General features: G+C 40.4%; 2 protein-coding genes and 1 pseudogene across 2 annotated transcripts; 2 read left to right on the forward strand and 1 right to left on the reverse strand.

Annotated features, from left to right (window-relative positions):
* Positions 1-10152: 10152 nt before the first annotated feature.
* vrk1 (VRK serine/threonine kinase 1) lies at positions 10153-28626 on the reverse strand. The gene is made up of 13 exons (XM_067614327.1): positions 28518-28626; positions 27740-27899; positions 27401-27456; positions 22040-22109; positions 21320-21407; positions 20373-20481; positions 19349-19441; positions 18485-18617; positions 17119-17239; positions 16944-17002; positions 15252-15421; positions 11160-11256; positions 10153-10517 (listed from the first exon to the last, which is right to left on the reverse strand). Exons 2-13 carry the CDS (start codon positions 27897-27899, stop codon positions 10351-10353), a joined length of 1323 nt encoding a protein of 440 aa, XP_067470428.1. The 5' UTR covers positions 28518-28626; the 3' UTR covers positions 10153-10350.
* A 5175-nt stretch (positions 28627-33801) lies between these two features.
* Positions 33802-100305, forward strand: si:dkey-288a3.2 (protein phosphatase 1 regulatory subunit 37). Its single transcript, XM_067614865.1, has 11 exons — positions 33802-34020; positions 34819-34919; positions 49889-49934; positions 53798-53898; positions 54091-54210; positions 57352-57499; positions 60988-61143; positions 62205-62317; positions 65355-65496; positions 66540-66706; positions 100153-100305. The coding sequence occupies exons 1-11, from the start codon at positions 33855-33857 to the stop codon at positions 100303-100305; spliced, it is 1413 nt and encodes a 470-aa protein (XP_067470966.1). The 5' UTR covers positions 33802-33854.
* A 2891-nt stretch (positions 100306-103196) lies between these two features.
* On the forward strand, positions 103197-104853 carry LOC137200356 (putative nuclease HARBI1; annotated as a pseudogene).
* The last annotated feature ends 8891 nt before the right edge of the window (positions 104854-113744 follow it).

Consider the following 113744-nt stretch of genomic DNA (forward strand, 5'->3'; position numbering starts at 1 on the left):
TAAAAGCTTCATAAAAGAAACCCATCTTCATAAGAAAGACTTGATCTGAGGACAAAAAGAAAGTCATGCAGGATCTTTGCTCCAGCTGACCGCAACTCTGATGTAGCTGAACCCAGAGAGTTTCACCACAACATTGTTCTGTGGCCCCGGTGTGGGACATTGCCCGGAGCTCCCCACCGGCCCTCAGTGTTCGCTGAATGAGCACGGCCTCCCTGCGGACCGCTGACAAGCTCCTCCGCCCCCATCTGAAGCCATCCTCCTCCCAGCTACCGCGCGCCAGCCCTGATCAGAGAGAGCGCTGCCTGGGGCCAGTCTACCAGCCGGACCCTGTCGCCACTTCCAGACATTCAGGGGAACAAAACGGACTCCCCCAGGACTGACTGCCCAACCCCCCACAACACACATAAACTCTGTGTGTCTGAAGTGTTTGGAGGAAGTGGTGAGATAAAAGGCAACTATATGAAGGGCTTGGAAGCAGCTTGTATGAAGAACAGAAAGAACATGAAGACAGATTAAACCTTGGTCTTACTCTTCTAATTTTGGCCATTTTGACAATGGGTCAATCTAGTTTTGCACCTGCCACCTCTGTTGTAGAGATTCAGGAAATGTGACTCTGGCAAAACGACTATATTAGGGCAAGCAGCACAAGCCTCCTGACACTACCCAGATTTTACAGAAATCACTTTTCTCCAACTTTGACCAAATATAAATATAGAAATCCATGGATTAGCTACTGTACATAACTGGGATCTACTACTGTGGAAACTTGCCAGGCAACTTTTCTTGACTTTCCTTATAAGACTTCTCCTCATGCTTGCTACAACAACCCACACTCTGCAAAGGTAAGATGGATAGGTACATAGCTTGGTTTGAGTCTTTGCAATAATTTATGTAAAACTGGAGTTTATTTGGGAAACTTTTGTAGGCTCCCAGTATACTTGTTTTGCCAGAGATGCATTTACCAAATCTCTAAAACTTCAGTGTTGAGTGCAAAGTTGGATTCATAGTCCAGAACCAGTTTAAAAACTACCAAAATGCAAAAATCTTGCTAAATGTATTTTTGATTCATGTGAATAACTATAAGAAGAATTCATATAGTTGTATGGCATCCACTTAAACCAGAAGAAGGGCAGTCAACAAGCTTCCCTGATTAGCCTCTAATAGATGGTCCATGGCCTGAGGTGCAAATTGCTTAGGCTAATAAATATGTCCACATAGGTTTATTTCCTCTTAATGGCACTCCCAGCATGGCATCCATTAGTCGCTGTGACCCAATTTAAGAGCCGTCGCTCACACAGCCAAATCAGAGCAGAGGAATGTCTCTGCTGCCAGTGAGATTTTCTGATCCCAGCGAAATACATCAACACAAACAACAGCAATCCATGATTGGACTGTGGAGGGCGGTCCAGGCTTTGGTCTGGGTGTTGTGAAGTTTTGTTGGGGTGTGAGACTGCAATGGAGTAAGACTAAAGTTTGAGGGAGCTACTTCAATGTTTGTGAGACTCAGGGTGTGAGGGTTTCCCCAGACAGAATGGGACTGATCCATTGTCAACACAATAAAGGGTGGTGTTATTATCACCATCTGAAGGTTGTTGACACTGGACCATGATGCTAATATGCTCACATATTTGTATTACTATACTTCTGAGGACATTTGTGGACTGCAGGGAGCACTGGATGGCAAGCATGTCCTTCTCAATGCCCCTGCTAACTCAGGATCCCAGTTCCCTTCACTACATGGGAACGTTCTTGTTAGTTCTCCTGGCAGTTGTGGATGCCCAATATTGTTTCTGGGTGATTGATGTAGGGGGCTATGGAAGAACAAGCGATGATGGGATTCTGGCCAACTCAGCTTTTGGTCAAGCACTTCAATCTGGCACCCTCCAACTGCCTGCTGACCACACAGAACCCCAGCCACAAGTATTTGTTGCTGATTAGACCTTTCCACTCCAGAAAAACCTCATGAAGCCATTCCTCCTCCTGCGTAATTCCAAGAAGAGCTCAATTACCGTCTGTCCTCGTCTGGTTGTGGAGATGGCCTTTGGGATTCCCGGTGGAGGATGTACAGGCGTGCCTCTGAGGTCCATCCAGAAGTTGTGGAGAAGTGTGATAAGGCTACCTGTGCTCTCCACTTCCTGCAGAGGACAACCCAGGCAACTGCAGTAAGGGTGAGCATCCCAGTTGGTGAGGTGGAGCCATTGCCAGGTCTGGGAAGACTTGCTGCCATCAACTCAGCAAGAGAGGCCATCAGGGTTAGGGAGGCGTTCACATCTACTTCTCTGCAGAGGCAGCTGTCAAATGGTAAACAACTGTGTAGTGCACAAGCACACCCAAAACGGCTCCTTTATGAGACACCCACACATTACTATTGAGCAAACTTTCTGCAATATTACTATACTGTATGTGAGCACCAAAATGAAAATACCTGTGTTTGTGCATGCTAGGTCATCACTTCATATTCATATCATAGAGAACATTGTGTCTGCTTTTATTTTTATCCATGATATATTATTATTGTGAGGTAATACAGCTTTCATTTGGCGTATCTACACTGCATGACAACACAATAACACTACAATAAAAATAGACATCACTATGATATGCTGACTTTATCAAGCAAGTCTGTGTTACATTCAAAAGCAATATGCAATTATTAAATAACAAATAGCTAAAACATGAAAAACACCAACAGTTCTTTTAAATTATTGATAACTTTTTATATTGTGAAACTGTCAAAAGGTAAAGATGTGGGGCCACAGAATCAACTCATAAGCCAATACAAAGACATGAGAAGCAAACAGTTCTTTACTTTTAAGACAAAAAATATTCAAAACTAGTTTTAAACTGACAGCATGATAAATGGAAATTGTGCCATCTGGTATTATTGTTTTGTTCTGTAAATGATTTGTCTGATGCAAGTGTCCCACTTTATGCCTTTTTAAATGATTTTATGATTAGAGGCAAAATAAATACAGATAGCATTTTAAATTTTAATTTAGATAAGGCTAATGCAGTGTCTACTCTATTTTCTAGAACTGATTCTTTCTATGTAGTAGCAGTGTATCCTGAACAATCCAATCATTCTACAATATATTTTATGTACTATATCCAGTACAGATGTTGTGACTGGAAGTATGAACACACTGAGCTTTTGATATGAACAAAATATCTATCTCATGACATAAAGAAAACCACAGAAGCTTGTTTCCTACATGCGTCAACTGTACATTTTTTGTAAATAAAGAACATGAAGTGAGTCACATTTAGTCTTCATGAAAATAAAGTGCTTTTATTTTAGAAAAAAAACATTTTTTTAACTACATTGTAACAAACAACATTGTATTCATGGTCTTCAACAGTATTTAAAGAAGAAAAAACAAAACAAAACATCAGTGTTGAGCTTCTGAACAGCTGATGGATGGATGGATGATGAATGGTGGCAGTAGGCAGGGATGGACTCAGAGGAGGACCAGGAGTGTGTGTGTATATGTGTGTGTGTGTTTGTGTGTGTGTGTGTGTGAGAGAAATAAGAAAAAAAACATAACTTAACCGATTAATAATGGAAAGCCTGGTTCGTTCCCTGCAAAGATTGTCGCCCTGATAACCTATTCAACTGGTCTAATGGTTCCAAATTGAGCACCACAGCGCTGGATTCACAAATGAGTTTATGAATCTGAAATTTAACAAATTCCTTCCGCTGGGGTGACAATCTTTGCAGGGAAGGAAGCAGGCTTTTGAGGAAAAACTCACCTTCTGAAGGGGGAGGTGGAGCAAGAGGAGCAGGCCACTCCGACGCTTCTAAAAGAAGTTTCTCTATCTCACTCTAGCTCTCACTCGCCCTGGTCCTCTTTCAGGTCCTCCTTGTCACTGTATGAAATGGAAACACCATATTTTGTGAAACTACTGCATTCCAACAATGCAATAGTTTGTAAAGTAAATATTTGTTAAAATGATAAAAATCAGGCAACAGACAAAGAGACTTTCTGGCTTTTCTGTAAGTAATGACGATATAACAAAGATGTCTTAGGGTTTTTTGTTAGGCAGATATATGAACTGTCTAATAGAGCTGGTCCTTCTAGCTCTCAGTGTCAATTACAGCACATAAAGCATTTTATAAATGCATCCATATTACTACATTATACAGTTCCCACCATGATAATATCTAGCCTTTCATTTCCTCACAACCTTTTAATGCAGTGAGCCTTTAATGTAATGTAATGTAATGTAATGTAATGTAATGTATATGCAGGCTGTGAAAATATCTCTACTGAGACAAAAAACTACTTATCCATCTATACAAAAAATCTTTTCTGCATGAGTTTCCCATGCTGTGTGTGTGTGTGTGTGTGTGTCTTCTCTTATCAACCAACTTCCCATGTCAATCTCTGACGGTCCTGCTGCTGCATCTGAACCCTGGTCCTCGACTGGTCCTGCATCTGCATTCTATGTGTTGTACTCTGCAGTCCTGTCTTCCTTGACCCCCCCCCCGCCCCATGTTACTGCTCGTCTCTCTCGGGGTAACAAAGGGGTCAAGTAAAGACAGGACCGCAGAGTACTTCCACCTCTTAGCTGGCCCTGCTGCTGACCCACTCTTCTTATCTGTCTCCTCTCTCCTCTCCTTGAGGTAGGCGCCCCTGAGGCTCCTCCACTTCCTGCGGCAAATCTCCTCTGACAAAAAAAACACACGTAAACATGAACTGTTGAATCTAAATCACTAGTACACCAGACAAGTATGCCAGCTGTGCTAATAGTTGTGCTAACAGAGGCTAATGCTAGTGCGAACTTGGTTCATAGTAAATTTTCAGCTTCAACTTCCTCGCTGACTTCTCTCCAAGCTCTGGGTTCCCACAGATGGCTACAATAAGTGTATCATCCAATTTCTGATTCAATGTCAGGACGTCAGGAGAATCTCAGCGCTGATAGGCTTTCGCAACACAGTGTCACACAAATTTCAACTCGCGTGAATGACGCGAATTTCACATATTCACGTCATTCACGTTGCAAATTCACGTCTCTTTGTGTCTTTGAATCGACTTTGTATGTAATCGCGCCATGTGAAAAATTTGCTTCATGTTTGGAGTTTGAACATACCATAATTTTAAATCAAATCAGCCCACTAATGAACGAGGACAGACCATGTTCTCCTCACATCCTTTTGTGGACACTTGGCACATCACTTGTCTAAGCATAAAACTGGCAGAGGATAAAGTGAAGACTGCGAGTAGCTTACATATTACACTGTGTACATGTGGTGAGGAGTGGGCACTGATGAACATGTCTTCTTGATGACCGCCGAGCCCAGTCAACACCACTGCCAGCAACAAATCAAATTAAAGCTCCCATTTGGCCTGTGGTCAGCCCGCCCTGGCACTCTTCTCTTAGAAGAGTCTGTCACCCCGAGGATCTGAAGGAAGACCTGCTGTGCTTCCTCCATCATGTCACTTACAGATATGCTCAGGCACACACAAACAGACGAATCAGCAACAGTGAGACTCAAAAAAAAAAAAAAAAAGAAAAAGTTCGCTCTTCCCCCTAAGAGAGAAAGTTGCCATTTCTCTGCTGCCTCCCCCCTTCCTCTAAAAAAAAAAAGAAAACATGAAATTAAATGTGTGTGTACATTTTATCATGTCTGCTATCGCCTTTTGAAAATTGCAGGTAGCGGAGTGTTTAACATTCTCTTGTCAAGCGTCCTCCTGCTGGGACAATAAATGCCTGTCCAGTTTTGCTCACAGCGGCGGCTGCAGATTACAAACAGCAGGAGCATGCCGGAGTCTGAACACAATACCGATAAGGACGCCTGTCTTAGTGCCGCCGCTTTGGCTGGCTTCTCCTCACGCCAGGAACCCGCTGCTTTCTAATATTTACACACAACTAGAATGGCAAATGTACCGTAACTTCACCCACACACTCCCCCCCACACCTGGAATCGGTGTGCATATTTTTTTGTGTGTTTTTGTCTTTGGGAGAGGGGGCCTGTTTTTTGACAAAAAAAAAAAAAAAAAAAAAGGGAGGGAGGGAGGGAGGGAGGGCTAAATTACAGCACAAACAGAGTGAAATTTCCATTCTATCTTTTCACCCAGGAGTTTCAGGAGGAGGTAGGCGTGGATGATTGCAACTGTTGGAGAGTTTTTATTGTACTTTTTTTTGGGGTGGAAGGGTGGGTAAAATACAGAGAGTTTCTGGTTTACTTTTTTCCAAGTGAGGGTGGAGTGTGAAATGCAGATTTACTGTCTAAGCTGTGACAATTGAAGAGCCAGGGAATATAGAGTGAAGACACAGGAGGCCACTGACACAGCATATTATTCACAACCGCAAGACAAAGAAGTCCATGTGATTTAGATTAAAATATAATGAAATGAAAAATGACTTCTTTTTTACCTTTTTAGCCACTTCTGGCGTGATTTAGTGAATAGTTCACACCTACCATCGAGTGTACATAAGAAATCAAACCAAAGACACGATCACATGTTCTTGAACAATTTTTTGCTTCATTCCTTCCATCAACTGAAATCTGAATCTTTCAAGCTGTAAGAATTGATTGTTTGGCCACATGGGGACAGTGAGACAAACTGAAAACACAACTGTCATCACTTTATGAAGTTGTTATTGCTAACGTATTTGACTTTTTACACAGACAGTATACATGGAGCAACACTAGCATTGACTTTCTGTCATGTTTCTGTTAAGCTGCTGAATGTAGGTCCGATATTCACTACACCAACTCCTGAGAAAGATACTGTATATCGTTTCAGTGATGTTGATAGGTTTTTAAGTCCCTGGGACCCACAGATGGTCATTGGAGTAGGTCCCAGGGCTCTTAACTAACTTTTTTCACCATCCTCCCAGAACCATCCTGACATACGATCTAAGCCGTCCCGAAATTAATGTGGACCATCCCGAATTGAAAATCTTTGTTTTTCTACATTTATAATTAATTAAAATCATTCAGTGACCTTTAACATAAAAAAATCAATCATCAACCTTTTTACTTAATTCATCTGACAAGATTAGATTAGACACTAGAGGTAAACAAGTCAGGTCTCAAAAAACAAAAAGGTGGAGCAGAAAAGGTCAGAGAGAAAAAGAAAAAAAAATCTGCAAAATGTTTTAACATATTTATTCAAAATATTGATGCCACTGCCATGATAAATCCTGTTAGCATTAGCATGCCAAGCTGCAGTGATAACATTAACAGTCCACCACCAAGTGAAGAGGAAGGAGGAAAGAGTCTGGACAGATGAGCAGGCTGATTCCAGTGGAGAGCAGGAGCAAGAAGAGGAGGATGCTGCCGAGGATGAGCGAAAGGTGCATGACAACCTCCAGCAGGTGATACTGCTGGTTTGGTGATTTTGACTTTCAGTGTGAGTTACACGCCTTTTTTTTTTTTTTAACCCTTCAGTCACTTGTCTGTCACTGAGCGAAATACTGATTATAGCAGCTGAAACCACTGTGGTGGCAGATCAGGACAGTCATAGAAATCATTTTTGTAATCATCACCTTTCTGATAAAGGTGTCAGATCAGAAAATGCTGCCGTGAGTATTGGCTATTTTTAAGGCAATGAAAAACATTGGATAATACCTTTAAGTTTGGAGGACTGTATGGTTTTATACATGGCTGATGGTGGATGCAACTTTGCAAAACATTCATGTTGGTGTACATCTACATGAATGAATAAATTCTAGAACGCCGTTTTCGAGCAAAAGTAACATGTGACCACAGCAGGAGTTTCAGCTCGTCTCTGGGAATACCTCCGTCCACATTAAAATGCCAAAACGGGTAATTCTCCTCTTACTGGGCATGTGCGGAGGACAGATGAGCAAGTCAGCCACAGAAAACCAGTGAAGAAGAAATACTATTTCTGTTTCCGGAGCAGCTTCCTGACAGTTTACTGTGAGCAGATTCCAACAGTTTCAGCAGAGAAGGGTGGTAGATAGCTACGTTTAACTCTTAACAAGCTGTCAAAGTAGACAATAAAGAGAACAACACTCGCGTGAAACCGCATTGTTATGTTTCTTCTTCTTTTTCTTCCAATGAAATGCCTCACTACTGCCACCATCTGTTTTATTACCAATATGACAGCTTTGCTCCAAAGCTCTGTTTTCTCCATACACACTACTACACCAAACCAACGTTCTAACAGGGGGAGAAAAACACTGTTTTAGTCTGGATGGAGGTCAAATTGAAGAGAAGATGTGTGGCTTAGTGTGGACATGGTCTTGGTCTCTCATTCAAATCCACAGCTTTAAAACATCACTAATCGCTGATTGTGAGCATGAAACGGGTGAAAACATTCCAATCCCTCTTTTCTTTTAAGTCTCAACTTTTGGCTCCTGCAATGAACCACCCCTAGCTGTACCTTCCATTTGAGTCGGAACACTTTGGATCCCCTCCTATGCCACCCCACCAAAATACTGACAATTGTCACAAACACACAGGAAACCCACTGGCCGGGGAAACTGCTATCGAGTTATTGGCGCATGGGCCCGGGGAGGGTTGGCATCCATATCATGAGAGAGGTGGTTAGGCCACTGCTGCGAGGTTTTCACGCTCCGCCGGCTCGCCGATCAGAGGCCGACCGCAGCAAACACATGGGCAACAACTGCCTGCCAGGCCGGCCAGTGGATAACACATCCATGCTAAATGAAAATGGCCGGCCGGGGTGAAATTGTGCACCTCTCGCTGCAAGCAGAAAAGATGGTAGTGTTGTGTTTAAGTGCCGTCCCTTCCCCACCCTCCATCTCTCCAACCCCGCCCCCCCACCCACCTACATCCATTTGCTATCATTATGTACTACTGCCCCCTACTGCGGGACTGCGGCTGTGGTGCCCCCAAGGTCAGTGGGAGTGGGGGCGGGGGAGCTGGGCAGGGGGTCTCTTTACTTCTGAAGAGGCTGGAACAATCGATGGCAAGCCACCAGCCACCACAGGGGCCCCCGAGGGCCCTCACAACACTAACATTAGTGGAGATGTCTTCCTCCGTGGGGAGGGAGGGGAGGATGGGGCAGCCTGTTGGGAGTTAATGAGGGAGGTGGGGGGTCCCATCGGGGTCGGTCCATGAGCTTGAGGACAAGGGTGGATGGAGGGGAAATGGACAGCTTGTCAGCAGCTTTTCATGTGTGAAATTTTCTCCTGCACTCTCGTTCTGATAGAAATGTAGCTCTGATGATTTGATAGAAGTTTGACAACAATTTGAGAAATATCTGTCAGAAAACGTGACATTTCAGCAGCCGGACAGAGACGGACAGGAGAACAAAGAGATGCACTTATTTGAAGATGCAGGCCACTGATTTAGATGTCTCTTCACAAAACGTAATTATCATCCTGTCGCCCCCTAAACATGTGCATTAGCAGTCCTGAGCTCAGAGGCGGTGCATTTACTCCCTTAAAGGTTTGAGAAAGTCAAACGTGACATTCAGGTTTATATTGTCTGAATGGTGAGAGCTTTTGCATTTTCAAAATATCCTTTTTACACACTCTTTCTGCTCAAATAAATGCATCATAACTGGACTTCATCTTGATTGGCTCTCCTCACTAAGGCTGTTTTCCATTCTGACCCCTCCAACCCCCCACTCCGTTACAAAGTGTCTCTCCGTGTGCAGTCACAGTCACAGCTGTGGAAGGCCCTCCATATTAAGGGATCAGGTATAAATACAATGGCAAACTTTGGGAAACCCTCATTGGAATCAAAATACAACGTAACCTCTAATTCTGCGACATGTGCACGACAATATCAAATGTGTGTCTGAGTTAGGGTAACTTATTAAGAAGTTGACCTATCATAACACACAGTTAAATAAGGACACGAGCCTCATCAATAGAAACTAGATGTGCAGCAGCATCCTTTACTTACTCTGGAACTGGTTACCTCTTACTCCACCAGACAGTAAGTGCAAAAATAAGCAGCTGAGTGTTGTCCGGTCTCTCAACTGTTCATTATGGATCACAAAACAAGCAAAAAAAGTAAACAAGCAAAGCTCTCACAGCATTTTGTCTCTTCATTTCAGTTCAAAAATCTGATGCTCCAAATCATGCTGTTTGCTGTCTCCATCATGTCTCTGGTCAACAATGTGAATAAAAGCATAGACAAACTAGTCTGCTTTCATCACACTCTGGCCCTAAACCCTCAAACCTTTAATAAAAAAAACACAAGACTGACAATTTAATTTCCTCTTTATTATAATGGAGCTGTTTTCAACCACAAGACACTTAGTCAAACATCAACATTTATCAGTGTGTAACATATCAGAACAGAAACAGAAAATCATATAGTATAAAACTTAGAAAAAGTGTTTTTTTTAAGAAGCAGGGAAAAGCGGAGGAGGATGGAGGAGTGAAGAGAGAGCTGGATGTTTAGGGGCTGGTTTTCTTGGGTCTGCCTCTGGATATCTTGGCGAGTCCAGGTGACGTCTGGGTGCCCATCTCCACCAATCTGGATTTGGGGACACTGCGTTTTCCAGTGCTGGCAACCTTTTTTGGTCTAGGAGACTTTTTAGGACTCTTCTTTACACCGTTCACTTCTGGAGGGGAAAACACACCTTCACTGCTATATCATAAAGCAAACCAACATAAAGTCCTGACAAATATCTGTAAAACACTCAAATGTTTATCATGCTCTGTCCCACTAATGTTAGCGGAGCAGCAATCAGCAGTAACAAACGAGACTGGCTGACCAACACACACTCCAGCATTAAACAACTTGAACCAACTCTGAGGTGAAGAAAATAACTCTGTGTTCAGTCTGTTTCACCTCAGAAACCCTGCGGCCGCTCAGCGTGTTGGACAGCGATGTCTTTCCCCGGAGCTAACGGTACATCAGATAGGCTGCTCTTAATAACACAGCGGAGCACCCCTCCTCCCACTCATTTTATTATTCTCATACAGGCAGGAGACTGTAAGATGTTTTCAAATTCATTCATTCATTCATTAATGTAGTTCACTTTTGGCTGCGGACCATTTATCTTATCTACCAGTTATGTTTCATATATTCCATCAGCATTCAAAGTCATTGATAAACAACGGAGATAATAAAATATTCATGTTGACACTGAAAACCTGTGTCAGCATAGTTTTTTCCACACAAAAAACTGATCAGGTGTCAATAAAATCTTATCAATTCCCATCCCTGAGACAAGTATCTGATCAGAGGAGAGAAAACCTACCGTTTTTCTTTGCGACTCTCTTTTTCTTGACTGGACTTCCGTCAGTTTCGTCACCTCCTTCTCCTTGATCTGCTGCTTTCTTTCTCTTGGTCGTCTTCTGGAAGGGGAAGCAAATGAAGAGAAGGGGACTGTCAACCAGGAGGTGGCTAAACATGAACGTTTGTACTTGTTTTTAAGATAATGCTCAGCTGTGGGTCATGTACCGGCACGACCATCAAACTCTACTGTAGCTGGTCTTCCATGTATTCATTGACAAAACTGCTCATACAAAAAGGAGCCCAAATGCAAAGTACAACACAATTTTTAAGTCTATAAGTAGAGAGTTTGTTGATGCTCTCAGGCCTGATGTTGAGGGGAATAAAGAGACAAACACTGAGGCGAGGCCTTGACTTGGCGATGAGGCGACCCGACTTTTCGGAGCCTCCAGCCTTCTACGTGTGAAGTCTGAGCAAATGCAATTATCGCTCTGCCATCTCACCAGCCACCAAGACCTCACAGACATTAATCCATTAAAACGTCTGATTATGTATTCCGCTGTTTTGACCACAGAGCGCCAAATAGAAACACTCCAGCTTTCCTTTCTTACCGTGTTTAAACATTGGGGTCAACAAAGATGAAGGTTTTTTTTTTTTGTTTTTTTTTTTTTTAAAATCGCTGCTAATACGGCAAAGAGTTTTCCATAAACTATCAATTTATTATCTCCTTCATCTCTACAGAAATCACAGCGAGAGTGAGGTCTGCTGAGGAAAGAGAAAGAAAAGGTGGCCCCCCAAAGAGTCGAGCACTTAGTGAAGGCAATCAACTCCTCCGTCCATCCTCCTCCATCCTGGGCCTCTATAATGAAGCTCCACTCTCAGCCTGAACTATCACTGATCCCCCTGCCCCCCCCTTTCCATCTTTGCTTCCATTTTGACAATTGCTACCTCATGATCACCATGTGGCACCCGCTGAGGTGAACAGATTGGCGGGATAATTACATACAATAACCAGTGCCGGGGCCCGGTAACCCTTCGGCTGGCAACGCCATGTCCCCGGTGGCATCTTCCATATGCACAGAGAGTCAGAGAGCAAGAGCCAGAGAGTGAGAGACACAGACTGCAGGAGAGGAGAAGAAGAAGAGAGAAATAGGAAGATGGAAAGCAGGAAAGAAATATGACTGATCATATTGTCAATAAAATTAATATTAGAATGTGAACCTGTAAGAATACAGACACTGTAGCTGTGTGCAAATAAGTAATTAATGTTATTTCCCACTGCAACAAATTATAGCTTTAGCTATAGTAGCAAGTTGTAGCTTCAGCCTCAGTCTTTCAGCATTATATGATGTAAGGGAGTACATCTATAAGACCATGTAAAACAAGTCAGATGGAGACAGAGTTTTGATGTAGCCACAGTTGACCTGTAAGTCAGTGAAACTGATGGTGTTTAGTTCAAACTGAGAAGCTGCTTTTGTCCACCTCTGCCTGAAATCAAGTACCTGTTTTATCAAATGTTAGTACAAATTTTGAGTGTTAAATCTGCTGCCAACATCATTGTAAACAGCATATGTGCTGTTGCACAAACAGGTGCCTATCTGAACATCCGTCTGAAACAGAGCAACATTAGCATTCATTTGGAGTTGTGTTTGTGTCCACCTGTTCACTCTGTGGTGAATGTAAGACTGATATTCACTCTTTTCTTTGCTCAGTTTTGGTCTCCACCAACCCCTGAGAAAAATATCTGGCTGCTAAAAATGTCTGTTTGCTGCTGAGGAGGTTGTGCGCAGTGGGTTTTTAGAGCTTTTTCACTGAAAACAGCTGCCTGCTGCTGCTCTTGTTGCTGCTGGAAACAAGGTTGATGAGAGTGGTGAGACTGAACCAAAACGGTTAAGTTGCAGGTTTTAAAACCAAAACAATGAGCTGAAAGATGCTGAAATGCTCCATAAAGCTACACACACATAGTCAACTTTGAGTAATCACTGACAAGTAAACCTTACTTACTAAAGCAGATAAGACGGAGATTTCAATAACATTCAAGACACAGAGTAACATGTCATAGAATGCTTCAATAAGACCTTGAACAACTGGATTAAAGACATTTCATTTGTGGGCCGACTCACCAATAATGATGAGACGGCCTACAGGGATGAGGTGGAGCATCTGACATCATGATGCTCCTTCAAAAACTTTGTCCTCAATGTCCAAAAGACCAAAGAACTGATTATGGACATCAGGAAGATGAAAAGCTGCAGACTTTCCTCCATCTGTATCAACAGGGCCAAAGTGGAGCATGTCTCTATTTTAAATTCCTGGGATTCCACATCTCTGAGGATCTCACCTGGACAATTAACACCTGCTTCCTAAAAAGGCTCAATAACACCTCAACTTCATGAGGAGGCTGAGGAGGACCCGCCTGTTACCAAAGATCCTCATGAACCTTTACCGCAGCACCACTTAGAGCATCCTCACAAACTGCATCTCAGTGTGGTTTGGTGACTGCACGATAGCAGACAGGAAAGCCCTGCAGCGGGTGGTCGAGACTGCCCTGCACATCACTGGCACCCAGCTCCCGGCCATACAGGACATCTAGAACAAACACCCTACCCACCCCAACCATGGACTGTTCTTCTGCCTACCCTCTGGTAGGTGCTACAGGAGCCTCTGAGCCCAAAGCTTCTTCCCATCACTCACACTCGACCCCCACCTCCCTGTCATCGCACTTTTTATGACTCTGTTGCACTACCGCCCATTTCTACCTCTGAGACTGTTATTTACATTGCTGCTCTCATTGCACATCCCCCCACCTTAAATATATACAAGCTCATTTCATTATAGTTTGTAAAATCATGTTTATTTCTTATATTACATTGTTATATTGTTGCTAACTTTTATATCTTATCTATTTTATGCCATCTTTCTATTGCTATGTTCCAGTGTGTAGGAGAGAGGAAAGAAAGGATAGATGGAGTCATTTTTTCTAAAGTGATGCTTAATGAAATAAAATTTAAGAGAAAACTGCCCACTACAGCAGTATTATGAAGCATTTGTGGTAGATGAACCATGACAATGTTGCTTCCTTGGCAATAAATAAAGCTAAAAGAAGGTGTATCATCACAATAAGAAAAATTATGTCTAATATCATTTGACCTTGTTGCCCAGGGGATGAGAAATTGAAGATGGAGAGGGAAAAGAAAGGTGGAGGAAGACTGAGTTAAAAGAAGTAAACAATAGACTGTCAGTCTTTATGTTTTAATATTCCATTCAAGATGTCAGATGTTTAAGATCCCATCCAGACACGTTTGAAGACATAGAAAAAATATCCAGCTTTGAGTAAATTACCTCATTAACATCCTTTAAATTAGATATTGTCCTTCCAACTAATTCAAATCTATGAATATACAAACATTGTTTATTTCAAAACTTTAACTGCTGGACACCAGATGTCTCCTACTTCACTGAATAGTCCATTCTCAGTGTATTTGCATTGGAGGCTTCACACTTGTGTAAGTTGCATACTGGACCACGATTAGCTCCAAACTAGTTGTGATGTCACAGATCATGCTGGTAGGTACATGTGTTAAACTGACATTTAAGGTGAGTGATTTATAATTGCAGAACTTTAAAATTTCTACAAGTAATAAATACACCATTATAAAAACATAACCTTCAAGAGTGTGGCTCAAGCCTTCCAAATTCCCCAAAATGCAACCTCTGAAAGCTTTTTCAATTGTCTTATTCCAGTAAATATTGTCACTGTTGTTATAATGGCATAATGTTATGTCACTTGTAAACAGCATGACACTTATGTTCAACTGAGATATCTGTTCCCGTTGGCAAGTGCTGTTTAATGCTGCTACATCACTGGCAGATACTGATCCATGTAGAGGCAGCAGTCACTAATGAGGCTAATGGCTGTATGGTAGCCTTGTTAATGGGCTAGCCATACATAAATACTGGCTCTCTAAGGCCAAACAATACTCCTAAGACTTACTCTGGCTCTGTCTCTTTTCCTAAGCTCTCCATGCTATCCTGATTATTGTCCACACATTCATCAGCTATACAATAATTCCATGATGAAGTGAAGGTGTGAGAGAGAATGATTTGCTGCACTGACCTTGGCAGGAGTTGATACAGCTCCATTGATGGGAGAGAACTCTAGTTTGCTGTCATCTTTAGCCTGGATAGTCTTCAGTCCGGCCTGCAGGATGGAGCGGAACTTGTCGTACGGTGGGTTGTCTTGGTAACCCAGAGCTTTCACCTCCTCCATGAACCTCTGCATCTCATCTACAACACAGAGAAACACTAAGACGCACCAGTTCATCATAACCTGACAGCCTGCAAATAGCTCCTCACCTCTATGCCACAATCAGTTGTACCAGAAAATGGATCAAGGAGATTATCAAGTCTTCTGCTTTGTGTTTTCTTTCTTCTTTGTACACTGATATTTTGTTTTGTGTCTGATAAGTTAGCTATGTGAGAGCTTGTCCTTGTAAAGTGTTTTGATATGCGTTTTGTGATGAAAGACTATTTAAATAACCCTGACTGGACTTGAACATCTCTCATCCTCGTGTTACTGACTATCTTTGTTCCGAGACTCTGTCGTCACCATAATGTTCCACTCTTGTCACAGCGTCGTGCTTAATTCTGTTTGCTGTGACTTTCTTCAGACTTGACAAACAGTCACAAACACACACACACACACACACACACACAGATGGAGTTGTAAACAACAGTTTGGTTGTGCTCCGCAGAGCAGAAGGAAGGAGGTGTGACGCTTCGCGTTTGTCTCTTTTGCCTGAACCGACACGCTGCCTGCAGGTCAAAGTGCCAACATTAAAGTGGCAACTCAACAAACGTCAGACTCACCATTTACAGCCTGCGCTATAAATGTTTCCTGCATTTGTTCTTCCCCTCGATCCTAATGAGAAGCATGTAGACGTGGATCAAGATACTACTTCTAAAATCATCAAACATCTCTCTTTCATAAATGACTCAATATTTGTACATTTTTGCGTTTTAAATCAAAATCCAATTTATTTTATTTCCTGAAAAGTAGTCCATCTTTAAAGGAATAGTTCAACATTTTTTTGGAAATATGCTTATTTGCTTCTTGTTGCATGTAACTCTCCCTAAAACCACAGAGTGTGTATGGAACAAACAAAGAGAGTGTTCATCAGTGAGCTTTAGAGGAGATGTATTTTTAAACTTTGGACATTCCTGAGCTTATGTCACTCCCAGGAGGAAAGCAAAAAAAAGTGTTGAATGACTCCTTTAAAGGATTAGATCTTTGTGCCACCATCAGGTGAAGTGGTCACAACAGCTTCAGTGAAAAGTTTCGGCACTGGTGTTAAATAATCATTGTCATTACAGGTTAATTACCCACCTTGCTAATTGTGGACCCACAGCCACTTTCCTTTTGTCTTAATTCCTTGATTTACGCTCATTCTGCAGAAGCACTGGTTTAACCCTGTCATCTGGTGAGCTATCAGCTAGATGGAGGCGACAGAGGCTCTCACACACACACACACACACACACACACACAGCTGGAAGCTGGTACAAACAGCCTTGTACGGTATTACTGGGCCATTAAGCAGCTGGAGAAACCAGAGGGTAAAAGGTAATACTTGTGGATTTGTACTGATTTCTTTATTGCTATTACTGCCAATGAAAATTCATCACTCACCTACTTTCTGTCCTACTGTAGGCTTGTTTTATCTCATTCATAGTCACCAATCGCTTAAAAAAAAACTTGCTGTCTATCGTCATTTAATAACAGAAGCGTGTAAGTGTGTGAATCCCTCTTACCTGGTCTGTCTTGAGAGGAGAAACACTTGGTCATAAACTCAGAGATGTTTTCTTGACTCCTGTAAGTGAGATCCAAAGTAGTGTTGAGATTTGAAATATTACTGAACTGAATTCTAAACGTTTGACTCACAGGTTCAGACGCTGTATGCGGTGACAGCAGGTGTGCTTCTCTCACCTGATTTTGGAGTCTCTGACGTAGAGGGGGTCCTGCAGCCTGTCCTCCCAGGGCAGGCGACCGCACAGCCACTGAAGCATGCAGTAGCCTAGGATCTCCAGGTCGCTCCGTCTACATGCAGCTGGAGACACACAAACACCAATCAGCAGCAGCAGCAGCAAAAACTGTCAGCAGCACCTTTTTGAGTACTGACATTAATAAAAATATCAACATTCAAGTGGAAATGCACTGTTGTCAGGTTGTGAACACCACGGTAAATGCCTTGTATTATATGCTTCTTGCCCTTCCTTACATGCTGTATATAAAGCGTTTTGCTTGATATTCATATTTTCATTCATAGAGTTGGCATGGTTGTATCAGCCTTTTCATTCATACCTGTTGCTCCTCACTGCAAGAGGAAAAAGTCACTTTTATACTGATACAGTATGAAGAATCTCCTCAACAACGCTGACCTGGATCATTCACATTGTTTTCTTGTTTTCTGGATTCATTTCATGTTATGTGTGCTTTAGAGATGTCAATGAATGTTTAGTTGTCTTGATCTTGCAAAGGTGGAACAAGATTTAGAATCTCTCTGTTAAAGGATAAAGCCAACAAATCTCATGAATGAACTGATCCTACTAACAAGTATTGTGTGTCTATCCAAAGCCTGATATACAGTCTCTTATTCCTCTGTGCCATACAGCTCATTTATTGTCCAGAAACTAATGAAAACCCATCAGTGAGCTTCATTATGAAGAACTGGTTTACTGTAGTTTATTTAGACACAGACTAATAACAGTGATCATGTTTTCAGTCTGCAGCGTAGTTCTGTGTAAAGCAGACACCACTGAGCATGTGTAGCGCTCCGTTAGCTTGCTGTACTACATATCACAACCTTCTGACTTTGTACTCAAGTTATTTGAGAAATGTACAATGTCTGGGTCAGAGTGTGGTTGATACCAGTATGAATATACATCTGAGAAATGGTTGGATGTGATGGATACACTTCATGTATAAGATACTCTGAAGTAGTGTGATGAATTAAAACATATCTTGATAGAGTTCAAACCCTATTTTCACACCTCCACACCTGGCCAATCACTGCCTGAAGTGGTTATGACTGTTGGATTGTCGGCCAACGACATTTATTCATACATAAGACCAACATGTTCAACTGCTGACACTTACATAAAGTGCAAGACTGAGAGGAACATACAGCAAATTGACACCTTGCAAAGGTTAAAATACTCCAAATAGTTGGATGTTTAAGTAACATAATAGAAAAGAAAGGACAATGGCATCTGTCCATGATGATGTCATAGAATTCACCTTGGTTTTAGGATCTGTATCTGAGCTTATAAATACGTATACTTGTCATAGCTACCTGCTCCTTTGTGGGCGTCAATGCTTGTGAACTCGATGGTGCCGTCGTGACATCTCTTGGGGTCTTCCTTGTACTCTTTCATGACACCGTCGGGCGCGTACCTATATGCCAGTCCATAATCTACTAAGTAAACCTACAGTTCACAAACACAGCAATTCAGGCATGCACACACACACACACATGCACGGACCAAGAACAAGGTCATACTTTAGACTTTCAGATACATATTTCACTTCTCCTGAAACTCCAAAATGAAACTGTGTTCATGCAGCGTAGATGGGGCTGATTCCTCACTTCTGGATATCAAATTATAATCCGAGCTTTGAGCTTTATTATTATATTTGATCTGCATTATGCTTGTATACTACAGCCGCTTATTGGCTTTAATAAAGAAACATTATAAAACCAAATCTACATTCCCAGTAACTCCAGGGAAAGCGTCAAAATAGCACAGCTATAAAAACAACAACCCTACCTAATATTCAAATCCTGAGGGGCCGATTTTTAAATTGTCATTTATAAATAGCTCTTTAATAACACCACCAATGATACATTATTAATCTTCAAATTAAATATTTGCCCCTGCCCCCACCCTGTTTGCTAGAAAAAGCTTTGTTGCTGCCATCTAATCTCCCCCGTTTGGAACACACACACACACACACACACACACACACTCCCCCTCCTCTCCAGGCCTTAATTGAATCTAATGAAGCAGCACAAGTGTGTTATGATCAAAAAAACACAATCATCTCCCTGCTTTCAAGGAACAGTGCCGAGGTCACAATAGAACCTTAGTTTCCCAACACAAAGAATGGAAAATAGAGAAAAATGCGTGATGATTTTAGCGATGATGATGCTACTGACCTGGTTGGGATCGCTGTGGCTCAACATGAGGTTGGATGCTTTAATGTCAGCATGCACGTACTCGTGATCATGGATGAACTCCAGGATATCCAGCTACACAAGGACAAAACAATGTTACACCTTCATAGTGCTGATGAAATATATCTCTGAAGTTTGTCGTTTTGATTTCTAACATGCCTTGAGGATAAGATCTCCGTCTGGTATTAACATGTCATATCTATCTGAATAAGGAGTAATGCATGTAACGCCCACATCTGGAGGAGGTCTGGCTCACACTGTGATCACATGTCAGCCAGGTGTAAATGACATCTGTACGGTGTGACCAAATGCTTCAAAAAGGAAAGGTCACCTAACTTCCCCGTTTTTTCCTGCCGTCTCAAGCTGCCCTTCAAAAAGCTACAGATGAGCTCTTCTTCTACAAAAGAGTCCATCCAGCAGCATCACTTCCACAGACTCTTGAGGTGATCTTGTGACTGACGTAGCAGCTGAGGTAGCGTTAGTGCTAGCAAGTTTCTTCGCTGGCTCTGATTATTTCATTACAGTATAACTAATGTTAGCATACTTAGCAAGGCTGCAGAAAAGTAGCCTTGGTGGTCATAACATGCAACTGTGTTGACCTATTAAACTATGTTATTGCTCTCCTCACTGATGCTCAATGGAGAACACTAGCAAGACATGCTCAATGGGTAATCATGACACCGAACTATCTGACAGTTGAGGAAGCTACACTATAAAAATAATTAAAAAGAAAGATTGTGGCTGAAGGTAAGGCTTTTTGCTGCCTTTGTAAACTGCTATACATTGACGTTAGCTTGTCACTAGGTAAGACAGAGGGACAGAGTTATTATAAAAGTATTCTTGATGGCTGCAGGACATGTATGGTTCCCTCTCATGCTTCCTGTCTGTAACACATTTTCTCATAATAACATTCCTGTGATTCCATCAACCTGTTGTTTACCATTTCATTGAAATCCAGTGGAAACATGTAGGCAAAATGAAACCATTTGATGATGATATAACTAACCAGTCGAAGACCGAGCTGCAGGACCAGTTTTCTGGGGAACTTCTTTCCACATTCTTCAAACTTCTTCTGCAGGTCTGTGCCCAGTCTGTCAATAACCATGAACCTATACCTGGAAAGCACAAAGAGTACTTCTTTAGTACTTTCAAAGTGTCAGACAGGCTGTGTGTTTATCATCTGTAGAATTAGCAGAAGAGCTATGAAAGAAAAAGAGCTCAAAACTCCTTGTTAAGTGTTAAAAAGAGCCTTTGAAACAATGTGAGAGCTCCTGTGATTAAACCTAAAGATGCCCTGTAACTGACATGATGCCACTAAAATACAAATGCACCCTTTCATCTAAACATCTAGGATTACACAAATGTTTCTAGCACATTTTTATATGTGTGCTGTTAAGGTAACATCCAAAGGTTACTCATCATTTTTCTCTCTTTAACCCAGTGCATAACCCTAACTAGACAAGATGGAATCTTATACATATAATCATACATTTAAAGCAGCTTAATATCTTTTTTTTAATCTAGAAAGATGCAGAATACAATATGAAAAACAGAGAAAGCCATGGTGCCATTTGCAGTAGATCGACTCCCGTCCACTTATTTTGGTTCTGCCTTTCTGTCAAACAGTTTTAGAATAACTTTTGTTTTTATATAAGCAGTTAAATAACTTTAATGTTATTTTGGAAACCTGTATTATGTATCTTACAAGAGATACAAATCCTGAGTTGTACATTTATGGTTAAGCACAAATTCTATTGTATTGACCTTTACGTTTTATGGAATGACAAACTTGACACTGATCTTCTGTACACTACCTCTGCTTGTTTTGTGATACAAGCATTTTGTACTTATTCTATTGTTAAACTCTGATCATGTAGTGGCGTGTATTTGTAAAGTTGCAACTGCAAATGAACATTTCAGGTTTTGAGTGTTGGCCCTGTATTCAAACCTTACCTTTTCCCTCCTCTCTCATGCAGACCTGAGCCCCAGTACCTGGGAACTCCCAGATTCTTCAGCTTGTGAGACTTCATCCACTTCTCGACTGCAGGCCGAGAGGAAACATATCAGCGAATGTTTTAAGGTACTTAAAAGCGAGTGTACGAATCCATGAAATGCACAGCATCTAAAATCAAAGACAGTTTGGTAACTGCAACTTCCTGTGAGCACACAGCTAACTGCTAACTGGTGCTGGTGTAAGTGGGTGATGGCTGTGATGCTCAAAGTAATAAGAGTATAATTCCGTGGGGGGGAGCCGGGCACCGTGGCCGCAAGCTAATCTGCTGCTGGGACAAATATTTACCAACAACGTGAGATTCCACCATGAATAAAATATGAGCCTTTGGTTCCTTAGTAATATAACAGTTAATTGTCAGGGGAGATTGACATTTGGATTGTTATTATATAAAATGCAAAGCTGTGGCCTGGGGGCCAATGGAGCTGCCACCAAAAGCTTCCCTTCCTCTGCAGGGCCCCTTCGTGCCTCCTCTACAAGATTGTCTTTTTTAATTAAGAAAGTTGCCTTTCTTTTATTTGTTTGCCCTGGTGGTGAGAGACTATGTGGTATGATGATCACAAGGCTAACTCTGGCTTAGTGACATACTTCTAGGTATATGTCTGTGTGTGTGTGTGTGTGTGTGTTTATGCATGTTTCTAAGGACCGGTAAAGTGGCTTACTCAGATCAGGCTTTGCAGCTCTCATGTAAAACTTGAGCTCAGAGAACAGCGGTCCGTTTTCACTGGGCTCCTGTGGAGAAAACAACAAGTACAGTTACAGTCTAGATTGGACTAAACGGGTATTAAAGTCTCTTTAAAGCTTTCTGAGTTTGTCACACCACAGAAGAATGTGTTATCAACCACCCAGACAAATTTGAATGATTAAAAAAATAGCCAAGTGTATGAAACAGTGTCTGAACAGAGCCTGGCACTGACAAAGACTGACACATGTGTTGTCAAACATCTTTTGTTAAAGGTTACATGAACAGACAGAATACACACACAGTGCAACAGAGGGGTGTAGTAGTATGTAGGGGTGGTCAGTATCCATTCAATTCTCTGTATCAGTATATCAGGTTTTATATTGTGATATCAGTATAAACCATGATGTAGTAACATTTCTGTAAACTGTTTTCTTTCATAAATGAGATGATATTATTTCTACCATGGCAGAAGGTTATATCATCTTGGCATTTGATTTTAATCAAGTGCTGGATGGTTACATGGATAAGACTAAATTTATAGCAGTTATAGCAAAAGATAGACTAGCTATCTGTATGTTAATGAGAGATCTGGGGTTAATTAATATATGGCGTTTACTTAATCCCAGGGGAAGAGAATATTCTCTTCTTCCTCATCGCCATGACAGTCAGTCTAGATTTGATTACTTTTCAATTTCAAACCAACTTACTGAAAGCCTAATAAATAGTAATATCGGGGCTTTTCATTAACAAACCATGCAATGGTAGATTTGCTATTGGAGATTCAAGAAGAGAAAGTTTTCTGATGATACAGATGGTGTTTTAATTCATTATTATTACAGAATGAACAAGTTCAAAATTCAATCGCAGAAGACTCTTTTCTTTTGAAGAAAATGAAGGTTCTACAGAAAAAACGGCAACAATATGAGAGACCTCTAAAGTGTTTGTTAGAGGTCGGCTGATAGGGCTCTCCTGTAAGAAGAAAAAAGAAAATAAATGCTAAAGTGGAAAATTTGGAGTATCAGATTCTACAACAGGAGAAAAAAAATTGGTGAAAGAATATTCAAACTCAACGCTTCAACAAACATGAAAATTAAAAAGTCAAGTGCACAAGTTTTTAACGCTAAAGTGGAGTCTGCTTTATTTTGGAAGAGAACAATTTATAATGAAGAGGGGGATAAAACTGGGAAACTTTTGGCCAATCAGATAAAAACAGCGAGAAAAAGTAGACTTAGTGTAGACACAAAGAGCATTAACAGAGTTTTTTATGATTTCTATAAAAGTTTATTTGAGTGTGAGGATGATTCAGGAGAGGAGGACTACAACACTTAGAGATAGAGGTTAGAAAGGCCATCTAACAAGTGAATGAGGGAAAGTCCCTGAGGTTAGATGGTTTGCCCATAGAAACCTATAAACAGTGTTTCCCACAGGTTGACAGTTTACTTGTGGTGCAGGGTGGCATAGTGGGTGACGGGTGGGTTCAGTAGCCTAGTAAACTAGTCAAACATAGATTCATGAATAACTCTGTTTACTGCTGGTTGAAATGATCTAATTTTGCCAAACCATTCACTGGTGTACTTATTCCACTGAAATACAATATGAAACATAACTACCTATTAAGATAAATGGTCCACAGCCTTTTGATTTTAAAAGGTGCCTGCTTTTATTCATGAAATATAACAAATAAAATATGATGCATTATTATTCATTAACCTATCCAGCATTACATAAGAATTAACAGCTACACTTTTAACACAAGTTAAGTACAAGTAATCGTGTTAATACCTCTTTTTTACTCTTCACTTTTAAGTCAAAATTTGAATGCTGACTTGTACTGCACAGTATTAATAGGTTTACTTCAGAAAAAAAGTTTTGAGTACTTCTTCTACCACTGCCAATACTAACATTCCACGTTAGAGAGAGGGTGAAAATAAAGCGAGACAGAGTTTGCCTGGGGCCCCCAAATCACTAAATCCGGCCCCGGGCGGGGTGCTCCGCTGTGTTACTAGTAATGTTATGTCTCCAGCAGCCTCTCTGCTGCACTGTAAGCTCCAGGAAAAACCATCATTGTCCAAGACGTGGCTGGATGGATGTATTGACAAGATAAGTCTAGTGTGTTCATGCTGTAGACTGTCCAGGTGCTGCACTGCCCTCACAGTTGACTTTCACCTTTTTCCTTCTGTCAGCATCACCTTATTAACTAACATTTAGAAAATTGATTTTTGACATTTGTGAATCAAATCAGAGTGGTAGGAGATAAGAATAGAAATGCTTATGTGGGTTGAAGGTCCGCTGGTCTGTGTGCATTGTGAAATGACAGTTGTGCTTTTGGGATTTGATCTACCTGGGTGGGTCTTAATCTATCCAGGTGGGGGGGGGACACTGATAAATCTTTCATTGACATACTAACCGAAAGATTAACAGATGTCTTTATAGAAGCTCTGCAAATAAAAAGACTACCTGAGTCCTTTAGGGAGGCCCTGATAATTCTTATCCCTAAAAAAAAGATAGAGACTTAAAGGATCCTGTTAATTATGGTCCTATTTCATTGAGTAATGCTGATGGAAGGGTGCTATCAAAGATCCTAGCTGCCAGATTAGAGAGAGTTCTCCCAAGTATTATTCATAATGACCAAGTGGGCTTTATAAAGAACAGGAGCTCTACCGACAGTATTCAGCTCCTTCTACATCCTGCCCTGTAACTCTGCTTGCTCTGTTGATTGTTCTTAGTAAATTTGGGTTTGGTCCAGAATTCCGGAAGTGGATCGATATCCTGACAAATGGAATGATTTCCCCCTTTTTTACATTATCAAGGTCCACCAAGAAGGGATGTCCCATCCTCCAGCCTGTAGAGGTTGAGGTAGCTTCAACTCATCACTCAGTAGGAAAACTGCCTCATAAACAGCGTATTAATGTATGGTAGTCTTGTTAAGTTAGCTAAGAAAGTTCAAGTTAAAGCTACATCAGTATGATGAAACAGTACATGAGATGTGGGTTTATTTAAGTGACTAAGGAGAGGGATGTTTGTACTCTTCAGACAGAGAGGATCTATTTTATATATTCTACCTACCACAGTTCAAAGTTTTCTGCAGTTTTTATTCCATCCGTTTTCCTCACTTTGTGATAAACCTTTATTTATGAAGTGACTGATTTACCTCTAGTGTCTAATCTAAACTTGTCAAATGAATTGAGTAAAAAAGGTTGATGATTGATTATCTAATCATTTGTATGATGTTTTATTTATGTTAAAAGGTAACTTTGAATGATTTTAACTCATGACAAACGTAAAAAAAACAAAGATTTTAAATTCAGGATGGTCCACATTCATTTCAGGACGGCTTGGATTGTATTTTGGGACGGTTCCAGGAGGATGGTGAAAAAAGTTAGTTAAGAGCCCTGGGACCCACTCCAATGACCACCTGTGGGTCCCATGGACTCACTACATTGAAACCCTATCAACATCACCCAAATTGGCTAAACACTGGAAGCTGGAAGGAGAAAAGGCAAAATGGATGCAACTAGAAATGAATATGACAGCACCATTTAAACCATCACAGGTCTTATATAAAAAATTAGACAAAAATTCAGGTGTGCCAGAAATAAATCCTATTTTTGACCACAGGAAGGTATGTCATATGGCAAACAAAATGATGAAGTAATCTCCATATCTGTATGGAATAATCCTGAGATTGATGTGGGAAAGTCTATTTATTGGTAAAAATGGGTAAAAGTGGGAGATACTTTGGGAGATTTTCACAAGGATGAATCACATCTTTCATGTGATGAGATGTGTGCTCAGTATAATTTGAACTGTAAGGATGTTTGGAGATACAAATCAAAAGCTGGGAGTGTATGGTGTCAAGATGCACAAAGGAACAAATGTGATGTGGAGCTTCTTTTCCAGCCCTAAAAATCAAACAAACAGCTTCACTATGTTATAAAATGTTATGCAAAGTGAATAGTGTTATTTGTGACAATTTCAGAATGGTATGGCAAAATGACTTGAAATGTGAAATAGATAAGAAGACATGGACACATATTGTATCAAATAATGGGAGAAATATAAGAGAAGCTAAGGGAAGAGGTAGCCTATCGTAAAGTTTTGAACAGTGTTTTCTACACACCCATCATATTACTGCAGATTCACTGGAGATGTAGAGGGGTACAAGGCTCCCTTCCTCATGCACTGTTGACCTGTCCTGTCATACAGCCACTGTGGGGCAGGGCGATGTAGAATTTAAAATTGTATGAATGGGAATTGTTTCAATGCTCAGATTAGTCTGAAAATACTGGAATAGCTTGTTGATAAAAGAACAATGATATTTGTTCCTTTGTGCATCTTAAATTAGTGTATCCTTGTTCATCTTTGAGTTATACTGGCCATTATGTGTATTTCTTACAATCTGCACTTTGTGTATAGAGTATACAAGCATGATGTACACTCACTGGCCATTTTAATAGGAACACCTGTGCAATCTAATGCAATTCAATACAACAGCCCTGTCATAAATTCTACTTTTACAAAGCTTATACATTTTCAGTTCTTGTTGACATTGTCAGAAAGGTTTTAATTCTACTTTATGTTTATTATTGAGGTGGTGTACTGGAGTGCATTATATTGAAAAGTGTTCCTAATAATTTGCCGCCCTCATGTATGTTAATGGGGCACATTTCATTTCCTTTTTCAGTGGAAAGCTTTTAACATAACATAACCCTAACCCTACAGCAGAGATTGTTTTCATCTGCAGTGACTTAACGTGCCTCTGATACGGCTGAAAGTGGTCAGAAAATGGTCAAATAAAGCAGATATCTGAAAGTAGAAACTAAACTTCAAAACCACAGAGATTCAGTTAGAAGCCACAAAAGTACTGAGAGCTGAACACACAGCTTTCTCTCTGGTCTCCAGAGTTCAGTCTTGCTGCACGACTCACGCCTGTTTGAGGGGGAGAAGGGGGGTCGTCATGGGCAACCCACTTGGATGCAGGTCAGACGTGTTTAAGATGGTAATGCAAATCAACCCAGCATGGTTTGACTCGACGCGGCCAAAAGTGCCAATGGAAAACCCCAATACGACTGGGGAAGAACTGGTATAAACTGGGTGAGTTTCATTCATTATATTACAAAAAGTAAGCGCAAAACTGATCCATCAAGTTATTAAAAACAAAACAGAAACTACTGCAAAAGAAATGTGTGACTGATAAACTGTGCTGCACTCAAGGAAGGGGGCTGAATTAATTTTAAAGGGGAGTATATTGCTAAGTAGGCGTGTGCACCCACTTCACGTATGAAAGAAAACAAGTAAACAATTAAAATACTGATCTTCCAATAATTTAGATTCTTACCACTTTGATGACATAGCGAGCATCAGCACCTACAGGTTTTGCAGAATTCTCATCAGCTGGAGAAAAAGAAAAAGAATAATTTCAATACTCAATAGAGCACCTTTAAGATCACTGAAGTGTCAGACTTTGCAGGTCAGATCCTGCACAGTACAAAGTTGCATTTAAATACACTGAATAGTCAACTATTAATGATGTTAGTGTCTGGTGTTCAAGCAAGAGGTTTTGTCTGAGAGAGAACCAAAACTGAAAGTCTGATGAATGATAAAACTATCTGTAAATGTCTTTGGGGTTATGAATATGACTTTCAAACTGGATCATCTGCCACTCATCTCGTCTTACCCAAATATATGAGGCCAAAGCCGCCCTGTCCGACTGGAGCCCCCAGCTTCCAGGCCTTCTTCCCAGTGTCTGTAAGGACTTCTCCGGGTGGAAACTCCTCTGCTAGCTTCCTCTTGGGTGGAGCTCTGCCTTTCGCTGCCGCCTTAGCTTTAGGAGGCATCTGAAACGCAGTCATCTTTAGCAGTTGATGCTAACTTACTGCATGCATGACTAGTTCACTTCGGATATAGTTAGTAACGTTATTTCCAATTGTATACTAAGCTAATTTACAATACATTGTGAACAGACCCAACAGAGATCATATAATGTCGCAGTTAACTCTTAAAAGTGCGGTTTTAGCTTCAGTGGTAACGTTACAGAAGTGTCATATTTGATTATTCTATTCACTAATGATAGGCAGCTGAGTTAGCTAGTGATAACTGCATCCTGATGTCGTCCGTTCCCTGTTAGTGAAGTATGTGCAGCTTATAAAGTCAGTTAACATAGCTTTAGTTAACACTATTCAACATTATGTTTGATGGGGAGCTGACAGTCTCCTGTGGTTAAAACCATACGCGTTTGTGGGCAGAGTGAGTCTATAAACGCTAAGTTAACAGATGAGCCAAGTAACATTACACCTAAATAAATGTCTGTTAGCTATCATGCTACCCGTTAGCATCGCTAAATGACGTTAGCTGATATATGACGACGTTTAACAAGACTATCTGCCGACTATCTGCGACACTGTCAGTACAGCCGACACTCGCACATTTTATTAGAGTATAAAATGAATACACACCTTGACTTTGTTGTTGAACGTTGACTGTAAGGACTGTTGTTGACTGTGAGGACCAAACTTCCCGCACAACCACCAGGAAGTGGCGTCACGACACTTTGCTATTCTATTGGTCAATTACGCTGCGTAGTTTACGGCAGAGACTCTGTGGATGTGCGTTACTGAATATGGAGTCATAGGAGTGCCATAAAAAAGAATAAATCTGTAAAAGAATAAGAAAATAAGTGTGGAAATATAAAGAGGAATAAATAAAAGAATAAATAAGCAAATAAAAATGTGGATATATAAGGAGAAATATATAAAAGGTAAATATATGTGGAAATATAAAGACATAAAATATAAAAGAATAATTCTAAGCATTTTCATATATTTTCACATTTACCTTTTAAATATATTTTTATTTATTATTTACATATAAATTACTCTATTTTTCTGTATATTTATTTATTTATTTATGCTTATATAATGTTATTTTATTTATTTTTCCATATTCTTTTTCCAAATGCTTTTACATTTTCCCTATTGCTTTTGCTTTTGTTTTTCCTTGAAGGACCAAGCTATCAGTCAGCTGGCTTTGGGCAGGCCTTCCTTCCCTAGCTGACATCACACTCGGTAGAAAGCTGTCAAGTTAAGCCCCTGCAAGAATGGCAAGATGGCCATTTAAACTTCATTTTTTATATGTAAAATTGGACTTATTAGCATCACATGGTTGTAATTTTACTTCTCATGGAGTTATAGGACATCAATTCAATTCAATTCAATTTTATTTATATAGCGCCAAATCACAACAAAAGTCATCTCAGGGCACTTTTCACATGGTCTAGACCATACTCTTTAAGTTACAGAGAGAGAGACCCAAATATCCCCCCATGAGCAAGCACTTGGCGACAGCAGTAAGGAAAAACTCCCCTTTAACGAGAAGAAACCTCAAGCTGAACCCGGCTCTAGATGGGTGGCCATCTGCCCTGACCAGTTGGGTTGAGAGAGAGAGAAGAGGGTGAGGGGTTGAAAGGGGGGGGGGGGGGGCACAGAGAACACAGAGAAGCAGAACAGCAACAGCAACAACAACAACAACAATAGATACATGACCAGTAGCAACAAACAGCAACAGCTGGAGAAGGACAGACGAAGGACATCAACACATCAGCATGGTTTATGGGGTTTCCTACGGATGAGAAAGCACAAAGAGCTCCAGGGAAGAAGTAAAGTTAGTAACATGCATTAATGGTAAAAGAATACATACAGATGGAGAAGAGGAGAGAGGAGCTCAGTGCATCAACGGAAGTCCCCCAGCAGTCTAGGCCTATAGCAGCATAATTAAGGGCTGGTCCAAGGCGAGTCTGGTCAGCCCTAACTATAAGTTTTATCAAATTGGAAAGTTTTAAGCGTAGAGAGGGTGTCTGCTCCCTGGACCAAATCTGGAAGATGGTTCCACAAGAGAGGAGCCTGATAGCTGAAGGCTCTTCCTCCCATTCTACTTTTGGCGACTGTAGGAACCACCAGTAAGGCATATATATATATACACAGACACACAGACACACACACATATATACATACATTCATATTGTTTATATATGTTCACACTGTATCTTAGTGTATTCATATCACTCTGTTCATACTGTATATATATATACAGCTGAAAATGCCTGACCAAATATTAACCACATCACAACTTAACTAACAAAAAACCCCAAAATGTTTCAACAGATTTATATTACAATTAACTATGAAGGCCAGATCAACAAAAAGGGGGTCCCAGGGCAAAAATAAGTTGTGGGCCCCTATTGAACCCCTCTGTTTCTCATATCCTATGTGCATTGTGTATGTGTTAGTTAGTGATTAGTAATTACTTTGTGGTAACTTAATTAATTAGAAATGTATTTTAAAAAATGCACAGTGTAAGCACATATACACATACTGAAATAATTAATGCAACACTGCAATTCAGCCTTATGTTTTAAAAGTGCCTTCAGTATTAACAAACAAACATGCAATTAATTAAATCACCACCAAGTAATTGCCACATGGTTAACCTGGAGCCTTCAGGCCTTTTGAGAGCTTGGGGCAGTCCCCACTTTGTCCTGTTAATCCAGCCTCAAATATTATATTCTTCAGTTAGATTGCCTCTGAAAATGAAGGCAAGAACTTTAGGCAGAAACTTTGGTTATTTGGTTTAAAGCTGCACTTAGCAGGATTTTTTTTTTTTTTTTTTTTTTTGGTTAAATCTATTCAATCAACACTCTCACTCACAACCCCGTCTGTGACCAGAACTGAATTTGTTTCTCCCAAATTGTAATGATTTTGATTTTTTGTTTGTTTGTTGTTTGATTTTTTGTTTCCCCAAAGTCATTTCTAATGCCAGTCTAGTGAGATCCTCTGGACACTAATGAAAGATGAAAATTTAAGAGTTCAAAATGAAAACTATATACAGAATACAGTACATAGCAGTGAGGTAGCAGTTAAACCAAAATTCTTATTTTGGTTCTCTAATCTTTATGCTAAAAAACATTACAAACATCAGGTTTGTAATCAGGTTACTGATATTAATGTACAGGATTTTTCAGTCATGCTGGGATGGCAATGTCAGTCGGTCCACCACTTTTTTTTTCGGGGCTGAAATATCTCTGCACCAACTGGATGGATTGCTATGAAATTCTGTACAGACACTCATGGTCTCCACAGGGTGAATTGTAATGACTTTGGTGATTTATTTTTATTGATTGCAATTATCAGGTCAAAATTTCAATTTGTCCAATACTTTGGTTTATAACCAAATACATACAAAACTAATGACATTCTCATCAGCCTCAGCTGTATTTTGTTTAGTTTAGCTGGTGGCTTGTTTAGTCTAATTAGCGAATGTTAACACACTAAACTAAGATAGTGAACATGGTAAACATTATCTGCAAGCACTGCTGTGCTTTATTAGCAACCTCACAAAGCCACTAGTTTTGCTGTAGACTCTTAGTTTTGTTAGATATTAAACATTTCTTCAGCCACTACGAAAATACACAAGTGTAGCTGTAATTTCCTACAGGGACAAAGACGTAAATGAAGCTTATTACCTCTACAGGAAAGACATATTGTAAATCCTAATGTCTAGTGGCCACAGAAGTGAATCAAGGCCAGCTGGACACACTGAGGGAAGCCCATGATGATACCTATGACATTATGAATGATTTGCAGGTAACCATCTCTAAGGATTTTGCATGCAGAATAGAAAAATGCAAATGAAAAATGCTGACTATTAAGTGAGACTTACCTGTGGGCATCGTCACTCTTTCACTAAACTTCCATCTTCACAATAAAACTGATAACACCACGCTATTATATTGTATTTAATTTGTTTGCTACTGCCTGGGTCTTCATGCTTAATGCTCTTTAACATTCAAGAGTCCACTTTGTGAAGATTTTGCATAGTTCACATCTCTTGTTGTTGACTTGTCCTTCATGCGTTTTTGATAAAAGTGATTCTAGCCTCAGGTTCTTTTCTTTGGTGTGTCAAAAGCAGATATAAAAGGAGAAAAAATGTAGAATTAATTAACACTCAGGATGCAGCTATAACTGTAACCGTATATTCTGTGACCTCAGAACTCCATACAATACTCTGTGATTCTGTCACATAGTGTCCCCAATGCAAACCTTAAGGGAACTATCAAACTGCAATTTTGCTTTTTTTATTTTTTTTCTTGTTACCTGCATCAGGCAGCACGTTACATCTTTTAAACTATTTGTCATCTCTCAGATATCTGCATACTGTTTGCATACTGCAGACCATTTGATGGTCTCACCCAGTAGAAAACAATGGATTTTTTTGCATTTCTTAGTTCCTTGGGGCAAACAACAACACAATGACATATAGATCCTCTACCAAATGGTTAAGATGTAGATTTAGGTGCATATCTACCAGATAGATGAAATGACGTCCCAAAAGTGCATTCTCAAATAGTTGCTTAGATTGGTCCCCAAACATTTGTTTTATTACACAACCATTTTAAGGAGTAAGGACAGCTGGCATGGCGGGAGTACTCAAACTAAATGTTGACATTGTTGTGTTACACGTCACGCCTCTGATTCTGGAATGCCGTCATGCTATCTAAAATCACACACAGGGCGGCACTATGCCGGCTTTGTTTGGTTCAGTGTAAAAAAGCAAAGCTGGCATAATGCTGGGTCTTCTTTACGGCAATATTACAGGATCTCTGTATAAGAGGGGATTTGTCTCTTCTGGCTTTGGACAAAGCCAGTCCAGCTGTTTCTCCTTGTTTCCAGTGTTTATGCTAAGATAAGCTAAGCTAAGTTAACTGGAGGCTGGCTGTACCGCCTTATTCTTTTTCCCACCCGCATTCCACGAAGACCCGCCCTTCTCTGCCTCTGATTAGTCAGTACTCTTTTCCTTTGTTGGTTAGGTTGGTTAAGTTTAGGCATGAGGATGGTTAGGGTTAGGGTAAGAATATCAGGGTCAGAGCCAGTCCGAGGCAGAGTAGGGGTTGGTCTTGGCAGAATGCAGGTGGGGGGAAAAAAAATTACTGGTATGGGTTTTTTTCCTCTTACTCTTGGCAAGGAAACAAATTATAGTATAATTAGTAATTAAGTATATTTCCCAAAAAGTTTAACTATTTCTTAAAAAAATCTTTTAAGATGAATCAATGTCACAAAAAAATAACAAAAGTGCGATTACAGTGAGTTCTTCCAACAAGATATCATAACTTAAGAGAGATGAGTCCATTAGTCTGTGAAATATAACCTGGTCATCTTGTGACAACACTATTCATGCATGCCACACACCATTCCTTTTCATCTACTTAGCACTTTCCCACTGTGGGTCCTTGCACCTCTGTTAAGGACCTGTTACAGGTGAATTTTTCAGGGATAGCAAGGTTCTTTCCTCATTTTAAACCAGGAAAAACCCTGGTTAAATATATACTTTGATACAGTACATGCTGATCTTGTGGTACACCTACTGTTGAATGTATGTAAATGTGCAGAGCCTTACCTATTTTGAATGTGTCATTTGATACAAACATATTGGGTTTCACTCGCAACCCTGTGCACAACTCATGAATAAGATATTGTTTCTTTAGTGTCTTGTCTTTCCAAGGGCCACAGAGTGGAAAGAACGGCATCCAATAGAGCCAACCCAACAACTGTTTGTACATCAACTGTTGCACGCTCTTCTCCCTCTTTAAATTAGCATTACTTCCATAACTGTTGCCATGGCTCCACGGACAAGATAGGCTGTGGAGGTTGTTGACATGTTGAGTTTCATGCTGGAAGTGAACTGAACCTTTGCTTTCAAATTCCAACTGACAGCTCCATGGTGGACTCCTACACTGAGGGATGACCCGCTGTAGTGACAAAGAAAATGATGAGCAGAGTGATGATGGAGCAGAAAAACCCAGCAAGAACCAGAAGAAGAGAAGTAAAGGAGGAAAGCATGTGTCTTTCCCCCCTGATGAACAGATAGTGTCCGGCTTTGCCGAGCACAGCAACACTGACAGAAAGGGTAAGCTGTTGTTTTATTGTATCTGCTTCATCTGCTCTACTTCAATATAAGTGGTGAGATTTTATACCATGATGCCATTTTGGTGACTTTTGGTCAATCAAATTAAAGTTTTTCACTTCACTTTGTGAGTTAATTCTCCATATCATGTCACACATTGATTTAACAGAAACAAGATTAGGTCAAAACCTATATGGCTGGACCGTGTATGGTCAATGTGTGAAATTGTGTGTTACAAGTACTCCAACTCAACAGATCCTCTTTTTAGATGTTATTCTTGCATTATTAAGTGAAAAATAATTGGATTTAATGTTCATTCAATCCTTCTAGTTATAATTTGAATAACTGGTACTTTTGGCCTGAACTCACAGCTGAAACCAGACTCTAAAAGACTATCCAGGTCATCTTTGTTGTTATCATACTTAAAAAATATTGGATTCAAAACATATGAAATGCAATCCAGCTTTTGAATGAGACACAAAGATCAAAGTTTTGACATGTTACAGTCTTTATAATCCCCCACAGTCTCTCACATCTGGAATTTCCGATGTCATCAGGCTGTGGTTGATAAATGCAAATGCCTGATCGGCTGATTTATTGTTCAGACAGACATTTATGTCCTTCTCACTTCTCATTGATTGCTGTCTTCCCTGTGGAACACCCCCCTCACACACACACACAGTACAGCACAGTTTACCGTATGGCATTTGCAAACCCCTTAAGCACTTGTGAGTGGTTGCTGGTGGCTCACTGGGATGAAGAGACATTAAAGCAGTAAACGAATGTGTTCTTCTGTTTTAGCTGACAGCTGCCTCACCTTGACAGAGGTAACGGTGGCCTACCAGCAGAGCTGTAGCAAACACCAGGTCCAACCCAGAGCACACATCCTGCACCAGCTTCAGGTACTGTATGCTGATTTACATATCAATGCTAGTCCTTGTACGTGTCAATCAAACAGCAGGAGGCAAGACTTCTGTTGGATTTACTGCTGAAGTTTGAGTTTCTGTAGCTGGTGCTCTGTTTGTTTAGCCATGGTGACTATCATAACTCATTCATCATCCAACATTGTGCCAAAATGTGTCTCCCTGAGGAAGTAATCATGGTAAATGTTAAAAGTTTAGTCTCAGACTGTTATGATGATGTGGTGGTGCACAATGGATGATCCTGATAGTCAGTGAAAACACAGAAGTCACTGTGTGTGTGTGTGTGTGTGTGTGTGTGTGTGTGTGTGTGTGTGTGTGTGTGTGTGTGCATACACAGTCACATTGTGGGGACTTGCCTCCCTTTTGGGGACACAGTCCCCATAACATAAATCAGTACATCAATGGTGAAGACTTGGTTTCAGGTTAAGGTTTAGGGTAAGGTTTAGGGTTAGGGTAAGTCCATTTTTAGTTTTAGACCTTGAGAATGAGGACATTTTTGGAGATTGAGGACATTTTGGCCAGTCCCCACTTTGGGATAGTGTGTGTGTGTGTGTGTGTCCGCTGCTTCCTTCCTTCCCTCCCCAGTCTTTTGTTGCCCTCTCACTGGATATTAGCTATCGTCAGTCTCAAACTTGTTTCCAAGGTGCTTTGACTACAAGTGTATCTTGTTTTTGGACATCAACATCATTCAAACACGAGGTCAAGATATGTCTTAGAACCGGTCGAACTAGATGGCAGATGGTACTCACAACTTATAGGCATGCACCATTTGACATGGGGTCACTTGGAGGTATTGCTTCATGTTAAAGAGACATAAGCAAAAATTGTATGAGAAATTGGTGTGGTAGGTTGTGAAATAGTAAATGATCTACTTCACTACACAGTGAACATCACTACATGTAGGTCCAACGGGGCATTGGGTAATAATTTCACTGTTTGCCTTCGTTTTCTCTGCAAGAAAACTTTGTCTAACCTGGTCCTATCCTTTAGTGATGTTACTGCATTAAAAAATCTCACCAATAAACCTGGTGACTAAAATAAACCATAGTTTTCCTTTAAGTTGTGTTTTGTTAATGTGAAAAGCTCTATTCTATTTTAATTTCCCCTAGTTTGATTCTACTAAATATGATTTTTGCTATTATTCTGAACTAAATGAAATGTACAAGGGTATACTCACCACTGCATCCATGCATTTTAGGCTAATGTGAAGTGTCTTGCAGTTACAAACTTTTATTATTACCAATGAAAATAAGTTTCATTCCAACATTGACAACAGATCCTCATGCTAGAGGTCTAAACTCCAACAGAGATGAAACCTGCTCCAGCAAAATGAAATATCGCTTTAAAACAAGTGTGTGTCACCCTGCTCTTATATGCGGCATCAGCAACTCTGCTCTGCACAATAACTGCCCTGCAATGCTATTACAGCGCTCCCAAAATGGATCAATATCCACACTATATAACCTGGTGCAAGACCAAAAGAAATGAGACACTCAAACCCTGCACACTGTCAGAGCATATCTGACAGCACACTCAAGGTTTTATTAAAAATACTTCTTTTCATGTAACAGTACAATCTTACACACACACATACTATAAAGGCTTACTTTGGAGTTCCAACATATACAGTACTGTTTGTACACACACACACTCGCTCTGACACAGTGAGCAAGTATGCACACACTAAAATCCCTTGGATAATTTGAATCATTTCCTTCCATCAGCCTCAATCAAGCTTATTGCTGCAAAGCGCTAACAGCATCTCCTCTCCAAACAAGAGGCTAAGAGCAGGTTAACTGCCGTGCAGGGCTGAAGTTAGTGTGAATGCAAATAATCGCACAGCTGTAAACATCAGCACACACACATGCATAATGGTGCATGACACTTTGTTGATATTGAATAGGGGTAGGCGATTATTAAATTACAAATATTTACCATAGGAGCGATTTACTGTGTTCTTCCTGCAATTCAGTCTCTCTTTTTCATTTTCATTTTCATTCAGTGTTCAACAAAATTTACATTTGCTGTATGTGTAACATAGAAAAGTGCTTGTTTTGATAGAAAAGACTTATTTTTGTCTCAGAAAATATTATAATTACTAGTAATTATTAGCTGCGTTATTCTGGGTAAGTCATTATTTTAAAGATTAAAGCTGTGACAGACTGACAAGCGTGTATTCTACCCAAACTGTTTGGTACAGGAAGTTTGGTTCAGTTAGTGACTTTCTTCATTATATACACCCTATAAATGTAATAATTACTGTTGAATTAGTTTAATACTAACTTGAGTCAAGTTTTTTTTATTAAATAACTTTTTGGCACCTTTCATGCCTTTTTTAGACAACACCAGTGGAGTGATGACAGAAAATGAGGTAGAGAGAGATGCTGCAAAGATCTAATAGAGGACATTGCAGTTCATAGTCTGTGTCTTAACCACGGTTAGGTCGATGTCTTAGCACATGCTAAGACACCAAGTATACATTTAGTGTCACATACATTTCAAAATGCTTTTGCTCTGGGACACTTTTTGTCTGTTAGCTAGCCAATGCTACTCGGGCTAGCCGCTTGATGTATAGCTAATATGATGACTGTAAATATGAAACTAGGGCTGGAAGAGACTCAAACTGTAGATTTATTGTTATGCCCTTAATAGGCACCACTGGCTGCGGCAAACAACAAAACAAAAGAATACACGGCCATCCAGCAAGTTGAACTTAGCTCAACTTTTGCTGCAGCACAATGTGGCCTCTTCTAACAAGGTGCTGTGTTGCCCAATCAGATACATGCAAGTAGATTACTTTGTAACATTAACTGGGGAATTAAATGATTGCCAGAATTGTGACAATATTCTAGAGTTTTAAAAGCCTATTATAAACCGCTGTGCAGTGTTTTGGCATCTTAAAATCCTTCAGACTCCTGGATTTATATTACTCAGACTGGCCTTCCTGGATCGTACTTCATCTCACTGGTACCTAAAGCAACACACCCAAATAGACTGTTGTTTTATTTTAATGTAGTTTTAGGTCTGAATGCCCAGCAAGGTCACTCTTATGACTCAAACACTGGAGATGTGAAAAAAGATGCCGTTCATTGTGAACTGAACCTTAGAAAACATGCTCATGCTGCCCAGTGCAACTCAAAGGCTACATCACATACAAATCCAATTGTATTTTTGCCTCCAAGTGACTCAGATCAGATTTTTTTTCACTGAAGTGTGAACAAGCCAAATCAGATTTTTTCATATCAGATCTGGGCCACTTGCATATGTTGTCCTACGTCTGATTTATATCTGATCTCTGGCTGTGCGACCACTGCCAGAATGGTCAGATAGGAATTCATGTGGATTTTTTAACATCTCACTTCTCTGCACATATCGCCTGTCGTCATCATTCAGTGTCGGCACCTCACAGACCAGGAAAAGATAAAGATTGAGGAGAGCAACAACAGCGGCGGGGGTCAATGGAGAGATGAAGATGTTTCACATTTCATGAAGAAGCTTCTATTCAAGCCAAACTGGAAGGATTTCATTGTAACCGAATGCTAATCATGTTATTGTTGTTAGTCTGTTTTTTATCGTTGTGACATGCGGGTCATATTTCTATTAAATCTGTGCATGAGTGGCAGTTTAGGACTTCAAAGGTGTTCACACTGGAGCCAGATACATGTCACTTACAAACATGAATGTGAACCATCAGCACAAAAAGATCAGATCTGACTAAGAAATCAGAATTGAACATTAAGGCCTGCAATATGAACATAGCCAAGGACTTTATGCACATGTCCTCTGACCTGCTATTCCATTGTGAAACAGAGACACGTAGTCAGTTTTCATTATAGTTTTCTGCTCTACTCAACTATGTAAAACAATTTTAAACAAAACGAAGGAAAAAGCTGATTGTTGCAGTCAATGGTTTCCTACTTCTCTATGATAGAATGACTGGAATCAGACTATTTCATAGTGTGGCGGTACAGTGGCAACTTGAAAAAATACCTGTCCAATCAGAGCTCAACTAAATTATGTGGTCAACACAAACATACGCAAAATCTGCAGGCTTATAAGAATCAGTGTGAAAAAGGAATAATAGAGTAGTTTTGGGAGAAAAAAAACACATCTGACTGTTTTTATTCTCTCTTTACAATGAAAAATGGATGACATATCTATATGGGCAGATGTATCAGGGCTTTTTATTATGCATAAGTGGTGCTGGTATTGGAAATCCCCTATCAATCTATACTTTTAAACACACACATCGCACTCGCATAAACTCAAGTGCGAGCATAAAAATACTGAACGCTTTTCTCTGTCTCCGTAACTCTCTCCCTCCTTCTCTCCCTCTCCAATAAAATAAACTCACTTATTCTCTCTTAGCCACACTTGAAACACACAGTCTGCCATTTATAATTCATTTTATGTACATACTTACTTTACTTGGACCAGCCATGTTAAAGCCCCCCCCCCCTCGCATAAATTTCACTTGAGATCAAGGGGAATTATTTGTGGAAAATTAGAGACTTAGCAGTGCTTACATTAAGCATACAGCCACCGTATTATCTCTGAGGTGCTAATGAACCCAGTTGCATTCAAAATGAATGTAGGTGGTCCTCCTGAAAGAGTAAAATATGTATGGTTAAGCATTAGCTAAGAGGGGCAATATTTAGACCAAAAGGGCTGCATGCGAATGAATCCATAATAAGACGATGCAAAACGAAAAGACGAACGCCTAAAGAGCAAATTTATTAAATTAGGTCTTTTCAGGCGAGGGGCGATTCCCCTGAGGACAGGCATTGAAGACTATTTAAAGCTTTTTTCATTGCACCCTTGGGCCCCTTTGCACTCCTTTGAAATGTTGTAAGTGGATAAAACAGCATTGCTGTTGGTGACATCTTCATAGGAGTGGTAAACAATAATAGGTTGGAGCCAGCGGGGTCCAAGGCCGCCATGCTTAAACTCTCTGATTTCACTGTGCAAACTGTGAAGTCTGCGTCTCTCTCCGCTCCGTGTTTGTGTCTGGCTCGCTCTGTGATTAGAAATGTAATTGAGATGATCAAGCTCCAACTCTACATGACTGTTTTTGGCACGAGGGAAAAAGCTCAACGGCGGTGATTTATATTCAAATAGAGAAATAAGTGTGAAGCACATTAGGAGATAATACAGGTGGTACTGTAAGGTCGGTTTCTTGGTTCAACTTTCCCCGGGGAGAGAGGCTTATGTTATGTGTTTATCCATATATATACAGCGTTATTAAGTCACAGTTTGAGTCTTTGCACAGCGCACGTGTTGCATCATTTCCTGCTAATATAAAACCATATCCTATGTTGATTTCTTGTAAGAATAAGATAAACTGTAAGAAGATTAGTATATAACATATCATATACATTTAGTATATAGTATAAAAACTGGGACTGAGCTATGGGATTAGTTTTTTTTGCCCTGGGTATTGCCTTTAAGGCTTCTAGCAACTGACTGGTGGAGCTTGCTGCAACTGTGTGCAGCCTAATATAAAGATCTGCATACGAGTAAGGGCTGAAAAACCTTCTGTTTCTTCCTTTGCATGTTTTAACAGCTGACAATATGTGTAATTCTACCAAAATTATACTATAATTGAACATCAACCAAAGATGAGGCAATAAAGGTCAGTGCTCTTTGTAGTAAAGATGGAAATGATACGTTATCAGGTCGCTATCAATCAAACTAACCATGAGTTTAAATAGGTTTGTGTATTGATAATGTAGAAGTGTACATATATGTATCATTATTACTGTATAGGAAGCTGAACACAGATTTATCATGTTCACCAAACCGTTATTTTATGTTTGTTTTGTTCATACTGTACGTAGCACATTAACCATCATATTCATCTGAATGAAACTGGACAACAAAAATCCATTTTTAGTTGAAATCATAGCAGAATTTTTTCCCCCTTAAGTCAAATAACAGAAGTTTCATTTGACATCATTTAGCAAACATAATTATTATTTTTTTTTCATGAAATCACAACAGAAATCTTAAAGAATGTGTTTTTTTTAGCCTGATTCTGGCACAGCTTCAGCAGCAGTCTTGCTTATCACAGCTTGCTCTCCTCCTTCACAAATGAATGGAAATTAATTATCCTCCCAGAATTTAGATCTCATGCATCAGCTTGTTGAATAGATAAACAGATCAGCTCAATATTCCTTCTCCCCTAATGTGCTGAGGGTTATTTATTGATAGATTTGTTTCAGTTTACAGAGAAAAAAAAAACTGTTGTTTCTAGGTTTGAAGAGAAGTATTTTCCAACCCTCCAAACACAAAAGGATTCCAAATCAAGCAAACGCAATCTATTGAGTTTGTATTCTTTCTGTGATGTTTGGAGAATAAGCTCGGAATTAGTTGCATGTTGGCAAATCTTCTAATGAATAGCTTAGTGGTTGTTTCCCTTGCAGATTATTCAGTTGAGTGGACTGAAGAGAAATCAATTACCACAACTTAACTTTCACTATTTATCCCACAGCTAAGGAAAAAATGGCCCTACATGACAATGTGCCTCTCTTAAATTCATAGGGTCAGATTCAATTCCCAGAAATGTTATTTTCCCGGGATAAATCCCTCGGAGGAGGAGGAGGAGGAGGAGGAGGAGGAGGAGGAGGAGGAGGAGGAGGAGGGGGGGGGGAGAATAGAGAGAATCCCTCCAGAAATGAAAAGACAAGAGAAAATCTGTTTTTACAGACCACCGCTGCTTTCTCAGCTCTTTTGATTAGCATTAATGTTGCACTGCGGAAGTCTGCCGGCACAACTGTTATAGCTCCACACACACACACACACAAGTTTGTGCAGCTATCCTTGTTAGGACATTGCATTGACTTCCATTCATTCCAGCCCGAACCTTAACCATAACCAATTCATGCCTAACCCTAACCCCTAACTATGATCTAAGAAATGAGGTTTAGTCTCATTAGGACCAGGCTTTGGTCCCCATGAGGACCACTGGTCCTGACAAGGTTGGTGTTTATACAAGCAAAGGTCCCAGTGAGGTAACAAAAACGCGTACACACACACACACAGAAAGCTATATCTCTCCCTGCCTGTGTAATTCTAAAGGGAACAGTCTTTTTTCTTTTAAATTAAATGCATGCTGATTGTTATTGCGGCGCCCCCCCCGTGTGTGTGGAATAGTCGGCAGCGAGGTAAATGTCACTAAGTGCCACACTATTTTCCTTGGTGGTTGTTAGCAGGTTCTGCATGCAAAATAAAAAGCGCAGAGAGGAGGAGGAGGAGGAGGAGGAGGAGGAGAAGAAGGAGACGGTGGAGGGAGGGAGGAGGAGGTGGAGGAGTGTTCCTGCGTGCGTCTGAATGCGAGGGCTTATCAGGGAACAGCAGGGGGACCGGACATATGTCGCTCCTCTCATTACAGGCCGAGACGGCGATAACGGGGCGGTTAGTGGCGCATTTGAAATGGCGAACAGCGGCAGCCGCAGTGATCACATGGAAAAAGAGAAGCGGGGAGTATGGGTCGGGATGAGGATCACCACGGGACCTGCCGCTAACACACTCCAGTCTGTCATTCAGACGGCCTCGTACACACACACACATACACACATACACACACACACTGACACTGACACTGTCTGCCACAACATGCTTTATTTAAAACACAGTGATTCTGGAGCCTTTTCATTGTAGTTTTACATGATTTTACTTTAACGCCGTTTGGGAAACAGCACGCCTAACTGAAAAAAGGATAAAACACGGTCTACATGTAAAAGAGTCTATTTTACATTCTTTGCCTCTAATTGAATTGGGAGCAGTTGCAGTTAAACTGAATGGCATGTGTGATGCACTATTGGTGGTGCACTATTAGGGTGAATTGAATTTGCATGGTTGGGTGGTCACACAAGTAATATGAGTGCTTTTGTAAGTGGGATAATATTACAGGCCTGGACTCACTGAGGGTTCATACAGGGGAGACGTTCTGTCACCGAAATGACCACATTTTTACAAAAAAAAAAAGACCCAGTCAACACGTAAAGAATCTTTACAGCTGTCGTGCTCATGCATATGTAAATGATATGCTAATTGTGTGATTTTTGCCCACATTTTAATTGTTCACAGACGAGATTTCCCTCTCTTCACTTCATAACTCCCCCAAATGACTGTGTTTGAAGCACATACAATATAGGAGCCTTTCAATTCATTTAAAGGGTCAGTTCACCCAAATTGTAAAAAACATATTTCTTCACTTACCCTCGTAAGTCGTATGTAGTTGTGAAGATACTTTGGGGGTTTTTTTTGTCCAGGCTTTTATATCTGTCTCTAATGTGTTTGAATGGAATTTCATTTATACACAAAATCTGAACATGGCTTTTGTCACTTTGGTCATGTGATGACACCAGGTGACATTTTTGTTTTCAAGTATGATATCTTGCGGAGGATCCAGTGAGTTTGGGGATGAGGGCCACAGACAGGGTGGGGATGTCAGACAGTACTGAGAGATGGACTAACACATTTCTGGCTTTCTTCTTTTCATTTGCTGAGACTAAGAATAATATAGACTAACTCCAGCTTTACCTCTAAAACACAGTGTGCAATAAACAAATATAAAATAATGCTAAGATATCCCAGCATGCTTTGTGGACACAATAACTCATTTTTAGTTGGTTTATTCTGTTGAGACAATGTAGTGATATAACATATCAGTATCAATGCATGTGTTTTATATTTAATGTATGCATGCATATGAGCGTGTGTGTGTATGCGTGTGTATGTGCGCATATGCACATGCATGCATATATGCATACAGTGTACATGTACTGTATATGTATAGATATGTATTAATATAAGAGTATATTCCCAGGCTGTAGCCAGGGTTCTATAATATTACATAAGAAATATGAATATAATGTTCTCATAAATATTTGCGGGTAACAATTTTGTTGTTTTACCTATTGATGATTGAGTTTCATTTTCTTTATTTTTAAGTTTGTGTGTGTTGTGTGTTTCGAGGTAGTGCAAGACAGCTGTGTGATAAAGCACATGTGATAACGCACATGTGCCTGCAGGTGAATGTATCATGTGAGGAGGTGTTGTAAAGGTGATGTGCTGATTTTAAATACGAAGTAGCTGAAAATATCACATCATCACATGATGAATTAACATATGCTTTACATATAAAGCTACATATGCAATATCTAAAACTACTGTAATCAGCTTATAAACTGATAACAATATGTACGTTTTTACTTGTAGAATGTTGTTACTAAAAAATTCCAAAGATGTGACCTCGGGGCCCTCAATGGTTGTTACCTACAACCTGTGTGTATATATATATACCTGTATATGTGTGTTAACGCATATCTAACTTATATTTATTGTCTAGACTGTGGAGCTTGTTCATACATTCTGTACATTGTGAGAATGGTAGTTAGGTATAATAAACTACAACTTCAGCCTACACCTCTTTGGTCACTGCTATAATCTCTGTTTGATTCATTATTTTGTGGTTGTGTGAGCACATGGGCGTATTTCTGCTTTCAGTTTATTATTGTTTACTTTAACTTGAAGAGCCGAGAGAATAGATGAAATTATATCAAATCAAATTAAATGCCTGTGCTGATGAACAGACCCTGGTGAGTCCCAGAACCCTTCAGCACAGGCTTCCTCACTCACACTGTTCATGGTAAAACAGGAAGGAAATGACGGTCTGATTTAGAAGTCAGATTCACAAGCATTACAAAAAGTGTCAATTTATTGTATCGGCCAGCTTGTTATTTAATAGATTATTTTTTAATGATGATTTAACAGATTCTCACAAACAATTTGTATCAAATTCTGTGAGATCTGTGTCTCACTCATCCCTGTATGTTTCCTCCCTCCCTCCTCCTGATGTAAAGGCCCATATGATTGGATAACAAAAAAACTCACTGAAGATTCAGCTGAAAGTTAAATGTACATCACACCCAAACACACAGATCAGACTGATGCTGTACAACGTGCTGTTCACTCACACACACACACACACACACATACACCCTTCCAGCCAAGCACTCACCACTCAGGCTTGAATGTGTACATTATTTTTGACATCAGCCATTTAAGGGGACAGTATATTTTACACAAAGTGGCATTAATTAAGTTGCTAAACGCAGGCTATCATGTATTTCAAAAACCCGCGCCGACCAACAAAGGTAATGACAGCGGGAAATACTCTGCAAGTCAATTAGAATTTTATGTACGTTTTTAGATCTTTCTCTTTTTTTTTTTAATGATAAATGAAGTTACTAATTTTGTCTGTGCTCTTTCTAGACACTGCAGCTTTAATTGCTAATTGTTAACAGCGAACGAATACATTTGCATATTAATTAGCTCCCAATTTACATTTTTAATTTGCTGCCTTCAAAGGGTGTGAGATAAAAGGTCGTGTTATTTTAAATAATTTATCCTTTATTGCAGAAAAGATGCTGAAAGGAAAATGTGGGGGTGATTTTTAACCCCTAAGAGCTCTGAAAAATGCACGTTAAAAATACATAAATAAATATATATATATATATATATATATATATATATATATATATATATATATATATATATATTTAGTTGTTTTTTTTGTCAGTTAATTAAATGGGCTAAGAAGAAAAATGGTGCACTCAAACAGTTTTTAATACAAAGCCACCGGGAGAGGCAGAGCAGCGGACGGTTGAGTGAAGAATAGTGAATGCACTAGAGATGACTTCTGTGGAAGTCAAGTTTGGAAACCAGATCCCCCCCCCCCCCCCCCCCCCCCCTTCCCCTCCTCTCTCTCTCTCTCTCTCTCTCTCTTTTCCTGCTGCCTGTGTGTGTGTGAGAGAGAGAGAGTGTGAGTGTGTGTGCGAGGGAGGGAACGCGTTTCTTTTTTATCACTCCATTTTGTCCTCTCTCCCTCCTGACACATCAATTGATTTGGCAGCCGGCGCCTTCGGTTTCCGTCTTTCACCACGAGGCAGCGGCGAGCAGAGAGGGAACGAACAAGTTCAGAAATTCATTAAGATGAAAAACAGCCGCCACTGTATTTCTTGTGAGGAGGAGGAGGAGGAGGAGGAAGTGCTGCGTGTGTTTCTTTCTTTTTCTCTAGCTCTCTCTCTCTCTGTACATGTGTGTGTGTGTATTAGGGAGTGTGATACGGGTAGCCAGCCAGTTGTTCAGTACTTACTGAGCGTTGTTCATTAGCTCGGTGCCACAAACACACCAGTTTCACAAGCAGTCGCCGGCCGGACGTAAGCACAGAGTGACACTCTTTTATTTTTTTGCTGCTGTTGTTGTGACAGACTTTAAAAAAAAAAAAATCAGAGGTGACATAAATGCATGCAAAGTTAGTGAAAGAGATAAATGGAGCAGGCTGGAAATAACTCCTCCAAAATAAAACTTTATTCCAGTTGGAAATTTTGAAACTTTTTTTTTTTTTTTTCTTTTGGATGAGCTTCAAGCAACTCTGACTGCATACTCCCCACCCTGGTTTTACTTAACCCACCCCCCCTGCCCCCCCCAGCACTGACCACTGACAAGTCTGTGTATTATCACCACAAGGCAACAGAAAGTCTTTTACATCCTCACACTGAAAAATAACGGTACACGTTGTAATATCTGATGAGATGCGGAGCTAAAGTGAGTATAATGGTGCAGTTTGGGGTGTGAACTCCTTTTCAGAAAGCAGAGCAAAGTTAAATTTGACTATTTAACACCTTTAAATCCAAATAACTTGTTGGAAAAAATACAATCACATACATGAATCTCTAAAGAAGGGTTACATATATATCATATAAATTCCCAAACTGTCATTTTTCATTTGCTGTCTCAAGGCGACACTGTGTGGTTAGGCTCCTTGTTCAATAATAGAGACGTATTAGGATGTAAGATGATGACCCTGGTCAGTGTTGTTGCTATTATACTCACTGGCAATAATGGAATAAAGTGGTGAGAGGAACCTGATGGAGTAAAGGAGACAGTGACAGCAAAGGAGAATGGATCCGCAGATCCAGTTTGAGAGGCAGTTCTATAGGTGTCATCACTCCAGAGCAAACACACAGACAACACACAGTTTTGATTCTTATTAAACCAAGAGTTATCCATATTTCCAATTTATGTACATGGTAGTGAAGGGTGCAACAGGGTGGAAGTTAGGAGTAGGAGAGAATAACATTTAGTGTTATTAATATATTGTGTTTCTTCATATGCAAAAGCAGAGTGCAAATAATGTCTGTTTCATGAATAAAAGCAAGCGCTTCCTGAGGTTTCACATAGAATGGGAAAGCAAAAATGTTTGAAAAAATACATAAGAGTCAAAGTACCATCAGTATGTTCCAGAACAACTGTCTGATGCATATATGTTTCCTCTTTTCACCTAATATTGTTCTACAGAAATCTGATCTTTTAGATTTTTATAGTGTTTTATACCCATATGTCACATTATTGCCCAAAGGTAATAATAAATGCAATTAAAAAAGAGAAATATATCATAAAATGTCGAGCAGACCCACTAATCCTCAAGGTTTGTTGTGTCTTTGGGATCAAATTAACACAAAATATCAAATCAAACTCAAATGAGATGAAATTGCAGCTTCTCTTCCTCCTATGGGGTTGCAGTGAAGAAATCCCTCTGTATTTATACATAAAACAATGTTAAAGCACATAATACAGTACACACACACACACACACACACACACATATACTCACAGTGTGTGAGAATGTGTGTATGTAGACACATTTGTGCATGAGTATGTGTGTGTGTGTGTGTGTCTCAGTTAAGATGATTACGGGGGGAAATTCAACCACCTCTACCAATTACACAACAGCCTCTTGTATACATAAACAGTGCAATTTATGTCCCATTGATCTGTCTAATTCTTTCAACAGGAGCACATTATGGCCGCCGTCCTTTTGTCTCTCGCCTTGCTCTCCTCTCTGCAGCACGAGAGCCGAGCGAGGAGAGCCTTCCAAGTCCTTTTGTACTCCCCGTGTCCCTTTGAACAATGAATCATATTTAGCAACAAGAGAGGAAACAAGGAGCTGCTCGCAAATAAGAAGGCGGCAATGCAGTCAGCCAGCCAAGATGAGTCGGTGTAGAGAAAGCAGTTAGAAAGCCAATGTTTGACTGATGTGTTAGTGAAGAGGATGACAGGGCCGGCGCAAGAATTTTTGGGGCCCTGAGCAGCATTGGACACCCTCCATCCAAGTTCCTTTTTGACATTAAAAAAGGTTTGATTTAATATCATAAAGTGATAATAAAAGATGACTGGAAACGCTCCATTTTTCCTTCCAAAGTAGTTCCTTAAAGCAACTGAAAAATTGACTTTAAATGCCAAGTATTTCTCTAGGATATTAAATATTAATGACAAAATGCCCAACAATTACAGGTAATGTTTGGAAAAAAATCATCCTTAGTTATTATATTAAGAGTTTAACACTAGTCTGCTTCATCATGACTAAACATGCAAATATTAAAGTTAAAGTTTGAAGAAAATATTCTCACTTCTTATATTAAGAGTTCATCTGTTTGATCAGGACTGTGTGGATGTTGTTTGATCAGATTTGATTGACAGTGGTTTGGCAAACAACCCAACAACTGCCATCAAATATCTATTCCGATGTTGTTACATCCTGATTGGTGCACGGAAATGCATGACATCAGCTTTTTCCAGTTGAGCCCCTCCCACTTCAAACCGGTGAGAAAAGAAAGGACGAGAATACAAATACTGAAATCTCTCAGGTGAAATCAGCAAAAATGTTTTTATCAGGATAGAAAACGTTCATGTCGGATCACCGTCGCTCAGAGTGAGAGCCAGCTTCTCACTGAAAATAGGTTTTAAGGGGCCTTTAAAGTAAAGTAAACATGGTATTTGTCCCTATAAAAACCTAAAATCTTATTTCCTGACACTTATAATCATTCAAATAAAATAAATAAACCTTGTGTTATATTTAGTACTGTGTCCTTCCTGTTAAAAGTACAAATGAACAGAGGAACCCAAAGAAGCTTCACATTTGATTTAATTTGCTCACTTTGGAGCCCCCTAGTGGCCAAGGGGCCCTAATTGAAGCTTTCACTACTTAATATTTTATTTCTTTTCTGTTTTATACTAATATTTAATGCTCCTGAATTTGACAGTTTCCCTGCTAAACACTCAAATATCTCCCAGAGCTGTGTTCTTGTGGGGTGTAAGAGCCTCTGAAAAGGCATTTGAATCATGAGGCAAAAGCTTTAATTTGAATCCAGACTCATTAAATGATTTCAGGGTTAGCAGCTTTTGACCTCAGCCTGTCCTAATCAAAGATAAGGAAAAATTGAGATGTATTACCGTCATTAAATATCAACATAACTAACTTTTTGGTCACTGCCATCATATCAGAGGTGAAGCATATTTAATAAAAGGGCCAAATCAGCTCTATATATTAGCCCAACCCTAGTCAGAATGATCCCCTGTTCCAGATTATGATCTTACCACCATCTATAAAAGGAAGCTTTAAAAAAAAAAAAACCCTTGTTCCCTGTCCCTGTTTAGCTTGTCAGTCGAAAAAAAAAATCAGTGTTTTCCACCATCCGCACAAATCTGCCACCTCCAGTGATTGATGCAGTCAAATTAGATGTATGTGGAACACTGGCTCTGGCAAATGAACACATCAACTGATGACCAGCTGTTTCTAATTATTATACACTGGTTAATTAGGACGCCGTGTCACCATCAACGGCGGCGGTAAACTGTGTGAAATTCATAATTCATGCTCTGGCGTCCAATAAGCCTCCCTGATCAAACCGGTACAGTGTGGCATGGATGGAGAGGCCGTGCAGAAAGAGACTGGGGAGGGTGGATGGTGCACTGCTGTTGCCAAATATCTGTGTGTGTGTGTGTGTGTGTGTGTGTGTGTGTGTGTGTGTGCGCGTGTGTGTGTTCGCGCCTTTCCCTCACACCTCCTGCTTCTACCCCTCTCTCTGTCTCTCTCTCAGCAGGGTGTGTGTGTAGGTGGCAGTGTGAAATGTCTGGATCTCAAAGGTAAGCTGAACGCTTCACTCCATCATTATTAAATATGACTGAGGGCTTTATGTGACATTCATGATACACTGAATGATTTTGTAATGTTTTACATATTCAATGGAAATGTAATCATAAAAAAATATGTAATAATAAACCAATAATATCTGAGACAATATTACTATATCTGAGATTATTTTTGTATTGAAAAAAAAACCTTTATGATAAAAGTAAAATCAGTGTGATATCTTTGATACTTCACACACATATACACAGTGTTCTTTACTCTTGAAGATTTGTTCCAAGCCAAGTTTGTTGAAATGATCCTGCAAAACAAAGAGGGTTCATATCCTTTGTTTGATATAGTTCATTATTTATCTTCATGTGTTTATCAAAAATGCAGAACTTCCATTGGAAACATGGAGACAAAATGACTCCGTTACTGGACTCTGCAGAATCCAGTGCAATAATTCCACGTTTGTAATTCACTTTCAAGAATTTTCTAGAAATTAGTGTCATTAGAAATAACTCAGAATAAGGCACATCACTTTTAAAAAATATTCACAAACAAATCCCTTGCAACAATAGTATGTGTATTGGAAACAGGTAGATATTTTGCACTTGTTTTACCAGAATATGACTTTCATTCATTTCCCAACCCAAATCAATTTTGAGCCAATCCTAACTCTAAAGCTAACGCTAATTCATTTCATCCTGTTGAAACCTAAAATCAAACCCTAATCTGAATGTAACTATTAAACTAAGGCAAACGTGATACTGTTTTAAATACTGATACTAAACCAAACCTTCATCTAAATTCCACTGTTTTTACATTAAACTAAACCTGATCCAGGCTCAAATCCTAAAGTTAAATCAGAATCCTAAACTAAATTTAATTGTGATTCTTATATTAACCAAACCTAATCCTAGTTCAAATATTAAATCTAAATCCTAATCCTAAACAAGCATGGATTGTAACCCTTACAATAACTAAACCTAATCCTAGTTCAAATCCTAATGCTAAACCCAAATCCTATACTAAATTTGATTTTGGCCTCAATTATTAAAGAAAATCTAATGCTATATGCTATCTAATGCTGCTCTTTCTAAAAATCTTCCAGACAAATAGGGATTTGATATCCAAAAACAAAAAAAAAAAACAAAACCAAAATCCAAACCCTAACCTGAATTAAATTTGATCGTTATAATAAACTTAACATATTCATAGTTCATATCTTAAACCTAAACACACACCTTCAGCCTAAAATGTCCTACAATATGTTTCTTGTCCTCATAGTGTAGTGAACTAAACCTAAACCTACTTCCAGTCTAAATCTTTACTACACTTGGGTAAACTAAACCTAATCTATACTCAAATCAGTCATCTCTTTTACCAGTGAACACTGGACAAACACTGGTCTTCATTCTGAAGGTCTTAAAACTTTTTAAAAAAAAAAAGGTGGTTCTCACAAGTATAGAAGCGCAGCAGCAGACACATCATCATACAGCAGCAGTGTAAAGTTGTGTGAGATGCTATGATGGGCGTCACTGTCGTCACGCGCTGATGACATCTGACTGCGGGTGTCGCTGCCTTATTATCTTCCCGACGCAGGGCGGATTAGAAAAATGGGATTTCAGATGGCTCTCCCTTCCACCCCACACGCCCTCTGCCATCGCTCAGTTAAGTGATTATTGTTAAAACATAGGGGGAAAAAATCATTTTGGAAATAATTATGATAGTAATTATCATTTCCCCCTTCTTGGCCGGGGAGATAAGAATTAACCCAGGAGAGAGAGGGAGAGGAAGAGAGATTGAGTCTTAAAAGTGTTTGATCAGTCACAGTTTGATTTGGAGTGTGACTCCTGATCTGGGCTGGGGAGCGACAGTAATCAGATTACTAAATGGTAACTGTAATTCTGTAAATTAATGAACAAAGACACATCAAATATAAGGCAACTTGTTGGATGAGTATAATTAAAGAAGTGTGGGAAACACATCAGAGTAATCAGATTACAAAAATGGTAACAGTGATCCCTGATAATCACTACTGAAAATATAATAATGACTATGAAACAATAGGATTAAAAATTGGATTACAAAAATGAAAATAAAAAATGTGGAAGAGAATGTAGAGAAACAAAAAGGCAAAGCTTAATTTCACATATCTTTATATAGATGACAGATGCAACTTCAGCAGTGCACTGTTGAAATTCTGGCAGTGGAGGAAGAAGTATTAATTTCTCTTACTGAAATAAGAGTGAAGATGTTCAAATCAAACTTTAGTCATCCACAAAGGATATTTCTGTGCCCAAGATGCTCAGCATACAGAGTAAAATAAGTATACTGTACATGCACATGGTATAAATATACTGTATGTACCAGGGGTGGAACAGTACACAAATTCTATAGTTCAACATGTTCTATATTATAATGCATTGGCTATATTTATTACTGTAAAACTTATGAAAGTTATAGTCAATAAGTCAAAAAACACCAATGTCAATATGTCAGCAATCAAATATTACCCATTAAGGCAGGTATAGCATATTAATAATGAACTTTTATAATGAACTGCTCTAATCAACCATTAGAGCATTGCAGTTTAGCAGTGTAGTTTAAGCTTTCCATATTTAGTTCAACAGTTCTCTTTGAGGACTTGCTGTATTGTCAGGTTTTACACAATTAAGTAGCTTTCTGGGGTCAGTTCATCGGTACTGGAACATTAGCGGGTCTACAACCCTGTAATAGACACATTCAGGTGATGCTGATGACGAATGGTTTGAAAAATTTGATTGTTTGTATCTCCAGACCAAACTTCAGTTGAACAATGTTGGCACACAGTTTCCATTCATTCCACCACTCTTTGTCTAGTGTGACTCTATACTGTCTATATGAGCTGCAGTACACATGCAGGGGCTAACCCAACTAGCATGGTTTAGCTAACAGATAACCACTGTCCCGATGTCAAAGTATAAATGGAAAATTGGGAAAAAAACCCACTATAAAACGTATAAAGATTTGATCACACTGCAAGAAAATGTGACAAAATAGAGTAGAAATAGCAATAGATAAGTGAGGTTCATATTATTACATAATACATTATTATAACTGATGTATTAACATGTAAGTAGCTTTTTCATATTGTAGATGGTATGGGGGAGATCATTTTTAGCTACTTAATATTATGTTAAGATGTTTCATCTATAACATCATATTTAATAAGATGATCATATGTTTTGTATGTAAAATCTGCAAAGTAACTAAAAATTATAACAGTCAATTAAGTCTAATGGAGTAAAAAGTACCATATTTTACACTTAAATGTAGTGGAGTAGAAATATAAAATAGCAGAAAAAAAAAAAAACAAGTACCTCAAATCTGTACTGCAGTGCAGTACTTGAGTAAATGTACTTAGTTACATTCCAGCACTGGATTCTGGTAAATAAGAATCATTCATTTAGTTCCATATTCAATAAGATTTTGGAGGTAAAGTATCTGAAAGTAATCAGACGTTCAGAGGAAGTTCAGTTGGTGTATACAAGTTTGTTAGTTTATTGATTACAATGTTCTGCAGGCAGTCAGTAATCAATGGACGCTTGAGCATTCACGTCTAGGGAGTCCAATCATGAAAAACTGTGTCCTGTTCCTCCTAACTGGAGCTGTTATCATTATTTTTCTTTCTCTGTTTCTGATTAAGTCTCCCAACTTTATTAAAAGAAAACATACACATGCACACAAATAGACTTTGCCTATAAAGGAAGTTGTGATTTTTGCTGAAATGTTCATTTCAGAAAAGGATAAAGCACATTTACAGCCGTGCAATTTTGCCTGTTAGCAGACAGCCTCCCAATTATCTTCCGTTTGATTACTTGCCTCTATCAAGGTGAGCGATTAGACCACCGCTCCTGTGAAGCTCTGGAAGTCGTCCTGAAATCGCTGCACTTTGATTTCATCAATCTGCAGGCAGCCCAACTGGAAGAAAATGTGAGTTTTATGAGCAAAACTTATTTTCCTCATCTTCGTCTTCCAATTCCAATACAGTTTCATATTCAGGCCTTCCTCTGTATCAGATTAGAGACTATTTTTTTCTTTCCAAAAGAACTTCATAACATTCCTGTCAAATTTGGGGCCTTGCTTTCTTCATTTTTTCCCTTCACTATTTTTTTTCTCTTCCAGGGAGCCTCGTCCTTGCTGGATATGATTTTGTACTATGAATCTACCAGCCATCTTGACATTTCTGACAACAGCAGTATGGGAACATCGGGTTGGAGGGCCCTCGCTCATTTGATAAAGCAGGTTGGCTGACGCAGTGGAATAGTAATCTTTTCTTGTAGGCTTTCTCCAGGGGATAATGGACATTGTAGAAAGTGAGTTTGTTGCACATTACATGGATTGAAGATGCAGGGCAGAGAAAACAGGGTGAGAACTTCTCCCACTACGCATATAGCATAAACACATCAGTACACGCACACATATTGCATTACAGCAGCAACATGGATAGCATTAGCAGGCATAACTGATTAGCTGTGAGGTGAGAAACAATCAGTCTCATTCCGAATGTTACCACTGACTGACTTTAGCATCTGTGTGTTCAGAGCAGGACAGGATGAAGGCAACAATGTGAGAACTCTCAACCATCATGTAGTTGGTTTCTTGAAATAAACAACTTTTACTGTGTGTTAAGACAGAACGCGAAGCGAATTGTAAGAGTGATTTCATACAAAGTCAATGCAAATTGACTGACAGGAATACGTGTCTGTGCAAGATAAAAAAAATTAAAACATGCACTTCATGAATGTGCTTCATAAACGTAGACAAGAGGAAAAAGTAGAAAGATTGGAGGGAATAACTGACAGAACTGGGGTTCCTGGTGAGTTCTGAGTTCATTCGGAGGCTGAGCTGAACACAAACACATACATGGTTGATACGTCAGTTGCTAGCTAGCTTTCAGCTAACATACAGTTGGTAATTTGGCTGCTTAGGGCAAATAAACAGTCCAGCAGTCAAATACACACGAACGAGGCAAGGTGAAAATTTGCTTTGCATTTTGTCTGAATACACCTTTAAAGTTTCTCACTCTGTTGTCTTTGAGTGTCTTCAGTCAGGCATTGTAAATTGATGCTAGTAAAGAGGACTGACATCTGTCAAACTGGCAAAATTGACTGTCTGATATGTACACTGCAAGAACTGATTGTGGACAACCAGATTGAAATTTAACCGTGGATGACAACACAGATTTAAATATTACATTACATTTATCCATTTGGCAGATGCTTTTGTCCTAAGTGACATACAAACGACCTACAACTAAGTTGTAATAACTCAGTTGTCAACATACAAATAAAATGAGTAAATGTCGATGGTAAATGTATTTTCCTTCACAAAAAGCAGCACCAGTTTTTTTACACATCCTTGTGAAATAGATGGTGCTGGAGCAGTGACATCATGACCACCTTAGACTGTATGTCACAGGACTAGTAGCTGTGAAACTAACCACTGAAATATTAGCCAGCCACCACATGCTAGTGCCAGTTAGTCACAATTGCTCTCCAAGCTGTTCCGCTTTCTAAATGCCAATTAACAAGCTAGGTAGCTTGGTTGCTAACAGGACAATAAATTCACAGTTTATTCAAGAGGCCATCAACTCTTTTCTTATAACTGTCAAACTGTTTTGTGATTCCAAGGTAATGCTAATGTTGCTCTGTGTCTGATGGATGTGTCAATAGGCAGTTGTTTGCTATACTTTCACAATAACTTTGTGTTAAAATTGTAATATGTTCTGCTGCCCCCAAGTGCCAAAAAAATCTGCATTACTTGAAGCATGAGATGTAACAAGTTGACTTTTAAAATATATAACCTTAACCACCATCTTTCTCTAACCTTAGCCAACCTAAACCAATGGTTCCCAACTGGTATAGTTACAAGGCCCAAATTCTGTCTAGACACGAGGGTCACAGTCCACACATTAACCAATTTACATTCAGTTTATCTACATCTATCCATTCCACCTGTCAGTGGATTCCGGTTGGAGGGCCCTCGCTCATTTGATAAAGCAGGTTGGCTGACACAGTGGAATAGTAATCTTTTCTTGATTCAAACCCAGGATTTTCTTATTGTTAGCCACTGTGTTGCCCTTTAATTTTATTTCACTGAATGAAAACAAATTTAATATTGGAATTGGGGCAAACACAATAAAATAAGAAGCATTGCAGCACAGTGCAATTAGGACTTCAAACCAACATTTAAAAATATGTTAAAAACGTAATAGCTATTACAATTAATTCTTACTTATTGAGGCTACTACTATTATTAGGGCCAAGCATAAAACGGTCCATATAAAAATAACAGAGTAATACAACAGCTGCAGTGCTGTTATCAAGCCAGACCAGTACTTGACTGCATATAACATTTTTATTTGTTTGATTTTTGTTTTTGTTCTTTTTTGTGTTTTGTGCCAGTAAAGTAACATACATAGCAAGGGCCACATGATTCGCTGAGCTGGCATCAATTGACTACCTGTACTGGAAAGTTCTATGTAGAGTTGCAAAAATCCCATTCATCCATCCCATAGACAATGGGACTTGCATGTGGAGCACTTTTTTTGCATCAGCAGTACAGTACAAAATATGGTTCTTTGATAAAAACAAAACAAAGGTACAAGCCTGTGTACACAAAAACTTTGGGATACAACTCCCAGGGTGCATTTGGGAAAGAAACATCCACTCACTGAGCTTAAAATTCTATAACGTGCTGCTAAAAGCGAACAGAAGCTAAAGATTATGATGTTATTTAACAGATTTTTACAATATTCAGATTAAATCAGTTTGTTTTCAGATTCTGGGGTAATGCTGGCTTAATTAAGCAACTATATAACTATGTTTTTTTTTCCCAACTCAAATGTCTTCAACCAAAATGAGTGTAACATCAGATACCTACTACCATTATTAATAGGCCTGCATGATGGAAAATACAATAATTACAACACAGCCATCTTCTTTAGTGACAAACTGCTCAAAGTGGAGAAATATTCGGGGCTAAAGACAAAATCTTTGGGGCTACAGTGCAATGCCCAGGCTAGGCAACGCCCATGACCAGTACCATTCTACACCAATCAAAACCCCCACATGTCCCACCAACACTATCCCAAACCCTTATCCAAGATGCCCTATATCTGCCCCAACCAACCCTCCACATCATCCTGCAGTATGGACCCCTGTCACTCTGGCTGGTTTTCTTCTTCCTCCCAGTTACTGGTGAGTGTTGGTGAGTGTGATGTCAGGGAGGACAGACAGGCTGAGTGTTCGACAGCTTTTTCTTCCATCATTTATCATCTTTCCTTGTTCTTTCTCTATTTTTGGGCAGATTAGACTTTCTGAGTTGTCTTTGTGTCCTGTGCATTTTTCTGTATTCTAACTGTACAATGTGTGTTTGTTTCAGAGTGTGCGTCTATCCAGACTGGATGTGTGTAATGTGCCCGTGGTTGACTATCCGGCCCAGTCTCTATCTAAAGCCCTGCTGACCAGCCGGCTCACAGTGCTGCACCTTCACAATGCCCAGCTCAGCGGCATGCCACTATACACACTGGGTATGACGCACACACACACACTACTCACGCCACAGTGTGTTTGTTCTCACTCATGATACACTGAGACCACATTTGTGTTTGAATGTTTTGAGTATGCAAGTGTGGACAGAATTCATGTGTGTGTATGTGCATGTGTAAATGTGCTTGGTGTGTGCATGGGTGTGTTAGTGTATGTGTGTGTGTGTGTGTGTGTGTCCTGTGGCCAGCAGGACCAGATTTTGACCTGTGACCGTCTCTGCAGGCCTGGACCCGGATTAGAGGCCTAATCTCTTACCTGTCACTTTACACACCGCTGCACACATCTATAAAGGCTCTGGCAGCCAGGACAGACACACACACACACATACACATACACATTTTGTAGCCATGTATTGTCTCTTGAACAAAGATATAACCTTAGATATGCACACTTTTATATGATCTGTATACAATTACATACTTGTTAAATACATGCCTACACTTATGCTTATAGCATAGGCACATTAAGCCCCATTCGGACAGGATTTATTTTTCTTTAGGAGGTGGAGTGATTTTAACATCACCTGCTCTGGTCACTGAGTTTAATCTAGCCTGTGTGTCTGTGTATGTGGGTAATTTTTCACCCCCAATCCAGTGGTAATTACAGCTGCAATGACCTACTGCTTTTCAGTGAACCCACTGGTCCTCCTGTAATTTAAATACCGTCCGCACTGATGTCTTGTCTTATAAAGTGGATCTTTTTGCTGGAAGAGCTGCTTGTCCTTCTTCCATAAAAATGTTTTTTGCTAATCTGATGGGTGGAAACATTCTAACACAGCAACATTTTGAGTACAAATATGACAAATATGAAAAAAATAAAACCACCGGGAGAGCAAGACCCCATAAAAGCTCAATTAATTCAGCTACAGGCACTGGTCTTCTCTTTTGAGCCCTGTTTTTAGCTGATATTTGTTTACATTTTGGCAAATTGGCCCCATTAAAAGTCTGCTGAATTATCTATTAGCAGCTCCTATTTGCAGTGTGCCCATGGATATACAGACAGGTATCATTGGATTACTTTGATACTGAAGAAACTTAAAAACCGTAATGATTCTCAGGCAAGTTCTGAAGCCTCTTTTTTAGGATTATTGGTGATATCCCCAGGAAGTGTAAGTCACACTGAATGATATCAATATATGTTTCATATCTGTGTGTTCTGACTGATTGAGTTATGATTACAAGAAGGATTTTTGACTCTTCTTCACCTCATGCAGTATCTTTGTCACATTTTCAACTCTTCAGCACCCCCTTGGGAAGGATTTTGGCTTTCTCTTTGGGTTCTGTTGTGCTGGATGTCCATCTAACAGACATGGACTAAAACACCACATGAAAGGACGAGTTAAATTAGTGAGGAGCACAGAGAATATTTCATTCCTCACCTCCCCCTGTAATATTAATCCCGGCCAAATGGGACTTCATTTTGTTTTGATACATACAAATTATTAAAGTGTCATTTGAAATATTTAAAATAAGAAAATGCAGCGACTTCAGCAACGTCCATCTTCTCTGACCTTCATTAATTGGCTGCTGTTGTATTTCTGAACAGTATCAGTGGCGATGGAGAAGTACCATTACAGTACTGGATGAGTATACACACACATAAATACACTCACCGCTGGAGAACGCAACACTCAGAGGGGGGTAGAGTGGTGTTCATGGATGGACTGATGCGCACACACATATATACACAAACACACACACACATGGATAGACATGTGCAACAGGGGTAGTTCACATTAGGCTTGAGTCAGAAAAAATACATTACACACAAAAATTATTTCTGAAAATAATAATTTTCTTTTACTTTCTTGTAGTTGTTTTCATATTACATAACCCAGTGAGGATTATAATAAAAGGCTGTTCTAATTCTACTGCATGATCAGATGTCCTAGTAAAACAATCTCTGTGTCTGACTTTTCTTTGGGACAAAAAGAAAGCAGTGAACACAGCCTCGCATCTCCTCTCAGCTGGGAGCAGAGAAAGACCCAAATGGACACAGTATGCTGCCCACTCTTCCAGACAGCAACTTGCTCCTCTAACATTTTCAGTTGCTTCCTGGATCTCTTTGATATTTTAGGGTCTCACAACCCCCTCCTCCTGCGCTCTGTTCCCACCCCACGCTCTCTGCCTTTGCTGAGCCTGCCACCACCACCCCTTCCGTCCCGGCAGGGGGTCCCGGCTGAGGATCATTGCCTTCGATCGGAGGGGCCTCTGATTGCGGGATTGGGCGCTCGCGGTGGAGTCGACCGGATCAATCCTACCGATTCCACCATTTGGTTCCCACTGTGCCTGATGACAATGTTGGCATTCCACATGCAGCCCAATAGGCTTGATCAAATCTGCAGCATCGATCTGGATGCAAGGGCAGCGAGAGCCCAGGCAACACGGACACATAGTACAGTACACATTACACAAATACACAGGAGATGCCCACACCACACACTTTACCGTTACACATAAATACAAGGCACTGAAGAAAGCTGTGATAAAATGCTGTAATGAAAAGATTCTAACAATGGTGTATACTCTGACATTTTTTTAGAGAGGGTCTTGAAATTTGACAGGTGTTTTGTAAGGTCTCCTGTGCTGAGGAGTCACAACTCTGGCTCCAACAATGGTTTGTTCATGTTAGAAAGGCAAAGGAGTGCCACTTGATCTTTACTGGAGTAATTGCAGGAGGCGGCAATTCCTGCTGTGCTCTCATTTTCATGCTCAAGTTCACTCACCAACAGTCTATCACAGTTACAACCTGGAGGATCGATGTTGCTCAGAGGACATACAAGTACAATGGATCATATATCTAATATCAATTTGAAAACATCTATATATCTCAACTGGGTGAGAAGGTGTGCATCCAAAGTTGGAATAGTAAATTTCCTTATAGTCCTACTCCTCCTTCTGAAGAGGTTGTAGACAGTCATGTGCCTCCTCCGATTGTGTCACCTTCTGAGAGCTTCACCGGTTGTGCATAACGTGGAAGTTTCACATTATCCCCTCTGGTTCCACCCTCCTACATGCAGGTGCTTTGACCAAACAGTAGTAGTCACTAGACAAGGGCTTGTTCCCTGACTGGCTTCCCACCAACAAATACTGCATAACTGAGGTCAGGAGAAGAAGCTTAGAACTCAGAATATCTTCCAAAAATCACTGTTCAGCTGTTATAATTCAGGTATTTTAACCTGGGTCTTACTGTCATAATTTTGGTCGTTATGGTATGGGTCATGCTAACCAGCGTGGAGTTTGATTTTAAAAAGTATATTAGGGCAAATAGTGCAAGACCTGTAAAGGTTTCCAAATGAACTTCAGCAGTTTTACATAAATAATTTCAAAAGCTTGTCTCTGAGTCCAACTAAAAACAAAAAAAGCCTCCTGGACTACAGTAGCCAATAGCGGTAACTGCTAATAACTTTGGGCCCTGTTCCTGATATTTTGAGTATTCTCTTTTTTGTTCTTTTTGTTGCTGCCTGTAGTTGGTGCGCTGAAGTCAAACAGGGCTCTGCAAGAGCTCCACCTTACCAGCAACCTGCTGAACAGCTACCAGGACGCCCTGCAGATAGGTGACCTGCTACGCTACAACACCACTTTACAGATGCTGGAGCTTAGCAACAATGCTGTAGCAGATGCTGGTAAGATGCTCTCCTTTGTAACAGAACAAACACGCATATTTACTCAAAGCTGCACAGTGCAAAGGTATGAAGTGGTGAGTGCTGAATGATGCAGGAATGAAATAACAAAGAAAAAGAGATCTAATAATAAGTTGGAGAAAGAGCAGGCCATAAAAGAGGAAAAAGAGGTGTTTATAGCTGTATTTTTGAACTTTAGCTGTTTCCTCCTGCTACCAGTCTTTATGCTAAGCTAGGGTTACCCTGACCTGACACCAGCTCCTTATTTAACACACAGATATGAAATTGATGTCAATCTTCTCATCTCACTCAGAAAGAGTTCACAATTGTATACACTCAGCCAATGGAAACACTCCTTTTTTGATATGTCACCCTTTGTGATTAAAGTGTGAATTGCAGATAAACTCAATCATTTAGACTGGATTCTTATGACTGGACCTTAAAAGACTAATTCAACATGTTGGGAAAGATATATGGGGAAATATGTTTTGGTAAGTTATAAGCTTTCTTTCTGGGAACAAAGTGAACAAAGAGTTCAAAGTTCACAAATCTATTAACCTACACCTTTAAAGCTCACTAATTAAGAAGTTGCTGGTTTGTTGTATGATGTACACAAACGGAAAAATAAAAACAACAATTTAGTTTCATGGTGAAACTATTTCTTGACAATTTTCTCATCTCACTCATTGAGAGAAAGCAGAGGGATGTATTTCCCCAAATGTCACATTATTCTTTTCGCTTGAGGCAAAATCGTTTTGTTAACAGAAAAACATTCCTGAACTTCAATCACACTGTGTTAACAGGAGGCACAGCTAATGTTTGCAGACAGTAAAAGTGTGACACACATCTTACTAATGATTAGCGATAATACTTATAAGCACATATCAACCTTCTGTAGTTACTGGAGCTCAAGTCCAAAGTGGCACTGCAGCAACACTCCCACTAAACATCTGTCAGTGTCATTTAGCTTGCAAAAAACAAGCTCAGGCAAGCAGTAAAGTTGAACATGTTCTGCTAATTACCATAAATTAATGCTGTTGTTTTTTTTTATTATTATTATCCAGGTTTGGAGGAGCTGTGTGATGGTCTGAGGTGGCAGACGGCAGGTCTGAAGATCTTACTGCTGAGGAACAACCAGATCACAGCAAAAGGCATGGTCCATCTGGCCAAGGCTCTGGTGAGGAACATAATACCAGCAGTCAGCATATAAACACATTCCAATGCTAAAGAAGAGACATTTTAATTATAGGCAAGTCAAAAGCCAGGCCTGCTCTGAACGCTTCATTTACAGCTGGTTTTTTCTACCTTGCTGATGAGCTGACGTCGGCTCATTGCACATGCCCATTCTACACATAGCACGTTAGTGCTACTAACTTTAGCTGTGGTAGGGTGATCAAATATGTTTGCTAACATCTAACCTGTACCACAGGCCATCATTACTCATTCCTAAAATAAGTGAGTTACTTGTAAATCCAGGGGAAAAGTAACCATTGAATGATTCTGCACTCTTATGATTGGAGGAAGTAGGCCCTTACATGGTGCACTAAAGGTACGTGCTCTAATAGAGAGCTGACGTGAAAGTTCTGTTGACAGAAATACATAAATAACTGAAAATCCAGCCTTGCAACACAGCTTTTCTCAACAGTATGTCATGTTGTTCACTCCATATGTTTAGACAAGGATGGTAATTTTAAAAAAACAGAAAGTATCTTATATGATTATTCAAGATTTCTGTTTTTTCACAGTCTTTGATGAACAGTATTTCCCAAAATTGACACTTGTTTCAAAAAAGAGTTTGTACTTGTGGATCGTCCACATATTCAGACACTTAATGTTTATGTACAAAGTCCATTTGGTGTATATTAGGGTTCTTCAATTAGTAGTTTGGATCCATGCATTAAGTGCTGGAGCCCGTTTTTTGTCTTTGGATACTTTTCCTCTCCTTACTTCCAGCACTGCAAAAGGTTCAGCAGAAACTGTGAACACTAAACGCTATGCTTCAAACTGACTAGGTCATACAATGTGTTGTCTGAACACATCTAAAGGCAGAATTGTTTATACCTGTTCTGAATGGCCACACTTGAAGGTGACGTGAAATGCCTGCATCCCACTATGCCCCCCAATCTCTCCGAGCTCTCTGTCTTTTGTCCGTTTTTGTAGTCATGAAGTGTTGAATCATACAAATGGGGATCACAGTGAAATGACAGAGATAGTTGTGTGAGGAATGAAAAAAAAAGAGAGCTTAAGCCTGCTTTATATACCCAGCTGGCCAAATGCTCAATGACAATACACTGGCACTTCAGATTTTCCATTTCCAATCTTACAGTGTGGAGAAAATAGCTTATTTTCTGGATATGGATCCATTTCTGACCATGAAGTGACAAACAGCCCCGTTGGCTTCATGCTACATGAGCTAAACTTCCTCAGATGCTTTAGTCCAACTCATACCTGCTTTCCTCTACCCGGTATTGAGGAAATGAAGAGTGTAGGGCCTCATCCAGAGAATCCCCCTTCTGAAAACGTCCCGCCTCCACACGTTTCATTGTACAGTCCTAATAACATGCACTCCTTCCGCCTGATTGGCAGCATAAACTGCACCTTCCTGTCATGTGAGTGGCGATTGTGGAAGTCAAAAGGCTAGAAATTAAAGGCCTGCCTTGCACACTCACACACACACACACACACACACACAGACTTCCCCTGTCTCCTCCAGTGCAACCAAAAGAAGGAACAGTTTGATTAAATAATAGATGTGTGTTAAGGAGGGGTGCGCATGTGGCCTGCCAGTCACAGGGATAAGTAGATGTCCTTGCAGGCCATAATAATGATAATTAGACTCGTAGCTGGTCGTGTCGAATATGATGAGGAGGAGAGCTGTTATTAACCTTTCTGGTTGGTGTATCTGCTTTTCCTCTCTGCCCTCCTGGCTTGTTGTCTTGTCTCTTGAAGGACTAAGACAAGGGGGGCAGATCTGGGCCAAAATCCACTTAATATTTGAGTTGTAGAGTTCCCTCTCTTTGTTCAAATTTTTAAAATGATTATTCTAAGGTGAATATGTCATGCGGGGCCCTTGTTCTTTCAAACTTTGCGTGCTTCCGCTGTTTTTTTGTTTAAAGCCAGCATGTCATGTGTGAAAGCATACTGTGTTTTTGGTGCTTTCACACTCCTACCCCCATCAAACTTCTCACTCCAACCCTCCCGTGGTTTACGTTTGACAGGCTTCAACCATGCTTGACTCTCACACACTCTCAACCACGCAGTCGCCTCTTTAATTGTCTGGTATTATCCCTCGTGCATATCCATTGGAGATGCTCTTCCTCCCTCTCCTCCTCCCCTCTTCACCGGAGAAGCTTCTCGCCACGCGTTGGATGTGGCGGTGCCTCTGTGTGCCGCGACTCAGCAAGGAAAAGGGGGGGGGGGACCCTCTCGAGTGTGTTTGTTGTCACCGCGGTGCAAATTAACTCAGAAGAAGACGCTCTCCGGGTCTGTCGGTTGCCTTCCTGGCTTCCTTTCCGCCCCCGCGCTCCCTCTCTTCAGAGCAGTGACCAGAGGAGTTTAACAAGGGTGGCGAGGCGAGGGGGCAACCAAGGAGTGGGTGGCGCGCTCCTCTTCAAGCTGTTGGGCAACATGGGCCCCTCGTGCCCCAGACACCCCCAGCTTTATGCGCCAACTAATCAACCTTCAATGCTAATGTGGCTCTGGAGAGTGGAAACAAAAGTTCTGAGCATTTAACATGAGAGGAAACATTTTGAGAAGGAATAATAATCACCGCATAATAATAATGATCATTAAAACTTCTCAGCCTTTCCACACTCACTTGCACACTGAATGTAGCACACTGCACAGAAGACAGAGTAAACCAAAGATTCATTGTTGGGTAAAGATTCATAAACAGTGATTAAAATTCTTCAGTTTTTAAAGATTATTTTTTGTTGGGGTTTTTTGCCTTTATGTGACAGTCAGTGTAGGAGACATAAGAGACAGGAAACACAGGGAGAGAGAGATAGAGGTATGACATGCAACAAGGGTTCCTCAGCCAGGAGTTGAGCTGTGGAACTGTATATGCACCTTAACCATTAAGCCACCAGGGCACCCCAAATTCTTCAGGTTTATCAGTACAAAAAGTCCCTGGATCCAGTTTGAATAGTGTTTGGACCCACATAAGAGCTGAAATGAATGTCAGTCAATGTGACCACAGGATCCTTGTGTTGCAGCCAGTGCTGAAGGTCTTGCAGGCCCTGGATCTGGGAGAGAACCTCCTGGGGAATGAGGGGATCCAGGTAATCAGGGAGCCTCTGATGCTGAACAGCTCAGTGCTGCAGCTGGGCCTGGCCCAAGCCAACATCACTTGTGAAGGTACACCATATACAGCATCTCTTTTACAGTGTCACAACATTTTTGGAGTTAGAAATAAAGTAATCAAAGTAAGATCATTTTGTCAAGATGAGGCCCAGTAGAATAATTAACATTTAATATTTGATTTTAATTGCTATTTTTAATATGTATTTAAACTTGCATTAATTTATATTTTGGCTGGGGGGGGGCAGTGCACCAACCTGTAAATACATCAATGACCTACAGTATAATCACCTTATAAAGCATGGGAAACATGTTAGCAAATACTTGCCTATTTACACATCCAGCAGACAGAACTATGTTAGCATTTATTTGAAGTTTCAGGCCATCTGGCAAATGTAAGTCCAATATTCACTGGCCTTTTAGCTCTGTTTTGGTCTTCATCAATTCCTGAGAAAAATGTCAGGCTTTTTGCTGCTAAATTTTCCACTATGTTCACCAGTTAGTTGCTAACTTTGGCCACAGTTTGGTGCTGGTTGCGTAACTTACAGGGGGTTTATCAAAGCTTTATTGCTGAAAAGCTGCCTGCTGCTGTTGGAAACGACACTGATGAGAGCTGTGAGACTGAATTAAAACAATAAAATTGCAAGCCATAAAAACAGAACAATGAACTGAAACATGCTAAAATTCTCCTAAGGGGACCTACGGAGTCAGGTAAAAACTGTGGGTTTTTACTCCAACTACACATTGTCAGTTCACCCATTCTTAATAAAGAAATATTGGTTAGCGGAGCTTTAATGTTGAATTTGATTTAAATTTTAGTTTTAGAAACATCCCTCTGAGGCAGAGCTGTTCTGGATGCAACATTTACCTTAATGCCTGAGTCTCAATGTGTGAAGCCAAACCATAGATGTTTCTGGTTAAGTTAGCTTTAAACCAAAGCCCAGTGACAGGGTTAGGAGGGTAAATGAAATGTTATGGAGTTATACCTATCCTAGTAAGAAATGCAGTCTAGACAAAGTAGGTTATTTAAGGTATCTAACCAAGTGACATACTAAGCTAGCCTGCTGACCTTCTGTTGTTAAACGTTTTATTTGGTGAAGGTGCTGTTGCATTGGCTGAGTTCCTTGCTGAGAGTCGTCAGATTCAGCAACTGGATGTCCGCCAGAATGAGGTGAAGCTTGGAGGCCTGATGGCCTTGTGTCTGGCCCTGAGGATGAACCAGTCTCTTGCTCGTCTGGATTTGGACTACATACCCCCACAGGAGCAGGTAGGCGCAGCTATAATTAGACTATAGTTACAGATCTTAATGGTCTTGGTCTTAAAATGGTACTCCAGTGATTTTACACATAAGCATGTGTTTCCAGGTGTAGGGGAGTACTACTGCATATGTGTAAAAGTAGTATAAAACTTTTTGTGTCTTCAGGGGGAGCTGTGTGAAATCTGTTAATTACCTCAAGTAATGTCACTTCAGTCAGCATCAGTTGGGTCTGAAGACTACAAGTTTGAAAAGTAAAAAAATCTGGGTGTGTGGAGTTAGAAAGAAGTGAAGTTACCAGACCTCTGTAGCTCCTCATCTCTGCTGGAGTCCAGCAGCTCCAGGCTACACTAACTGCTACTAGAATAACACACCAGAATCTCTAAACCAAATTTTTGAGTTGTGGGTAATGTAGGCGCTCGGTTTTGATAAGGCTGCTGCACTTATTTAGATTTTCTGACTCACTTTTTGTGTCCATTGAGAGTCCAACGGCATTGTAGTAGTGCGTTGTAATGGTTGTTTCAGTAGTTACTTTAGTTTAATGGTCAATAGTATGATAGTTATTCTCTTCTTAGTTGACTGACTGAGCCTTTAGTACATAACAGGGCTCATAAAAATAATTTAATTTCACATGTTCTCAGACATGTTCTTTCGATCAACATTGCTTCATCAGCTGGATTACTTAAGTGTGTGAAAACATTTCCCTGCTTATATTGGTTTATGCTGTATAACAGCAGGTTATTGACTTCCATCCTGCCTGGTGTTAACAGTACAGGCTACTGGTGGTGCTGTCATAGTCTTTCAAATGAAATACTTTGTACTTCAGCTCTGCACAACCTCAAAGGACTACTGGTGCTTCCATTAAAATTTTCCTTCTAATTAAGAATGAAGGGATATTGGTGATTTCAAGATTATTTATTCGTAGCATCTTGTCTTTTGTGGTATATTGACTCACTGTGGTCACAGATTTGTCACTTGGAGACACAAGTAAGTCATTCATGTCTCAGTTCATCAGTGATACTTGTTTTTTTTCTCTCTACCTTCCATGGCTGCAGAGGCCCGAGGAAAACGATGCCATAACTTTAATACATGCCCCTGCTGGATTCACAAAATAATTACCCACACTTGCCATCTGTTTGTCATGATTTTATCTCTGCTAACTTATTTGCATATTAAAGCATTAATTAAAATCTCCAAGGAACGGAATGCTTACTTTAAAATTAACTCTGAAGGCGATCCGTGCACAGCTTCCAAAGTTGTTTTATTTTTGTTTGCAGTGGTTTTCTGTTTGTCTGCGTGTTGTTTACACGATTAAGTCTGATTTTTATGAAATGTCTCCTCTGGCTAAAGTCAAGCAGCAAGATGTGCCAGATTTTGGAGAAGCAGCTTTTAAGAGCCATGATGCTTGTGTGTGTCATTAAAGCTGGGACTTCTTCTTCTCCTTCTTCTTCCTCACTTTGCACATGCACCAAAGCCTCCATATTGGCGGCTCTGTTTTCATGCTCCTCTAAGCCGCCGAGAGACGTGATTAGCATTTCCACCATTGTTGGGAGTTAGTGTGGCTCGGTATTTTAAGGGAATGGTAATAAGGGAATTTTTAAGCTCTGTCAGGTTTTGGAGTCACACAGCTGGGATTTGTCTTGGCGTGGCATATCCAGGTGGGAGGAGTGACGATTGTATTAAAAAGCAAATCTTTCCATCAGAAAACAGCGGGTGGCCAGATCAAGTGTTCTCGCTCAGTCACATTCCCCGGGTCGCCAAGGAATACGTGAAAATTTCATTCTTCTGAAGGAAAATAAGTGTGGGTATGAATGTGAGTGAGTGACGGAGGGGGTTATGGCAGCACTTTGAGTGTGTTTGACAGAGTCGCTGATATAGAGTTTGTGTGTTCATACATGTGCCTTTTGTATGTGTGTGGTTTTACCACGATGCGGGGGGTGATTGAAGATGCGCATATTTAAAAGGCGAGAAAAGAAGGTGGCAAGAGGGGAGGAAATCTGGGTCCTCTTGTCTTTGTTTACAAGAGTCTGATTTTTCATGTCTGTTGCCACGCTGCTCCATTTGATCACTGGCCTGTTTGCTGTTAATTATTAATTATTTACCCATCTGAAATATTCATGCACCCTGGCCCTAGTGGAAAGCAGCCTTTCTGAGGGGCAAGTTCTCTCTGTAGCCATTGCAAGGTGGAGTTGTTTATACATCCTTATCAGGGGACTCTGTCAACCCAGCTAATGAACTAAACTTCCCCCTGCCTGACGCTCTCTTAATCGCAGGTCGGACGAGGGAACCTCGGCAGCCTGTTTACCTGTTTGATGCTTAAATATTTGGCTTTGGATTTGGTCAACGTGAGTGTCCTGTCAGCTGTTCTCCAGCAGAGAAGTTCCGTGATAACGCTGGAGAGTGTCCTCTCCTGAATGTCGCATGTCAGCAAGGTGTAGCTGTTAGAGAGTGGTTGTCTCACTGAGTGATAATTACAACAGCATGGTGTTTGTGTGTTTGTGTGTGTGTGTGTGTGTGTGTGTAGGAAGGAAAGACAACAGGAAGGATCTTCAGTAGCTTGTTTGGGTGGTCCTGTGGAGGGGGACAACAGGAGCAATTGTAGTATATTGAGAGAAAGCCAAAAGGACAAAAAGTATTTTTATATTTAAAGGGTGAAGTCATTTTATTCAACTTTATTTATAATTTGTTAAACCATGCATCTACACATGACACCTCTCACACAACCAATCGTCACCTTAAAATACTTACAGAAACAGTTCCTCTACTGAACCTTTCAATTTAACTACAGTATGTACTGTACATACTAAGATGTACATGAAATTCTGTGTCAGCTTAAAGAGAACAACCAGTCGTCACCTTGGGTTACAATAGTTATCTAGTTCATAACACAATCAGCTGCTGCAGAGCTGGATTAACCCACTAAGGAGCCACAGTTGTAGGCCCTCATTAAACCCCCTGTTCCTGTTGCATATAAGTACCCAACTCCAGAAACAAACCAGTACCCTGCCCCAGCATTGGTATGTAGAGGTCAAATCTGCAACTCTGGTCTCATAGTTAAGATGTTCTTTATATAAGTGTTGCTGGAGTTTTGACCTCTTCTTTTCCTTCTCCATGCACCTTGGAAGTACTTGCCAGAAATCCCTTCCCAGCTTTGTTGTGTGTCAGCTTGTGTTTATTTGATTAAGTATACATTTATTTAGGAGTACGCGCCATGCAATATCAACTGGAATAATTAAAAGCAAGGGCCCTTCTGCAAGTCAGGCCTAAGATGAGGTAAATCTGCCTCAAAGCCCTCATCATTGCAGTGTACCTTTGTGGTGCATATTCCCTGGCAAAATTGCAGTTCATCAAATAACCACATTGCCACATAGTGAGGCCCCAGAGTGATTGTCCACTTTGGTGTCAATGCAGTGTGAGAAGCTCTTTATATATGAAGTGCCATTGCTAAGAAAAACGAACAATGGATGTATACAGTAAACTTCTTTATGAATTTGTATTGTATTAGTTGTGTTTTTAGATGCAAAGCTTCTCATGGAACATCTACAGTCATTCTCTTGCCTCCTCCTCTGAACTGTCTGTTCATGTTGACAACACTGTATGTCAATGATTCAGCAAACGTCATTTGATATAGCACTAATTACACTGTATTAAAGGACTAGTTGACTATTTTTCAGCCCAGATCTTAGTTACATGTTCTTTGATTTGATTGGTTAGTTAAAACTAACCAACTCTAGTCTGATAAAGGTTTTATGACTTGATTGCATCCAATATAAAGAGTATATTCAACATATATGCAAACAGTCCACTCCCAACACCAAATGTTCATATTGAACATATTGTATCTGCAAAACATTTTGCACCCTGGCAAGTAAAGTATTATCAATATTTTTAGTCACACTATTGGCGTGGCTCTAGGGATAGCAAAGTCAGTCACTCTACTGGTTTACGGTCCATCAATTCACTACATTGGTCCAAACTAAAATATTTTAGCAACTGATGGATGGATCGCCATGAAATTTGGTACAGATGTTCAAGGTCCCCAGAGGATGAATTCACAGACATTGGTGATCTGACCTTTCCTGTAGTGCCACCAATCAGTGTTTTCAATTATTCAGGGAATTATCTTGGCATCTACAAGAAGGATTGGCACAGAGTTTTGTACAAACATTCATGGTTCCCAGAATGTCTGACTGCTCATTTAGTGCCACCAGCAGGTTGACATTTTTGGTTCTGTGTGAAATGTCTCAACATATGTAGTGAAGCTTACAAGCTATGCACTCGAGCCTGCCGCACACTCCCAGCCTTCCACTTGTAGGCTCTGTATCTACCTTCCCAGAGGGGGGAAGTTAGTATTGTCACTCCCCACTCCCTGCTGTGCTGAGCATAACTTCAGAGGTTACTATCAGCCCTTCACTCCAAGCAGTTTTTGTGATGTAATGTTCACATAAAGGTTGTAGCGAGCTTTGAATGGCCATAAAAAAACATGGAAATCTGCTTGGCTCTTGATAAATGACAGTGAAAAGATCAGCTGTGGTCGGTCTTTATTTTATCCAACAATGTAGACACCTCGGCTGAGTTTCCTGGTTTTTGAAGACATTGCGATAAACGTGAGAGGAGAGAGACATCTGAGAAAAGATACATGTGTTGGTATGGGTCTGTGGAGAGATTGCTGTGGGAATGTACAGCGCAGAGGGCACCGTTTGAAGGAGTGTGGATTCTTATTTTAGGAACAGCATGAAACAAAGAGGTCTCTGGGTATGTTTTCAGGCACCCTTCCTGTCACGGTCAGTCCCAGTAGGGTGGGTAGGTGACAGGACGGCCTGACCATGCATGTAGTCGGCACTCAGGTTTCAGCTCGCATCATGATGACACCGGTGCTCTGGGGAATAGAGTACGTAGGCAGACAACAGCAACCAGGCAGAACAAACCTCCCAGCAACGCCTCAGAGGGCAGCTGGGATCGGCTCCAAGCAGCCGGGGGGGACCAGGGTTCACACTGCTACCAGATCAGCCAGTCACCTACTGGAACCAGACCACAGAATACAGCTCACATAGTTCAGAGAGCACAAAGAGAGGACTATTTTTAACAACTATTTAACCAAGTGAACCACCAAAGAACATCTGATTTATGATGATGTAACATGAGCAAATTCACCTTTTAGGGGAGTTTTCACTGAATTAACACTTCCCGCATTTAAACAAATTATGTTCTCTTGTAGTATAAAAACACTCAAAAAAGGCATTTATATTTTGAGATGAGGTGTATCTGAATGGCTCCCAAGCTTTTAAATGTGGACCGGACCACAGCAAAACATTTCGACCAAGTAACATGTGGTATGAGCAGTGATTGCATGCAGTACAAACACCTGGTTAAAATCTATATGAACCATAGCATCTTCACTGAAGTAATGGGGAGCGCAACAGCTGGATGATACCATACTTGCATGACCATGGGTGCTTTATTTCTAGAAATTTTTAGATTTTTAATTGCATAAAAGTAGTTCATTTAAATTTAATATTAAAAAATATATTCCAATAATTAAATATTCAAATTTTAAAAGGGACAGTTCACCAAAATTTCATTCTGAGATTTCTGTGTCAAACCCAATGAAATTAAGCTGAATGGAATATCATTTGTGGTCTTCTAAGGATTGAAAAGTTCATTCAACAGTCACATTACTGTGACCTGTGACAGTGACCTTACTGTAAATCGTTTCTCCACTTTGCTGCCTTTGTAATCCCGCCTTACCCCCAGGTTTGTAAAACTCCAAATATTTTTCAATGCTCAGAGCCCCATAAATGAAACTCCATTCACCTTCATTATATTGGGATAGATAAATAATGTTTTAGTCTCTTAAATGAAGAATTTTTAGAAACCCTAGTTGACCAGTTTAATGAATAAATAAAATTAAGTGTCATGATAGGCTTTCCAGACTGTCGTCACTCCATCACATCACAGCTGGACCTCACAGACTAGTAGATATCAGCTTCATATATCAGTCTACAGTACATTAACATGCAAAGCCACTCAATTCTCGTTGTGTCCCTCACTAAAATGCAGCATTACTTGTGTAGAGGGTTGACTTTTCCTCCTGATACCTCTGAAAGGGACAAAGCTGGATGAATCTTTCCAGCAGACGAGAGGGGGTGGGGGGGTGGGCGGGAGCTGGGGTTGCTTGGGGGGGGGGGCAATCCCCTGTCTCTCTGCAAACACAACAACAACAGCAGCAACACACTCCTCGCTGCACTCCTGATGTATTTTCAGGCAAAAACAGGCATATTTGCCAGCTGTGTAATTTACTGCGGCTCTCATTTGCATATTAAAGCCTTAATTAGCCCCTTTGAGCGTGTGTGTGTGTGTTTGTGTGTGAGCGAGGTGTTGGGGGGGGGGGGTGTAGTGTAATCACTTGGACGTGTAGTCAGGGGAAGGGGGGTGGGGGGGGAGGGAATCAGCATTTCGGGGGTCTGGATTGGGGCCGGAGGGGAGCGGAGCCGCCCTGGTTCCCCCTGTGGACCGGCTGGTTCTGATACAGAGCGAGATGCAGCTCTTTGATGAATAACACTCGACATGTCTCCTTGTCATTTTTAATCACTCTCACTCTTCCAAACCAGGAGGTGTGACCTGCACTATCACAGGAAGAAGGGATGTGTTTTTTTATGCTCTCAGTGAGTGGAGGTGATGGAAAACTGACAGAGGAGAAGGTGGGAATAAGGAAACACTAGTTCAGATTGTTACACTGTAACTATAAGGTAACTTTTGCATATCCTCACTTACCACATAGTGTTAATAAGTGCCCCTCAGTTTTCTTCTTAAGCATTCTAAGTTACAAAAATATTTTTTACATAATGTACAAAAATGTTGCACATATACAGTTTTCTGTAGTAAGCAAGCAGCAAGTTGAATTATGAGTCTGAGGCAAGTTTTTCTTTTTTTTTGGCTCCAATATTACATTAAATGAGAAATGCTAGATGTCTTCCACATCAATTTATTTCCCTGTAATGTACTTGATTTTTTTTAAAGTCTCGGCATCTCAAATAGAATTTAAAATAATGTTGTAGATAAATAGCTAATAAAGTCAGGATAAGACTGGAAGCAGGTGGGAACAGCTAGGCTAGCTCCGTCTAAAGTGAAAAATATAGCCACCAATACCTCTAAAGCTCACAAATAAACATGTATCTCGTTAGTTTAATCCTACATGTGCATTTTTAAACTATAGACAGAGCCAGGCTAGCTGTTTCCACCCTTTTTCAGGTCTTTATGCTAAGCTAGGCTAACCATGTCCCAGCTCTTTACTCAACACACAGACATGTAATATTCTTCTCATCCCACTCTTGGAAAGAAAACAAGTGTATTTTCCAAAATATTGAATTACTTTCGTTCAAAACTCAGCTGTGTCACATGCGTTTGTAATGGACTCACTGGTTCAGGCCACATGTTCAAGTATACTTGACCAAGGGACTGTTGCTCCAGATGGTCAAACCAGTTACATGCATGGTATCTTGCTGCTGTCAGGGTATGCGAATGAGTGAATATGAGACAAATCGTAAAGTGTTATATTTGCCATTTTATATTTGCCATTTCCTGGTGGCTTCTGCTTGGCAGAGGAGGTTGTACAATATAATGCAATCCAATGCAACACAAACTGTTCATTCATTCATTCTTGGTCTATTGTTTTATATTAAATTATATTCTACAGTTCTTACTGTTATCGTGTCCAACCCCTGTATGCCTCTAGGGCAGCTCTTTAGAGTTACATATCCAAAGTGTTAATGAGCTCTGATGGATATAGACTGAAACACTGGTTTGACACTCACATCTTAATTAAAGGACGGGTTCACAATTTTTCAGGTCTGTCTTAAAACAGTCAGGAGCCCAAATGAACACTGAAACATGTTTTGCTGTAATCATTCCTCCTGTTCATAATGACCATTAGAAAATCCCTTCATAATGCACTTACAATGTAAGTGATGGGGGACAAAATCCACAGTCCTCCTTCTGTGCAAAAATGTATTAAAAAGTTTATCTGAAGCTAATATGAAGCTTCAGATAAAGGCTGATAAGGCTGAAGAATAACTCCTTTTGCACAAAATGACTGTGTGGACACACTGTGGATTTTGGCCTCCATCACTTACATTGAAAGCACATTTGAAGTGGATCTCTTTAATAGTCAGTATGAACAGGGGGAATGATTACAGCGAGGAAAATCTCTTGTGGTATAGCCATGCTGATAGTTTGGAGATTCTGTCTTTTACTGGGGTACAATGGAGGTGAATTCTATTTGTGGTGCTCACAGCATTGTAAAATTGCAAAAAAAAAAATGTTGTGAGCAACATCCTTTTCCAAAAACAATGTACTGGGGAATCCAGATATTCCACAGATCTCAGTGTGAACAGTTTTCCTTTAAATTACAGTCCCTACAGGGAGTATAACTAAATTCCATTCAGTCCATTGTACTGGGGTTGATGCAGAAATCTCATAGATGTCTATCTTTAAACCTGGACAAATAAAGTCAAAACTATCTGTATGTTAAGATCATTTTCATAATTTGAGTGAACAGACTCTTTTAACTAAGGATTTTGGTGCACATCATACCTGCTCTTACTTTAGCAGAAATACTCATCATCTTTACAAGGAATATGGTTTGTATAATACTGTATAGTGATCAAACTGTTGTTTTTTCTCTCATCCATAAAGTTAGCCCAGCTCACATAGGCCTATAATACTCCAAAAGTACAGTTTCACTGGTGAAACCAAGTTGCTTTATGGAAACTTTATTCACTTTGCAGCTTTGTTGACACACACAAGTCAGTGAGATTCAAAATTTTTGCGGCGCCACAAGGTCGTTTTATGCAGAGGAGGCTTTTCTCAGTGGTCATAGCCCAGTAAGTCCACATTCCCCATTCAGACATGCAAGATGCTCGCTCAAACAACTTTGCATAATGACCAAAACACTGGAAGTTCTGCAATTGATATGGGCCTCCTCTGCATAAGAGGGGGCATATGTATATAAACCCCGCATAAGTGGGGTATCGGATCGCATCGCCTTTCAACGGGCATGTCCTGAGGCGCCACGCTCAAACAGTCACCCATCAGCAGCTGGCAGCCTCTCATCTGACTACCATGAAGCCCCATGCGTGTCTATCTCTCTCGCTCCCTTCATCCACAAGCCACATCCCTTTCACTTTTGAATGGCGGGCTGACTGCAGAAATTGCCCCTGTCCACCATGCGCGCTGAATATTTAACTATGAATATAAAATATCTTGGCAAGACTTCAACCACCTTCAAAAGTGAGAGCCCCACCAACTCTCTCGTCATACACACACCCTCCCAGTATCCCCTCTTTTTTGCACTCCTGAATCGATCATCCCATCCCTGTATGGAGGGATGTCAGGAGAAACTTCCGACACTAAAGCTCTGTGGATGATAAGGTGAGACAACACAGCGCAGGGTTTTGGTGGAAAGAGGAGTCTGACAGAGTGAGGGAAAACATAACGGCTGAGGAGTTCTGCTTTGGCGGTTTGCCTGCTTTGCCTCTCGCTCCATTCAAGACCCTCCCTCCATCCTCGCTGCCAAACAACTTTCCCCTCTCCTTCACCTTAATCCACACAAGGGACAGTGGTGCCAATTGTAGATCAATACTGGCCTGTGATGATCAGCACTTAACATGTTCCGTCCCAGACCATCAGTAGGAAGCAATTTGTTTATGGAGATTTAATTGAGTTAATGTTTAAAAGCAGGGCAGTAGCTGGCTTTGAAAACTGGCCCTGTATCAGCTCATTTGGTTTAAGGGCCTAAATAGATTGAAACAGGTTTGGGCACGTTCAAGGCCACGTTCAAGGCCACGGTCAAACAGTGCTGTCTGTGCTCTGGGCCAGCAATCCTCACCTGATGGATTCTTAAAGAGGGGAAAGTGATTTCCAGGATATTCAAACAGTAACACATTTGTTTGATATTCATTAAATTGAAGGGCTGTAGCATGCAGTCCATCTTCATCAGATTTTAGACAAGCTTTGTTAAACAGAGCAAGAATCGGTGCGAGTTCTGTTTGAGAAAGAGACTTTTTCTTTCTCTCTTTCTTTTGCTTTCCTTGCTCTACTAGGATGGGTTGCACACACTGCCTGCATTGTGTCATATAACAATTGCCATTTAATGCCTGTAGTACACAATAAACAGGCCAAACAGATGGAAGAAGTAGTCAAGATAGATTAGCCGGAATTTCCAGAATGTGATAGAACTGTTGCTTTTCTGAAGAGTTGATGCTGGGTGATAGGACAGTCCTACAACACTGACATCACGATGGTGCAGGTGTGTGGGCCTGTATATAAAAAAATAGTCATGAACATTTTTAAATGCATCATATACTGAGAGTGAAAGTTCTGCTACATGACTTGAACCCTTTGGGTCCCAAAAGACTTACAGGTTTCAGGCTGGACCCATTTTGTTACATAAAGCCTTGGTTCAGGAAGGGTTATATTAAAATGTAATTTATCAAGATTTTTTTATCTTTGTCTTTCTGACTGTTCCAATCATCAGCATCCATGCATATCGTGTATTGTAAGTATTTATGGAATGCCCACGGGAAAGAAAAGAGACATGGAGGGATATTTACTAAGCTTGTCACAAATTACTGTCAGGGACTGCATTTTCAATTTTATTTAGAGGGGTATTTACTAAGACTACAAAGCCCAGCTGCAGTTTATCTGATTCGCATAAAGTGCCGCTAAGTAAGAGCTAATGCTGGGTTGTTTTGACCAGGCATGTTCTGCATCTTTTGGAACTGCATGCATGTATTCATCCCACAAGAGGAACAGGTCCAAGATGAATTGCCACGATATGATTATCAGCTGATAAATGCTAAAAATTACTGACCACATTCATGCTCCTCAGTGGAGTGCAGTCCTTAGGTCATTTTCAACCCACATATCTGAAAGGTTTGAATGCAGCAAGTTGAAAAAAATGTTTATTTGTCCTGAATTTGATGTGTTACAGCATGAAATATACAGTGACTTCAGTGTCTCATTGGGAGGCCAAACTGAAAGCCACTACGTCAGTCTGGTGTCAATGTTCCACCTCCTGTCCTCCCGTCCTGTCTTGCATGTCCCTCATCCTCTATCCTAGCAACATCCTCCACTGTCCCATTGCTCCCCCCAAGTCTGGTCCAGGCACCATGGTGGGGAGGTAATTGGATTTGTTGTCACCTCCACTGGCTGGCAGGCCCAGCCTGTCTGCTCAGCTTAGTGATGAAGACATCAGTATGACAGGAACCCTGGGAGAGGATCAGCTGGTGTCCTGGACACCACTAATAAAGCTGTGGTCATGCCACGGCCATGCCGCCACGGCTGCAGCCAGCTGTTACCTCTGCCACCTCTTCTTCAGTGCCAGTGCCCATTCCACAGCTTGGGGAGTGGGGGGTGACATGGTGAATGAAGAGTGGGCAGCCTTATTAAAGCAGATGCCAGTCTCCCCTTCGCTCTGTTGGAGAGGTCACAGAAACCCTCCACAAACACTCCTCTGTGGTTCCAGGCAATGCTGGCACCAGACACCAGTGTCCGGGCATTCCCCATGACGCACTGTGTCGCCAGGCATCTTATTACTGTAAAGCACTGACAGGAGGCTAGCCAAAGTCAAGGTCTGTAGTTTAGGCTTCACTGCAGTTGTCCCCTGGTTCACCCCATCAGGGATCAAAGAGTTATGTCCTCGGTGTCTTGCAAAATGTGAAATCTTCAAACAGTATACTAATTAATGCAATAAAGGAAATCTAGTTGATCTTCCTACAGATGCTGGTGCAGTTTTGAGAGATAGTCTGGTTTGGATATAAAGTTGGAGAATATGTTCCTCTTGCAGCTTAAAGAGATGTGTGTGTGGGGTTGGTCACAATGAACAGTAGAGTCAATTAGAGGTATAAAATAAAATAAGAAGCAGACAACACGTTTAAGGCTCCGGTTGGGACCGCTAGGTACAGATGGAAAAACCAACAGTTAGTGAGGTGTTGTTCCGCTATGGGCCTCCACAACAACTTCAGTGCTCCAGTGTGTGTGGAACTCTGCTTATCTCATTTGTTATTCTGGTGATGGTGATGGAGAGCACTCTCTAACACATAGTTACAAAATGTCCCATAAGTGTTCAGTCTGGTTGAGATCCGGGGCCTCATTTATAACCATTGCATGTGCACAATATGGGGCTTGAAAGATGCGTTCATCACTTCCCACGAAAAAGTTGGAATTTATAAAAACAAACTTGACAGGAGAATGTGCGCTACTGTATGGAAACTCTGACCCAGGCATACGAGGCCTGTTGAGGGTGGACTGTATGGTGCTCACACTCATGGTCAGTTGTGGAGCAGCACAGTGCCCTTGAAATGCCAGGATGATGCCAGGATGTGGCAGGTGGCAGGATTCTGAAAGGTCTGGCTTGCCTTTCCCCAATATGAACCCTGAATATAGTGATTACTCTCCACCTCAACCACGTTAACTAACTGATGAAATTATCATCATTTGTAGAAATCCAGGATTATATCAAATAACTTAATAGTATAATATAATATCTTCTAATACTGTGCATATATCACCAAGTGACCACTTTGTTTAATGCTGCATTAACAGCTGCTGCAGCCATCATCATCATCATCATCTCACACTTTCTTCTGTTACTGCTGCTGTTCTCCACAGGAACAACATGTACATCATTATTCATCAATGCTTTTGCATTGACCACTTACGGTCAATTTTGGGAGTGTAGGGATGTGATATTAGGTCCACGTGCACACCTTTTCAAGTTGATTGTGAGTTATAGAGGGAAAAATGCATGCATTCTTGTTTGCACACAGTTTTATAAATCTGATTATTTTTGGCACAAGCCACTTTTTGGCTTTTGAGCGCACATACACTTTAGTTATGGGTCCTACGCACTGTTTCATAACTGAGGCCTCTGGTGACTGTGAAAACCATAGCATATGAATCACATTATTTTCATTTTGTGTATTTGGATATGACAACTGTTGGGCATTTACTGTGAATTTCACCCTGTGCAGGTGGACATGCCAACATCTCATTGCTGTTGGATGAAAACCTTGAATCTCATAGTTGGAAGAAAATTCTCAACCTTTTATCCTTGTATAATCCTTTCAGATATAATTGGACACTGGCAAAAAAAAATGCATGGCCAGCTTGCCAAGCTTTTGTCAAGGCAATATTTGTAATTTATGAAAAATATTTTCACAAAATGTAGAATATCCTCACCATGCATATTATACGGGAGCATAAATGAGCATGGAGGATATGATGCTGACCTTGCACCTGTGCAATGATTATGTGATGGCAGTGATGTCTGAAGTTAAGACAGTGAGATGCAGTAGGCCTAATGAAAATGATGTGATTGTAATAATGGTGAGGCAGCAATAGCAACATGTCAGTGGTGAGGATGTGGCAGGATGGATGAGTGTGATAGTGATGACACTGTCTTTACCATTTTCTGTGAACCATGCATCCTTTACATTACCACATTTTTTTCTTAGCTGAAATTAGAACTTTCTGGTAAAAATGTGCCTTCAGAGGCCAGATGAGCAGCTTTCATTTTGCCCAAGAAAGTCCAAAATTCTTTAAACTATTTAAATTGTGATAAAAAGACAAAAAAATACATAAAAAGTAACCTTTGAAAATGAAAACTATGAAGAGGCTATTTCCTCATTCACCCCTCATTCATTCATATACAGTATATCACAGTAAAACTTTGAGCCAACTCTACAGACCTTTCTATGACTCTTCTTTACTGTTTAATTTACATTAAAAATCAACCAATAACCATCTATCACATTATAGGAATGTCTTAACTGAATAGATTAGTTCTTGAGAAAGTATTCAATTGTATTCAATTTGTAAAATGAGAGTAAATATGCAGGACTTGCTCCTGTACTCCCAACATCTCCGTCTCATATCCGAGCAGTGAGCTGTGTTGCAAGTCATTCACATTCCCTGCCTCATCTTCACCTGTCTCTGCAGTCTGAGCTACCTATCAAAACACGGTCCAAATATCAATCCGCTGAAAAAAAAAAAAAAAAAAAAAATACAAAAGAAAACAACTTCAAACATTCAGTGAAAACTCTAATGGCCAACATGGGAATGGAAATGAAGGAAATCGACAGAATATGAAAGCCAGACGAGTGCTGCATAAGCAATGCATGTGCCCTTAAGGAAACGATGAGTGTAGAGTGTCCGTCATTATTGCTTTATTTGCTGCATGTATTACTTTTGTCTGTACTATGAAAATAAATATGATTAATAAATAGGAGTCATTTTAGTGTATTTCACTTTTCATGAAGCTGGTGAAAGGCTGCTGTCCATTTAATGTCATTGCTGGTTTATTAGACCCTCTACAGTGAGTCTACAGTCCAAAGAAGTAAAGAAACAGAAAGAAGGGGTGCACTACAGATGCACTTGGACTCTTCTCAAATTCTACAAAACATTAAATTGTACATATTTCTACTTTAAGGCTTTTTCTACCAGATCATGAGGAAACAAGACAGGTGGCGTGTTGGTTATTAACGCTGATTAAGATGCTCTCTGACAGATGACCTGGCATCACTAAAGGTGTAGGTGACTTATATTCTATCCACATACATAACACACCTCACCCACACGGTAACCTCAGAGAACATGTCATGAGTGACAGTTGTCACCTTCAATATTTCCGTACATATGGCCGCTCAGCTCAGACGCATGCTGCTAAAATGATTCTTCCACATGGGTTGTTTAACTTTAAAAACACCGTATACATGCACACTCTTATATACTACATACAGTAACATACTCGCATGAACAACGAGCGCACGTGTCAGAAATATATTTGTATGTATTTACTAATGACTTGATCAGATAATTGCTGCGTGCTGATGAACAACAGCTGTCGTCAGCTGATACTACAGACTCCCTCTCACTCTGTCTTAACAGCAGAAAGTACAAACAAAAGGCTTTAGAAAAGACAACCCTTAATTCTCGTCTCCCATATTCCAATTTTTTTGGGTAGAACTAAACACCACAGTGCATAAAACAGGGGGAGGTGCTCTGGTTTGCGTGATTATGAATTTTTAAATTGTCTGTAATTTTGCCATTCCCGTAGACAATACAGAGAAACAGCGAGGCAATCGGCAGAGTTCGCCCTTGGGGACAGTTTAGAAAATGTCACGGACATGAAGGCTTTTTTTTTTACCAAGTCCTGGATTGCATATTCACCTCTATAAAGACCCAATCATAGGTAGCTCCATGGCCGCCGTCACTGAAAGTCATTGAACAGCTCACGGAGGTGGCATTGAGGAATGTTGGGAAAACACTTTGAGGAGTGACCAATGGGAGGATAAACTTTGAAACAATAGTTGAAAAGGAGAAAGAAAGCAGATGACACTTTTTACAGTTTGTTCCATTGTCTTTAATGTAAGTAATGATAAAACACCTTAAAATATGTTTTATTGTGTGTTTTCTGCAAATTTCTGCCTCCAGATTTTAAAAGTTAGATACAAAGAAAGAAATTTGCCAGCATCTTTCTTCAAATCTAACTCTTAACATGAGTTTGATTTAAAAGAAAGAAACTGGTGAACATCAACAACATCCAGTAAAAAAAAAAAAGGAGAGACAAGGAGTGTAATCTCCTGTAACCAGAACAACCAGAGCTCAAGTTTTACCTGCGTTGATTTAGGGGGGGAAAAAGTTGTAAGTGTGAAGATCAATTAGGCAGAATTAAGGCGGCGCTGGCTTGGGAGAGCATGGCCGGGGGTCTCTGCGGTGGTCTCTCCAGATAATCAGCAGCCGCTGGGCCCTCCATAATCATATGGAGGAGTGTTAGCTTTCACACACCGCCGCTAAAGAGAGGGATTAGAAACTCACACAGCCTGATAAATACAGGGTAGGATGGAGAGAGGATAGAGAGGCAGACAGGGGAGGTGTGTGTGTGTGTGTGTGTGTGTGTGTGTGTGCTGGTAGGTTGGGCAGCGTGAGGTCAGAGAGTAGCAGAGTACTGCTGGAGAAACTTCACTATGTCATACCTGAATCATGAAATATAGTATAAATGACTGGATTTGATTGCAAAAACAGACATTGTTAGATACAGTAGAATCATTCCCATGCATGCAGTGTTGAAAATGACAATAGATGAGGAGGTATACAGATTCTAACAGACAGTTCAGTATCATTTATACAGCATTTATTCAACTATTTAGCAAGATTTACCAGCAAGGCCGAGCATCTCCACAGTCTGAACTGTTTCTGGTCAGATCAGGTCCATCTCATTCTTCTTTTTTTTTTTGATATGATTTGATTTTGAAGACCTGTACTCCAGACAATCAGGGTCCCCTGATTGTGCAAATTTGTTTGTGAATATGCACCATTAAATTACAGCATCATCCAAAACATTACTGTCAAGGGCCTATATATATATATATATCTTTATTATTTCAGTTTTTATTACACTCACATGGAGTTTATTCTTATGGAAATCTGAGGTTCATCCTCACCTCAAGGGTCATTTAGTTGCTGTTCTGGAGGTTTTGATCATCAGCAAATGGAGCTGCTCATCCTTCATGAATTTGTAGATGTTCTTGTTGAGAACTTACACTTCTATGATACCTATGCAAACTACATCTGCTGATCAAGATCACGTAATATAATTGAAAGCTCCAGAACAGCTACTAAATGGAGGTTGAGATTATTTTGTCAACTATGGAAATCTGTTTAATTGAAAGTGGCAGGATACAGGGTGATGATGGTGATGATGGTGGTGGAGTGTCGTTATGGGCCCGAGTGTGTGAATCCAGCCACGACTGCGACTGAAACTTTTTATTATTATATAACTTTTTATGATTTTATCAGTAATTACTGACAACTCTGTGAAACCGGGAAGCGAAACACATTAGTCATTGATTTTCTTGCAACAATAAATATTCCTCACTGCAGTCAGCCACAGTTTCACCAGCGTCAGATTGAGAAGACTGAAGAATACTGACGTGTCTGAAGTTTATACAGTTTGTGCCACTTTTTTAGGATCATCATTAAATAGAAATCAAATAAAAAAATCTGCCAAATGAAATAATCTTTAATGGAATTGGATTCACTGACCAGAGCATGTGTCATTCTCAGGTTCATTCATGAAAACAATAATTCAGCATTTCCTGTGATGTCACATTTACAGTCATTGTGTCTTTTTTTTTTTTTTTGGGTTGAGCCTTGATTCATTTGGTCGTGAACACTAGTCTGCACACTGATCCACAGTCCCCTGTGATTAGATGGAGTAACATTCAGCAGCTGGTGTCACTGCAGGGAGCACAACTGTGATCTGTGAATATTTATCTGTCAAATTCATACACTTATTTACATCCAAAAAAATATCTATATTTATCAATAAGGATGGCCTAATTTTTCAATTTCCCTCCACATCACCATCTCTGTTAACACGCTCCACACAGACAAGGCGACAAATCAAGCTGCTGTGGATAAATATAAACGCCAGACCGCTTTAACCTCAACATCCACAGATAAAGTCAAGTTTATGTATAAAGCCATCAACCAAACTGCAGCGCAAAAACGGAACAATTTACCAAAAGACAAAATACACAAAAAAAAAATAAGTCTGATATGGTAATAAGAAGCCTGTTACCTCAAATAAGATCTGAAATCTACTCAAATTCACTGTCAGGAGTAAAAGTGATTTGCTGTGTGTGTGTTTTTGTTTATGCATTCAGGGTCAGAGAATATTTTATGTTTTATTCACGCAGCCTTTTTTTTTGGGAGCGTCTCATATTCAGCCTCTTGTTTTCATTCCTGTGACTTTCAGTTTGACTTTATTTTTTTTTTCTCCATCGTCGTCTCTCTCGTGGTGAACCTCTGTGTAATTATCAAATCATAACTTCCCAAATATGTTGATGTTGTAATTACCAAAAAAAAAAAAAAAACCCAAAAAGAAGAGCCTGCATGTACAGCAGAAGACTCCAGTGAACCCAGATAACATTAATGTTAAAACTGAGCGTGGCACCACCTCCGCCCCTTAAACGCCAGCCGTCATTTTCATAATTGTTGTAATGAATACTTCAGCTCTGCAATAATACTCATTATTTTTGTAGTTTTATAGCTGTTAGTCCATGTAGAATCTGCGTGTGACGCTGCACCGCAAGATAAATGTCATTTTTTAGGAATTTTAGGGAGTTTCTAAAGTGAAAAATAACAAGAAAATAATGAAAGTGTCAGTTTTCATATCAAGAAAATTGCGCATTAAAACTGTTTATCTTTATTTGCTCAACAATCAAATTCAAAAAATTCTATTTAGTTGTATTGAGTGTGCAGTAATGTGTTTATCTCTTATTTAAAGATCACCCAGCTGGATTAATTCTAATGGATGTGATTTCTCTTTTTGTCTGTTGTACCCCCTGCATTGTCAAAACTTCACAGTCAAACGCCTTAAATACAACAACATAGCTTTGTTTCTCACTGATGAACATGAAAACATATTCTCTCATCTCACACACACACACACAGATGCACACACACTAGTGAGGGGAGCAGATATTTGGTATACAACAGTGACATCTTCAGTCGGAGTGATGGAAGGCTGCAGAGAGAGTCGGGGACACAGACGAGGAAGGGAAGGAACAATAGAGTGGAGGAAATGCTGGTAATTACTGCCATTTATAGAAAGAGAAAAGGGCTCTCTAAATATGCTTAAAGTGCATTCATTAACATTTACTCAGCGTTATTCTACTTCCTCTGAATAACAGAGCGGTTCCTTTGTTTCTCATACAGTACGTGTTGTTCAAGTTTGCTGACGTAGGAAAGCAGCTGATTGACTTAATGCTGTTATGTACAGTCTGTAAGAACGGGTGGAGGTGAAGTATTTACAACAACTTGGGAGATTAAAACACCTAACCAGGTCAAATCTGGATGCTCTGCTGTAGGGGAAATGTTCCACGCAGAGCTCAATACTTTATCAGGACTGAGCCAAATGTTCCTGTTGCACCGAATATCGAAAACTGTCAAGTACTGAAAGCTGGCGCAGGATTTGTAGTGTTGTTCGCTTATATTTTAATCAGAATTTTATTGATTTAAATTATATCTGCAAAGCAAAGAAGGTGGATGGTGTGAACATGCAACCACAGTTGAGCAGAGGTGCAGGACAAATGCAGTAAACAAAAGGAACAGAGCGGCAGTCCTGATGCTTAAAAATGCAATCATTTATTGATTCAATGCTTCAAGTTTTAAAGGTCTTTGTCAGGAAACTGGCATGTGAAGGAAAAGCAGGTTATGTATATGTGAGAAAAGACACAATCCCAGAATGATCGACTGTATGTACATAAACTGAACACTGTGTCACCTCATGGCTTCACTTTATATTTATGTTATATATCGTGTGAAGGCAGCAGTAGACTGTATTGGGATTATGGGTGTTTTTGTATCACGTCATGTCCAAACTGAAGGTGAAGCTGTCATTTTTTCATATAGTCTGCTCTTCATCACATGGATGTGAATGGATTGCCTTGATGGTTGGAATATTCAATTTTCCCACTGTGGACTATTTTTCCTTCAAGTCCTGATCTTGCCAGTTTTAGAATATATTTTATTTATGTCAAGTTTACATTGAGAAAACATTTACATTTGAGAACTTTGGCTTTTACAAAATTTTAAAGAAATTCGAAATTAGAAAAGCTAATATTCCTGATAGTAAGGTATCAATAGAGTATTGTTTTAGTTTCTGTACAGAAACAATATCTCCACAGGAAGGTCAAAGGTCAGGGAGAAACCCTGCAGCCTGAATAGAGTTTCTTATGGTACATTTGATAAAATGTGGGTGCAGTTATTTATGTTGCTCCACTGCCTGGTCTCACCCTCACTTTATTTGACCATTTTGTTTAACATTATATAGTTTATATAGTGCATTTACCACCATATAAAGAGTTAATAAGTCATTTATAACAAACTGTAACACTATAACTGTCAAAAACTATATTTCTACAGATGAACAAGTGTATCTGATGTATATAAAGATTAAGACTGCTTGATAACATAATATAGTCGTAATCATATTTATAATAAAGTTTTAAATGAATTGCTGTAAATGAATGTGCATATGAATGGTTTGGATTAACTGATGTGTGTAATGTTATACTGTGTTATCAAGTATTTATTAAGTGTTTATACATCAGTTATAGATGCTTCCTAGAGGAAGGTAGAATTCAAGACAAAAACATTAATAAACACTCCATACAGCTACATTATACAGTGTGTTAGAGGTGTGTATTAAGGGTTTATATGATGTTCGTAAGTGTTCCCCTCTGACCTCTGACCTCTGACCTGCCAGGCACAGAGACACCACACTCACTCTGATATTTGAGGGTTTTAGGAGCTTTTGATTATCATCCAGCAGTTTGACCTCAAAAGAAATTAGAATAGAAAAATGAATTCCTTTAATTTCTGTCAAAATAAAATCTGAGCTTAACCTCCCAAAAATGGAGTTTTTATTATTTTAAAAACAAATAGATATATAATATAAAATAAAATAGAACTGATATTTTTTGTAGAATTTTTGTGATTTTTTTATTAAGATATGTGCAAATAAATAAAATATTGCATCATCAGTGTGATCAGTGTGTCTCTCTGAGCAGAAAAACTAACAAAACTGTAGAAACTGTAGAAAAACTACATTTAACAAATTACTGTATTCAAATATATTTTCTGTAAATTCAATTTTTCCTTTGAAGACTTTTGAAGACAATTCTGAGAAAACACAGAAAGACAGATCAGGTCATTCATCTGAACTGCATCATATATGAGTGTGTGTGTGTGTGTGTAAGTCATTTTGGCTGCAGTGTTTTTGAGCCGCGATGGAATCCATAAACTTACACACCTCCAAATTTAAAGCACTGGCATTGTTGATCAGCCTCAACAATATGACTTAAACACACACACACACACACACACACACACAGAAAAAGCACAATACGCCACTCACATAATACTTGAAACTGGCATCTGAGATATCATTTACATATATTAGCATATAAAGTAATTGGCACAGATGCCAAGGAAGCAGCCGCAAACAGATTAATTGTCATCGAGCAGTCGTGGTGACATAGTTAAAAATGAGCTCCTTTTAAGGCACCAATTATCAGAGAATTTCCAAAGTAACCTTTTTTCATCAACGATTCCCTTCCCCACTGTTGTTGCCTCTAACACACACACACACACACACACACACACACACACACACAGAGAAACTGGAGGACAGACCCGTAATATGCATAGTATCAGCATCCTAAATGTATAAATATTGTAAATAGCTGTCTGTCGTCTTTCAAGTTGCGCCTTTGAAATCAGGCCGCGCCGCATCCCGCTCTGAAAACGAGCACATGTGCCTTTGTTTAGCCCGAGACGAGAACAAACAGCGAATTCTCTCACACGCACTCATTGTGAGAATCCATAATGAATTTTCACAGATAGAAATAAGAATGCCTCTGCTGGGGCTTCCATATGCTGTTTTCCTCTGGTTTTTTTATCTTTTTTTATGAACACATTTTAATGCTCTCTGAGCCCTGATTTAGGCACAGGTATTGTTATGCTTTGTGCATATATGTGTGTGTGAGGGTGTAAATGTTAAAACTGATCTGCCTCTGAACCTGCACATGTTCACATTTGACAAAACACCTCCTTCCCCCCTCCATCCCCTCCACCCTCTATCTCTCTCTATCTCTATATTTCACTCAGCATTTAGCAGATTTAGCAGAAGTGCTCAGGCCTTGTTGACCCTGCAGTGTGTGTGTGTTTTTCAGCGTACAGGTCCGTGCTTTTTCTTGCACAGCTAACAAATGAGCTAGTTTAAGCCGCCCGCACCTCTGAGAGCTTTAAACGCTCCTTCCCGGCAGCCACCGTGCAGCCATCTTAACTAATGTTGAGACGGCGGAGAGAGAGAGAGACGGAGACGGGAGAGAGGCGAGACAGAGGCCGCGGTGATCCCACGTGGAAACATCAGGCGGAGAGGAGGGGAGGGGGGGGGACGCAGGATGTGTTGCTGTTGAAATTAGACTTCAATATCGACTACAACTGCAGAAAATAAAACCCGGCATACCTAACATGACAAGTATATTTAGTTTAATTTCATATTTTGACAAGCTGATAAACATTTTCACCGGGACAAGTTCTGGTTTGAGAGCTTTCAGTGTCACTTTAAAAAGCTACAATGTGTGATTTAAATGCTTAAAAAGTCTGGAGTGTATATTTTAAAGTGCACTTTAGAGAACTCTCATATACTAACTGTTGTGTCACTGCGATGGTTCATTATTAATATTCAAACATGTGAGTGTTATGATACCAGTCGTCTCTGCTGCCGTCATGATCAGTCGTCTGGTTTTTTCTTTCATTGCATGTTGTTTTTCCATCTACCTACCACATGTTAGACTGTGACTCTATTCAGTAGCAGATGTGTACTGTATTATCATGTACATTATGTGGTGAGATATTAATTTGATCATTTTTTTCCATCTATGTCTGAGGTGTCTTTTTAACATCAGGACAACAGAAGTAAATGAGACTTCAGTTAGACTTAGCAGGACTATTTGCTGCTCTTTGACTAAAGTTTCCTAAAAACTACAACGGCCAGATGTTTTAGGAAATTGCTAAGGCTTAAAAAAATGAATCTATATATTTGTGATATTGTGTGAAGGTAGACTTCAGTATGGAGCAGTGGGCTTGAAGCTGAGTGACACAGACAGGCTGGCATGAACTGAGAGAAACATATTGTTGGTCTTTTCATTGGATTTGTTCATGATAAGAAAAATGTATAATAACAGACAAGTGACCCCTTGTCTTACAAACCGCCTTTTCAATTTTTTTTAATTTGATTGGAGTAATTTCAAGAGGCTTTAAGTGGTAAAACTATCAGTATTTTATAAGAGAGACTAGAGAACAGCCTGAAAATTTCTTTTTTTGTACCTCAGTAATCATCTTGCGACCTCCTGCATGGTCCTAATGCCCAGGTTGGGAACCACTGCTCTAAAGGATGGACAGGGTTCTATTCTGGTTAAGCAACACAAAACATGCTGATTTTCCAACACTGAAACTTATTTAATTTCCTTGAAATCAAAGCAGTCACATTTTTAGATGATATTATTTGTATATTGTACAACTGCATTGTCAGAATTGGCCTTGAGAAACGTCTATTAGCTCTGGTTGAAAATATTATAATAGAAGACAAATGGAGCTCTTGACACACATTGGAGTTTTGACATGGCAGGAAACGGAGGAGAAAGTAAAGAAAGAGGTAATTGTGTGACGACAAAACAAAGGAGTTCCCCCTGGCACCGAGTCTGGAAACAAGAGTTTGTTTGGGTTTTCAGGACTGACAGGAAGGGTCAAAAAGTGTGTTACTATGTGTGCATATACGTGTGTGTGTGTGTGTGTGTGTGCTTTTGAGCTGTGCGTTGATGTCACAGAAGCAGCCACTGAGATTGTTTGAGTGTTTTTATACATGCATGCAGCAGCACCTTTGCATTTCTACACTTATGCACACATGTACATGTAGATATGTGTTGGTATATATATGTGTGTGTGTGTGTGTGTGCGCTCCCATGTGTGTTTATATTCCTTAATGACTTTCTAATTCAGGGCCAGCAGGAACCTGCCTTTATCTCTATTAGTTTAGTAGCCTGGCAAACAAAGAGAGTCTGTGGCCGTGGCACCGAGCCAGAGGAAGACTCAGCCGTAAAAGCACTTGTCCATCTGCGTCTCCTCCTCCTCCTCCTCCTCCTCCACCTCCCCCTCTCTTATTCCTCCTCTCTGGGTGTGAAATGTTCTCCTCCTGTCTCTCGGTAAAGGGGGAAAAAAAAAAAAAAAAGAGAAAAAAAGTCTTGATTCCAGGCTCAGCAGTTCGCTTACTCAATCTAGAGGTATTGATTGTTCCACTTGCCGATCAAGTGCAGAGAAAATATGTAGTGTGGATCGGGGGGGGAAGGAGTGTGTGTGTTTGTGAAATCAGTAAATTAGTTTTGCTTTGCTGAAAGTCTAGCACCTCTATAAAAGATATTAGGACGTGACATTCCCATGAGGTTTGTGGTGATTTTACACGTAGAAATGTACAAGGAGGGATCAGATAGTACAATATTATTAATAGCAAGTAAAAGATTTGTAGCAAATGGGGGAAAAAAAAGTTAAATAGATGATATTCCTCAACAAAGTGTTTCTCTGTGGACAAAGTACAAATGAAAAAGTCAGATAGAGATATTGGGATGCCTGAAGGCTGGTCAACAACATCTTTAAATGTCTGTAATCTCTGGAATATTCCATGCATGTCCTGCTTTGGGCCCTGCAATCATTCAGTCCCTTAAAAGAGCACAGAAAGCTACTAACTCACCATACAGGCCTTTTAGTAGTAGTTCTGGAGCTGTTGATCATTCACAGTCATCATCAGCAGCAGCTGATGGAGTTCACCTTGTTGTAGGAATTGTAGATGTTCAACATTTTTTGTGAGCACTTTAAGGACTTCTTGTGTATGTTGGTTTAAAAGTTGAGGTTCAAAGTTCTTTCTTGGCCCAACAGAAAAAAATGCAGTAAAATATAAATCTACAATTTTATGAGAAATGGGCAAACTTGATCTGCTGGTAAAGATCAATCAAATCAATCAATTTTTATTTATATAGTGCCAAATCACACCAAAAGTCATCTCAGGGCTCTTTTCGCATAGAGCAGGTCTAGACCGTACTCTTTAATTTACAGAGACACAACAATTCCCCCATGAGCAGCACTTAGATACTTGCTCAAGATCATGACATTAATTTGATTGAAAGTTCCAGAACAGCTACTAAATTGACCTCATGATGAGATTGTTTTCTCAACAATAACAGTAACAGTTCTGCTAGCTACATGTACATTTTATAGAAAATCAGGCTTCACACCCAAGAAGCAGCCAAATTTGACAAAATTAAGTTCAAAGCAGCAGCCAAACCCAAATGTACTCAACAAACCAGCTGATAAATGTTAAATATATGTGTGTCTATGTAAACCAACATCACTGTTAGTCCAGTCGTTCCCAACCTGGGCTTTGAGAACCCTCGAAATACTCCCAAAATAAAATCACAGGGTTCACAAAGTGATTGAAGGGATTTGTTGGTTTTTTTCTTGTTGAACTTAAGGCCATAAGCTGTGATAAGTGGTCATAAAAAGATATTAATTCATATTAAGTGCTCAAAAGCCAAAATCACTTTCCTCTTTCTAACTTCCCTACACTGTCTGTGGCTTTTTTAAAAAGCCTCAGTAATTTCCTAAAACAGCTGGTCATTGTAGTTTTTAAAATGTTACTCAAACAGGAGGAAATAGTAGATTTGTTGTGGACTATTTTCAGCGGCGGATGAATCCACATTCGCAGTTCTAGTGAGTCTTTCTGGCAGCAGGAGTGTGTATGTGTGTGTGCGATTGAGTCAAAATAAACTACAACGTGTGTGTTCAAAATATAGAATATCACCAGACTTACCCCTAAAGTGTTACATTAATAATAACACAGGCATGAAATATGACACAGAGATGGTCATTTTACAAAGCAGCATCACCTCTGGCTCCTTACGGGGGGAGGGGGGGGGAGGGGGCAGCTTGTTCCTTTGTGTTTACCTTGTCGGCCTCATTACACGGCATATGCTCCTCACTGCTGCAACAGCCGCTCACTATATGTTGACTGTATGGTTGTTTTGTGCCGGAGCACTGCCAAAGTAATCCCATGTGACCGTGGAGACAGGCTGGGGAAACACTGACATTTAACACTGTGTTCTGCTGGGAAATGGCCACTCACCACTGCACTGCACTAGATTATAGAGGAAGGAGTGGTGGTAGATCTCCTGTTATCAGCTGCCACTGATGCCATGAAAAGCCAGGTGTCATTAAAGTGTGTGTATGTGTGTGTGTGATGGGGGGGATGTTATACTTGTATTAATGATGTAATGGGGGGCAAAAGCTGTTCACACACACATTATAGGCACTCACCACTCTCTTGTACACAAACAATTAGTCTCTCAAAGTTAACAATTACATTTCAGGGTTAAGATTTGCTTTACTGTTAGAAGTCAAGGTGAAGCTGTGTTCAGACCAGCTTGAGCTCTGCATGAAGGAACGCAGCCCTCTCATTCATTCATTTGAATGGATCCAGTGTGTTGATGCCAACGCAGAGCGCTCTGGCAAAACACCGCAGGGTCACATACATGCAAACGCACATTTCTGGTAGATTGGAACGTGAATCAGAGTCCTGCAGCAGGTTGGGTACAGTATGTGTAATACTTTGGGCTTTGACAAAAATGAACAAAATGCAGTTTTTTTAAAAACATCTAAACAAGCTGAATCTTATCAAGCCCAATTAGTCGCCATGAATGGTTTCATTTTGAAAGACCACAACACAACCTTTCACTCTAGATCAGCTAGCGGATGGAAACGGATGACCTCTACACAAAAATAGCCAGTGGTGAATACAAGGTTGTGGACAATACATCATCGAAGGCCAAGTCGGACGTATAGGTGAACTGTGTGTGATCACTAACTGAGAATAACATTGTCAGTGGAGTTTGCTGCTTGTAAAAAGTGGCAGAAAGTATAGAGAGAAAGAAAGTAGCTTTCGATAGCTGCAGACTCAGGTGCTGTGTCAATCAATAGATACTTTTCCACTAACACCACTCTCAAGCTGCCAAAACGGGAAGACAGAGACCTTAACCCAGCTCACAGTGAAATCTTCTGTTGCGTTTTTTGTACATTTTAATTTAAGCAATGTGATCAGACATCTGTTTAACTTAAGGCTGTTGACATATTGCACAAGTTAAAATAAAGGACTCTAAAGTGAGTGCTTTATGTGTTTACCTCCAGGTTCAGGCCGGGTCACAGGATTTATTTTAACAGGTGGGGTCTGGATTTGATTTCCAGATGATTGCAGGTAACGGGTCGGTTCCAGTACGGAGGCTTGGGTCGTTTCTTTTTTCAAAAGTGCTGTTGTTTAAAGCTGTTATGTTCTTGTGTTTGAAGATAAAGTGCTTCACGTTGCTGCAAAACATCCTTAAACCTGCCATAACAGATTTTTGGGGGCAACAGAAACATGTAGTGAACATAACACTGATGATATGTTAAATCAGTTGCTTATTTCCACATCCAGCAGTTACGTAGCAACATTATCATTCATGTGGAGTTGTGTTTCTGTCCACCTGGTGAATGTAAGTCCAATATTCTCTCTCTTTTAGCTTCTGTTTTTGCTCTCTACCAACTCCTGAGGGAAATATCTGCCTCTTTAGCTGCTAAATGCTCCACTATGTTCACCAGCTAGTCTACAGCTAACTGTGTCTGTTTGCCGTTGCTGAGCAGGAAACAACTGAAAACAGCTGCAGAGTCGCTGATAATTCTCTGTAGGTTCATCACTACAAGAGACCCCTCACTGACATTAGATACATTATAAAAATATTTATCATACAATCACATGCCGTATTCACCCTTATAGAGACTTTTACTTCCACAAATCACTAGTCTCTAGCCCTGGATGCCTTGTACAGAAAAAATGTTTCCATAATTTTACAGATTCTTCTTTTGTAATGATTGTGTGTGGGGGGGAAAAAGTCCTTTTGGGTCCCAGCGGGTCACATGACCGGCAAATCCAACTGCAGTTCCTAAACTAAAAGCATCTCACAGCTCAGAGCTGTCCTTGGAGGTTTGGTGTGGACAGAGACAAATCCAGAATTCCAACAAGCTTAGTTTACTTACTGTGTGTGTGTGTGTGTGTGTTTGAGTTGTTATGGTCACCCACTGGCATTTACCAGTGTACCTGTGTGTGTGCCGGTTGGATGCAAGTGCATAAATCAGCTGTATCCTGGCTTTGTCTTTTCTCAACTCTGTGTGTGCGTGTATACTCACAGATGCTGTCTGTATGCTGTGTGTGTATCACAGATGTATGTGCTCACAAATGCTTACGGATATACAGCGTGTGTGTGTGTGTGTGTGTGGGTGAAAGTGTGTTCCTCCTTTGACCCCTTCGGCTCCAGTGTATGGCGTCACTGGCATCTCTCTCTCTGTCTGCAGAAGGCAGTGGCTATGGGAGGCTGATTAGGGTGAAAACATCGGAATACGTACACATACACATGGACAATCGGCACACATGCACTGAAAACGTGAACATGCACACTGAAAATTTTCACCACCTTCACACATACACACACACACACACAGCGGGATATAGGCTACTTTTGTGTGTGTGCGTGTATCTGAGTATGTGTGTGAAAAATCATTTCGGTGCACCTGAAAGTTGTTGCACTTTAACAGGAAGGCAGGTTGAGTTTTAAATCCAGACCTTCCTGTTGCAATGAACTGACTTCCAGCCCCCTGTGCACGAGTGCATGAGTGTGTCTGAGTGCATGTTAAATATTTGTCAGTGTGCTCGGAAGTTGTTCCAGTGTAACACGAAGGCTTAGATTCAGAGCTCAACCTGCACCTACATAGCTCTACATTGTTGTCCTTTCAAAGAGGAAGATGAAGATGCAGTTATTACTATCAACTGTAGTTGGCCTTTTAGCCTGTGATCAGCCTGGGTTTTTGCTAATATTGATGAAATGCACAATCATTTTATACGCACACACTCAGATACCCACACACACATACAAATAGCATATATCCTGCTGTGTGTGAAGGTGGAGGGATGTGAACATTTTCACTGCGTATGTGCTCATTGTCATGTGCATGTGCACGTATTTAAACCCTAATCAGCCTCCCATAAGTGGCTTTGAACTCTGAACCCCCCCACCACCACCACTATCACCAAAAACACACACAAACAAACACACACACACACACGCACACACACGAGCCTCTTCCATCAGCAGAAGGTTGCATTGCTGTTCTCCACATGCCCACCTCTCACCCATCCAGCCCTCCCCCCCCCCACACATCCTCCTCCTCCACCTCACCTACCCCCGGTGTTGGCAAAGGCATCTGGGTGTGTGTGTGTGCGTGTGTGTGTGTCAGGCGGGCTGCTGCGTGGTGAGCGTGCCCTCTGTCATTCACGCAGAGCAGCCCTGTCCAACTGTCACTTCCTGACAGGCTGATAATCAATCTCTTTATTAACTGCTCTGCTGCAGACCGCCACCATGGAAGGGAGGAGGGAGGAGGGAGGAGGAGGAGGTGAAGAGAAAAAAGGAGGGAGGGAGGGAGGAGAAAAAACAGATCAGGACTCACACTGTAGCTTGGATAGTTGAGTTTGTCTTTTATTAAGGAAAAGGTTCACTTTCAAGGCAGCTGGGGTGTTTCAAAATAAAGTATTGTAGTAAAGTATGGGTAAGAAATGGTCAGTGTTTAATGATGGAAAGGAGATATAGCAATGCTTCCATAGATCTGGAGGATCACCAGATGACAATATTATGTTTGGGTTTTTTTCTTACTCATTTTTCAATCATGCAATGAAAAATATTTAAATTAAAAAGCTTGAGAAGGAAACATCACTCACTTGTTAAAACTGCTCATGATTCACAGACAATACATCTGTAACAAGGAGTCACACATGGATATGACTTTATTTTAAGGGTAAAGAAAAAAGGTTGGGAACAAAGAAGATGTGAAATGAATATAGTTCCAACAAGCTTCTAAAAAACTGAGTTTAAAAGTGTCTTCTTCAACTTTTCCTATAATGTCTTAATATTGCTGTTGTGCATTTGTGATCCTAGTTGATGGAATGTTTGTTTGCTTGTTAGTCTGGTTGAACTACCAGGCTAACTACTAGCTAAAGTTAAACAGGTAAGTACTAGCTAACTTATAAGGTCAAAGCTGATGTATCTTCAACTGCAGTTCCTCTAACAGACACTTGATGGCTCTCTAAGAAACCTGACTATCTTGAGTGAATAGTGAGAAGTTGTAGTTTCACTTCCGCTGTGCGTCATCATTATTCCATTACGAAGATATATTAAGACTTAAAGGGGATATATTCTGCACATTTCCAGGTCTGTCTTTTAAGCTGGGGCTCTACTGGAATATCTGTAAATCCCATGATTTACAGTTAAAAACTTATTATTTAACTCATACTGACCCTTTACACAACCCCTCAGTTCAGCCTCTGTCTGAAACAGGCTGTTTTAGCTCCTGTCTCTTTAAGGCCCCTTTCCAGAGGTGCCCACTCTGTTCTGATTGGCCCTCTGCAGAACTCTGGCTACTCAGGACGCTATGTCAACAAACCATGAAACAAACTATAGAAGTAGGATTTCACTACTTTTTCCTCATTCTTTACTCAAAATGTCAACTTCTCAAATACATCAGCACATGTCCGAGCCCGAATCCGATCTGAAATATGAGGGTGGACAACGCAAACAACATACAGAAAAACCTTAGCAACAATCTAAGCAACCAAGTCCACGGAATGGATGGGCGTTTATGGGCATGCACAACAAGCTGATGTCAGTTGTTGATTTTGCTCATCCGCATCCTAGCATGCAAAGCAGACGTGGCTACAGGAGCCATTTAGCTCAAACTTGCGCCCTTAGTGTGGTTTGTTTAGGCTGCATGAATGCTGTCAACCAAAGAAGACCAACCGCTGCATTTTATGATAGTAGATGTGATTTTAGCATGAATGCAAAAGTTAAACTACAATTATTAAACAAGTTAAGTTAATCACAAGTGATCTATATAAGAAAAAATGTACATTTATGCAAATTATCAAAAGGTGAAAAAGAGGTGTAATTGAGATGTCTTTTGCTACTCCATCTTTTGCTAGTTCAAAGTAGGGAAATGTAGCGACCCCTCTGCCTCTAGTAATATCAAGGTCTACCTGGTCATCAATACACAAACAAATTGTATTGCAGGTTCGACTAACAATGCTCATAATTTGTGACACCAGATGAGAAATATACACATATAGTACATTATAATGCTGCATCACTTGCTATCAGTCAACACAATTTGATTTGCCCACATGGCTTTACCTAATGCTGCTGATGATGCAGGATGACATCACTAAAATTGTCCAATGAATGAGTTACATGTCAGTCCACATGACTTCAAGTTTACAGCTCTTGGTACAGTTGTAAAAAGTCAGTGTGAACACAAACCGCACCAGAACTGAAAGGCAACAATGTATCACTTTTTCCATGGTCCGGACCAAATTAACTGAACTCCAGGTGTGATTAAATGCTGGTCTTGCATCATCATCTATTTCCATGTGTTTAAGAAGACAACGCAGAGTGTTGATGAAGGAGAAAGCGGCTCGAGCAACTGTCCAGACCTGCGGCTGCTGCTGCTGGTTTTTGGGATGCTGGGCTTCCCTGACAGTATCATACCTGTCGTCACAGCGATAATTTATGAGGCAGGAAAGCGCATCAGTGATTCTGGTGGCCAGCAGCTAGCTAGCAGTCAGCCTGTCATCTGCTCTGTCCTTTTTATTCTCCACCCTTTCATTTGTTTCTTTTTCCAGTTTTCTCTGAGGCTGCCATATCTCCTCTCCTCTTTCTTTCTGTTCACATTTAGTGGCACAATTCACTTTTTTTCTTATGTCCACTGATAACTGAAGATACATACAGTATACAACCACACAGTCAAATGCAGCAAACTAAGGCACATTCTGTTGAGATTTTCAAAAAGGAATCTTGGGAAATGTAGGAAATCACTAACTGAAGAGGAGCAGATAAAACAGGTTGAGGCAAAGTGGGAACCATGAAGGTATATTACGACATTTAATCACAAAGCTTCACATATTGATGAGATCTGATATGTAAGAAGATCACAAGGGAGACTTTCTACACCATCAGCAGTCTGACATTAGTGGATATTCATGCTCCCCAGAGGATGATTACTAACACTTTCCATTTTGGACACTCCATTAACTTCCCTCCAGAGCCACTATAAGGACTAAAATGTTAATTTAGCAAACAAGATGTCTCATAATCTGATGATCTGATTGTAATGAAGGTAGCTGAACACATCCATGCACTCAGTCTTTCCATTTGAATGAGCCCATGACTTTTTCCTCTGACCCCATCTTCAAGACAAAACCTAACTTTTGCTAAAGCTCTAACAATACTGTATGTCATAATGTCAGTATGTTGTGTGTTCTGTCCAACACTTTTATAATATGGGGTGTCATGAACAATGCAGCTTCTGGGGGCTGCTAACAAAGATTTTCAATCAATGGATTACTGTGAACAAAACATTTACTGGCTATTTTATTTTCCAAGTTAATGAACAAGCAGTCAGACCATCAGACAGGAAGCACAGGTCTGACTTCTCTCCTGACACCAATTCCAATACTTACATTCTAATCTACTAACAATACTAACAATCTAATACAACTCAGAGTATCTACCAGTAGCGAGTACCAGTCTGATACTGGTGTCCTCTTCTTCCCAATTTTAAAAACTGTATCACACTGTGTGAACATTATTGTAGTCATTTTCATGTAATGTAACATGAAATGAAAAACTGAGCAGTGGCTGAATGAATGTAACTGATGGCAGAAGCACAATGTTTTGTCAAAAAGCTGATGAAGAATCTGTATTTTCTGTGGATCGGTCCCGTCTGGCTGATACCCGATCACTTATTAAAATATTGGTGCTGATATTTCAGTTTCACCTCCAAATAAAGTGGTTTAGATAACTGGATAAATGGCTTTTTTACAGCCTGTCTCATGATCTGACTGCTTGTGTTTCTTGCCCCATTAGACTTTGTTGTAATGACATGATGTGATGTGAGTGCAATGACTCATTTTGACGCATTTTCTTCAAGAATCCAATCTTTGACATAAATTTGTCCACAAAGCCAGTTATTACCAGGATCAGACTACATAATATCAACCCGATATTGGCTCAGGCAGACAGACATGGGACATTGGGAACAAAATTGAGCGTTGGGCGTAACAATTGGTTATTTTATCCAGTATAGTGTGTCGCAGTGGAAGACAGCCAGCACAGCATCTGAGACACCTCACAGCGTCCTGACAAAAAAACACTAGCGAGGCAGAATTTGTTGACTTTGAACTTCTACAACGTGTTCTGTTAAGATGACTCTACGAGCTCAGGGCACACTTTTACACACTGCTGTAAACATGGCGGAGGAAGGAAGGGATGATGATGATGATGGTGCTGCAGGTGGAACTTTGAAGTCCATCTCTGACAACTCCTTTCTGATCAACTATGCAAGTCATGAAAGATGGATGATTGGTCGGGGTCCAACATGTAGTCTACTATGTCTCTTGGCTAGAATTAATGACTCTATAATCAGCGAATCTCAGATTTTGACCATCCAGACATGACAGAGATAGTTAAATAGTTGTTGCTATGGTACCCTGACAACAGCTGCACTATCAAGAAATATATGCCTAGTCATGTGAACTCTTTTGTGAAAGAAATTACACAAGTCAAGGACAGTAAGGGTGAATTAACTTTGGCATTTCACTAATCCTGATGCCTCTTTTTTGATGGTTGTGTTGTTGTGTGTGTGATCAACAGGATGAGTTTCTGATGGAGACCCAGACGAGGCTTCTCTCAGAGATCAACCAGCGGTGCCTCGCCAATGCCAGCGTCTCTGGCCTCGCCACGGAAACCTCTGAGATGTTACCCGCCGAGGCCGACGGACCAGCTGACAGCATGACTACAGCCTGAGCTCACAAACACACACACACACACACACACACATATCACACAGAGGAGGAAAAATGGCTAACCTTGTACAGATCACCTGAGAAGCTGCTCATGGATACATTCACACCGCCACCGTGTCCCCAACCCAAACAGCTGACTAGCAGATATATGCGAATAATAATTCTATCGCAAATAATGATAACCATAAAACTCCAAATCCGGGTAATAAAGGCGGAGTAGAGCTCCCTAATGAAACGCCGGCCTCCCCGCTGCTTCCCTCCTAATGTTCCCGCCGAGCCGCTCGCCACTTTCCATAAAGCAATTTTGCAAGCCCACTTCAAACGTGAATCACCTAGAAATGAAGAGAACTGCCCCCCCCCCACACACCCTTCTGAACCCCCCCACCCACCATTACCCCCACCCTCCCCTTCCTACAACACTCACACTGGAGCCCTGTGTGTGTGTGTGTGTGTGTGTGTGTCGCAAATCCCTGTTTGCTTGTGTTCCATCATCACTAATGTTCACAGTGATGCATTGCGGGACACTCCTCAGAGGTGTGTGTGTGTGTGTGCCTGTGTGTGCGCCTGTGTGTGCATGCATGTGTTTGTGTGTGTAAAGATGTAGCGTCATTACTCTGACAGAGGTAGCAGCCATGAACTCAGCCAAGTTCCATCTGCATTAATCAACTGGAAAACACAGGCAGACGTTCAACAGCAATACAATGTGAAACAATTCAGCAGCGTGCGTACAGCTACAGTAAACAGAGGGGTGGAGGTGTCTGTCAGCAGCTCTTTATGGTTGTATCAGCTTGTATAAGAAGCAGAAGCAGAGGGCAGGACCCTCACACAGGATGCTTTAAGACTATTTTCACTTCTTTTTGATGATTTATTCCTTAATGTTTACTGTACTGCCTAGTCATCTTTTTCAGTGCAGAGGTTGAACTTGGCAAGTTGCAGCCAGTTATGTCATTAAACTTCACCACTGTGCACCTGTTATCTTCATTGTAACGTATATTTACAATAAAAATGAACCTAATATCATACACTGCACTGTCTCGGTTTGTTTTCCTGTCTGTACTGTATATGCATTCATTTTCATTGAGGTGTAATGTCCATGTAAAGAGCGGAAATAACAGAGGGGCAGCGCTGTTAACCGTCCAATAAAAAACATGAACCTTAACTTTACCTTCAGACAAACCAATTTGGCAGCAACAAATATCAGACATCAACTCTGAGACCCGGTATCTAGACTCTGACCTCATCACTCCCCTTAATGAAACACCAAGCTCAGCACAGCAGGGAGTGGGGAGTGACAAAATAACTCTCAACCAAGGGAAGGTAGACTCAGAGCCTACAGGTGGATGCTGGGGTGGAGGTGTAGCTATGCACTGTGGCAGCAGCAGAAAAGGACATGTTGTCCAACATGTCCACATTCTGGCAGATGGGAACCAGTGCTGCTGAATCCACATTAAAATGTGTAAATTGAAACTGCTTGATGTAAAATTAGTAACCAAGAAAAATCTGTCAGCTGTAAGACGTAGTATTCATGTAATGGGAACATAATGGTTCCAAAAAACCTGAAATGAACACTCATCAATGAGTGAACAGACCCCTCCTGCACAGAGAACATCACTGCACATATCAGACATCAACATCAGGCACTTAAGAACTCAAATGTGTTCTGGCAAGCATAATATTCACTTATGCTAAATATAGTGACTTATTTTCTCCATGTGGCATCATAGGCCTATAAAGTAGACTATTGGTTCCAAACCTGGAGGTCACAAGATCAATTTGAGGGTCATGACATGGTAAAGAGGAGAGCAAAGCAGAAAAGGCTCCACAAGGTTATATTGATTTTTCAACCTTTCCTCTAATCTTTGCCACTATTCTCATAAAATACCAGATAATTTTACTTCTTCAGGCCTCTAGAAAGTACTTTAAAAAAAACACACACACACTTAGTACTAGTCTCATGCAACTGATGAAAATATGAAGTGGAGCAGAGCAGGTGGAGCCAAATGCAGGAGACTGTAGGCAGAACAAGAATGAAGAATAACTTCTTTATTCGGGGAATGCAGGCGAAGCAAAATTGAAGCAAACAGAACAAAAGGATCCAACAAAGACTGAAGTGAAAACAGGACTAAAATACTAACTGAACTAATGAGGAGATGAGGTGCAGGTGGGGAGATGGGCGGAGAAACTCAAGTGAGGGGAAGGAGGAGATGAAACAGGAGGAAGGGAAAGAAGCTGATAGGCTGGGGAAACACTGGGGGAACGGGCAGGGCTAACGAGGCTGAATGCAGGGCAGGTGTGGAGGGAAAAGCAGGCTGAGGAAAACAAGAAAAAACATAAAAAAGTCAATAGCTGCCCTGGGCTGAGGACAAATCTAAAACAGAACTTCATGAGTACAATGAAGTTGTCTTCATATATAAACCATCAATCAAACTTGTCTCAGAATTACATAAATATAACTTGAATAAGTGCACAAGTCATAGTAAGCAAACACAGCTAATAAACTTCAGCATTACATTGCCAACCTAGGAACCTTTGCCATAAAGACTAGAAACATAAATTGCTGTTGACATAAACATGAACCAATAAATCTGTCAAGCAGCGTGACCTGCATATTAAGACTGCATGTAACAACATAAATTGGACTGAAAGACAACTGTTGCTCTGAGTTTCAGTTCACTTTTGCACGTTTCTCTGAGAGTCAATATAGCAAGCAACAGTGTCTCAAGTGGTCCTTACATAGAATTTGCAACCGATTAAGTTGCTTCTCGTTCACTCATATGTCCGAGTTCGAGAGAACGATTCATTTGATCTCGTTCAGTGAGTAGCTGCCAGGCTGTCTCGACTTGAGTCACTCACTGACGTTTTCGTTCAAGACAATGATTCACGTTCAGTTTTGGGCAACTGCGCTACCGTAGCAGACAGGCAGGCAGTTGAGCCTTAAGCCAAGGTTTTCAATGTCACGAAGATGGCTCTCTTTTAACCTGGTTAGATCACCATAGTAACTGATGCGGCAAACTTAGCCTGGTCCGGAGCAGGTTATGTTCCGAGTTTTGGCTTAAATCAGCTATAAAAAACGTTGCCCTTTCACTAACCACCTCTTTTGAAAATGGCATCACCGTTTTTGGAAAATCCTGTGGACCTTGGTGCAATAATTGTGCAAGGTTCTCTTAGAGACCGGAGTGATCCGTTATCATTTCCTGATGTCATTCTCTATGAACGCTACAGATTCTCAGCTGAGAGAATACGTTATTTATGCAAACTGCTGGAGCCAGTAACTCCACAAAAAGAAGCCATGCGCTCACAGTAGCACAAACTGTGTGCATATCATTGCGTTTTTTTGCCACGGGAACCTACATGTATTCAGTTGGTGATGCAGAAAATCTGAGCAAGAATACTGTATGCCGCGTTATTGTATACGTTATTGTATACGTTATTGTATATTATTGTTGTACTTGCTCTCACTGAACTACTGAATATGTTTGTAGTGTTCCCCGGCCATTTGCCCACAATGGCTATAAAAGAAGCCTTCTATAAAATCGCAGGTAACATACATTAATAGTTCAGTATATTAACAATTAGTATGATGCATACTTGCATGTGAAATAATATGTATAAATCTAATTCCTTCATAGGATTCCTTAGGGTGATAGGTGTTGATTGCACCCACATACCCATCAGTGGAGCCTTAGGGGAACATGAGGGTGACTTTGTCAACAAAAGTCCTTTCATAGTATCAATTTTCAGGTAAACTACTTGGTACTCATTTGGGTAAGGTGATTGGCATTTTCCGGGAGTCACCACTGGGTCATCGGTTTGAGCAGGTATGGCAAATATATACAATTAATGCTATTGCTTGTTTAATTGTGGCACTGATCAAGTAAGTTCCTCTCCTTTTATTAACAAGGCATTATGATGGACTGCTGCTGGGGGACAGAGGATACCCTTGCACAAGGTTCTTGATGACCCCCTATCCTGACCCACAGACACCACCAGAGAGGCGCAGGATTGAGATGACCTTTGGGGTCATCAAGTCCCGTTTTAACTGTCTCCGTGGTCTGAGGGTCTCTCCCAAGTGGGCCTGCCAGATCATAACAGCATGCGTGGTGCTCCACAACATCGCCGCCATCCGAAAGGTGAGAGACCCTCATATGCCATTGGTGGCACCTGACATCGTTGACCCCATTACCCTGGATCACCCCACTGGAGCAGCCATTAGACAGGCCATTACTAATCAGTTTTTTATGTAAAAGAAAACAAAAGCGATATTTTATTTCATATATCATTCTGATTCTGTTTTATTCCAAATTTAATTATCTGTAAATACTGTAGCCTGTGTTCTATGTGTGTAGCATGAAGGAGCTACAACTTTCATTTCGTTTTGCAACCCTGTTGTACGACAAGTTAAGTTGACAAGTTGAACCTTGAAAAAAAGAATACACCAATCACAGGATGTGTTTCACATTTTTGTTTAGTTGTTCTGCCTTTGCTGGGAAAAAAAGAGTCATAAGTATACAATGTCAATCATGCTTAACCAATAAAATTCTAAGTACCATTTACTGCAATACCTTCTCCAGCTGCTCAATTTCCAATTTGAGCTTTTTGATCTCTAGTTCTTTTTTTAATGTTGTCCAGCTCCAGGTTCCTTTTGTATAAGGGCCTCACATTGTCTACTCCTACCTGTATAAATAGTATTAGTTGACAGGAAATTGAAGTGTTCATCAAGCAACAGAGATCACTGGGATAGACTTTTCAGTCATAATGGTGTTGTACTGTGTTCATGATTAACCTAGATTGGCGTGTATTTGGTAAGGCTCACTTTAAAAGATGGACATAGGACTACGAGAAAATATCAAATTAACACTATCAGCAATTTTCTGCCAGCATTCCTCTCTCGCCTTATTTGCAACAACTGTGTTGCTTTTTGCTGTGATAATTGTTTTATATTGCTTATAACCCTCCATTATAGTCACTTGTTCTTCTTGACTAAAGTAGGCGGCACGTGATCTATCCATTTCATGCAGACAAAGACTAAAATGATGCGTCAAACGTCCCTTGTTATGGGAACGCGCACAGAGCCTGAAGCAGAAAGCTTGGGAAGAAAGATCATAACCACCATCGTGATACCAATTATCTCTGATTGCGAGTTTAGGGTTTGTTGAGCCAGCTTACTGAAAGAAAGCCTGGCTATGTTGACCTTGCTTCGCAGTACACCCCTCTGTCCTTCTCCCCCTTAGTCCAGTCTAAACAAACAGGGGGAATGTCTGAGGGCATCTGGTGGACTGGTGGAGGAACACAGCCAGACTGGGACAGAACCATGACAGAGAAGGGATTGAAAGTTCAGTTCTTAGCTTTGTTTTAAGGGGTTACAAGCCAGAAGTGTTACGAAGTACATTAGGACTAAATTACTGGGCTATTTTTGGTGTTAAGCAAGAACCATTTTGACATGTTTTTAATTTTATTGTTCTGTGTCAGTTTACGACTGATCCCATAAATTCAGTTTTTACCTGTGAACATTTGGAATCTGACAAAAGTTCTTGAGGGACTGTATGTAAATTACTGGTGTGTGAATGGGGGCTGAACCTTGTTTTACTTTAAAAGAAAAGCCCTCCATAGCATTATAAATATTTTCTTTGGACCCTCTGCTAAATCCTCCCCCCTAACATCTCAAAATAATATATAACAGTGTTGAATGGGTACAATTCATGCAATCATAAATCTATAAAAAAAAGGCATTTTAATCCATAATATATTCATGGAATCATTTTCACACGTTTCACTAATAACTAAATAGTGAGAAGATTGTTCCATGTTTCTCAAAATTTGACATAGTGGGTCTGGGGGGACACTACCTAATTAGATATGACTATTTGTGTGACTATTAGCAATATTGCAAGTGAAGGCTGAAATAAAATAAAAATCTGGGGTAAGAAAAAAAACAGATGATAGACCCTCCCCTGCTCTTTAAATAAGTCAGATAAGCCTTCCTGTAGCCAAAAGAAGAATTACAATACCCTCCCATTTTTCCGACCCCTCCTCCCCACCAAACCATTTTTGTACAGTCCCTAAATTGTTACAAGTTAAGCTCAAATCTGTGAGTGCAAACATGTTTAGAATATACAGCCATTTGTGTGGCAGATGTAGTTATTTCATAGCCTGTATTGATACTGTACTTCCTGCTCTGGTCTGAAGGCCGCAGGGTATCAAAGTGAGTTGTGAGCAGGCAGAATAGACCTGATCTGCTGTGCTGGATGTGACAATATCTGTTCCATCACTCTCATGACTAACACCCCCTCCCCACCAAGACATTACTTGTGAAAGATCCAGTGATTGACAGATGAGATCAGACGAGTGGATTTAGCAGGGGAGATCTCTGCCTTCCCTCCGTGGGATCTGAGATTCACACCCAGTGCACCCGTACATAAACCCCCCTCCCACACACACACACACACACACACACACACAAACACACATACACACACAATCCACACACCCTCCCAGATGACACTCCACTGCCCCCAAGCCAGAGTGGGAGGTGTGTGTGATTTTTTTTTCTCTTTATGTGTGTGTGTGTGTGTGTGTGTGTGTGTGTGTGGAAGCAGACTGACAGCAGCATGTGGCGCCGCCAACATGGCTCAACCCCCCCCTCACCCCTCTGCACCCTCAACTTCACCTGATGTTTCAGCTCCTTGCCTTCATCCGCAGCCTCCGCCTCCTCCTCGACCTCCTCCATCATAACCCATGTGGGCATGGCCGCCTCCCAACCTCCCTCTCCTCCAGCCAAAGTGGCCACAGGACTGGTTTCAAGCCCAAACCCAAGCCCCGCTCATTGGTGCCTCCCCACCCCCCACCACCCCTCCAACCTTCCCTGCAGCCCGGGCGATCTGAACCTGATCCAGTCCTGATGGCAGAGGCAGAGGAGGCAGATGCCTGGGCAGTGGGAGTAGGGCAGCGGCCATGACAGGACTGAGGCTACTTTATCATAGTTAGGAAGGAGTGAGGGCAAGGCATGAATATCAGCACGTACACACCAACACGCACAAAATGCAGAAAAAAGCATATTTACTTTTACGCTTTTAGCAGAATCTAAAAATGTACTGCCATGATGCAATCACGTAAATCCTAGTTTCAATCAGGCAATTCCTAACAATTGAATGCTGAAATTACAGTAGAATTAAAGGCTGTAATATTACAGTATGATAATGAAAACAAGTATTCAAATACAAAACATGTGACTTCTCATAAAGTGTCATTTTAATGTATGTTTCAACTGAAATGTGGAAAGAAGTCAAGCAAAGTTGTACACTGTTGTTAAAATTAAAACGTACTCAGACAAAGAGTTTTGAACTAGTGAACTACTAGTGAAACTAGTGCAAAATCTAAGCTCTTCCTCAGCAGTTTTCTGACTGAACTAGACATAAGTCCACTGGGCACGGCTGTGTTACATTCCAGCTCCGGCTGAGACGATATATTTACACATCAGGTCTATTTTTTGCCATAACAGCTTGTGTCGCTGAAGTGTGAAATCCACTTGTGAATGTATATACATGCTTATATTTATTGACAATTGACTTCAAATTTTATTTTTTTAATCCCATCTCATTTGTCACTGATTTTGTCATAATGGATATATAGAAAAAATACTGTTATCAATTTGTTTGTATTTAAGTTGCAAAAGAGCAAGAACAAGGGAATTCAGAAGGTAAACCATCCAATCAGTGTTCCAGGGAGCTGTGGGAGAGTTTAAAAAGCTGCTGCAAGATTAATCATCATAAATGATCTCTAAAGTATGCAGAATAGAGAACACAACTTACAAGACATGATGGATGCGTTCTCTTTCGGTTTGACCTCCTAATAAAGTGAAAGCTAATTCGGTTGAACTGTTAGTTTGGTTTGTTTACAACTTGTCTGATCATCATGTTGTTGCAATCCAAGTAATCCTAACAAATTATGTCAATATTAAACGATTCTGTGCCTTGTGATTTACATTCAGTGGAAGGTGTGAAGGTTGGTGGATGGGCTGAGATTTCAAACTTTCATGCAAGAGACTAAAGTTCACCTCTTGTCCCAGACCTGCAATTATCATTTTCATTGAATGGGAATGGTAAATGGACTGCGCTTGTATAGCGCCTTTCTAGTCTTTTGACCACTCAAAGCACTTTTGACACTACGAGTCACATTCACCCATTCACACACACAACCATACACTGAATGGGTACAGGGGCTACCATGCAAGGTTCCAACCTGCCCATCAGAGGAATCCAATCATTAACACACTGATGGAACAGCCATCAGGAGCAATTTGGGGTTCAGGTTCTTGCCCAATGACACTTAGACATGCTGACTGGAGGAGGCGGGAATCAGCCAATCTTCTGATTAGTGGACAACCCGCTCTACCTCCTGAGCCACAGCCGCCCCGAGCTACACCGATCTTACACATCAAAGTGTTTTACTGCTGTACTCGTGAAAAACGTAGTATAACGCCTTTTGTGTCTCCAGAGGGAGCTGTTTGGAATCTGATAAATTGCGTCAAGTGATGTCACTTGAGTAGGTGTCGGTTGGGGCGTAAGACTACGAGTTTGAAAATGAAAAAAAAAATCTGGGGTTGTGGGATTAGAAAGAAGTCTGTCATCTCTGCTGGAGGCTAGCAGCTCCAGACTACATTAGCCGCTACTAGCATAACACACCCGAATCCATAGATTTATAATAGGAATTGGATACAGCATTGGAGGCGTGGCTCCATTCATTCTTATGAAAGTTGCTCAGTGGCGCATGAAGCCAAAAAGCCAATTACTGCTGTAAAGAAATAAATAATTGCATGCATACTGAGTATGCTCTACGTGCCCCAGCACCCATAGAGCATGCTCACTAGAGATTTCTGCTGGCCGAGTCGACTAAGTTCCGGTTTAGCCCTCCGCTAATGTGAATGGAGATAAAATTATAATAATGGTGCGGCTTTTCTGGACTTTCCAAATGTCATTGGATCAAATGGATCAAATTCTGATAGTGAAATGAGTCATTTCGCGGGGAATGTGACGCTCAAATAATGTATCCACCGTTAGAGCTGCTCCTTTTCCCATGATTTTGTGCGGACCCAGAAGTTGCAATTACACAGTTTGGCCACCATGTCAAATTGGGTTCAAAGCCTGGCGTTCTTCTTGGGGACTCTCCCGGATCTCCAACTGAAGTGTTGATGATCTAGTTGCATTGTAGTAATTTAGGTGGCAAGGGTTTTTTGTTTGTTTTTTTGAAGATTTTTTCTGCAATTTGCCTTTATTTGATACCAATGGGAAGGCAGATAGAGAGAAGGCAATGAACAACGGAACTGAACCTGGGGACATTGCAGTCATGCGGTATGCATCAACCAGTAGGAGTCCGGACTGCCACTGGCGACATGTTTTGCCAACAAAGACAAAAATGTGTGGAATAAAAAAGACAATATCTCGGGTTCTGCTACGAGTGCAATGCTAAATCAGAGGAGTACTCTCTTAACTAGAACCACAATCTTTCCCTAACCTTAATCCCCATACCATAGTTAGTTTGACGTAAAAAAAAAAAAAAGAAAAAGAATCCAAGATCTCAGCAGCACTTTTATCACAAAGAACTGATGCCAGCGCTATGTAAAAACAAAAGCCATTGTAATAAACTGTAATTTCCCTCTAATGTTATTATCATACTGTATGTCAGGTGAAGCCACACATCCACATAAGGATCAATGAAACATTAAATAACTCAAATTTTGTGAATAAAAAGTGTTTCTGCAACTCAGTGTTCAAAGACAGACTAGGCTGTTGAAGTATGCACACAGTATGTTGTCTCATCCTTTGTCCCTCTGGGGGATGATGAGGTGAAGTTTTCCTGAGCACTGATGTAAAGAATAGGTCAGCGCTGGTTGTAATCATTCATCGCAGCCTGACATTATGGCTGAGCAATTAGGCAGGACAGTTGTGTACTTTACTAATGAACAATGGTTGAACGAAGCCTCCCTCAATGCTCCCATCCATCACCCACAAACATCCCCGACTTTTCCAAGCTCACACACACACACACACAAACATACAAACACACACACACACACACGCCCTGCTGTTGCTGGGCTGTTGGAGGTGTTTCCACCGGTTTGATGAGTTTCTGGCCAATGCTCTCAGCCTCCCTGCTGAATGTGTGGCTGCCTCTCCTCCTCCTCCTCCTCTTCGTCTTTCCCCCTTGTCAACACAATCCCTCCATCCATCCGTCCTGAGGCCCGGGGCCGGCGGGGGCCGATCCGCCCCTCGCAGCGTCCTCTGGGTGCTCTCTGCTTCTCCTCTGGTCCCCCTCCCACCGCACATACACACATTTGTCTTTGGGCACCAGTGAGGGCCTTTGATTTATTACATGAGTTCTCTAAACCTACACCCTGGTCTTCAGTTCTGTAATGTTTAGCAACTTCACCCTTACTACTCATTCATTTAACATTATAAAACATAACATTGAATTTAATCTTAACGCAAAAACTGCATCTTGTTTTTTGTCAAGTTGACAACAATGCCGTTTCAATGGTTCAAATAATACTAGCAACAAATAACCTGAAAGACTGAGCTGCAATGTGGTTTGTTACGAAATTAGAACATAAAATAACTACAATAAATGACCCCAACATGCAAGGATTTATGGGTAAAGTGAGACAGATTATCTGATGGGAGGTGGACCGTTACAACCTGCAAGGCCAGGGTCACGTGACTAATAGGCGAGCTAATCTGCTAACACTGTTTACTACCACTTTGACCACTATTGGCTGTGTGAGCTGTTATAATGTTGGGTTGACAATGTTTTACAAGTTTTTATTTGAAAAAAATGGTCTGATGGACATATTTTAGTAGGAACTGATTACTGAAAATCACATCAAAAAAATGTGAAAGGATCCTTAAATGTTGTGCATGATTATCCATAATGGATATAATGTTATATTTGACGGGAGGTTAGCTTGCTACAAATCTCTCATGATCATAGTCTTTATATTCTATTCTTGCAATGTTTAATTCACAATTTGTTATAACTTCTGTATAAAGTTTTATATTTTTTTGTTGCTCAGTTCTTCACTGTTTCCGGTTTTCTACAAGTCAACAAATTAGCAAGGCTATCGAAAGTACCCTACCAGTGGTCATGTGACCCTTGCCTTACAGGTCATAGCAGTTCGCCGAGAGTCTCCCATCATCTGATAGCTAGTAGTTTTTACAGCTTGGCTTAGGTTGTCTAGCTAACAGACTGTATTCTGGACCAATGATGAACTGGAAACTGGTCGGTTATGCTTTCAAACCTTACATGTGGTTGCTAAAATTCAGCAGTAAAGACAATATTTGTGCATCTATTTGACTTTGTTAGAGCAACAAACATTGTGACTAATTTGCAGTGGAATTGCAAAGTTGGAAGAGCTGCTGGTTCCAGAAACATTTTCCCCATGATTCTTTTTTCAAGTTTAAAAATATATCCTTGATGTTCACCAACATAGAAACAAAGGAGTCTCCTTCTGGATAATTTAAAAATACTTTGGGTTTATGGGAGACCCAAGAAAATTGAAAAAATTAGTCAGTTTGATAAGTGTCCCAAAACAACGTTATGTTTAGAGTGACAAAGTCCAAATAAGGAGGAGGTCAGGGTGGATGGATGGGACACAAAACATCAGACTCTAACACGAGAGATCACTGTTCACTAACAGCAAGTCAACATTGTTTTGTTTTTTTAAACTATGACCACAATCCTCCCCTAACCATGTGATTTTTATTGTAACCATGACGATGCAGGTCCAATAATCTTAATTAAGATTTAATTAGCTAGTAATGCTGACCAAACCCTAACCATATCATAATACTTTTCAACAGTGATTTGTAAGGCTCAGACAAATGATGTGATGAGTATTCGTTCTTGGCCAATCACATATTTTGTCGTTTAGTTTTGAGGACGTGTTAGTTTATGTTAAAGCCATTTTTTCTTGTTTAGTCAGAGACGCTTACATCAAGGAATTTACCATTTATAGCAATGCTTACACAGTTAGATTTAGAAATGCTGTCTTGAATACATGAATCTTGGAAGTCGTAGTTAACTTCTCTCATTACTTTTTATGTCCCTTAGCTTTTACTTTTTGTCAAACAATTAGACATTATATTAATTGTGTACTGGGGTGTGAGTGCCACCAAAAACTGCTAAGTTCAAACCATAACTGTGCACATCCAGTGTAGACAGTGGAGTGCTGCCAGTGTTGACAAGGTGTTATAGTTTTACCAGATGATGAGGTCATTAAAGTGTTCAACCCCACAAGGTCAGTAATATGCTTAATCTGCATACTAGACTTTTGATATTTCTTATGTAAAATGTGAAAATGTTGGCCTGATGGTGCAAAAGTTCAGGATTCAACAAAATCATGAGGACTCATCCTGGGGACCATGGATACCTGTGACAAAATTCATGGACAAGTTAACCTTAACCTCAAGTATCCCTTGAAAAAAAGGTCAGGGAGTCACCAAAACCATTTGTAAACATCCTCTGGGTCCAATAAATCTCTATGTACACCTCAGGAATTACTATCTCTCATGTTGCATAGACAAAGATGAATGTATCGCTGCCTGTGCTAACTGGTTGCTCCAGACATTCTCCTTTGATAAAAGCCAAGAAACTGCTGGTACTCATTAGTGGAGAAGAGGAAGAAGACTGCTCTTCTTCCTCTCTTGAGTTGGCGTGCTTGTTGGAATGACACATGCCCATTCATTACTGGGGAAATAGGGAGTGAGGAGGAGGAGGGGATCGCTTCTGCAGGGCTCTTGTGGCTGTGCCAACTTTTGGGAAACAGACGACAGGAGTGGAAGCGAGGAACAGCCGAGTTAAGGCTCCATATACTCCCAGTGAAATCCAAATCTGGCTCATTCACAAAGGCTGTCGAACTGCTGCTGAATGTGGAGCTGCGACCAAATGTCAGCGCTCTCATTGAGACTCTTGGTCTGTTCGTTAAATGATGAAGGAGCTTGCAAGTCTTGACAGGAAGTGACGCAGTGGGAGGAAATTATACAGCTGGAGAGATGACACTTCTGAATAGTTGCGGGGGCGAGGGTTTGAAGAAAGTTTGTAAAAATGTCAACTGACCAACGTGTGCTGTGGCAATACACAAACCATCCACTTTACTTGCTTTACATTTAATTACATTTTTAATTTTGTTCAAGGTATTTCAAGATATACTTGCTGCTAACTGCACTGTAGTAGGTGTGTAGGTGTGTGTTTTAACTCTAAATGTGAGTGTATGTGTTTTAGGGTTGAAACATCATGTGTTGAGGCCCCAAGAGTTCACCCCAGTACCAAAAATGTCTATATGGGTCCACACTAATACTAACTGTAAATGTTTTTTGTTTTTTGGTAAGGTGAATATGCACCTCTAAAACTCCATGTCAAAAACTGGGTTTAATATCGTCATTATTTAAG

Source organism: Thunnus thynnus, chromosome 16 (assembly GCF_963924715.1).
Source record: "Thunnus thynnus chromosome 16, fThuThy2.1, whole genome shotgun sequence".
In the NCBI taxonomy this organism is placed as follows: domain Eukaryota; kingdom Metazoa; phylum Chordata; class Actinopteri; order Scombriformes; family Scombridae; genus Thunnus; species Thunnus thynnus.

Coding starts and splice junctions, on each gene's coding strand:
- vrk1 (XM_067614327.1), bottom strand. CDS start 27,899: ATGCCTCCTAAAGCTAAGGCGGCAGCGAAAGGCAGAGCTCCACCCAAG. Junction 21,408..22,039: donor AGCTGCAAAGCCTGATCTGA/GTAAGCCACTTT, acceptor CTCGGCCTGCAG/TCGAGAAGTGGATGAAGTCT. Junction 18,618..19,348: donor GCCACAGCGATCCCAACCAG/GTCAGTAGCATC, acceptor TGTGAACTGTAG/GTTTACTTAGTAGATTATGG.
- si:dkey-288a3.2 (XM_067614865.1), top strand. CDS start 33,855: ATGACCCGCTGTAGTGACAAAGAAAATGATGAGCAGAGTGATGATGGA. Junction 34,021..34,818: donor CAGCAACACTGACAGAAAGG/GTAAGCTGTTGT, acceptor CTTCTGTTTTAG/CTGACAGCTGCCTCACCTTG. Junction 57,500..60,987: donor CATGCCACTATACACACTGG/GTATGACGCACA, acceptor TGCTGCCTGTAG/TTGGTGCGCTGAAGTCAAAC.